A 143,217-nucleotide genomic window follows, 5' to 3' on the forward strand; every position below is an offset into this window, starting at 1 on the left:
GACAACATGCATGAAGAGGATGATGTGGACAAAATACTCATTTGCCTAATAATTCTGCACTCCCTGTAGTAAGTAGCATTATGCTCTTCTAGTAGTTGAGGCGGAGTGTCATCCAGAGATGCTCTTCTGCATGCCTTGGTCCTAACAAGTGGCTATTTGAGTTACTGTTGCCTTCCTATTAGCTTAAAGCAGTCTGGCCATTCTCCTCCGATTTGTTATCAACAAAGCATTTTAAGTCAAAGAACTAGATAATTTCTTGTTTTCAGGTCATTCTCTGTAAACCCTAAAGATGGTCACGTGGGATAGTTCCAGTAGATGAGCAATTTCTGCAATGTTTTATCATTGTTGTGTATTCAGAGATGCTCTTCTGCTAATCTCGGTTATAACCAGTGGTTTGAGCTGCTGTTGCGTTCCTATCAGCTTAAAGTAGTCTGTGGGTTCAACAAAACATTTTCACCCATTCTTTGTAGAGATGGTCTGGTGGGACGATATTAGTAGATTAAATATTCAGACAAGCCAGTCTGCCACGCTATGTGCAGCGTTGCTTAAACCACCTCTTTTCCCCATTCTGATACTCAGTTTGAGCTTCAGCGGGTCGTCTTGACCATGTCTCCACGCCTGAATGCATTGAGCTGCTGCCACGTGTTTTGGCCGTCTGGATGTGATGTGGCTTCGTGACAAGGTGTCTTAGAAGACAGTGTTCAGGGCCAGTGTCTGACAGAGCATTTATCGGCCAATCTACAACTATCATGGAGATGCGTACAGAGAAGTAGCAGTTTTTTGATTTTCTCAATATTAATTACAATTTTGAAAATGAACCAAAATGCAACTCACTGACTCTGATGCAAATGTACCAGGAAAATTCTTGTTGTATTCATCAATTCCCTCAAACTCTTTGCTCCACAGAGATTTGCCACAAATTAAACATCCACTTCAAAGATGAGGATCAGAGTGATCTTATTACCCAAGCACTTCCTGAATGTCATTCCTACACAGATAAAAAAGCAGTGTGCTTTAATGAAGTGTAATAGAATTTTAACTGTGGGTCTCTCAAATTAGCAGTGGACGGGTCACGACTGGACTGCTGCTGCCCTCAAATAAGCCTCACCTGTCAGGCTGTAAAAGAGTACAGAGAGCCTTCAATCACCAGCAGGCGACCAGTGGACAGGTCGCTGTCCCCCAGCCCACAACTACAGGTATTAATAGACACAAAGCATGAAAAAACACCTAATGCAGGCACCTGTATGTAATTCACTTTCCAGAGCTATAAACTTCCCTTTTTTACAGTATGTTTATGGATATAGTGTAACAATGTTAATCTTACTCAATATGAGGAGGATGAAACAAATCCATTCAGTTCATCAACTGCTCGGTTCCCGTAAATTAATGTGAACAACATTCATATCCCCCCAACCTCTCTGCACCACTCTAGCCATTCGAGCTCATCGCCTTTAAAAGACACAGCCCTAAATAATACGAGTTGTTTGTGTTGACACCCCGGCTGATGTTTGTTGCTCAGTAATATATTGCATCAGCAGAGCAGAGCAGTTGTCTCTGCTCTGCACCTGCACCAGCCATTCAGCCTGAAGTCTATAAATCCCAGTGCAGGGAGGAATGAGGGCGCTGAAATGCTCACTGGACTCCAGGGTTGCCTTTTCTGTCACCTTACACCACGTGAACCCTCAGATATGTGTTTTTGTTTATGCATATATGTCGGCTGTGGAAGCTAGAACCTTTACAGCGAGGGTCCTGCAGTTCGCTGCCCCTGCCACATGAGGAGATTCTCCCTCCCCTACGATCTTCCGAGCCACCCCAGCCCCCAGTTCCACATACCACCAAGCTGTGCATATACAAATCACCACGGCCTTGTTAGCATAGTTTAGTGAAGATGTCAGCTTTACGAGGGCCAGGTTGCCTGCTATGCATGTCAGGGACGGCAGGGGAGGGGCTGACCCACAAGGGGGAGTATAGTGGGATACACAAGACCTGCGCTGTAAATTTAGGTCTGACGAATGGAAGCTGTGAAATGACTGGCCAGGACCTCCGTGAAACAGACCCACGCCGCACTGTGTGATTTAACAGGGACACAGCAGAGCGGACAGAATGGGATTCCTGCATCCAATAAAATAAATCATTTAATAATTTAATTTTTAAAAAAACCCTCTCTGCTTTGTGATTTATCCTAAATAATTTGATCACAAATTAACGAAAAAGCCTCGTCCAGTACTCGTCATCAAACTACAATCAATGGACATTTTCTTATGAGCGCTGTTTTACCTGTGTGTGCGTGCATGTGTGAGCGAGTGTGTGGAGCGCCGGCATCATTAGATTGTTAATCTCATTTCCTTTCTGATGATTGAAAATGGAGAGAGGCTCTGAGTTTATCAGGCAGATAAATGGACGGCCCATCCTCCGAGAAGATCTAATCTGTCATGCGTCAAGGCTGGGGTTCACCTGCCGCCAGATAATAACCGTGTCGAAGGGCACCGATGATTTAGGGGAGCTCGGCTCTTTGTTTGCCTTTGCAAACACCTGATGGTTTCATTAATTAACTGGCCACAATTAGCCGGCCCACGTCACGCCAGGTAGACGAGAGATGTGCGATATTAAAAAGCAGGGAGGAACTCCATTAGAGCTGACCTTTTCTGTGAAATTACTGATATTTGAGATTTAATTCCGAATTCAATGAAAACTTCATTTTTATTCTTACAGCTGAGGTCCTTTCTGACTCCAGTCTGAAATGGGGTCTCCTGCAGCCTGCAGGTCATTAATTATGATCTTTATAAATTTAATTAAGAGGATGTCACTGCTTGATTTTTTTTTATCTTCCTGTCCTACAGGTTAAAGAGTAGATAAGATATTTATCACCTCTCGGATGATGGGGAAAATATGCTCTTTTACACATTAATTATACACTGTACACCAAACTCCCAGTTGACTTGCTCTCTCATACATTAGCTTTTAAATATCAAATAAATATCTGTCGTATCCTCACCAGTTTATTTGCAGCTATCCTCTACAGCTTTTCACCAAAAACATTCAGCTACTGGATCTGTTTTTTGACAAGTGACAGATACAGACTCTCGGACGGAAAAGACAATGTAATTCTGAGGGTATACGTCCTGATAAAAATGCCTTTGGCAAGATTAAGCACAGAGTATTGTTACACAGCAAGGCTTTAAGATGTGTAATCCTCCAGATGATTTTTATACTTGCTGAAGGGAGGCAGGACTAGAAGAGTACTGTCCTTCCTCGACTCTCTCAGCACACATATAATATTTCTGTGTTTTACCGCCTCCTCTCGCTCTCTGCCTTTCACTGACTTTTTAAAAGTACACACGCTAAAAGCACATGAATATCACCACGCTCTTCCATCCATACCTCCTCCTGTGACTCGGGACCTCTGCAGCTGCCTGCTCTCATCATTCACACGCACACAGAAGCGCACATTTCCACTGCCACCCGCGTGCATTTATTTATTCGTTATATTTCCTAATTCAGTTTGACGAATGAGTGACAGCTTGACACTTCATTCGGCAAGATTAATAGAACGACACAATATTTACGTGGCAGAGACAGCCAATTATCCCGCCATCTATCATCCAGATTATCTTTCTGATTGAAAACTACTCGTCCATGTAATCGGAATTATTTGGAATTAGAAGGGAATTTATGGCTTCTTGTGTCACTTTTCCTGGACGGTGGTAAATTAGAAATATTAGATACATAAAGTGAGTATAGAAAAACGGGATAAAAAGAGGTCTGGAATTAATGCCACGCTTTCGCCAGTCTCCGTGCCCCGGGATGAACCCGCTTTTCAGTCACCGTTGTACGTACTCTCTTCGCATATATCAACACTTACAGTGGGTCATACATTGTGTTGGTAACACTGTGTAATTCACACTGGTAAAGAAGGCAGCTTTTTCCCTTTCTGCAGCATTTTTAAGGATATGCTTGGCTGTGCGATGAGTTATTCTAATCACAAAGCAAGCAGAATTAAACGTGTTCAACTTAGAAGACTGTAATGGATAGATCTTATCAGCAGAGATAGCCTTGCATGTATTGATCTCTGGCTATGTTTTTTAAATGTCCATCTCACTCAAGGCAGAACTGACATTAGTTTACTCCTTCAACCTCTGTCCTTCAGCCTCTGTTGATTAATTCACTCGACTCTTTCCTATCTCACCCCACAATACTCTGCATTCTGTTTTCATACATCACCTCTTCTGTACCATTCTCTTCTCAAACTTTCATGACTTGATTAATTTACCTAATCTCTCCGCTCTGTGTAATGTCTTTGAGGGTCTACTTTTTTTTGCAGCAAAAACCTTTAAATGAATATCAGAAGAACAGAACAGATGAATTGTACCAGCAGACACTACAGAAATATGATATGGTTGTCAGGCTGGGTCAAAATCAGCTAAGGCGCAATGGATGGATACAGCTGACAGTAAAGCTCCCGCCCTCCTCCAGCTCACTGCAGGAATCAATATGCTCCACTTCTGCAGAATTTGAAACTTGTTTTTAAACAGCTATATAGTAAATTAAAATAGACTCATAATGTAATCTGCTGCAAAAAGTGGCCAATAACCAAACCAAAAATAAACGTACCTAATTTTTCTTATGGTACATGAATTGACTAGGCATTTTTTCGCTGTAGGTCTTTAGTAATGAAATTTGAAAAGTGACGTTTCATCCATTTAGTAAATCCTGGCAGTCTAAAAGCCTGGCTCTCAGTCATTTCTTGTTTTAGAAATGGTGAAAATTGCCACATATAACCATGTTGCTGGAGTTTGATTTTATTGGCCAGAGTGCGTACAGACTTGTAAATGGGATTACGCCATCCCAATATAGTACTTCAACAACTAGCTTGTTTATTTTTATCCTCTTATTAGGGGAGCTGAATCCTTAAAGGGTGCCAAAATTATCCTGCAAATTGCTGACAGGGAAAAATGAAAGGTCTCTAATGGTTATTATAAGCAATCTGTCTGCACCGAAGCACAATGTGACTGCTGCGCTTGCGATACCACCGGGGTGACCTCGGTGAGATGGGGAGGAGAGGCGTGTTGAAAGTCAGACACACCGTCTGGATGGGACCACCAGGAATATCCACACACCTTGCGCGCCATGTTCGTACCATATCCAATCCCAAAAGGGCACTCGCCATTGGCTTGAGAAGTATTCATATGACTTTGTGGCATGTTGCCTGGATATTTAAGCAGTTTATGGCATTAGACTGAAGAATAATGAAAGGATGCAGTGAAATAAGTTAAGAATAGTAAACTATGGTAAACATGAGGATGGGCTGGAGTGAGGAGCATTGAGGATATACAATTTTTAAAAAGGATTCTTATATATTTACACCAAAATGTCTCAAGCATTAGTGTGTGTGTGTTTGTGTGTGTGTGTGTGTGTGAGACTCTTGCAAAAAGAAAGATAAATCAATCAATCAAATAAATCCACTGAAATCAAAACTATATAATTTTTTCAATCACAAAAAAAAGTTTTAAGTAATTTGATTTTCCTCCGCTGCCTCACTGTGTCATGAAGCTCTTGGTCAAAGTTCTTTATGATAGATGACTGCAGACTGCCGGAGGAGTTGGTATTTTGGATATATCTCCTGAGTTACCCGACCCACTCCTTGAACCCCAGGGAGCAAATTAACAGCACTGAGCTCTTGCCTTTCTTGTAACCTTTCCCCATCCTGACTGACATTTGTGTTTTCCTTAGCCTTGGGCCTGGGCGTATGGCAGCTTGAGAGAGGATGCACAGAGATGCTGCATATGTTAAACGACTTCCTGCATGTGTTGATGCAGGGTGATGTCTGCGTGTGATGTGAGAATGTGTGCCAGTCCAGCTGTTTTATATATATGTAGATGCTGTAGATGCCTCTGTGCAGGGCAGGAGGTATCTAAACACTTCTGGGGGAAAAAAGTTTATTATTCTCAAATTAACAAATATTGTTACTGTCTTATTACATTCTCATTGCACCACTGTAGTGCAGCATGCTGTGCATCAGAGCTATAAGTAAAATGTTACTTGGGTTTGTATTTGATTGCCCTTGACGCTGACAAAGCTGTTTGATTGGGAGGGATGCACTCAGTGATGGAAAGTGCAATTACTCTGCATTTTACAGTGTTGCATTTTACACTATTGCTTTACTTCAAAAAGTATGTAAACACATTGTCAAAACCATGATGCCAAAATTATTTGTTTTAATAAAAGTTACCCACTTAAAATTGGCTTAAAATGTGAATCAGTGAAGGGTGGCGTCAAAATGGTTATCAGTGGTGGTGAAGGTTCTGGGTTTGAATCTCCTGGTTGGCTGGGGCCTGTCTGTGTGGCGTTTACAGGTTAGGTTAATTAGAGGTTCTAAATTAGCCATAGGTGTTGATGTGAGTGTTTATCTCTCTGTGTTATTTCCCCGATGGACTTGCAACATGTCCAGAGTGCACCACACCTGTTGCTACTCAGCTGAGATAGGCTCCGCCCACTTCATTGACACAAGCTGAATAAATTGTTAAGAAGATGGATTTACAGACACTAGGTAAATGTGACCATCAAACGCCTAGTTTTTTAATTTATGTTTTAGGAATTTAAGGTAAGACACTGAAGGCAAAAACTTTATTTCAAGGACTCATTTTCAAGGCTAGTGGAAAGAAAATGTCAAGAATACAAATGTAGATGTGTCAATTTAGTCGATTTATTTGGCAATTGGCCGTTTATACAACCTGATGCACAATTAAATATTAATGAGAAAACCTTTAACAAAATTGTACTTGATCAACTTTTCGAGTTTCGCAATGATCTGCTTGTTAAGATTTGTAACCCCATTCACCTCTCGGTCACACATATAAACATGTGGTGGGACGCATCTCATGCCTCATGTCACAGTTGCAATCCTTGCACCTCACAGACTGGACAGCAACAGGAACACAGTTTAAATCAATGAACAGTGGCTGGGAGTGGTGAATTGTTTCAAATATCTCAGTCTCGGTGACCTATTGTTAGCTAAAACCTTACAGAAAACCCTCAAATATAACTGAAAGAAAAATCACAACAATGCTACATTGAAGATCTGAGCTTAAACATTAATAGTCAATCTCTGTGCTCACCAGTGCAGAGCAAATTCAAATACTAATAGTGTTTGTGTGCATGTGAGTGTGTCTACTGGCAAACATGATAGCTCAAAATTTTTGAATGAATTCTGATAAAACTTTGTAGGAGTGTAGAATGAAGTCATGTCAACAATCCATTAAAATTTGCTTGACATCCACCAAGGTCTTCAAGGTCAACTTAACGGTTTATTAGGTAAAAATGAACAAAAGGCTTCATAACTTGGAAACTATGGTTCTTACAAATGTGTACTGTCAACACATAAACGTGTAACAAGGTTTTACACTATTGCACTGGTAACTCCTACATATGTTTGGCCTCCACCAGTATTTTCTCCACTATTTGATCCTGTAGACTTACAGGTTGTTTTTAGTAAGGATGTAGGCACTTACTATGAGTTCTGAATGCCTGTTGTTGAATCAATAAACTTTGTGTGAGGTCTGAGTACACAGAACTTTATAACTTACATTTAGGCAGACACAGTACGTTTGCATTGTTTTCTGTTTTTTCTCCATGTGCCACGTTCAGTTCCTCGTATCAATCCGACTGCTAGATTCTAAAACCTGAGACTGCAGTGTGAGCCTGCGATGTCTAAAAACACTCTTCTGAATATGAATTTCAGAATCACTGCTGCTGTTACTGGATGATAAAGCTCCACTTAAACAAGTGTAATTGAACTTTCGAGGAGGGAAGGGCACACAGTGGGTTTTAGTTCCCAGACCAGTTGAAGCAGTGTGGGAGAAGAGGGATGGAAATATGGTTGGGTATATGAACCTTACAGTGGAGCTGTCATGGTGCTAATAGAGGAAGTGGAGCAGAGGGTCAGGAGTCCTTAGCACCTGTGTGGAAGATTAATGACCACAGAGCCATGGGAAGGAAAGACAGACAGAAAAAGAGTAACTCTGAAACAGACGCTGGCCTATCTGACTAACTCAAAGGTCAGAGCTACTTGACCTTTGCTGGGGAGTTACAATGTTAACTATACTGTCTGAGCTCTGTCACCAGCGTTGGTCTTTGAGAATAATATAAATATTATTGTAATTTCTTTGTGTAATCCACTTCAACTGATATGAAAACCACACCTGGGATCGTCGCACTCCATGTGAAGTCTGTAATAAAGCGGTGAGATTCGTATGCAGCACAAGCTGTTGTCCCTTTAGACCATAAAAGGTGCTCTCAGGCAGCGATGCCAGTAGAGACCTTTATGATTACCTCAGTAGCATGTAGCGCCACAGAAAAGAGATATCATCATTATCTCGACACAAAGGCGGCCCTCACATTGTTAAAACAATTTGCTGCTTGCTAATGTAGGCTGTCAGAGCACCGCACAGGTCTAGTTCCGAGAGTTAAGTTGTAGGAGGGTGGAGGGTGGGGGTGGTTTTCACCTCCCTCCCTGCCTGCCTGGGGAATCGCGGCGGGTACGGGGCTCATTTCCTCATCAAACACAGGACGAGTGATTTGGAATATTTATGAGGCTCCCAATTTAAGTTAAACATTTAACAAAAAAGCATCCGATTAAAATGAGATAGCAGAAAGGGTTAAAGTCCCTGTGGGCAGTCAAGGCTAAAAATTAAACATGGAATGCTACCAATGAATTAAAGTAGCAGGTCTAAGAAGAAAGATTTCAGCTCTGCAGCATTACTGTATAGAAGCAGTGGTGATATGGTATATGTTGAAACAAGGCTTTCAGTGACTGTGATTAGAATTTGAATTAGGTATGACGAGATAATGCTTTGATAAAGTGAATGCAAGATCATTTTGTGAACAATCTGCACGCTAATACGAGAATTTCATCCAAATGAGACGAGGCGCGAAATGCGTTATAAAAACTAATCTGTGTGTATATTTCAATTTATAACACGCATGCCACGACGAATGCACAAAAGCTTCCGATAGTCCGGTTAGATCCTTGAATGCCGATATCACGATAAGGATATCAGAGCTAGGAACCCTGCTTAGGTCAGAGGGCAGATGTAACACAATGCCGTATTGACTTTATTGATAATCTATGGCTCCCTTTCATGCTTTCCCCTCCTCTCTTCTTGTCTCTGTAGCAGCAGATCAGTCAGTGGCTGAGAAGGAAGGGTCAGCCAGCTCCTGATCTGCTCAGTGACTCTCCATACTTCCTGTTTAATCACCAGTCCCTTAGGAATCCTCTGCCATCCATCTATCACGCCCTGAAAAAGTTCAGGTGCTCTATATATCGCTGACAGATGGAGGACTTGAGTCAGGTGTGTATATGTGTCTGTATATACAGCAGGTACACATGTGCACTAGTTTCTCTGAATAGCATGAGATTATAAAAATAATCTTTACATATATATTCTACATACTGTGCACACTGAGCACTTCATTAGATACCCCTGTTCAACTGCTTGTTAACACAAATATCTACACATGAGGCAATTCTGGCGGTAAAAGGGGTCCAACCAGGTCTTCTTTGTGGGCTGATTCACTGAACAGAGCATCTCCCGATGGAAACGCCAGCTTCTCAATATGTATATGAACATGTCTAATCTATGAGCAAGAGACAAGAATTTTGTTACCAAAGCTATCTGATTTAGCCTGCTTGCAGTCCAAACTCTGTGGATCAATTCTGTTTAGTCTGTGTGGAAAGAAAAAGTGAACTAGTACGTGCAGAAATGCACTGCATAAGTATCATCAGTTGTGTGATGACTGTGGAACAAAGGCAACGAACTTCCTAGTATGGTGAACTGTTCCTTTAATTTCCAGCGTCATTTGCTTTTCAAAGTAACATATTCTAATGAAACTGCTGTCCTTTTGCATTAGTCACTGTCAACAAATCCAGAGTCTTGGGGCTAAGATCCCAATGCAGCAGGTAGGAGGCAGACTGAAACAACAAAAGATTAGCCGGCTGCAGCTAGATAACAGACAAAGGAAGCACAACGTGAAAAACACAAAGGGGACGACAAGACTATTTATACACAGAGGGCTGATAACAAGACACAGGTGAAGCCAATCAGGACAATCATGGGAAGACTGAGACAAACAGGAAGTAAAGAGGAAACAAATTAAAAGCAGAAATGACCAAAGAACATGAAATGTGTTCATTTTTTGTTAAAATTATATTAAATCTTGTGTTTAAATGCTTCTATGGCATAAGACCAATGCTACGAGGACTCTTGTTTGTTGTTCTCTCATTACTTGCATCATTTTAACTTCCCTGTCACTTGTAAGGGTAATTCTCCTCACCCACTGTATAGGCTGATTACTATTGCAAACATTTTATACAAAAAAAAGAATTCTTCAATGTCCACCTGCACGGTAGGAACGCTGTTTATTTATGTTTTCACCGGCAGCCCTGAGGGAAGTGACTGATGTCTCAACCACAGAGACACTGCCTCTGGCCATCATATGCTACCCTCCAAGGTTCCTCAGTACAATCTGCATCTGTGTGTCACTTTTCCCCCCTAACAATCCATGTAAGGGTGTTGGACAGGCAGGATGGACTCTGAGTGCCCTTGTAGCTATTGATGCATTGGTCATAAGAAATAATGTTTGAGAATGAACCCCAAACACTGTTTATACATATATAAGCACTGCCAGAAGTGGGATTCGAACCCACGCCTCCCGATGAGACTGCAACCTGAACACAGTAATTTTTAATTTTGGTGATTTTAATAATTCCACACATCTGCCAAGCTCATATAATTTCATTTCATTATATTGTATGTTATAAGTTTTCAGTTGCAAATACAGCTAGCTTACATTTATAAAACAGAGAAGACTTATTTATCTCTGTGCCTACTGTTAAATGACAATGATTGTGTGCCAGCTGATACCTGAGTGCCAGGCATTTAAAGAATTTATCACAGTGATTGATTTATTATAATATTCCCTTGGCTGATGCAAATCTTGTAGCCTGCTATGAAGGTCTTCCAAAGGCAGCTCCCCTGTTGCGATGGTGTGATCTCATTTTCTCGGCAGAGAGGCAAACTGCTAGCCTCCCTCTGATCCACCTGGCAGGAGGGAAGTTTGGACTGAGACAAGCTGGCCAGCCCACTGACCTCTGGGTAGAGTCTCTAGCTGTGCTGGGCAGGCAGGCAGTCGGGGTTGGCCAACGATGGGGCACGAATGACTGAAGCAATAGGGATGTGATTAGCTGACATGGCGGCTGGATTTTTGCAAGCTGTCCTATTCGCAGGCATGGGTGAGCAAAGGGGCAGAGCCGCTAAAATGGGAATGAATGTATTGATCCTGCTGCTGTTATGAGAATGACATACACAAGCTATTTTTACAGGAGGGAGAACACTCTGCTGGCGAAGGCAATCTGTCTGTGACGTAGATAAGCTCCTAAAGACTAGATGGACCCAGTGGGTGAGGAAATAATTCAGGTGCGATTCAAAGGAATAGGCAGGGGTGGGTTTTTTTTAGAAATAAAGATTGAATTAGTTTGTTGCAACCTTTTACATCGTTTCTAATTAATGAGCTTGAGGGGTGTGGTTAAATAAACTTCAGAGCCAAGCTAGCTATCTGTACTCAGTTTTTGCGTTAGGCTAAGCTATCTGGCTGCTGGCGATAGTGTCATTTCTTACACACACCTATCCGAGTGGTATAAATCTCATCTGAGCCTAGGCAGGGAACCAAAACAGGATAAAATATTCAGCCTTTCCTTTACATGGAACCATTTGCAAGCAATGCTTATTACTTATTACTTACTTTTCAAGGGCTAACAATTCAGTATGAGGGTAATGCACAAGAATTAATGTAATCATGGAACCAAATATGGCAGAATTGTATGTGCAACATCTAGATGGCAATACTACAACAAGGTCCCTGCCACAGAGTGCAGTAATGCTGTCCTCCGTCCCTTCTCGCAATCCTCTAGTGTCCAAGGGAAGCGAGATGGATCCTATTGGAATGCTGCATCAGGCCAGCAGAGTTCAGAAGAGGCTTATTCTTGCTCACGCCATTCACTGAACTTCTCCACTCTTTTTGCATAAAGTAATTGCTGTCAGGCAGTGAGCACTGCAGAGTCACTTGGGCTCCACAAGCGCAGAGGCTGAGATTAGGGAATAAAACAGCCAAGTCAGTGCTACTTAGGCACTCCTCTGTCATTGCGCCGCTATGGATGAGGGCTGACAGTGATGAATATTGGCCAAAAGTTGGTATTCCACATGATGATTTTCCCTAATGAGAATTGATGAATGCGGGACGGAGGGACTCGGGATTGGGTGATGAGAGGAGGGACCACTCATTAGGAGCCAGTCATGCTAAGCTGAGCGGCTTTAAGGTGGGCAGCACTGCTGGGCTGAGCTATGCCACTCCAGCAGTTCTTCAATAAACATCAGCTAATATCATGGATCAATACTGCCTCACACAGTACAGAGTCACACGAGAAAAATGTACGAGAGGAAAAAACATCAATACGCAAACTCCCCCCTAAGAGCAAACTCTAATCATGTAGCAACCGTATCCATATAGAAATAGATTTACTGTTTGTGTGTTAGCCCCCTACATATGCTAACAGAGATCTACAACAAACTCTGTATCCATATGCATGAAGCTGTGGTAACACCTGGGTGTGGGACAGTCACAGGGCTTTGCTGTCCCAGCTGTAGCCACGTCAGCCCGAGAAGGAGAGCAGGGACACTGGACTAGCAGATGGTAGTGCGGGCTTTGAAAACCCATGGCCCTGAACGAGCCGCAGGCAGCCCCAGAGGCCAGTGCTCAGCCAAAGCTCCACACGTGGCAAGCTAGGAAGGACATTAAGTGGATAATAGTTAATAGTGAACCAGGCCATTTACTATCATGTGCATACTTTATGGACCACAACCGCCACTCCCGTGTGCAGAAGGGGCCAGGTCTAAGAACAGGTTTAACTTTTAGATGGAGATAAAAGTGCTAAATGATCACATGAGCCATTTAGAGACTGTCACACTCTTGGATAAACATTGTGCAATTCTTCAGGTGATTTAATAGCTTGTTGTTCGCTTGATGGGAAAGCATATTAGTGGAAAAGGCTTTTCTTGCAGTCATATGACTGACCGCGGAATATTTCAACATTTTCCATCCAAGATGTTATTGTCCTTCTCCTTTACAAGGCCCGGGGTCATTGAATGTGTCAGTCTCCTGTGGTTAAGTATAGATGAAGAGATAGACTCTTTAATATCCAGGAGCTCATTTCACAGTAGCTGGCAGGTCACAGCATGATGACAGCTAAACAAGCCAATCTAGAGGATAAGCCACACCGAGCATGCGGACTGAGGCCTGCGCTGTCCTGCAGTGCACAGAAGATAACAACTACATGATGGATTGTTACAAAGATACAATTAGCTGAGAAGGCACGCGTTTGTGTTGTGTTCTGGTATGCCTGTCAAAATAAATACGCATAAGACTGCTAATCGCAATGACATTTAAGTCTCAAGTGTAAGTGTCCTTATCCAAGCAAAAGCTTTCGCGCTCCTTTGATAAGGACAGTTTGCTGGTTGTGTTTTGCCTTCTTCAGCTGCAGTGATAGAATTTGTCATTGGAAGATGCAAAGCAGGGATGTCTAGGGACACATAATAGGATTGCCTTGTCTACATTATATTTTCTTTCAAAAGTGAATTAGGATATCTCTTTTCATCACAAAGTGAAATAATGTATATAATAGGTACATTCGAAACCCCTTAACCACTTTGCTCTGCGTTCATAACGGGATTTTAACAGCAGGCTCCTTCAAAAATCTAGCCGTCACCATCTACAATATTGGATTTTTCAAATACTTTTATGAAACCCTCTCTTTATTTCCTTCCTGTTGAAATGACTGGTTTTTAATCAGCCGATGCACAAAATGTCTGAATTCTCTGCAGCCATTAAACCTGCCTGCCTCCACGCAGACACATCCTACTGACTGCACAGCCTATTAGGGAGATGGAAGATTATGGGCTAAATGAAGCCATTAGTTACGCAAACCTAATGATCATCTTATTTGTATGTATAAATCTGATCCATTTCCCTTGCTCAAGGCAAATATTTCTTCCCTCAAATGATTTTGGGGGAACTGAGTAAAAACAACAGCAGCATCAACAACAAAAACAACATCAGGACCCATAATGAAAGGAGCGGAGGCAAAGGCACTCAGGCGATTGCATCCATTACCCCTCTCCACTATATGGACCCCTTCATAGGGATTACCCCTGGTTCCAGCGAGGTTGATTATTAGACGCTTGCAAAGGTTTCGTTTGAATCGCCCCAGTTAAACGAGAAATTGCAGGCTGAGGAGAGAGGCTAATAACAGTTATTAACCCCGTGCGGGCGGCGGTGTAAAAGAGCGCCACAATAACGAGGTGCACCACCAAGGTTTGAGGCGCAGCGCAGCTAGCACACCCCCGAGGAGAAGCTAACTTATTAAAATAATGAATTAGCCGACCAGATTACTGCAGCCTGCGGCAAAGGCAATTATCCCCCTCCAAATCCCTGGACACGGCTCCCTAGCGCCACCATAAAACAAGTGCTCAGAAAGCAGGAGCCCTCCGCTCCACACAAATGGATAGCCTGTTAATTAGGATCTCTCCCGCTGCGGGTAGCCTTCCCACTGCCATAACAGAAACCACTTCCACGACAGGGAAGAGGAGGAGGGGAGAAAGGAGTGGGAAGATACCAAATATGCACAACAGGAAAAGATAGTGAAATATGTAAAAAAAAAAAGCCAGTGAGTGAGAAAGAGTGAGATTGCAAATAGCTCCAGTGTAAAGAAACGCCTAAAAATGACAACGGAAGACGTGGACCATTAGCACGTAGGCTACAAAGAAGCAGCGGGAATCACCAGTGGCCTCAGTTTAGAGCTCTGTGTGAGGTCTCTTTGGAGGCAAATACAGTATGGGGCGTTCAATCCCAGCCCAGTATGTGCTCAACTTTTAACAGGTTTACTTTGAGAGCCACAAAACCAGTGACCAAACCACTGAGTTACATTTCACACTTTAAGTGTTACATCTAGGGCTTAATTGTGCACGCGTAAACTACCTTTAAAACCCAAATATATGTCAAATCCAATTTGAAGTAGCTCAGCTTTCCTTAAAGCCAGCCAATCTAACCTGTCCCCATGAAGTAGGGTTTATCAAGGATGTCAAGGATGGAAGCGAAGTAGGCCAATGGCCACCCAGAAAAAGAACCCACGGTTACTTTATGACACATATACCGCCTCTAATGGTTATAAATACTGAAGTATCACATGGTTGACATTGTGAACCAAATCTGGCCACCTTCTGCTATCACCTTCCAACTCCATATCAGTAGAAATCATAAAGTTTTGAAGGCTGGACTCACCTTGTCCTGCATAGCTATACTTACACAGAGCAGGGACATAACAGTGAAAGTGGAAACTGTGCCAAAGGGATAGCTGTTACATACCAGTCCAGCTACCCATTATTATTTCGTCTAATATGTATTTAAGCTCAAAATTGTGACAGAGTTATTTATCTTGGGATCAAGACACAACAGAAATCTTTCTTTGCACTGATAATGCGAATCACACCATGTCCATGTTTATGTTTTAATGAAGGACATTGTATTTCTGAACGTATTTATAATGGAAATGTTTTTTCCTTCAGTAATATCAGTTGCTTTTATGCTCAATACGCAACTAATATAAATTGAAACAATTGCCATATTTACATTACAGGCAAGTGACTTGTCCTTCCATTGATACTACATTGCTGCTTTTACTATACATATGCATGTCGTCATTTGAAAATGTATACATTATAGTTAGTAAACCACAGTCTTCATTGTGCAATTTTTTCCCAAGAGAACGATTATATAGTCACACTGATATGGAGTGCATGAAACAAGACATTATGCCAGTGTACTGTATGAATATGCCTGCAAGGCTTGACATGAATGCAATTTCATGTAATTTGAATGCCTTTCATGAGGCAAGGACTCTTTTGAACTGTCTTAAAAAGCTCATCCACCATAGTAGCTGCCAGTGGCCCTCGGTACAGAGGAGTCATGTCGACAGGCCCAATTAATGATGGGGCGTCTGAGAGTGAATGAATGAGGAGCTTTGAGAGGATTCCTCCACCTTAAATCCCCCTGTGCTGCTGCTCCCAGACTGCCTGTGAAGAACAATCAAACGGCAGCAACCCCCTCCTATTTATCACTTTAAGACATTAGCCAGACATGGGCCTGAATATTAACCAGCTCCTTTTCCAGGAGAGTTCCACACCAAAGGCTGCATGTGGCAACATACATTTTTAATCATAGGGGAAAACGAGGCCTCTCAATCGCTCTCATCTATTACTGTGTGCTTAACTCGCAGCATTTCTTTTCCTCCGGGCTGCTCAGAAAAAGAAAACATGCTCGGAGCATTTATGAGCTGTGCAACAATCATGCATTTATACTCTGTTTCATTCTACACTTAGTAGATGAATCTCACGAGTGCTTATTCAATGAAATTTATTTGAAAAGCATAATGTGCCTATCTCAACTGTGCTGACAGAGTTCATTTCCTTGGGTTGACTATGTCTCCACACCTAGGACAATTGGGCTGCAGAGGCAGTGGAGCATGAGCGAGGCTTCTACAGCTTAATTGGAGTCATGTTCTCTAGAGCTTGGAGCTGCTCCTTTCTCCACACTGGCCTCTCTGGTGCTGGGCCTGTGGTGAGAGCACTAAGGGTAGGGCACCGGTACCAAGCGTGCAGGGAGATGATCTGTTCACCTCGTCCTCTCCCTCTGGGGCTCCCCTACTGTGACACACTGCACCCTGGTAACAAGGTCACTCTACTGTTGTGGCACCACAGGGAGAGTTGGACTTATTATCAGGAGAGAGGACAATCTTAAGAAGAATCAAAAGGAGAATCTGATCTCCAATCACATATTATCCACATGAGACCACAAGGTTTTCTATATCCAGGAGCTTTACTTCTAACTTTGTCAAGGGTAAGAGTTTAGTTAAATTACTAAAGACACTGTGATAAAGATATCACCACGGATCCATGTGCGTTTTATAAATCTATACCTATGTTTATGCTTGAATTCAATAGCAGGAAAATAACAGCTCGTAATCCATTAAAGCAGCCTCACTTTAGGCTTACGTTCAGTTTAAATAAAAACTCATTCATAAAGAAAAAGTTTATTTTAAGCCCCAAATAAATGTAACAAATGTGCCCTTGATATAGAAACTGTGGTGGGCTAAGGACCCTGTTACATTATGCTAACTTTGTAATGCTTTTCTATTGTGGCGTGATTTATACACGTGACACCTCTGACTCATACCAAGCAACAAAACATTTGCTTGGTAGGTGCATAGCCTATATCTCACCGTTCAGGGGACACCTGGACCAGGGCAAACGAATGCCTTTAAACTGCACCATACCCCTTATTAGGTTGTAATGTGATGGAGTGAATAACACACAAATCAGATCAGCCTCTGCAGATGATGATGTCACATGTTAAACTGCAGAAATATATATGAGATAATTATACTGCATCTTAAAAATGTCAAACGAGTCATGGCCAAAGTTTTTTCTTTTTCTTGTCTGATGCACTCACTGTTAGAGTATGAGTCTATTCAGTGCCGATTTCAAGGGCGTGTTTATAAGACGAGCGATTTTTCTGAAATGCTGTTAAGAATTTCATCAAAACGTGCTCAGCAATATTTATTCTGCGGTCTATTTTTCTTTTGTTAAGGTAGCCAATTATTAATCACTGTTTAGTGAGGAAATTGCACAAATCAGTTAAATGAGCTACACCATGCATGGGCTGGCACTGCACTGCCAGCATTTATCAATCTCAATCTCTCTCCCAGCGTAAGAAAGTGAAAACTGAGGAAGGTCATTTTGTGCCCAATGAAAGTTTTCCTTTGGAAATTTTACCTTCCATTAAGAATCAAATTAAGCACCGGACCAGTGCCCACCGCCTCAAAACACACCAACTTGCATACTCCTAATTTACGTGTACTTAATATGGAAGAAGCACTGGTGTGTTGTTGAGTGAGAGGAAGTGGTTTAGTCTTTCCACTGTAGTATGTATGTTTGGATGCATGTGGATTTGCCAGTGTGTCCCTGAATCACAGAGGGGGGTGAAGCAGAGTATGCAGCTATCATTCACTGCTGTGGGTCAGCCCTCACACGTATCAGCAGATGACCAGTGTCAAGACAGGGAAGGTCACAGGCCTGCAATGTGCGGTCTCTCGCAGTTTATAGAGCTTAAAAAAATCCTGCAGACAAGCAGGTTAAAATCTGACTCTGTGAGACAGATTAGCTTCCTCTCGTGCTGTCATGGTACCATTCTAAGGTTTGGGTCAGGATGAGATATTTACTAGCTGGTGCAGGTAAACATGCCAGCTTTTATGGCCGGATGCCTCTTTGCCTGATGCGTTTTCTCTGTCTTGTCCTGCTGTCTCTCTCTCACTGTTTCACTTCCCTCGCTGTCCCCCTTTTTTCTAGAATTTCAACAGCACGTAGCCTTTCTTCCTAGCTCGTTCGTCTGCGTGGACCCCGATGACAGTGAAATCTGGAGGCAGTGTTTTTGAACATCTTTTACCCCAGCCGCTCTGTGGGAGTCCTCTGGCTTAAAGGTACTACCTTATTTGTCTAATGCACGACGTACATTTGACATTCACCTGTGTGCACGCCTGTCTGTTTGTCTGGTTCTTATTCTGTTCACAGTCCCATTTGCTAAATAGATAAAATGCACTGCTCCCTTTTCATGTCTCTACTGCCTAAGGGGTGTTTTTCCTTGATTGCATTACAGTCACAGGAAGCTTTTCCCTGATTTCCCTGATTAATTTCTCATTTTTGTGTGTGCGTCTGTGCACGAACGCATGATCACAAGTGGCCAAATTTTAAGCAAATTCGACGGTTGTTTTTGTTTTTATTATTGTATGACGATAACGTCTGCTGAAGGAAGCTTAGCTGTTAAGTTTTACGTGGGGGAAACCTTTGTACTAGCTCCTCCATTGTGTGAAAAGGGCATTGATAGGAAGGCAGATAGAGCTGATCAATATGAAGTGCAGTTTTCTCCGCAGGCCTTTTTTTCAAATCTCTCTTGTTTGTGTTTTGAAGGGGTCGGGGGTAGGGCCTGGTAAAGTGGTGGCGTGGGCGGGCTTCTGCCCCTTTATCAATCAGGATTTTAATTACACACGTCTAGGGCGACAGCTAGATTAGAAACCAATCGACGCTATCGGCCACAAAATCTAATTACTGTTTATTGACAGATAAGGGCAGGCCCCCTTCACTTTTCCAAATAAGATAAACCTCCCCCCTCGTACACAATGAAGAGCAGCTCATACTGTCCATGAAAGACTCTATGATAAGTAAACCCCCACCAGAAAATTCCTCTCTCACCCATACCGGCTCCTTCCTGCCACAGGATCACCGTGAGGGAGCCAAATTATACTTCCCCTTTCAAACTTTTGGAATAGCGGAAGGATGTTTTCCAGCGAGCGCTTGTGTTTTTCCACAGTCTTATTTATGGAAATTTCTGTAACCCTTCACCTCATGTTTCATAAACTGTACTTACTCCCGTTTCTGTAACTTACTCATAAATCAATGGAGTCTTAATGATGAGTAATGGGTGACCTTTAACCCTGCAGAGTGCACACAGGTGAGCCATCGTGTCTCCTGTAGACATACATCTCCCCGGGGGACGGTCCATCCTCGCCTACCTCGGTGTCCTTCTCTGCGAGCTAGAAACGCTCTCCTCGCAACATCACCCATATCAGTCGTTTTACAGCCTCCGCCACCGCGTGATGCACTTTGCCTTTAAAGCCGAGAATCTGCCTCAGGTAAATATGGAGTAAATGATTGGATTATTGTTCTTTCATTCGGCTGTGTAGTAATGGCTGGATTATAAACATTGCAGAATATAGATTTCCTGTCAGATCCTATGAATCAGACATCCTTATCTCATTTCCAGACTGCCGCTCCACCCAGCGCTACCATCTCCCAGCCTGGGAGTCAGTGAGAGCTTGGGGAAGCTATATACATGCATACACACACACACACACACACACGCAGAAAAAACATAAACACACAGACAGATAAACAATTGCACACACTCACACACATATGGATGAGGCAGAGAGAGAGAAACTGTTGCCACCCAACACAGCACAGGCACTCCAAAGTCCATTCGAAGATTTCTAAAACCACTTAGGTCCCCTGTCCATATTTGTTAAGCAAGTAAGTCTAAGGGCTACAGCACACTGAATTCAAAGAGAGAGGAGAGGCAGCAATGTGGAGAGCATGAGAGCGAGGGGGGAAAGGGAGAAAGATGTCTTCTAAATGAAATTTAGGGAAGGGTAGGATGGAGGGTGGCTGACAGCAGGTGGAGGGAGAGCGGCCCAGGACCCCCCTGATTTGGTTTGAATCTCGCAAAGAAAAATGTTTGGACTTGAATTATGCAGCATTTTTGACCAGGACTGGAGATTGATGCGTGATTCCTCTGATGCTTGGACATCATATCAGTGCTTGTGTCTGATACGGTTCATGTTTTTCTCTCTCTCTGCTGTCTGCCTCTCTGTCTTCTCACTGGATTACCAACAGTGTAATTGAGTTAGCGAGCTGTGTGGACCAGCAACCGCTGCACAAACATGCTTTTGTTGGAATTCATCAAAACTCCCTCCACAACGAAAACAACACACGCAAAACTGGTGTCACAAAAATCATACACTGAAAGCCAACCGTATGCATAACTGTCCCCCCCCCTCAAAAAAAAGAAAAAAGAAAAAGAAAAGCTGATCAACTGTGTAAAACATAAATAAAAACAAAACCCACGGATTTGCAATTCTGAGTCTTTCAGAAGTAAAGATAGGACAATACTGTGAAATACTGTGTGGTCAAATAGTTCAACAATTTAAGATTAACATTTCTGAGGATTACATTATCTTCTGCACATAATATCATAAAAGATTCGCAGAATCTAAAGAAATCCGAAGAAGAAATCAAAACGAATACACAGCGGCTGTGCTCTCTTTAGTGGAAATCACTGAATGGAACACTTCCAAAAACCAATCCATCACTGCATACACAAATGCAAGTTAAAATGCTACCAGGCTCATTTCAGATGGGCCTGAGGTGTAGCGGAGAGCTTTGTGGTCTGATGAAAGCCAAAAGAAACAAACAAAGTGTACACTGCATGACTAAGTTGCACATATGAGAGCGCACCATTAAATCTGAGCTATCAGCTGCCATCCAGACGGCATCTTTTTCTTGCTGATTTCAGCAAAATAATGTCTAACCATAATCTCCATGTTATGTATTACAGCAGCACGGTTCTCTTCTGCATTCAGTGGCATTCAGTGGCATTCAGTGGAGACGTGTCAGCTGTTGAAAGCATTTGGTACATGTCAGTGCTTACAGTGTACATTCAAAATAGGTGTTACAACAGGGGAACACAGGGCCAGACGTGCCCCTCTCTCAATTTTTTATTTATTTAAAAAAAAACATATTTTATTTTAAAAAACTACAAGTGTACAGACCTTACAATCAAGTGTAAGGTCTGTATATTATTCTGTTCTGCATTTTATTCACAGTTCAAACTTGAATGAGGTCATAAGTGGTGACATTGACTCCAAACCTGTGGCATCAAAAACGGGAATGAGGAAAGATGCGTGTGAGCTTTCATTCTTTCAAATATAAAAAGTGTTTGAGCTCGAGCCGTGCCGTGGATCAACTCCAGTGCTCTGGTCATTTAGCCATCAAAGAAACAGGCAAGCGAGGATACAAGAGAAAGCACTGCACAGACCACCAGCGCTGGTTTCAGGGTCCGTTTGAACTCTGGCTGCAGCTTTTCATTCCTGATTAATCCTCCAATTATTTTCCCCGCATGATATTTAAAATAGCAATTTTCACTATATTTTTCATGGTTGTTTCATCTAAGAAAACCACCGTCCCGTGATGCAAGATGAAGCTCCAACTGTTAGCCAGCGACTGTTTATGTTAGTCGGACAAAAATAATAATATTAATTTGCATGTGACCCTTTACTGCACAGTGTGGATAATCTATCTGTGAGCCTCTAGTTAACACTGGGAACTGAACAGGACCGCTGTTGTCATTCCTTAGTGCTGAAGCGCAGTGCCATTACATTTATAGATTTTCTCTTTGATGGGATAATTTGGTCTTTATATCTCTCACAAATGAAGTGATCCTCAGTGCTCCTTGCACAGCTCAATGTGCAGGTCTCATTTTCAAATACAGTTAATTGCATTCGAAAAGAATCAATGATACTTTCACGGTGACAATATCATTCTTTTAATGTCACTTAATTTCCTCAGTGAAATGATTACATCAATAGCCTGGAACCCATTTCTATCTTTCAGCATGAATTAATCTATTAGGGACAATAATTACACGTTTGTAATGGATAGGTTTTTGTACTCAGAGGCAAATGCACTCGAGTCTCCATTGTGCTCCCAGTTGCTGGCACTGTCCTGACTGTCATTCATTCAGTTTATGAATTACACTATCAACCTGGGAAAAATAAATAAATAAATAAGGGTACCTCAGATGCAGCTCCTTGGTGGCCTTGTTGTGAGATAGCCCTCCCTCTAGTGGAGATGATAGAGTTGGTTGCTGCTGTCAGATAGCTTTCTCCTCTCGTCTGCTGCTGAGGCAGTCAGTCAGCGATGGAGAATGCAAAATGAGAGGAGGAAAAGAATTGACAGAAAATATAGAAGGGAAATGGAAATCTCTGTATTACATGTAGCACACGTGTCAGGACAGAAGGGGTGAAAAGTCAGGTGTAACGCCAGGGAAAACGAGTTTTTGAAGGAGGCTTACAGTGAATGTCAAAATAAGGCCAAATATGTCCACGTGGGTTCATTCAGTGCTGTGGTGTGCAGCTGATTCACCTGCACAAAGCTCCATAACAAATTACAATAAGTGCGTTCACACTAATAAGTGTGTAATTCTGCTGAAAAGCCAAATCAAGTTTGTGTAATTTGTGGACGCCTGGGTTACCTGATACAGCAGCTGTGATATGTGCGACAGACGCGACGCTGCTTTTGTCCCGTTATTTATTCATTACCAGTGGAAACCAAGCGACTGCCACGGCGTGCAGCCTTTTCACCTGGAGTTTTTTCTGCTAGGCTACCCACCGAATTCCGGAGGAGGGCTAGGGTTGACCAGATAGGCAAAATTAACTTAAATTGGAGCCTCTAAAAACCTAGTTAGCTCGAAACAGCTGTACAAGCATACAGAGGTACATAGGAAGCATCTGTTTCCGAAACTGAGCACTGAGTTGTCTTACCTTTTTTAGGGGGGTATAGGAATTCACAGTCTTAAAATAAAAATTATATTAAAAAAAACAGTATGAATAAAATGTGTTATTTTTTTATACAACACCTAAAAGAAAAAGTGGGTGAATCAGCTGTAAGTTTTGTTTTTCTTCGTAGCACAGCAGAGCCCCCCCTCTCTACTCCCTCCCCCCCGCGTTTGAATCACATTTGACCCCGCTCGCCGGGTCCTGCTGCCTGCCGGTGGAGGTGTTTGGTTTAGCCACAGGGCGCGCGCCGGAGGAGGAGTGGATAGTGCGGCTGCCGTTGTGTGACAGTTAAACGCGGCGCTCAGACACACAGAGCCACACTACCACCACCAACACCACTACAACCTGGAGACACCACCTCTACAGTGCGCGGTGCTCAGCCCGGGGATGTGACATGACTTGTCCGAGTAAGGTACACGGCACGTTCATCAACCGTATTTATCTTCCAATTACACATCCAACACACGTGATTTTAAGAGGTTGATTTAATAGGTTTAAAAATGTTATACTAGTTTACTTATCTTTTAGCTTGAATAACGTCAGCGTGCGGGCAGTTTAGCTCTTACTATTAAAGCATGTGCAGTGCACGTGCAACACCACCTTTTTCACTGGTCATATAAATCATATCAATTACGATATTTATGTGATTAATTCTGTATGCCTGGCATAGGGTAAAAACTAGTGAGGCCTATTGTCAGGTTTAGTTTCCGAGGAAGGAAAAAAAATACGACTTTATAGCAGTCTTTTTAAGGACATTAAGTTGTTTTACAGCTTTTCTGCTCATTATCCCACACTTGTTTACATAAAAAGACTTTAATATCATTTGTTTTTTAATAACAAAATTAACTTGACATTTAGAGAGTTAATGCCATACTTGTTGAAGCACACTGATTCTTCAGGCTGCCTCAGTGTTGTCAGAACTTTGTAATTTGCTTTCAGTGCTATTAGTGTATGTGTGTTTGTGTGTGGCGTTTTATGACACAAACAGGTGTAATTTTGTCAGTGTCGAGACTTTCAATGCAAATGGTACCAAGTCTTTAATGGTTGTGTAGAGGTTTTTTGCCTTTCTCACCTGAAGTGACTTTCAACACACCTTAATTACTGTTTCACTTGCATACATGTAACCAACAATGTAACATGTAACAACATGTAACAACATGTAACAACCAGCATGTGAACCAACAAACAGGCAGGTGTGAGGTGAGCAGACTTGAAGAATGCAAACAGGAATCTCAATTTAAAAAACAAAAAAGAACCCGAAAAAGGCAAAAGAAAAATTTTAGTCTCTCAACTTCAGCCCGTTCAAGTGTGATTGAGTGTTTGCCTACAACAGGTCTATTATTTATTTGAATCAGATCCCTTTCTGTCAAACAGCTGCCACAAGCTGAGATTTTTTTTTTTTCATAACAGAGCTGATAAGAAGCAGCGATAACAGCAGCATGGCTTTCATGGCTCACACTGCATGACAAAAGTATGTATGATGTCAAGTCCCGGGAGGCCTATAGGAAATATGCAGAAATGTGATTCGTCAAATGACGGCAGTTATCACTGTTAAAAAGTTAGAAACCAGTCTGTCATGAGACTGTTTGGTAATAATATGATCTCCTAACATCACTGCTACTGTAACGTATGCCCTGTTCAGCGCATTTAACACAAAACAATCTTTTTTTGTAGCTGTTGCACTATTTAAAAATATTTTACATCATTTACCAGACAACTTGAACAACAACCAACAACCTGAAACTGGCTGAATCTATACCCATGCCTTGTCTTCCTTATTATTCAATATTCAGCTCGTATTGAAGCCCAAGAACTGTAATTTTGATTTTATTCCTGAATTAAGTAAATTAAACTGACAGGTGTTTGATTTGGCATCGACCTTGATTGGATTTTCATTTATTTAGTCATTTTGTTTTGTCACAAAAAAGGGAGCAGATGCTGTGTGATGTGATGCCACCTTAGAGGCACCATTGCTGCACATCAATAGGCCTGTGATGATCAATAGGGATTGCGTGATGTTTTTGCATTGATTATAGAAACGTGAGCCGATGAATGGAACCGGATTCCTCTCCGGGGGGGAGGGGGGGGGGTGTTGTGCTGTTCCTGTTCGGAAGAGGAAACTGAAGAGCTGCAAAACGACACAACACACCCTTTTTTGCATGAATCTGTCGCTAGATCACTCCTCCTCGCTTCCTCACTCACTCAAACTTTACTTTTTTATTAAAGAGTCTGAAGGCTCTTATCAGCCACCTTGTGAGGTTTTTTTTTTTTTTGTGAAATGGGCAAGCTGCTGTTTCTTCTCAGTTCAATTCAACCAAGTGTCAAGATACCATGGTAAGCTCTGTTCTTATAATGTGGGGATACAGTAACATGGAGACCCTCACTGACTGTGAAATGCTATCTGCATTCTCTGCATTCTTACTGAGCTTGATCAACAGCGAAGCACAGGCGCTTATAAAGCTGGGGTTAGAAGAGACAGAGCCGGATTTTCTGCTGCTTTAGAAGATGATGGGCTTCGAGAATATGAGTTATGGCTTGAGATCATCTCTCACAGGTGGTGAAAGGTTCACAATGGTCCCTCACATGTAACACCCGCGAATGGAGCTAATGACACCGCTCAATAAATACATTTACTGTCCTCAGCGCGGTTTGAAAGCTATTGCTTTTTGAAAGCAAAGTGCTGCGGATGCACTCGACTGCCCGCTGGAACTTCTATAGTGTTGCTCTCGACTGGCGTCAGATCTGACTTTATCATGTGTTGTGTAACAGTGCAGGTATCATTTTGATCTTAAAAAAACTTGAAGTGTGTGACAGCAGGCTTAGTACTGGCGTGCAGTCATATCTCTGAGGTGTGTGTGTTGCTTGGTTAAGTTCAGTGTTCACGTGTGGTTGCTTTATGACACCACTTCAAATTAACCCCAGCACGGTTGGATATAACACAGAAAACTAAAGAGATACAGCTGTATAAATGTGACATTATACAGCAGGTAAAATGTCACATTTAAAGAGACCTTGCTTTATATTGTTAAAAAAACCACTCAATTCAGAACAGCAAGTATTGAAACTCTGATTTATTTTTGCTTTATGAACACTAGGAGCTTCCCCTGATACTTAAAACCCCTTACTTCTCTCTATCATCTTATTTATTTAACTTTCTAGCACCCATCTCTGTCATATCATGAGATGGAAACTTTGTGTGTTGACCGCTAGATCGCTGTTGTTCATGCGATAGCTTGTTTTGTCTATGTCCGTGTGAGCCATGTGTGTTGTGCATAGCGGAGAGTGTGAGCGAGCGTTTGGATCCCTCCTCCCCCAGTGCACCGCCGGCCCCCTCTGTCGCTTTAAGTCCTGCCCCTCAGAGCCAGCCAACAGCAGCTGTTCCATATTCATCAAGCCCTTGAGTCTTAAAGAGCCCTATCCCGACCATGGAAAGAGTCATTCCTCTTGCTCGCACTCTCATGCTCTCTCCATCTTAGCGCTCATCCCGCTGCTGCCTGCGCTTCTCTGTCTCTCTCACTCTCTCTCTAGCTTTCTCTCACCCCCCCACCCCACCCCCTTTTTACCTCTCCTGTCGATCTGTCCCTCCCCCCTTCACTCTCTCTCTTTCCCTCTCTGCCTCTCACACATACACTCAGACACACTCTTTCTCTCTCTCCCACTCATATATACATAAACACACGCGCATACACAACACACATGCTCAGGCACACACACGCCCACTCAATCCATCAGAGTCCAGCATACCTGTGCAGGCTGGGGGGAAGCGGTGCTGGAGGGGGTTTTCGGCAGCGTTGTCTCTGAGGGTGCTTTGCTATCATTTGGGAAAGAAGCGGGTCTCAATTGTTTTCTCTTTCCTCTTCCTCTCATTCCTGGAATGCTAAAACTGGACTGATGGACATTTCAGAACTTTGTCTTCCAGACCCTCTCAGCTATCATAACCAGTAGGTGCACTTGTTTCTCTGTTTTCCCCCTTTTATTTCTTTTTTAACCTCTGCCGTTGATCCCTTTGCTTTTTCCTGTATTTTCCTTTCATTTTTCTTCTATTTAAAAAAATATAATCTGCTCTTTACCTACTCTTCTTTTACTTTTCTACTAGTCGAGGCGCTGAACTTTTAACTTTCTAATTCCTGGCTGTTCTTTTTGTATAGCCTCTTAACGCCAACTCAAACTCCTTACCTGCACTTTTTTCCCGTTCGTTGTTTTGAGGGATTTTAAATATCGTTGGACTTGACAGGATTGAGCAGCAGAGCAGGTGCAACTGTGTAAATGCGTGTATGGGTGTGTGGCACATCATGATGTATGTTTTATAAATATCTTTCAGAGCATGGCTGATTGATTTAACTTGGCCCTTTGAAGCAGTGTGTGTGTGTGTGTGTGTGTGTTTTCCTTTTTTCTTTCCTTTTTTTTTACTCTATAGAATTTGGGGGGTGCCTGTCCAGTTTGGTTAGGAGCTTGTTTGCTGATGGCTTTGTCCCTAGATCCGGCCACCCAGGCAGACTGAGAATGATATTATAAAGAGGAGAGATTAACGTGAATCCGTAGAACTGGAGAGGATAAATTACACGCTGTAATATATATTTGTAGCCAGGCAAGACGAATGAAAGGACCCTGTAACCTCAGTCAGGCGGCAGGTCTGTCCCAGTCAGCGGCGTGCCGGGCAAGCTGCTGTCTCGACAGCTCCTGGCTGCTGGGACAGTCTGGGCTTACAGTGCCTTCACCAAACTTTTTAAATCAACCAGTATCTTACATTTAAAACAAAACAAATTACCTTCAGTTAAGGTATTTTTTGTATCACCAGTTTTCTTTGTAATTATTATTATTCTTTTTTAGAAGCAGTTTTATCATTATGGTGCAAATATATCTAACAACAACCAATAACAGATATAGTATGAAAACCAGCCTCTAAGACATTTGGCTGTTCTAAAGTTTTGTGTTATTCATTTAAGCAGGTTATAAATCATATATTTTGTAAATGATAATAATTATAAGGGTTATTATGTAGAAGTTTAAAGAAATTTCAGGAGCTTTTCCCAAATTAGACAGTGTTTTATAATAATTTAATATTTTTGGTAAATAATTTTTTCTTGTTAGTGTTGTTCTCATATTATTCAGTTTTACCATAATTAAGATATTTAGTTTTTTTTAATTAATTAGATTTTTAAAAATGTGAAAATCATTAACAGAAAACAGTTAGAGCTCAATTCTCTTAGTGTTTCTTACTTTTTTGACTTTTTTAGTTTGAGCTTTAATCACTGCAAATTCAAAGTTATTCTAGGATACTTATGAATAATAAGGAATAAATGGAATCATCTCTGTTTTTTTCCATTAAGATGTATTTTCTGTAGTTTCATTCTTTGATACATCTTAAAATTAAATTAAACAAACCCTAAAAAAGTGAACATTTCTATTGCATGTCAGGTACGATGGGCTCAAGTCATAATGTCTTTTTTGTATTCTTTTGTCTGTATTTCCTAATTAGGAAAAGAAAACCACTGCAATTTTTATTTCTTTTAGAAGAGCTTTACATATTTACACCAGTATGTAATCACATATTTAAGTTTTCATTTTTTAATGGATTCATTAATGGTTTCCTGTAAAATCCAGTTTTCAGCAGAAATTGAACTATATGAACTGCACAAGGTGAAACATTAAACATTTAAATTTTAGGATGGTTTCAATTATGTCGAAAAGTAATTGCTTAGTAAGTCTTTTAGTTTAAATCAGTTTGATCTTTCAGGTGTCAGAATTCTGATTTTTTCATTGTATTTCTTAAAGAAATTACACAAAATCTAGTATTTGTTTTTCCATTTTTCAGGTGTGAAAGACGAAGTTTATGTAGCTGTGCTGGGATATTTTTTAGTAATACTTAAAGAGTGAAGTATATTTATGTTTGTTTATTATCAGAGATGTAGTTATGTTGTGCTGATTTAAAATCTGTCTAAAATAATAGGAAACATTAAATATAATTTAGTGATTATGCTGAATATAAATAATTATATTTGTACAGAAAATCTGCTCTTTCAAAGCTCAGTTGTGAACAGGTGTTTAACATATTAGTAACTTTTTACATTTCTTTTGAAACGGCAATCAGTAAACCTAAAATATCTCAATGAAGGAATGCTCAGCAGTAATGTGAGCGTATATCAATCCCCCCAAACAGTTAATTTGTGGGCTCTTTTCAGCACATGCTTGTGTGCTGCTGGTAATTTTGGCTCAGCAGTAGCTCTCTGCTAATTATGCACTGGTATTTGCAGCCTCTTACTGAGCGCTGGATGCGGCCGCGATGCTTAAGTGAGAGGATTAGTAGAACGTATGTGCTCTATGTTATTAGCACAACAGTGTAGTGCCGTATCACTGTAGTACCTATACTGAACCGAAGGCATCAATACTGCCTGGGAATTAGCTGGAAGGAGAGTTTTTATCTTTTAAACAGAGAGATGCTTCTCTTGTTTCTTTAATGTTGGAAATCAATTGAAAAGAAACGTCGACGTTATTGCAACTTGTTCTAATAATGTTTTATGTTCCCATTACATTCGCCCCGTTTTTCAGTTTTGCTTCAGTTGTTTAAATCCAAGTGTTTTTTATCGTGTAGTGGAATTAGATTCTCTGCAATCACTTGTGTTGCACTGGCTGTTGCACTCTCTTCAGAAACCAGCTCTGGTTGAGGATGGCATGTGTGAGTTTTTCAGTGCTTGTTAGAAAACACAATATTTGAGTGGCAGCGAATTGAGATGTGACTTCTCTCTGCTTCTAAATGTTCCATCAACACCCAGGCTTCCCTTAAGCCCTGGCAGAGGCACTGCAATAAACTAACTAGGCTATCCAATTTCCCTTCATGAAATAAGAGCTTTTTAATGTATTTTCAGAGAAGCAGAAAGAAGTTAACACACAGTGATGAATTAGATTTCAATTTATTTGACTTCATTCCCAGCTTGCTGCATTAAAGCCTGCAAACACCCATCTCTAGCAGTCCGTCCACTTGATTCTTATTAGGTTTCAGAAAACAAGGCGAGGGAATTGCATTAGTGTATCTTAAGTTAAAAGCTCCTTGCTCTTTGACCAAGTGTTTCATTGTTATAGGGTTAATCAGATTTTTGCTGTCTTCATGGAGATGCTATCACAGGCTAGAGGCAGTGGTGGGTAACCAAAGCAGCCGTGCACAGACGCTATCCAGATGGGATCAGCTTACGGTAATTTGGTTTCAGAATACATTACCAGAAGAAGCTCCTGGCCGAGAATTGCCACCCCGCTATGAGCCAGGAGCCGGTGGCCTCTGTAGCTGCAGCATGGAGCCCAGGCAACCCACCTGTCCTGCTCTTACTTTCCTCATCTCGCAGAGCAAATGTTAGGAGGTTTTTTGGGATGTGTGCCTTTTAAAGAGAAACCTAATGTGCTTAAGCTCAGATTTTTTGCCAAATTCTAAATACTTCTTCCTTGTACCAACAGGGCTTTGTTGTCCAATTCATTAGAGAGATTCCTGAGTCCACTGGCCACGCTGGAGCCCTCTCATTTCTGGTATCTAGTATCATTACTTTCACTGTAAATATGTCACTCAGCTCAAGCTGAGCGGGGGGAGCATGTTGTCTCTCTCCAGGCCAAATGGTGATGCAGAGTGTGTTGGCAATGTCTAGATAGTCTCAATTCTGTAGCTTCAGAGGTATTTGGGTTCATAGTTGTTAGTGCTGAGGCTGGCTTTTAAGGAGCTGCCAAATCAAGCACCTTCTTGTGTTGCTTTATTTCCCAGGTCATTAACTGATAAAATAAAAGGACAAGAGAAGGTTTTAGGATCCAGGCTGGTTCTTTTTCTGTATTTCTTTACTCTAAAACTTGCTAAAGACCAGATTCTGAATGTTTCTTTTTAGTATTGGTCAGTTTTGGAAGATCATGCTTTCATAATAACATGCTCTCTCTTGAGAGCCTATTTGATGTTTGGCCTTTAGATCTCTTCATGATTACTTACAATACCTCTTTGGCTATTTTATAACCTCCACCTGCACAGATATCACCAAATGTCACTGCATGCGTCCCTCCTGATTTCTCATCCATGGTAACCTTGGACACCTCCACCGCAGTGTGAGAATCTGTTTAAAAATAACCAGGCCCATTAGTCTAGAAGGATAATGCTAGCCTATGTGGGCTCTCATGCCCTTGTGGCAGCAGAGTGCTATCACTGACACAGTGCGTCAGCACTTCTTCCTGTTGCTCCAACACTGAAGGGCTCCTCTTCATTTACACACATCCATGCATGCATGCATCCTCACACACACACACACATACATACAGTCACATACACACACCTACAATAGAAAGCGGAAATTGGGAAATACACCACGGTCAAGAAAAGAGCCGTTAGCATGAGCTGTAGAGTGTTGCATTACAAGAAAACACCACACGGTGAAGATTAAAAGCAAAATCAGCCGTGATTACAAAGTTTAACATTTTTTGTGCAAACATTTTGCTTTCTATTTGATTGCAGTCACATTGTGCGACTCCAGGTTCAGTAATTCACACTTAGTTAAAAAATGACATGACGTAAGGTGGGTAACGATATGGGTGTTTATCATTGAAGGCTATTAGTATTGAGCGGTCAGTTGTTTGAAGGTTATGTTTCGGAGCAGTAATTGAAATGCAAAATAACATTAAGATCGATGCTTAGCTTTGTTTATTTATGAAATCAATATTGGAAGCGTCCATCACTGAAGCAGCTCTGATTCCTACTGACAGCTTCACCAGGTCTTCTATGCATGGTCTGCGTGAAGCTTCCACCCATTACAGCTTTTAGAGGAATAACGTTTTTTTTGTCATCGCTTTTTGGAGAGCTGTTCGAATGTTTCAGGTTCATGTGCTGAAACACGCAGAGCACAGCCTTAAAGAAAGCTGTAGGGCTCAGCTTCATGAACTGCTGAAATTGTTAAACTGAAAACATGCTGCGTGTACAGAGGCTGTCTTACGGGTGTGTCTACGAGAGAGAGAGAGCACTACTATTGCTTATCCCAGATTTGCCCTGGGCAATTAGATGTAACCAATAATCACCCAGTAACAGAACAGTGTGCAAAACACCGGTCAGTGTCTCTGTGCTTACATATTTGGACCCTGCTATTAGAAAATAAAAGCAACTTTTGTTTGAGATTTTAATTCATGTAAAAAATAAATAAATTAAAAAGCAGCGCAAAAATATTTGAATGTCTTTGTCAAATAAGAGTTAGTGAAAGTCTTAAATGTAAGAACATTTTTCCACATTTACTTCTGAGTCTTTGGTGTTGTTTAGACTTCAGTTTTTTAAATGTGGAGTCATTATAAATGATAAATACAGTATACTCTATAAATCAGAACAAGCTTCTAATTTTTGTGCTCGGTTTCCAAATAACCAAATTCTTGTCTCCTCTCCAAACTTTTCAGTGACACAAATATGGAAGCAAAGGAAAATTAAATTATAACTCAATCTGAAAATCAGGCTGTTCACCCTTACTGTCATCAAGGGCAGTTTTTATTAGAGGTTAACATTTTTTTACAACTTTTCTTGTCATATAATAATTAAATCTGATAACTGACAGATTTGTTAGTGTAAAAGTGTGTGTGTGTGTGTGTGTGTGTATGCCTCTGCATCTGCCTTCAGTTTATACGACCGTGTGCTTATATGAGTATTTGCCTGTTGGTCACAAAACATGTGCACATTAAAACGTCACCTTAAGAGACCGCCCTTGCATCCTTAAGTACAATCAAACGTTCACACACTGAGTGGCTGCTTGTCGAAATGTTGAGAGGCCCCCTCTCCCACTACATCCTGTGACGCGAGACGTTGGTAAAAACCGCGTCGCACGTTTAGATGTCAACCCCCCCACCTCCCCACCCCTGAAGGAGATGCATTAATTCAGGAAATATCCCCAAAGTTTAATTATTCCTGAATGGTGTGGTGGTGGACACAACCATATAAATCAGTTAGGCCCACCCGCCTTTTTATTACCAGCACTATTTATGGAGAATGTGTGGCAGCTGGTAGAGATGAGCCTGTAAAAAGCTAGAGGCTATTGCTGTGACTGTGTCGACTGCTGTGGCGTGTGACAGTCATAACAATGGTGTTTCTGAGTAACAGCAATTCGTTTTGGAGTCGTCTGAATTGTGTGCCTCGAACAACGCTTTAAACGCGAGGAATCAAGTTACATCTTTAACTCACAGATGTCGTATCGCGCGCCGCGCTGTGATTGCTCACTGACCGTGAGCCTCTGCAAACGCCGTCACGTCTGAAACACTTGATAAACCTCCGATTTTTGACCTGTTAATTTTGCTCTAGCATTTGTGTATGTACGCGTGTGTGTGTGTCTGTTTATATTTGTGTCCTCTTCTGATAAAGGGGATAATTTGTGGTGGAGGCAGGATTGGCTCTTTGTTTTAGGCAGGTAGAGTTTCCTCCTAAACAAGGACGGCCTATCAGAAGAAGATTAATGAAGTAATTTCATGCATGGCTCTATGCCTCCGTCCCCCTCTACGCACAGTGACTGTGTCTAAACCTGTGATTTACATTGCACTGTGTTAAATAGCCTTAACCCTTTATAAAAATATTTCTTTCTGTTTGTGACACACACAGGCACACACACTTAGACACACAAACAATAAAAAAAAATCATCCAGCACAGCTTGCAACTTTCTGTGAAAATTAGCCTTGTGGATCTGTTTTCTCTCTTTGTTTGCTCCACAAATATCTCTGAATGCTCTCTGAACTGCAATGCATGACTTTTAGTTATGCGCAGACTTTTTTCTTTTCTTCATTATTCAAATTTTATAATGCCACCTCCCTCCTCGTGGAGCATGCTGTGGCTGATATCTGTTGGCTTTTTACTGGATTTGTTGCAGTTAAGCAAAACTTTAGCAGTCGGCTTTTATCGTGCAAAACTGAACGTGCAGTTTTTTTAAGAAAAAGTGTTAAAGTTCAGATTGTATTGAATCACACTGTTCATGAGGATTTGCATAATATATCACTATAATGCATTCCTGAGAATAATACATTATCTTTACAATTTTAGAAAAAACGACTCGTTGTTAGTGCATTTATTTGCACCGTGCTCTTATTTGAGTTTTACAGCCAAATTTAATTAAGCAGTTTTAATAAATGTTCACATTTTTAAAACCATCACATGACAAAGAAACGGTTTAGAGTTAAACCGTCTGTAGTAAAGGGGAGAAACCTCCATGTCACAGTATCGCAGGAGAACGTACTGTGATATTGTTGCCTGTGTATCGGTAACATATCACACAACACAGGGTTGTGTCCGATGTCATCACCTAACCCCAAGTTTTCTAGGCCCCAAGGCTAATTTTTTTTTTTTTTTTTTTTGCCATGCACCATAATTACTTTTTGTAGTTATCAAGAGCCATTGTAAATTCATGTTGCTAAATTATACCATGACTGTGCCACATAATGGATGTAATGAAAAGTAATCTTTGGTAACGGCACGGCAGGCCGGGATTATCCCTGAACTTCCTTTTTTACATACAGCGTGATGAGCTGTCCAACTCTGCAGAGAGCCGTTCCCACTGGTTCTGCATAGAAGATTATTAACTCCTTGCTTTCTGTCGTAAGAAGTTTAGACGGCGGTTACTTCCCCCCCGACCCCCGCACCCACACTTCCACTGACAGAAGCTCTGTCATTAGCCGGTTGCTTCCCTCAACATCCTGAACTCAGCCCCTTATAAGAACAAGATCTGCCCAGAGCGGCCCAGACAGTTTACGTCAGACAAACAGCAGCGCCTGTGTCACGAGAGGCCCTCTCTCTTCTGCCAGCAGCGTCTCTAGAACAGGAAGGAGCGGGAGGGGCGATCGATAGATGTGATCTGCTTCTTGGTCGACTCTATCTTGTGGTGCTGCTGGAGCGTGGGGCTCATGTTGTCGTAGTGGAGTGAGCTCATGGTTTTATAAAGACTACAGTAACATCGCTGTGAAGCAGCTAAATATAATCCTTTGCTAGAGCACCACGGAGCAGCAGCAGCGCAGTCCCTGAGAAGTGGTAACCCTGCCCTGGCCCCTGTAGCCTCCTGACTATCGATCTGGGACCCTCACTCCCCATCACAACAGTAAACTCTGTTTCTTCTAATGTAGCCCCTCACTCACTCTCTCTTTTCCTGTTTTTTTTCCCCCTCCACTTTCCTTTTGTTTGCCTCCATAGATCTGCAAATCATAAATCTCTGTCAGCATCTTCTGAGTGTCTGGCACATCCGTTAATAAAGATGCCCCTCCCCTCTCCTCAGGTCCACCCCCTCCTCTCAGTCCTCTCCCTGTCTCCCTGCTAGAGCAGGACTAATGAATGAGAAACTCCAAAATCAGGGGCCTCTTCCTCATAGATTAGAATGGGTCCCTGTGGAGTGCCGGTCTTGCCTCCAACCAAACCACCGCCGTCAGCCACACGACACACCGCCAACCCCCAAATTTCCATCTTTCATATTCTGTCTGCAGTGCAAATACACACTCGCATATGAGCGCATAAACCAATCTAACAGACACACACACTTATGCTCATTGCCCCAAGAGTCTTTTGGCCCTTATTCCCCTGGTGGTCATTAACCTGGAGCCAGTTAGACAGAGACAGGCACACTCCATATTTCAGCTAAGTGTGTTTTGGAATCTCCATTCCCTTCCTTTCTCCCAGGGGCCAAACCAACCCCTCCTTGAGCCTCGGTCCTTTTTCATTTACATTTTCCCCCGTGTGAATGTGCGGCGAGCACCCTTGGTGGCTTTCAAGCCTCTGTGCGTATTTCTGTGACTTTTGTGGGGCCGTGTAGATTTTGACCATGATTTTCGCTTTTACAAAAAAATGAGTCCCTGGCTCTGTGTGTGTGTTGGAGCGGTAAAAGGTGGCAGTGGCCCCTGGAGGAGAGGTCAGCGTGGCAGCTGCCAGCGGGTTCTTGGCTGTGCTGAGGAGGCTGCGCTGGGCTGCAAGGGGGTCTGTCAGGAGCTAATTGAGTTCGTCCTACCACCGCTGACTCTGGGGCCAGTGGCTTATCAGGCCACATCGCCTGAGGCCCACGAGACAGATCTGCCCCTACTGGGGCATCTGATATCACCATCGCCCTGCCTTGAGATGTCAACCCCCACCGCCAACCCGTTCTTCCCCTTCGCTTGTGCAGTCTGATCAGGTAGCAGGGGTGTGACACTCTAAGATGAGGTGAGCAAATGTTATAAAAATAGTGTTTTTTGGCATCTGGCGGCCTTGAGAGTGAAAAGGACATGAGGAATTTACTCGCTGCTTGAGTTGAGTCTCTAGCGCAGGGTTGTACTCTGTGCTTGGGATTTATACAGGAAACAGGGAGAGCGTGGCAGTCACACAGAGAAAAATGGAAGATGTCACTATCCTCCTGAAGAGAGCTGCTAGCTCTCAGCAGGCATACTTACAAATTGGCTCAATTAGATCCTGAATGTTCTCCGTTCTCATAACAGTGTCATCCAATGTTCAGAATTTCGCTCGCAGGCAAAGGGAAAGAGTGGAGATGTTAGGAAAGAGCGCTCCGTGGCTCTCCTCTCGGAAATCGCGGAACGGTGAGTGTGATACGAGCTGCCACATCATTAGGCCGGCTAATCCCAGTCACAGCAGCACTGGTGGAATGATATTAGGGATCTGAAATGCCGTTAGGAGGGCCAGGTGGAATCAGATTAAAACCAAACTGCGCAGTGTGCGTTTGCGGGCCCATAACCTACTACTCAGCATGAATTTTGATCGGTACAAAGGGAACAAAAGGAGGAGGAACAGAGGGAGAAAATGGGAGAGGGGGAGATACTGTGTCTTAGATGAGTGCTGCTCCTTTAGGCAGCCAGGCAGCAGATTTTGAAAAAAAAAGAGAGAGAGAAAAAAGCTCTTACCTTGAGGAAGGAAGAAAGAACTATAGATTTTACAGCATCAAGTCTCAGTTCAGCACACCCTTTCCTGTCTGCTCTGTCTGTGGCACACAAGCTAATTAGCACCTGCCCCACATATTGAATTATTTATCGGGACTATTGCTGCTGTCAAACAATTTAATGTTCATAATTCATTTTCCCATACAGTTGTATTTATAGATTTAAATTGGCCCTGTCCCACTAGAGATTACCAATATTTATAGAAATATTTTCGACTGTTTGATTAATACGCCAGGTTCTCATGGTTAGTATTCCCTCAGTATCATTAATCAATATATGCAGGCTTGTTAAAAACATAAGCATAGCAGTGATATAATGTGTCATAGCGGTGTGAGTTAAGGGGATTCTAGCCAGCACATTCATTATAAATGACCACATTGAGCTGGAGGGGAAACAGTTAAGACACTTATGCAATTATGCTAAGTGTCACCTTCGAGGTGGCCTTTGAACTTGGGTTAAGCTTACTCTGAATTTCTGAAATAAAAGCTAAATGGAGCCATCTTGTGCTCCTATGTTTTAATATATAGCCTTTAATAAGCCAAGTGCAGGTGCCCTGTCGCGCAGGTGCACATATCCATCCTGAAACGGAGAACATAAAGCAGATGAACACAGAGCGTGCATTAATTTATGGGTATGTAATCTGCATTCGTTATTAAGAGCGGCGAGATCTATTTTAGAAAGGCATGAACATGATTCACTTTTTTTTCTGCAAACCATTTAAGAGTAGAGGTAGGCAATTTAAAAAAAACGGTAATTCTTAACAACCACCCGTTATACAGTTATTGCATGAATTGGTTAAATTGAGAGTAAGTGAAAGAAAGAGGAAATAAAGCATGTGTTGGATTGCTTTTTGCGAAACAGGATGGCGGCTGTGTGTCAGTTTTATATTTTGAGAGGTTTTATATCACAAGAAGGATTCCAGGAGAGCTCGAGCAAAGAGCTTATTCCACAAGGTCAACGGTTTTAACAGGGGACGTTTTTTTTATTTTTATTATTTATTTTAGCAGTTAACCTTTTTGTGAATTTCCAGAAGTGCTAGGCACCTGGAGCTCCAATGAATATACATGACAGCAGGGAGGGGAAACCCGGGAATGAGATTTAATTTGACACACTGACCCCCATCTCCACGGGCCCTGGAATCCAGGGTGAGAAAATAAGGTTGACCCACTGACCCCTGGGCTTGAACCCCTCCGTCACCCATCTTCACAATTAAATCAGCCTCAGAGAGCGAGAAGCAATGTGGCCAACCAACGGCGGACACCACAGCATACGCTTCTCGCTTCCTGTTTCCTCTGAAGTGCTCTGAGAGCAGTCCAGTCCAAAAGATAGGAGCCCAAGTGGGAAACAGCATCTTCTCCCCGTGTTGATGGTAAACCTGACATGTCAAATATGTAAACATTACCGTTAGTTGGCAATATGCTAATGAAACTAATGTGCTAAAGCACAACTTGGGCTTTCTGGCTGCCACTCATGAGAAACCCTTGAAACTGAATTTGCATAAGCCACGCAAGGCTCAATTTTGTTAATGTAGGCAAGTGCAGGTAACCTTTCACCCCTTCAGTGGTACCCTCATGCATAGGGGTGTGTGCGTATGTTAGTGTGTGACCTCGCCTTGACCCTAAGAGGTTACTGTGTCTACACGGCATCCCCAGCAGATTGAGTTATTCATCTCCTCCACCACTTCACCTCTTCAATACACTCTATTTGCAGATGGAAAAACGAGTTGAGTGTGTCCAGGCTAAGTTTTTTTCCCCTCTTCGTTGTTCTCTTAGTGCAATTTCAAGTTAAAGGTTATAGAGCTGAACTGAAGTAGATTTATATGGGCAGGAGAGGCTTCAGAGAGGATTTTGTGGCCGCAGTCAAAAGACTGCACTTTAGTCTGCACACGTTACAGCATCAGATTGCATGTACTCCAAAATACAGTTATTAGGCAGACAGTGAAAAAGTCAATATCTTCCCATCATGTTTCCTTTTGGTTGACTGCTGACTCAAGGAGACAAGCCAAGGTCCAGTGTGCTCTCTAAACTACGGAGATGCCCCCATCTTTGATGTGTGTGCACGCTCTGTGTGTGTGGGTGTGTTAAGTCTTCAGAGTGCCCTTTCTCTCCTCCTCTTATTCTCTTTCAACTACCTTTTTTTCACTGGGTTTGTGTGGCGTACGGACTTGTGCCGCCGTGTTTGGTGTGTATTTTTGCTCTGAAGCGCTTTCGCAGCTGCTGTAATGTGTGGCTAATGAAGCACTTCCCTTCCCCCTGGTTGACTGGTGTAAAGGGATTGTTAGGGCACAGTGGTGTAGACAGACAAGTTGGAAAGATAAAAAAAAACAGAGATGACTACATATTTCAATTTCAATTTTAAACGTAAGGCTGCAACCACACGAAACTTATCATCTGTCCTCTTTTCAGTTTCCTCTCCTTTGTGAAAAGAAAATCAAACACATGTTTTTCCACTGTAAAAGCTGTGAAAGTGAGTTGTTCTGCTCTGTAGTTGTAAATAAGCAGTATGTTAGCGCTCATCTTTTCACACTCCATTCACTCCAAATTTCTCGTTAAAGGAAAGAAGCATTTCTGTTACAGTTGTTCTGAATTGCCATATAATCTAATAATTTGCTGTCTCCTGCACTTCTGTCACTTGGCTGGTTGATGAGATTCATTACTGCTCTCCGAAGACCTCTGCTAATCATCTTCATCTTCTCCACCCTCCACACCCCCTTTCCTATCAACCCTACCCCCCACCAACTCTCCCCCCACCCCCTTCCAGGCTGCTGAATAGAATGGCCGCTGATGACCGGCATCTACCCTCCAGCTGTGGGTCCTACATCAAGACGGAGCCATCCAGTCCTTCCTCGGTCATCGACACGGTCAGCCACCACAGCCCCAGCGGCAACTCGGACGCCAGCGGCGGCTATGTCAGCACCATGAACAGCCACTCGAACGGCCTGGACTCTCCTCCTATGTTCACCCCCAGCGGGCTTGGGGCTGGCACCTGCCGCAAGCGCTATGACGACTGCTCCAGCACCATCATGGAGGACTCGTCCATAAAGTGCGAATACATGTTGAACTCCCTCCCCAAGAGGCTGTGCCTGGTCTGTGGAGATATAGCCTCGGGGTATCACTATGGGGTAGCCTCTTGTGAGGCCTGCAAAGCCTTTTTTAAAAGGACAATACAAGGTATTTTTCTTCTTTCACCCCACCCGACAAACACTCAATACAAGATATTTCATCCCATGTCGCTGCATCACAGAACACCAAAACACCCTCCATACAAGACACCTTTGGCCTCACAACAGCACTGAAACATCCTCAGTCCAAACACTTTGCTATGTAAAAAAAAAAATCACTGGAGTGTGGAAGATGCCTCATACCACAGGGGACCAGTAGCCTCCAGAAACATATCAGGCTCTGTTTTTAATTTATTCACAACTCAACAAAACAAAACAGAAAAATAAAATTCTCTTTAATGATTAACAAGAATCTTTACAATAAAACTGAAATAAAAGAAAAAGAGGGAGACTTGAACACAGAGGAGGCAACTGTTGAGATTATGACATCATCTGTCACGGAGGGTGGAGTTTGATGGAGGCAATATCATCACTCAGAGGGCAGATTTGGTGGAGGGTGGGGGCTGTTTGTCCAGATGCCTTGGGGGGGTGCAGAGTGCATGCTTTATTATTCTTGTTCTGACTTGTGTGTGTGTGTGTGGGGGGGGGGGACTAGTGTGAGACTGTTCTATCTGCAAGGCATGATGTATCACAGCTTCTCATTGGAGAGGCAATGAAAGGCCCCCCACTGTGAAACTGTGCGCTCCGCTCCAGATTAATCAGGGCGACGAAGATATTGTTGAGCAGAAAAAAAAAATTTGCACAACAGGCACAGCTGCCCAGAACTAAGCTGTGCTGGCTTAGTCGTGGAATAAATTCAGTGAAAAACAAACTAGATCAAACAGATCAAATGAACCTAAGGGTTTGGTTAAGGTGAAACAAAAGAATCATTTTGTCCGCTGCTTTCAGGGAATTTTTTCATCAGCAAATAATTGCGGGCATTAAATGGAGAGCAGGCTGCCTGTCTTGATGCTAGGTGTTGATTTTGGACCTTACTGCCCTATCAGCTTTAGACAGTCTATGTACCTTTTGCAGGCAAACAAAAGCATTAGGCCAAATCCTCCTGTTTACCCATGCTGCCATCAGCAATCCTGTCTATTGACAAAAGATGAACATTTTCTCTCAAGTAACATAACTGGGCTTTTGTCCCTTCACTAAAAGTACACTGACGGCGACACAATGGGACAGAAAAGAGGCATCGGGAAAGAAAGAGACGTCTTAAGTGGAGCAACGGCCCAAACAATTAAGAGCAAGGTACATGGAAAGAAAAAATTGAATGCTCCTCTTTTTTCCCCCCTCGCTTTGCATTGTCAATTTGAAATCCCTCTCTTTCTCTTCTTGGAGGGCTGCCTGTAATGGAGCTAATCTGCCGTCGTTTGTCCGAGCCACAGGAGTTTTGTCAATAACAATCAGCGTTTGGAAAGTGTAATTAAGGCCGAGGCTTTTCATTAGGAAGAAGGGAGGGGGCCGTCTCCAGGGACGGGCATGCCAATTAGAAACTCAGGCACGCGTCGCCGGGTAATTTCAGGGAAAGGAGGGGAAAAAAACCCAGGACTTCTTTAGATTGGAGAGGGAGCCTGCTGCTCTTTCAGAGGAGCGGAGGAGAGGCTTAATGGCATAATAATCAGACAGGGGTCCCAGGCAGAGGATGCAGGGCTCTTTTTTTTTTTTGGGAGGGGGGGGCGGTAAAATCCTTCCGAAATGATGAAAGAAACACATGCAGGATTGCTAGAGGAAAATGGAAGCGGTAAAGAGCAGGATGTAGAGCCCTTGAAAAGAATGAGAGGGTGCCGTTGATGAGAACTGATTAATTAAAGGAATAACGAGGCAGTCAAGGGTGGAGTGTGAGACGGCCCTCTCTAATGAGAAGAAAACAAAGGAGCTGTCTTTCTCAGCCCTTTCTCACATTGTTCTATAACACTTAGGGCAAACATGTGAAGTTAATGTTAACCGTGTACACGACAATTTCTTTATCACCTTGTGCTCACCTTGTGTAACTGTGATTTAGCAACTTATTCTTGACAATGCTATTAAAACGCAGGCTTAAATTATTATTATATAAATAAAATATTATTTTCAGTGAGTGTGTGCACAAATGTGTGCGCCTGTCCTTTCAGACTGCTTCAGTTCTCTTATGGCCTGTGCTTTTTTAAGGCCACGTCCCTACCGTTTTCAACAAACACAGATGGCACATCCATCTTCTGCCACCTATTCATCCAGTTTAAAAGCCCCTTGAACTCATATGTGGAGATAGTTGCTTTAGTCAAGGCCAGACCCAAATTAAAGTCAACCTAGATCTCCATCCATCCCAGAAATACCCCTGTTCTCAATGCGCCCTAATCATACCTCCAGCCCTGCACCTCGCGCGCCCCACCAATCAAAAGCATAAATGTCTTATTGAACCGTGTTTTCTTCCCATTTTGAACCCAAGTGCAAAATTGCTTGAAAACCAACTGAACTCAGTGGCCCTCTTTTATATGAAGTAACAGACCTTGACAGTAAGCCTGTAAAAGTCAGTTTAGATTTTGATGAGAAATACCTGCCATTTTACTGTAATTTACTTACAAGACCTGACTTTCCCCCTCTGTGCCCTGGCATGGGTCCTGAAAAGCCATAAAATAGATTGAGACAGATACTTATCAAGAGAAGAAGGAGGCAAATCTTTTTCTTCTCCCTTCACTCTGTAATGTTATTGGTAACCATACCATAACCTCTCTAAAGACAGATAAACCCCCGAGCATGGCCCTCGGGTTAAAGGGGTTCCCGCCAGTGCGCTTCGTTTTAGAAAAATGAAAGTTGCCATACAGTCGCTCTAGCAGCCAGTGTATCTGTGCAGCGTTTCTGAACGGCAGATCTGTTGTATGACATTTATTACAAGCACACCATTAAATCTGTTGTCACCGTCTGTGTTTAACTCCTGTTCAGTATAGTGCAATTAGTTATTAGATAAAAGACAAAAAAGACTGTTAGAGCCGTTCAGCCATCTGTTCTCTTTTATACCCTCTGAGCCCTGATATTAGTTCAGTTTAGTTAATTTCAGTTAAGTCCGCTGAATTACAGTCCAGTAAAATACTTTATTAATTTTTTTAAGAAGACAACTCAAGCAAAGACGATAATAATTCAGTTATGGCGTCTATGCAAGTAAATTAAATATTTAAATCTTTTAACTTTAGTTGACTTCATTTCACTTTGACTATTTAAGGGTCAGTACCTAATTAGCCATTATTTTGGATATAATGTAGGTTAAGAGTATGACCAAATACAAGTGAAACTGAAGCTTTATGCTTTTCACGTCTGTGTTTACAAAACTGCTGATGGGAGCAAACCTTTTAACGCAATCAGTTAATATAATGAGTTACGTGTAATAAAAAAGATCTGCCATAGATTTGGGACTCGTAACGTGCTGTAGTCTTGTGCTTTAAACATGATTGCAAAGCTACGTTTTTGTCTACATTCACGTTCATTTATTATGTCCGTTAGCATTTTCTTCTGCACTTACATTGACTTAAAATAACAGGTCAGAAGCAGCAGTCATGCTAGAAAGTGATACTTTGGTAAGGTTGCGTGTGTGCTGACACTGAAACAATCCCTGTTCTAAATATAAATCAAATGTAGGGATGAAAAATGAGTTAATCCACCTCTCACTCTGCCTTGAGCTGTGAGAAGCCCCCTCTGACAGAACATCAGACGAACGTGGGGGTGGGGGGGAGTCGGCTGGGTGGGTGAATACGGTAGCGCAGAAGTGTGGGCTCGCATGTTTGCTTTTGTTTCTGGAGTGTGCGATATCAAAGGGCTAACTTAGTTAGTGCCAGGTGTGGTTTGTGCGGTTTGTGCACGTGTCCTTGGGATCCCCTGAGAAACGAAACGGAGAGGAGGAAGAAAAAAAACAACCCATAAGCATCACCACACAGGGTCAGCTGTGCTGTATAAGCCCTGCAACATATCGTGTGTGTGCGGTCCACAAGTTCCTAATTGTATAATTTAGTGAAATGCAAATGAAAGATATATATTTTTTTCGATTTAGTGCTTTACATCAGAATTAAGGATTGGTTAGTGTGTAATGGAAACACAAACAGAAAAAAGCCCCAGAAGATTAACTTCTGTGCAGGGCGGCACTGATTGCCTCCTGCCAGATTATGAGAAAGGGATAGGATTATTATGGTCTGGTTCTGCTATGACAACAGAGAAAACAGACAGAGGAAAGACAATCAGAGCTCATCAGCCACTTGCCTCACACCTTTATTTACCCCAACCCCAAAGAGAAGAGGAGAATTAGCATAATGATTTCTAACCCAGATATAAAGAGGAATTTCTAATTATTTATAACATCTTGGGACCCTCTACTTGATCTGTCCAATAATGTTAACATAATTGCATAAGCTGTCAAAGGATGTTAGAGGGCTAGCATAGGAATGCCAGTGGAATATTACACAGCTTTCTGTACAGAAATGTGAACTCAGGGTCAGAGCTGGGGTGCAGCTTCAGGACGTCGGGGTGCAATCCTAATGTGCCTGCGTGTGCGCACACACAAGGAAATGCTTCCCCCTTTGGAAGAGGTTGGTGGGTGGAGAGCACGTTTGCTACCGTCCTGTTTGCTTAGATGCACTTTAATGGATAAGGATGTTTATGTTGTGGGAATTATAACGATTAGGTTCGATTTTGACATTAGATGTCAATCTATTTCAGCACTACACTGGAAAAGACAAACAATAGGTTAAAAGAAAAGTTTAGAAAATATCAATGTCAAAATCCTTCAAGCTAAAAGCCCACTCAAGATGAGGATAATTCAAATTCCTAGGCCGAAGCAACCATTACACTGAAACCCTTTATTGAAAACCCCTGAATGCAGTAAAATGTAGGGAATCAGGCAGCAGCGGAGGAACTGCCTCACATACCCTGCCCTTCCTATTGCTAATGCTAGAGTAGTGCGGAACCGGCGCTTTTATTGTGTAGCAATGAAACTCTTTTTCATTGCTCCGTCCTGGAATCAGACGCTGCAGCTGAATAATGCATAAGGCCTCTTGCCTGTACACTATGTAAATAGTCAACAATGGCAACAGTGGTAACAACAGGTTTGGGTCTGCAGGAGTATTATGTAAAGTGGTCAGGGGCAGTGTGTCTGGCTCTCTAGCCTGCTATTGAAGCAGTGGCAGGCCCCTCTGAGCGCAGAGGGACATGGCCTGCGCCCGGGGCCTGGAGGGGACATGCACAGAATTAATGAGACCAATTTAGTGTTGCAGTAGAGTGGCATCTGCTGAACGGTCCTAAAGGACTGTTTTAGATTTCACTCCACCCCTAACCCCTTGCCCTTTACTCCTTGCCCCCACCACCTCTCCTCAGACTCTGGACCTCAGTACTAGAAGGTACTCCACACACTGGAGGGCACATAGAAATTGGTTCTGTAAGAATCTATATGATTAACAGGTGCCCATACCAGAGTGGTTATTATATAATAGACCATCTAAACACAATGATGGTGTTTTCTGCATTTACTGGGAGCACCCAGCTAAGCATCAGGTCCAAAATGCTTGTACTTTATACTCTACTCGTTATTTGAATATGGCATTGGTGCTAAGCTGTGCTTCGCCTTCTTCTTCTCCTTCTTCTTCTTCACAGGTAACATAGAATACAGCTGTCCTGCCACAAATGAATGTGAGATCACAAAACGGAGACGCAAATCATGTCAGGCTTGTCGCTTCATGAAATGCCTCAAAGTGGGGATGCTCAAAGAAGGTAAGAAGAGTAAGAACATTTTTTATTATTCTTACACACTCATGCAGCATAGATCTTGTAGCATAGAAGCACACACTTTATACAAAAACAATTGATCAGATCAACAATAGTCTAATACATCATCATCGCGTGCCTGATGTCTTATGACCCACCAAGAAGGCCCATGTTATTTTTTCCTGCAGCAGCTCGTTTTATGCATTTCCACAGTGAGAAATGCATAAAACGAGCTGGCCGGCACAACAGTTCCCAGCCCCTTGTCCTCCCCCTCCTATCCACACAGCAGTAAATAATGTGCAGTTGAGTTGGGGACAGAAATATGCTGAATAGGTTGATCCCTGCCTTTGAGTAATAGAAATGTAACAGTATTCCACTTGGAAAGGCTCAGGCCAGGTCCCTGAGCACACACCCGCAACAGTCTCAGCTCTCCCTGGCATATTGATCCACTAAATGTTTTCCGAACATCTCAGCTCTCTTCCTGCGGATGGTTTTTTAAAGTCACGCCAACAGGGAATTCAGTGACAATTAAACATGCTTCCGATGGATTTGTCTGGCTGGTTTTCTCTCCCCCTCCCTTTCCCCACTGACTGACTCCCCCGAGACACAAACCTTGGCTGCTCTTCTAGCGGAGGCACCTGTCCACTCTCCCTCATCCCACTGCACTAGTGGGTGAGTTTTCACCTCCCTTACTCTTTCTGTTTCTGTCAGTTTATCCTTTGCTGTTTGCTTGAAATATAAAATAAAATAAAAAATAGACAAATAACATAGAAATGACAATATCTGGAGGGAAGCAGTGTTGTTTTTGTTTTCACTCATTTTTATTTTGCTTCTCTCTTAAGTGCAGATAAAAGCAGGAAGGGTAGGTTTTTTCATCCCTCACGGTTGGGCGGTGGTATAAATGCTTTGCCAGATAAGAGCTCCGAAATCGAAGATAAATTAAATCCAGTTAAAACGTCCACTTTTAAATTCTCTGCCAAACTCCGTGAAATTTATATACTCTGCTTTTATTCATCCCATTATTCTCTTCTATTGGAGAGTGGGGGATTTATAGATGCATACATACCCAGTCGCGACCTGAAGCCGGAGTCGTAGCCCGTATGGATCCCAACCCAGTAACAGAATCTGCTGGACTGTGCACAGCCAGATAAAGCCTCAATGCCAGAATGACAGAGTAATCGCATTACTATCTGATGAAAAATTTATGCCAATATATCACCTTGGAGAATAAGAGACTACAAAAATATGTAGCCGTTGCTATAAATGAATGACTGGTGTCAGGTCAGCCTAAAAATGAGCGTAAAACCCGAATATGCAGAGTACGGCTAAGCCTGAGGTTCTAATGCACTCCTCTGTGTACTCAGCACATTATCAGAATAAGAATAATTCTCCTCCTTTACATAGTGGCTGTCATCACCGCACGGCAGCTATTGTCACTGTGCGTGATTAAAGTCATGTGCTGGTGTTCACAGATCCCTCTCATATAACTGATTTTTGTCACAGTCGAAATTCTGAAACATGCTGGCTGTGACCAAGAAAACGAGCGTTTGCTTGAGCTCTTGTCTTGGGGCTGTGTCACCAAGACTAAATGGAAAGAGAGACACGTGGTCTGTGCCGACTGTAAGCTCAATGAAGCCGTCGGCTCAGGAAATGGTGGCAACCGCTCATGTGACTCTGGTTGCAACTTACTTTCATTACTGCAGAAAGGTCACATTGTGTCTCAATGGAAAATTGCCTAATTATAACTTTATAGCCCCAACAAAGTGCATTGCTGACCCCCCAAAGAAACATAAGTTTAAATCCTTCACTAGATTTAAACAAAAAAATAAAACAACTTAAGATTTCACGTCTCTGTTCTGTGTGGGTACACCTGTGAAAGCAAAGCCACTAAAGCCACATTTGGCACTTCAATATTGGAAACCGGATAGGAGACATAAGGAAAATGGTCTTGGAAGATCAGCAGTCCGATTACAGGAGGCCTGCCTGAACCTTGTGTTGAGTAGCTGTACTTTCCCTTGACTGTGTAAAGGAGGAAGTGATCAATAGACTAATCAAATGTCAGATGCAACAGGTTTTTCCTCTGATCAATGGAAACAGATCAGAGCTTAGAGCAAGAGAGAAGACAAGATAGTATTGAGAGATTAGACTGACATCATTCAGTGCCAGTTGCTGTCCACCACGACTTCCTTTCTCTCGCACACTCACACTACTGTACATGCCTCCACATGCAAGAATGGGCAGGTATATTTTACATAGTGCTTTTTCTAGTCTTACTGGCTGCTCAGAGCTCAAGAAAATCGACCATTTCTGTAAAGTTAATATATATTTGTATCTGCACATCCACAGCATTGACCAAAGACAATAGCTTTTTGTTCCATTGTCCTAATTTTGGAATACTGTGTGTTAAAGGAATCTTCTGGTTTTGCAAGGAAGCAGTGCGACAGCTGTGAAGATTTGCTGAACAAAGGAGTGTGTCTGTACTGATATGCAATACATGTTCATGCAGAGAACAAGCTCTAACAGTCAGTTACAGTAAAACGCACAACATACAAATGAAAAAAAAAAATGTTTAGTGAAGTAAAGTACTAAACGTCATTTCTTCAAAGTTGTGTGCACCAGTAAGATGAATCCAGTCTAAGATCTATAATTGAAATAAGTAAGTAACAGGAGGCCTCCACTGTGGCAAACATCACTTGAAATGTTTTTTCAACAGTTTAATTTAGACTCTGAAGTGAGGTTTAAGTGCCGTTTAGTCTTTTCAATTAGCAGTACGAGCAAGGATGTCAGCTCACGAGGGATACTGTAGCTAACCTGTAAATGGAGTATGTGACAAGGGTGTCACTATGGCAGCCTCTGGGGTCAGCAGATGAGGACGGGGGGCAATGCGTGACAATTTTTCCGCTACCCCTGCTCATCACCACTCGTGATTAAAAATGCTGCGATGCACTTAGAAGCATGCAAAGCTGGCAACCAGGGCCCTTTGAAATAGTGCTGACGGCAGTTTAGCGGGCGGCTTCCTTGAAAGGCAAGGTTCACCATGCCTTGCCATGTGGCCTTCTGATTTTCCCAGCTAAAATAGGGACCGCCTAAGCCCCCCTTGGCATTGCCAACCATCCCAGACATCCTGACACTTTCCCCAGGGAGAGACACCCAGAACAGGTGAGGGACTCAAAATAAGGACCCCTACCGCATAAAGTGAGTGAAGACAGGCCCTTTTGTAGGAGTGTGCTCGGAAGGGGATTATTATTGTTTTTGGAGAGAAAGAAGAGCTGTAGGTCAGCTGGCCCCAGCCCCCACCTCGAGGCCTGTGCTAATCCGTGCACAAATGCCAGCCGCCTTGGCCAAAAGCCCCCTCCCCGAGCACCCTCCTTTGAAGAGATGATACCCGAGCTCACCCGCTGCTACCCTTGCCGCACTGTGCAGTGGGCCATAAAACAGCAAGATGACTGTGGATGAGGTGGCACTCAACTCGCTTTGCACATTTATAACGCACCTACTGTTTACTCTGGAGGGAGCACAACAGACTGGCCAGAGTCGGAGCGCTTAAAGCGTCACCAAAGGGGCATATGAAGCTCACAAAGGCCCCTATAAAAGTCCTGGCTATAGTACCTGACAGCATGAGTGAATGAATCTGTCTGGCTGCTCTTAATCACTCTCTCTTCCTCTCTGCCTGTGTCTGGCCCTGTTGGACAGTAAAATGAGACAGGTTAGTGCGGAGCTTTAATTCCTGTCAGCATCTGTTAATTATGGCCAGGACTGTTCTAATTAAAAGAGGCACCCATCTACCTCCGTAGTTGGCTTTATGCTGGCTGACACAGCCACACGACTCAACCGGCAGAGAGGAACACGGAGAGCAGAAGCGTTGCCACCTGGCAGCAGCCAAGCTCATCTGGAGAGCCGGAAGAAACTGTAGAAAGTGGTGATAGCACATTTGACAGGACATGCATCCAAGAATAACGGTATTTTAGCTAATGCAGAAAGTTTTTAAGCAGTAGCCCACAACACTGCCAGAATTGATTGCTTGATACAATGCACATAAAAAATAAATTGTCACCAAGTATCCACGCTTGTGCATGAAATACAGGTAGTTGATGTCAGATGATTCCCTGGTACTCACTGGGAAGGATAGGCTCTGATGGGAGTTGGGGGTAATTAGGTTAGTAGGTTGTCAGTGTCAGGAAATTGAAAGACAGTCCTAATCAGATTTGTGTTTCTAGGGAATCAAATAATTTATATAAGTAGAAAAAAATCTTTGTTTTATAGTTACATGATAATACAACTTACTGGACTCCCCATTCACACAGAGAGCGAGTAGGGCTTTGTGTCTGTTGTATATAAAAATCAGCTATTTTGCATAAATCTGCTGCTGAATTCCTCTTTGTTAAATGAAGGCCACCACTTCTATCTTACATCATCTGATTTTCCCTTTCCCCATCCGTTCACCGGGCGACCTCCAATCGCCACGCATGGGACACATCCAAACTCATCCTCTCCAAGAGCACTTGCTGATGGGCAAATTGTATTAGGCTCATTTGCAGTGGCCACACAATGCCCAGGTTTGACACCGTCCTCCCTGTTATAAAGTGATGAAATCATCAAGGAAGTGCTCCAGCTGCGGGTGTTGTTCACTCAAAGGACACGGGAGGCTGACAAATTAACTCCTCCTCCACCGCAAGAATTTCATTGAGCCTTTTTCCTCATCCAACCTTTAGTATTAAATGTGTTTGCACGTCTGTGTAAGGGGGTGGTGGTGTTACATTATGCATACAAGGTAAATTGAACAGATTCTCCTTCTCAGCTGGATTAAGATAGCCGGTATGTTCAGACTGTCCGGTGGCAGTGACACAATTCCAAATAAGGGCATGCAGGATATAAATGTTTGCATACAATTTCATTAAATGGCCAAATACCTGCCGAGTGGCATCAAATGAATAGAACGGCGCAGATGAAATATGTTTACAATGTTGAAAATTAATAGAATAGAAAAGACATCTTAATAGAAACATTCTTATCAAATAATGAGATAATAAATAACTTATGTTATGATGAGGCCAGCTTGACATTTACAGTATCAGTGTGGAACCTGGCCCCCTAGGTGTGGCTGCGGATGATAAGGCCTCGGTGCTACTCCTGTGAAAGAGGGGTGAAATAAGGGTCTTTTATTGGAAAGCAATACCTAGTTATCTATCTGCAGTATGACAGTGGATGCTTTGTACACTGTATGTGTGACTATGTCTTTGCTTGTTGGCTGGTTAAGTTTCTGTTTGTGGATATTGAAAAAGGACACACCTGAGCACACACACACACACACACACACACAAGCAAAGAGGCAAGTGGCTGGCAGCTAATTAGTATTCAGTCTGCCTCACCCCAAAAGCTAAATAATTAGAGGGCCAGTCTGTGAGATCATTGACCCTGCGTTAAATATTCATATGTTTAGACCTGCTCTGGGCTCAGCTGTGTCACAGTAGACCAGCCAGGCATGGACCACATATGGGAAGCCTGCCGCGACTCTGACACATCCCCACACACACACAGACACACACACACACTGAAAGTATGCTCATACACACGGACACATTTTTATACCTCTACGTAGTCCTTTTATATTCCTCACATACAAGCTAAAGGCCAGCACTGTAGCTCACATTTACTTTAATATATTATAATATAGAATATGTGAGGGTGTAATTTTGAACCATAATCCTATATTTATGTCTTTACAACTTCATCACAATTTACACGGCGGTCTTATCTTTTCTTTCTTAGGGGTTCGTCTGGACCGTGTGCGAGGGGGCAGACAGAAGTACAAGAGGAGGTTGGACACAGAAAACAATCCGTACCTGGGCCTGACGCTCCCTCCTCCCACCAAAAAGCCTCGTGAGTACCCCCCGCCCCCGTCAATAGCCCATTGTCTTTTTCTTCCGCTGCCTCTCCTCTACCAGGCGAGCGAGCAAGCAAGTAAAACTGAGATAAAATTCTAGGACAGACTCGCGTTCCTCCGTCACGTTGCATGTTTGGACAGTTGAGAGTTCGTTTGTCGTAAATATAGGCCACGTATTGTTCTGCTCGGAGCCGAGTTACGATAAGTCTCTGAACAGATGACTGATATTAAAGAGTGAGAGATCTCGAGGACACTCCTGTCTCACACGTTTTTTGCACACTGTAAATTTCCTTTGCACAATGTGGCGTTTCCTTCACACACACAGGCAAAAAAAAGGGAAGGTGGGACCACCGTGCTACTGTTTCGTCATGTTGCCATGCATATCAGTGTTGCACATCTGTGTGCCTCTCTAAGCATTACGGTGAAATAACCTTTGACCTCTCCTTTTTTTTTTTTTGACACCCCCTTCCTCTTCAATCCAGTCACAAAGATAGTGTCTCACCTGTTGGTGGCAGAGCCAGAGAAGATCTATGCCATGCCTGACCCCACCATGCCGGAGAGTGACATCAAGGCTCTGACCACGCTCTGTGACCTGGCTGACCGCGAGCTGGTGGTCATAATCGGCTGGGCTAAACACATCCCAGGTAAAATACATATAAAATATTCTCTTATTGTCTTATTTCAAGGCATGCTCCTTTTCAATACTGTTTTATTTTTCCTCTTTCATCTCTCTTTGCCCCCAGTTTTAAACTTGCTCTGTGAAAATCAACATGCACTCACACGTAGATAATTAATGACAGCAGCTCATACAGCCTCCGGGTGCGTGGAGGATTGAGGGGTGTGCAAAATGGACATCGCTGTGCAAGAAACAAATCAATAGAGTGCATTTTAAATCCCTCCATTCAATGGAGAAGGGGGGACACAGACCCGGTGCCATTGTATGTTGTAATCACCGGGGAGATTAAGAGCAAAGTTGGGGACCTGCCCAGTCAAACAAGACATCATATCACACACAGGCACACATGAATGCACACAAGTGCAAGCACACACACATATTGAATTATTGATGGGCATAATCATGTTTCTTCCTTGCCCCATAGACATTCTGATAGAGGAGGTGTTAGGTTATAAGAGGCTGTTGAATTGAGGATAGGCCACCTCACATCAGCAGAGATTTTGCTTCCTTCGAGAGTTTTTCCTCTGATTTTGACAGAGTACATGTTGTTTAGCTGTTCTTTTTTGGCAACTAAAGCAGATTCCCGCTTGATCTTTCGCTTGACCCCCATAACTCTGTAGCACTGCAGTGCTGTAGAGACAAAGCGGTAACAAACTAAATCAATGTGTCCCTCGGTGCCAACGCCATAACCTCTTCTTCTCATCAGCATAACTTGGACAGGCGTGCATCTGTCAGCATGCAGGAAATGCACGACATCATTACAACACTGACACATATGCACACTCTACGCATGGCACACACATGAAAAGTTTATTTATTTTCACTGATCCAAAGTGGACTCTTAGTGACCTCGGGGTGGTGCATTGTGTACCGATAGGTATTAGAGTACTTCTCAGAAGAAGGGGTATTAATCAGGTACAGATCTGATAGTAAGGAGATTAGAGATGGATACGGTCCCAGCCCCTGGCCTCAGCCCCAGTCCCTTACGCGACTAAACCATTTGGATCACTCCCCACAGGCCATGCATGGTCAGCAGACTGAGAGTTTAACCAAGGAGCTTACTCAGGACTGGATCACAGCTGACCCGATAACACACTCTCATCATTGTGACCCAAAAATTACACCAGTGGCGCAGACATGCACAAAATTGACAGCATTCCCAGGCTGACTGTAGAGTACAGACAGGAAGAAGCATCACTAGTGCAAACTTGCATTTAGAGAGAATAAAGAGAGCATTAGTTTGTATTGTTCAGAGTCAGAAATGTTTCTTCTTCATAGATGGTCCTTTTAGCCAATTATTTAAAAAACACTAATATACAAGTATTAAAGGTTTTATCTCGCATCCCTGAAATGCTTCATCATTTTAATATGTGTACATGCTTACTCGGATTTTGTGTGTCGTGGTGTTGAAACGTTGCTAATCAGATTATACTAACACGTATTGTACAGTGGATAGATTCATAACGTTAATGGGATTTGCCCCATAGATTGCAGCTGACGACTCGTCATTCCAAATGTGGCGATAATGATCATTTAACCCAAAACCTGAAGCACTAAGCCCGACTGTGTGCTCCACTGTGAGCCGGCGTGTGGAACTATAGCTGCACTAACTGATTTGCCCTAAATAATCTGCACTGGCTGCACGTTGACAAGACGGAAGCAGATTTTTCTCATCTGCTTCTGAAGAAGACTCGACACTGGTTTCGTTTTAATGCTTTTGTTCGTAAAACCACACTCATTCTTGTTAAATAACAATTTAAGAGGGCAAAAAAGGAGTTCCACTTCAACTAAGTGCTCGGTCCGTGTCTGCATTAGGGCAGTGGGTGTCCTCTGGCCATGAAATGGCTGCATAATTGAGTTGTACATGGCTGAACCTGATCAGAGACGGTTCACTGGTTGAGCGAGACTCCATGCGCTAACACTGCATGCACCAGCGGTACCTCAGGGCAGCCTACCACGCTCCGCTCCTACTATATTTCTCTTCTCCAGCTACGACAGGGAAGAGAAGGAGGGGAAAAAACCTGCTGATTGTATCCTGATAGATTTTTGTGGCCTTGGGCAATGGAATTAAAGAGATTAACTGTTCATTATGAAGTAGACCACATTGATTAGGCCACTGACAGATGGGCCAGCAACTGAAGTCTGAGTGTAACAATTTAAATGTCATGAAAATTGGCAGTTACCTTCTCCCGATTGATTTTTAATTTCTCCTATTTTCAGCTAACATTTGGAACGAGTTTCAAAAGTGGCGTAATGTTGAGAAGAGTAGCCCTATTGGGTTTTAATGGGAGGACAATTGGAGGATAACAAAGCTGTATCATTAGTGGAGCCGATATCTGCCTTACAGGCTCCGATGTCGACTTTGTTATTTTGGCCGTGAAAGGTCGGCTTACATACGTGAAGTTCTTTTCAGGTGTTACAGAATTCTGCAATTTTAGGCGAAATAAGAACACGTTCAGTTGTTCAGATCAGCGTGGTGTCACATATCAGTCCTTTTTAACAGGTTTGCCATTGCAAAACTGCAGCCTTGCCCTCATCTGAAGAGCATCTTTAATTAACTGATAATCACCGCTGAGCTTTTAGACACTTGTGTCCAAATGGCAGCACAAAGTAACACGGCTGTTGCCTTAGGGGCACGGGGTCATTAGGAATAGTGTTAGGGCAAAGCTGACAGATGGTTTGTTGCTCCTAAGGTGCTAACAACCTTCGACACACATAGCAATCCTCTGGCCACCCCTTCTGGTCCCTTCCATCAATTTAGAGCTGCATTTTCCTCTGTCCAAGACGTTTAGTGAGCAACTAAGTGCCCTGACCACTTCAGTACACTAGAACCTGCTTACCAACTTGACACTGCTGCCTTCCTCAGCAGCAGTGAGTTTCAAGTGTAACCCCCCATAACCCTGTGCTTTCCCCACATGCCTTCACACCCGCAGTGGGAATGTCATGCGTTCATATGTAAAGAGTGCCGTGCCTGTTGTTTATACAAAAGGTGCTCGTTGGTTGGTGCTTGCCAGCTCACCTCCCAGCTTCCCAGCTCCGAGTGTTTTCAGCTGGGAGTTCTCTCAGGGCTAAAGGGCCAAGCAAACACTGACACTGTCCTACTTCGCACCATACAAAGAAAACACGTTTCAGTCAGGACCAATATAGTCAAAGGATTTAAGGTGGATGTGGGTTGCAAAGCGGATTGCAGATGCATGACAATTGTATAGGTAGACTAAAGGAACTTAAATAGTGTGCGCAGCCAATTGGATGCATAAATGGGTATCATCTGAACAATAAAGTGATGTTGGCTGACACTGAGTGAGGATTGTTTATTTCTCAGGTCTGTTTACATTTGTAACGTTAAGAAGTTCATTTGTCACACAGCTTTAATTATAATGAATTATTATAAAATATACACGCAAAGGATTTTCTCGTATTAGATTCAGGCCAGAGGAACCTAACGAATCAGACTAGTTTGCATTGTTCTTTTCATCGCTGGTGTTTTGGGAATATTCATCGTCTGTGCTTTATTGGATTTCAGTTCATCAGCTTCTGCGTCTGACACACAACCGCCTGGCGCGTTATTTGTTAGCACAGAGGCACCGATGTCGAAAAAAGACTGCGCCTCTTGTACGTTGTCTTGTTTTTGTCAGCTCAACCCTCCACTATAGTCGCCTGGCCTCCTTCACCCCCCCCCCCCCCCCCCTGGGCTCCTGTTTTCTCTTTGCCATTAAATTGTAAAATCTACTTACTGTGTTGCCAGCCTGATCCCACTCGAGCTGCGTAATCTCCTTGTAATAGAGTGTGAATACTGCCTGGCAATAAATCAGCACCTCATCAGTGCACTTTATTAAATATAGACACCAACAGACAGCTCTTAGTATATTCAATTTACCCTCTGACGTAGGCTTCAACACAGGAGATAAAGACAGATTGAGCAATCAGGTGGATGCTGAGGCCTGAACCCAGTCAGAGAGTGGAAGGAAGGCAGAAACCCCCAATCTCATGCAGGGAGATTGAGATGGGGGACAGGAAGCCAACAGTGTGCAGGACCAGGAAGCCAAGCTTGTTTAGTTATTGTGACAGATGTATAGCTAGGTACATCCGGCGTTGTTATATATGTATGTATATACATATTTTTAATGACAAAAATAGATAAAATTTAAATACTTTCGTAAACTTGAACATGTGTGCATAAGCTTTTTGTGTGAAATCTTTTTTGCCGATGTGCCTTTAAGTGATGATCAGCAGAGAGACATACCTCATTAAGCAGTGTTACTTGATGGCAGTGGAGATAAATTATGTGTAATTATAGCAATGATTAAAGCCTGATTCGTCCTGGTCTTTGGGGCTAAGAGATATGTAAAGTCAGTAGTGGCCAGTGGGACCCTGGGGAGAGCTAAAGACTTTGCTGCCCGGGTCAGGAGGTTATAGGGTGCAGATTAAAACAAGGGGATTACTGTATTTAACGTTTTTCAACCTCATAACATTCACAGGCTGCTGGTCAAATCACCCCATTCTCCAGCTACTTACAATGGGATAATGGGCTGGTTATCACGTCAAAAGAAGGCTGATAGGCGCTTCCTGAAAACGCAATTAATTTTCAGTCATCAACCTCTTTTTCACCTAGTCAGCTTGTATTGACTAGACTAGACTCAATAATTTTTTTTTAAAAAAGCAGCATTTTGTGTCATCAAATCAATGTCCGGGGAAAGCTCGCAGCAAACTGAGCTGTCTGTGTTGTACATGTGGCTGGATTTCAGGTCAAATTATTTACGTCAAGCACAGCAATTTATTACCGAGCTGCTATTGATTGTCTCCTCCTGACGCCGTCATATAAATGCAAAAAGGGTCATAGTCGGCATGCGAGTCATATGCCCAAAGGTCCATGAAGACGAGTTTGCACCATCTGTAAAATTGCTCAAAATGGACATTTCTTCCTATATTGCTTGTATGTCTTGTGTGTCACACTTGGAAGTGATAAGAATCCATGCAAAACAGAGGTGCACGCACATTTTCCCCAGTCCTTTCCCCCTTTTAAACTGTTATCTGAAATAAAACAAAACAACAACAAAAAGCTTTGATATAGAATAAGCTTATGGCAGTGTGATCATTCAGCCCAGTTTGAGGTTAGAAAAAAGAAAGATGTGCTCAACCTCTGGGGTCCTGTTAGGGGCAGTTTTACTCTAACTGGAGCCCGGAGAGCACTTGACTTGGCTGAGGTGAGATTGCCGCTGGGCAGAAGTCTTCAGGGCCTGCTTGTCCTTCTGATATCTGGCCATGATAGATCAGCCCCTGTCCAGCCAGAATTACTCTCTTTCCTCTTTCTATCTCCTTTTTTGCCTTTCCCTTATGCTCTGGTCCCCCTTTGCTCTCTCTTCCTTATCTCCCTCCTCCCTGGCCCATATCTTCTCCTCTCTTTTATCCCCCATTTCTCTAGCTCTCTCCCTCCCTCTCTCCCGCTTGCCATCTTTTTTCTTTTTCTCTCCCTCGCTCTGTCTGCTCTGTTGTCTGATTGAGGTTGAGTTACGAGGGGGCTGCAGCTGGAGGGGGCCACCGTGCCTCGTAATTACATCTCTTTTTATTACCCACGCTAATGGCCCTCGGGGAGAGGGAAACAATAATAAATTAATAGAATATGAACTCCAGCTCAACAGAAATCTCCAGCATTTCATTTTGGACCGTCCTGTGCTCTGGCAGATGAAACAGTGCTCTGATTAATCTCTGCAAGGGGTTTAAAGCAGCCGTCTGTAGGTTTGGGCTGCCCCCTCCTGCTCACAGCCGAGGGCTTTTGGGGAGATAAAGGAGGAGATGATGGTTTTGGCTTCTGTTGTTGGACTTTAGTGGTCTGATTTTTGCCCTTTGAGCTATTAATGATGATGCAGTTGACGATTAGGTGGGCCATTATGCGGTGCTGTTTCTTTATCACTCGTATTTATTTGTGCTCCTTTGTCTCGATTGAGTTTTTCATTCACAAGCAGTGTAAAAAAAAAAAAAGTCGCAGCAGAGAATTTTGAAAGTGAACATTTTCTTTGAGATATAAATGCTCCCTATTTGAGCGGGGTGCTTAAGTCAAAGTGAACAAAGAGAAACTCAAGAGCTGCATTGTTATTATCTCCTCGGCCGCAAAGACTTTCAGACAGAAAGCTGCCGGTGCACTCAGCAGTGGAGTGGAAAAGGCCCTTCAAGCGCACCGACAGGCCTCTGTGATTTGGTCAATATTGTGTCATGTTTGGTCAAACCCCGCCAAGGCAGTGGGCTGGAAATGAAGATGTAAATATTGATATTTCATTAGAGGAAATCACCCACTCCGACGGCACTTAACCGGGCCACCTTCAGAGTGCGGCGGCCGGAGCGGCGTGTGACCTGCGGAGTCGGGAAGTCACTTCATTACTCGATTAAATTGAGTGGAAAAAGGCGAGGCAACGACATGAGATCCCATTTGGAGCGATAATTTAGGCCTTGAAGAGAGAGAATGGAGCAAGGGAAAAACACTACCTCTCCATCTCACAACACTGGATTAAATTCAAGGACTTTTAGCGTCAAAGGTAATTGTAGGCTGCTGGAGCCGCATGTGTGCATATGGCTGAGAGGTGTCTGTTGTATCAGAACAACTCCAAAGCCACTTCAGCGAGCCCTGAACAAGGCCTTCACACGAGCTGTCATATTGGGAACAGCGCTTTAGTTCCGCTTCACTCCTCCTTGGCATTAAAAGGCTACACAAAGCCTTTTCCTGTGATTGTGATGCCAACCTGATGCGGCAATCAAGACCACGTCCACGCTTGCATGACAATTTTGCTCCGGCCAGTCCACATTCTGTCCGACATAATGGCCACGTATGCAGACAAGGAAATAACACAACAAAGAGTTTTAAGATGCTGTCTGGATATGTGTGTAATGGCACAGGCCTTTTTAAAATATGGCTTATTGCCTTCACTGATGATAGTAAAGTGTTGTGAGTGCTTCTGGCAGTTTGAATTGTTGGGTCTAATTTGGGCTCTTCAGAGACAACCTCTGACCAGTCCAGCAGGGCACTGGTACCTTTCAGTTAGCACTCTATTTTACTGACTATTGATTCCCCTTCAAAATGTGAAGGCCCTCACATTCTGATCACAATCTGTTAATTAATGTATCCTCCAGCTCTTCCCCTGCAGTGGTCATCACCACGATAAGGGAAATTGAACACTCGGGTACTTCTCTCCCCAGCTCGTCTTTTCCGCCCGTCTCCCTCGCTCGCTCTCATCGTCCCGTTTCTTTTTCGCATTCTCTGACGCTTCCTCATTATGTCTCTTATTCTTCTTAAGCTGCATGCGTGCGTGTGTGCGTGCGTGTCTATGCGTTTATGTTGTCCTGGCAGAAAGAGATAAACATCAGGTTGGTGGCTGCACCCTAGTAAGATCATTTATATTTAAGAGAAAATGTGGAATGCGGGTGCAGTGAGCGCTCTGGTCAATACTGTAATCTATCGCCCTTAAATCACACAACGGCTACGCAAGTGTGGCAACAGCAAACTTGAAAAAGCAATCTTATTAATCGGGGGTGGAGCCGAAGAGCCTAATATGCTGTCAGAATGAGGCGCCTGCAGGAACGCTGTGCAGGAGGAGGGGAGGTGGGAGATTGGGGGGAATGAATATGGGGAGTGTTGGGGGATGTCATGCGGTTTATTGACAGCTAAAGGGAACTACGAAGGGGAAAAGGGACGAGACGATTCCTCTCTGGCTCTCTTTTTTTTTTTTGCTCTTATTAATTTGTTTGAATTTCTCACAGCTCATCTTTCAGGGATCTCACACTTTGTTTGATTTAATGTTCTATTCTGAGCATATGTCGTGGCGTTGGGGTAGAAAGAGACGGAGGTGTATTGTCCTCGTGCCGATTTCAGCTTTATTCTACTGCTGTCGAAGAGTTTGGCCCTGGGTTTAAGCAGGCCTTTGGGCATGACTTGCACCATGTGACCCCGGCTTCGTTTGTCTCTTGATGTGCGTCGTTTTACGTTTATGCATTCATGTGCATACATGTAGATGCCTTTATCTGAATATGCATGCATGTCTGTTTTCTTGCACTTCCGTGGATGTGTGTGTGTGCATTCCCTCATCACCTCCTCTTGTTACACAGTGCGTGTCACGTCCTCAACCCCTCCAATGAGGATGTGTCTTGGTGCTAATCCCCCCTCACACCAATACAAGAGTGACAGGATACAAGGGGTAACCACATGGCTTTGTGTATCCCGGACCTTTGCACCGATTTCCTGTCCTCACTTACACTAAAGCCCACTCAAGTGCTCTGACACCAGCTTCAAAGAGGACCTTGCACTGTGCATTTGAAATTAAAGACCACTCGCTAACATGTGCATGTACATGTGTATTTGTTTTACTGATCGCATCTCCGACATCCTACGGTTTTAGCTTTCTTTCCCTCTAATAAAGAAGATTTTTTCTAAATCGTGGAAGAGATAAAATTACGTACATCACATAATTGCTCTTTTTTTGTCCTTTTCTTTAACATTTGACTAGAAATATAAGCTTGCAGATTGTGCTCAGGTTCTCTCGCTCAACTTCCCCTTCTCTTCCTGCCCAGGCTTTTCTACTCTCTCTCTGGGAGACCAGATGAGTCTGCTGCAGAGCGCCTGGATGGAGATCCTCATCCTCAGCATCGTGTTCCGCTCGTTGCCATACGAAGACGAGCTGGTGTACGCCGAGGACTACATCATGGATGAGGAGCACTCGCGGCTGACGGGCCTGCTCGACCTCTACGTGTCCATCCTGCAGCTGGTCCGCAAATACAAGAAGCTCAAAGTGGAGAAGGAGGAGTTTGTAACCCTCAAAGCCATTGCTCTTGCCAACTCAGGTGGGTTATCTTCAGCACAGTGACACATCATATATGACACGGAGTGCGCTTGAGTTTTTATTGAAATACATTTTATTTTATACTAATGTAGACTGAAAGAGAATCCTCAAAAGAGTTAAATTACAATATAAATAAAGTTGGAGTTTTTAATAATTTGATTTAAAAATTTTGGGGAAACCAAATATATAATTTTTTAAAACTATTTTTTTTTAAATCCAACATTTCCTCTATTTTTGTAAAAAAAAAATCACCTTTCTTTAGTTTAATCACTTATTTAAAAACGATTGTAAAATAAAAGCCATGTCTGTAATTAAAATATTTTGTTGCATTTTGTTTAAAAAACGAATGAACCATACAGTAATAAGAAGCAATGAAATTTTAAGCTTTTAATTCACCTGAATTAAAACAAATGAATACACGCACACTATCCGAAAAAGGACACAATCTCTGGGCTTAAACAAAAGTGAAGGTTTAAAAATACTCTTGAAAAAAATCCTCATGGGCATTACTCACTCAGGACATTTTACTTTTTCCCGACTGGACCTCTGAGGAATGCACACGAGTCAGTGTAATATGGGTTTTGTCTAACACAGTTTCAGAAATGACATTTCTTAGTTTTTCATGAGTTTTTCAGTGTAACCTTTCGTTTGGAGCGTGAGATGGAGAGATGGAGAGAAGATAAGGCCAGTGTACGAGAAAGAGGGACGGAGGGAGTTTTTTTTTTTTTTTTTAATTGAACACCTTCAGTGTTGTGGTATTTCTCCAGCGCTCCCTCTCCCTCCTCTTTCTCCATCTCCATAACAGTAGCTGCAGGGCACGGCAGCCACGGGAGATAAATTTAGCATTTCATTAGGAGCGCAGGGGGCTGTCAATAAAATGTGTTAAGTCAAATGGAATGAGTATCAGGGCGTGATGGGGCTCGTTTGTTCCAGTGCGAAGACGGCACGCCGCTATTGACAGGCGCCTTTTTGAGGAGTCCTCCTCTGATCAATCCACGCCTGGGTCACCGGGCCAGTTTTTCCCTTGTTTTGTCCGGGACTGAAAAACGAAAATGCTGATGCTTGGACTTTGCTTTCAGATAACAGAGCGTTGGTAGGGAGGTGAGGTGAGAGGAGGAAGGAGAGATGGGAGGAGGGGGAGGCGGAGGGTGTCCAGAACGTTAGAACAAGGTCTCTGGGAGATCACTCTCCCGGGAGCCCCTCTGTCTGACAGCTGTGAAAATTCATAGCAATTGATTTTGTAATTAGCAGTTTATCAATCGGATCGACGTGGGCTCACTGATGGATTGCGAGGAAATTGTTTCTTCAAAGTTGTTGTTTTCTTTTTTACATTTTAGTCAGCCCCCTCCTCCAGTGTTTGTAAGCTGCTCGCTTTCTCTCGTGCCCCATTTTCTTTCCCATTTGTCGAGATGTCTCCATCCCTCTTTTTATTTTCTCTTCTTCTCCCTCTTTCGACAAAACCTTCCTGTAAAGCGCAGCGCCAGTCAGGTCGGTTGTTAGAGTGTGCGCATGCCTTTGCTGCTGAGAAACTAGAAAGGAAAAAGAAAAGAAGAAAAAAATTTGGCTTGATTTGTAAAAATGCAGCCTGTGTGAAAAGAACAAGAGATAATTATGTCACATCCTCATCGGAGTCTTTTGTTCTTCCATCCCCTCCCTCCTTCACCCCCCCTCCTTTTCCCACATTCACTTTACAAAACGACCTACTTCATTTTACCACTGTGGATTTGAAAACCGTCAGGGTGAGAAATGTCTCAAGGTCTTGGGAATACAGTTGTTCCAGTCAATGAATTTGGGGCGAAGCCTGAAATCTGTTTTGCCTTTTATTGTCCCGTGTGGTAAAATATGCGCCGCCAAGGTGAGTCGAGTCAGGCAGCCAATGACATGCTGCCTCCTGAGTGCCAGATGCCAGTTAACCAGTGAAAGAAAGGGCGACCCCTAGACTGTCCCTGAGAGAGGTGGGAGCAGAAAAAGGCGAAAGTGAGAGGGGAGTACGGTAACACCATGTACAAGAGGATCGCTTGAAAAACAGTGGCACTGTAGCGAAACGTTATAGGAGCGAAGAACACCGGAGGGAAGCCAGACTGAAACTGCAGACAGCTCTAAAAAGAAATGCCAGGAGGTGAGGTGGGAGAGATTTGGACTATCTGAGAGAGAAAGTGAGAGAGTCATATTTTAGCTGTTTGCAGGAGAATGTAGTGAAGTGGACACTTTTCGATAATACAGCGCAAACTCGTGGAGAAATGTCCACATTCATCGCTTTCGCATCCGTTTTGCAGGAGACAGTATCAAAAGGAAGTGTTGCATTCATCTCACGTTTGTTTATGGTGTCCAATTCTCTAATGGAGCTCCCTTTTTTTCCTTTGTTTTTTTTTGGAAAACACTCTGTCCTTTGGAACAGTCAGGTGTTTAATGTGTACTCACTCAGCAAAGATTGGATGCTATTCATGCTATTGTTACTGGAGGATAACATTGATTTTCAGTCCCGTTGGTCAAGGGCCATATCAATACCCTACCCAATCCACCAAAGAATAAATATATAAATAAAACAAAGCAGATGTTGTTGTTGTGTGTGTGTGTGTGTGTGTGTTTTCTTTTTTTATGATCTATTCTTTATCTTGTCAGGGTGTGAGTTATACTGATAATGTGTTCCTAACCTTGCTGCAACTGACCGAGCAGTTAAGATCACTCATGAGATTTTATTTTGTTTTAGAAGACTCTATTTCCCATGACTGCTGTTACATTACCACCGTCTAGAAGAGCAAACTGTATTTCTTACAATTTCCCTTTTCCCTCTTCGTCTCAAATGTAAAAAATCCATCATATTCATGCTCTTTTTTTTCTTTCTCTCCTTTTTTTTGTCAGACTCCATGCACATAGAGGACATGGAGGCAGTCCAGAAGCTTCAGGACGCGCTCCACGAGGCCCTGCAGGACTATGAGAGCAGCCAGCATCAGGAGGATCCACGACGGGCTGGCAAACTGCTCATGACCCTGCCCCTGCTGAGGCAGACAGCCACAAAGGCTGTGCAGCACTTTTACAGCATCAAAGTGCAGGGCAAGGTGCCCATGCACAAACTCTTCCTGGAGATGCTGGAAGCCAAGGTCTGATCGGAGGGTGGCTGATTGGCTGCGGCAACAGAAAGTGACTTGAACCGAGGCTGAGGGTTCTCAGGAGAGAGGGAGACACCCCTGCTGAATCTGCTAGGCAGGATGGAGACTGACCTCTCTCACTCCTCCTCTTCCTGGAACCCCGGGACACAAAAAGAAAAAAAAAGGGAAAAAAAGAGCAAATGCAAAACTTGGTTATTAGTATAAATATAAAATGATGCAGATTAATTTAAAATATATAAGAAATACTATGTACAGTAATCTTTTTTTTTTGTTAATTAACTGTCAGTTGTCATGTTGTATATGAAGAAGGACCCTTCTGCCGCTCAGCATCTGGCAACTACTTCAGCAAGTAGTTGCCAGATCTTGATAACAAGACTTTTTTTTTTTTTCAGAAAATTTAAAGTTCCAAAAAAATTAAAAAAAAAAGTTCTGAAGAGGTGTCAACCATCATAAACACACCTACTTGTCTAACAGCTGATTTTCTTTTTTGTGGTCTGGACATGTAAATATTTATTATTTGAAAGACTGAGTGTACAGTTCAAAGTCTGGTGAACTTGGTGGCCATTTTCTCTTGTTCTTCTTCTAATGGGGGGGAAAAAGAATGAAAGTGGTTCCTTATATGTGAACTCTTATCAGTTTAAATGTCCTTGGATATACCTCTCCAGAGCATTATGCCGTGTGATCGTCGTGGATCTATGCTCAGACTGGAAGACTCGCTGGTCCCATGTTTAACCAAACTAGCGTAGGCAGGTACAACAGTCAGTTGTTCCTATTCTGTAGTAACTCAGCAATAAAGCGAGCCGTTGGGGAGCCAAGCTTCAGATCCTATCTTTTGTGCGCTTTTCAGTGCTGCTGTTACTAAAAGACCATATTTGCGTAGCCCCGTCTCAGCGGTGGAACACGCCGCTGTACCTCGGTTAACCACCGTTTCTCCTTCTCCAAAGCGGTTTGTGTTGCTGCTGCTCGTGCAAGCCAATGAACCCCAGACTGAACCTCAGATTTGGTCATTGTTTGAGCCTTTGGAAATTGCCTCTTTACATGCAAATGGATGACCTGATTCAGGCTAGGCGAAAGTTAATCAGCGGGTTTTGGTGTGGCAGTATCAAAGGATTTATGCCGAGTGGCAGAGGTCCAGGAGATTCCGTGTTCAAACAATCAGAGGCCCATATGTCAACCACTCTATTTTGGTCTCCTTTAAGCCTGTGGCAGAGTCATCCCACACACTGGGAGCAAGGTGCCCAGCATCTGCTCTCACCATTTTAGACGCCTCCCGTCTTTTAATAGCTGCGCCTGCATTTATAGGACTTCGACGAAACAGAGGTAAATGGCAGGTGCAGAGATGCGGTTGTGGCGTTTCACACTGGGTTTATTTTTAAGCCAGCAGGAGGTTGTTGTGTGCGCAGTGTCGCACCACGATAGACACGTGGAGCACTTCTTCTTGACCTCGCGTTGACACCACGGCCAGCAGCACCCCTCCCGCCGGACGAGAGGCAGGTAGACGTCAGTGAGAAAGAGCTCGGGGTGCTCAAGTATGTACCTGTGAATAGCTATGCAAGAAATAGAGGGTCAGTATGCTACAACGGGTAGCAGCAGCCCATCATCGTGTCAGTGCAAGGTGTGGACTCTGGTGGGAGAGAGATCCCCCACCCCCACTGTGTTTAGCTGTAGGTCCATTGTGCTGGGTGTGAGTAACACTGTAGTCCAGTCCACTGGAGTCATGCCACTGGTCTTCGTGTGAGAGGGAACGTGTTGAAGGGGGAATGCTTCGACTGCTGAAGGATTTTATGTGATGTGATAAATTGTGGCGCTGTCACAACAATATGATACCGCGATCAAAGGAATCCCTGACATCGCAGGAGGGTAGAGTTGCCGCCACGCTTGTGATATCAGTGTTTAACACTGATCCAGCCGCCGCCATGACGGTTTTTTTTAAGTAGCAGTCTGATTGGCCGTGCATCCAAGGTTGACCGCCCACTCCCTCTCCAAATTTTCCCGCCCAATTCCAAAACCTGAGTTAGCCGCCATCGAGCAAACGAGCTCCGCTGTAAAGGGTGACATTACCAACTTGACTTGTTTTAACTGTTGTGCAATACAACAGGGACCAATTCTGACTGAAACCATGCTAAAAGCATGCTTTTACTTAGGTTTTGGAGAATTTGTAAGCGATCAAGTGACATATTCTAAATCCGTCTAATCAGTAACATGTATCCTGTATATCAGAACTGTATTTGATTTGCTCCACTGATGACTTTTGTGCTTGTTTCAGTGAAAGCGCGGCATTAATGAAAGCATCTGCAGAAAATCTCGACAAATAGAAATTTGTAGTGGCCTAAGATGATCAGCCATAAGAAACTCGATTCGATTTTTTTTCTTCACCTTGCAATATGACACTATGTTAAGGAAAAGACAACATGTCTTACATTAGAAGCTGTGTCTAAGTGTGTAAATATATCAGCGTCAATACAGTAGGTTGCCGAAATACCACTTAAAAAAAAGAAGTATGCAGCGCCCTGCTGACTACTACCTCATTATCATTTTGTCAATATTTCTCTGATTCAGCACTTTCTGGTCTTTATCATCCTCACGTCTGTGACACACCTGAGCCATCCATGTTTTTATCAAAGACTTCTTCTCTCCCGCAGTGCTCCTGCCAAAACATTTGTAGTTGTACATTTCCTCCTCCCCGTCATTCTTCATAGATCTCTTTGTAAAGGTAAAGCATGCGTTCACATCGACCATACGACTTGGCCGTCAGTGGGCATGACCCCCACGCTTTGGCTACTAAGCAAGTGTGTGTTTATATGAACATCAGTTTGTCAGAATTGGTCCCTCGATGATGAAACTGCAGACAGGAGCAGGTGACTGATTTGCTGCTTCTGCGCTGTGAGTATTTATGATGTGAAATATATCATTTGGCGATGGTGTACATTGATATCTCTGATCGTTGAAATCACCAATATCTGTGTAACTTTTATGTTTTGATTTTCAAAAAGGTAAAGGATCAATGAATTAAATACTCACCGACCTCTGTGATTATTTTGTGTTCTGGCTTAAAAAGTCTGTCGAGTAAAACTTTGAAGGAAATTTCACATGGATGGTAATGTTTAAGGGTGACAGTTTTTTACAGGGTTTTTGTGTGTGTGTGTTCACAGCACTGTCGCTGTTGTGTATCTACTTAATTCAGTGTAGCAACTTCACCTAACCTTGTCCTCTGCTTGGTGTAAATACCCCCTTTCCACACACACACACACATTGAGAGCGAGTTTGGCGATGGGACAAAACAAAGAGCACACAGGAGCTCCCAGAAGACCAGAGATTGGTGGCAGTAAGTGAGGCAAGCCAGTGAGAGATTCACGCAGGCCACCCAACCATCCAGTAATCAACCGCAGCCTCTGCAGGGCCAGGAACTGTTGAAAATGGATCCGTCACAGGAAACAGGCAGACAGACATGTTAACGCTGATGGAGGCGGCGGTGGAGAGTAGGAGGGGAGGGGGGAGTGAGGGGCTGGAGCGCCATTATTTCAGGAAGCTGATATTACAGGGAGTTAAAGTATTCCCTTCACTATATAATTATAAGAGCCAATTTCCCTTTTTGAAATAACGTCTTGCTAGCCAATTAATCGTGATAATCCTCTATGTGGAAACAATGGCATCACAAGACAAGAAACAAGATGAATTGAGGATGAAAGGGAAAGAAAAAAGGCGATCTGGAGGCCAAACACAATGTAGAGCGCTGCTGCCAGCTGCTGTCATTTTTATTTTTTATTTCTTTCTTTTTTAAAGTAATGCGCTCCTCATTTCTCATGCAAATCATCCAGTTGGACCGGCTATTGCCATCGATACGTTTCGCACAGATACAGTAGCGAGGCAATCATTTACCTCCACTGACAGGTCAAAACACCTTTCATTAGAGTTACGAGGCATCTCATCAAGATGCGGCCCCGCTCGCAGCTGTACGACTGCTGCGTATTGCTTAAGTGTGTTTCATTATTCCCAAAGCAACGTTGATGATGGTGAGGGAAAGGATTACACGTCAGGGTGAGTGATTGGGTTTGAACAGAGCTGCTGCATACACTTTGTATCAACCCAGGGCTCAAATTACACTTAGGTTGAAAACGGAGCACGTAAATGCCCAGGAGAGCTGGTGGCACAGAAATGAAGAGTGGGCCACCATCTTCCTGGCCCCCCTCTCCGTTTCACTCTCGCACGCTCACACTTTTCATCTCTTTCTTTTGTCAAATTTTCTTTTTGACCCCCCCTCCACTCGTCTTCCTTCTCCTCCCCACCCGTGCTCCTTGTTTTTGCCCAACAATTCTTTATGGCCGTTCTTATTGTTCCACTGATTCTGTTATGTGTATTTATTGCTCCATTTGTGAAATTGGAGGCACCGGCCGACAAGCCTATTACTATTCAATAACAGGAGCTGGGCATTTTCACTAGCGTTGGGCTATCAATGGTGCCAGACAGAAAACGTTACGTCACATCACTTTGAGAAGGCAGACAGTTTGCTATATTGTTGTTGTGTATTATATCGGAGGAGAAATTTCAGCCATCTCTGCAGGGAGGACTGTGAAAGTCAACAACAGGTTTGATCTTCAACGAAAAGAACAATGTGATTTGCTCGACAGTGGATCTGTTTCCTAATAGATCCTAACGCTGTGCTGTATGTGTCCCACTAACAGTATCTGAGCCATGCATCCCCACACCTCTGACCCCACACAATACTCTCTTTGGCTGATCAATAGGCTGTCAAAGTGCCTAGCAGGCACACAGGCCCGACCATCTGAGATTTCGCCCTCTCATTGTCCATCTTCACTGTTTTAAGTGCATTTATCAGGTTACACTCCTGAGCTCCTCGCCACTTAATGCATGGCTGAGCTGCTGTCCTAAAAACCCAATGGCCATCAGCAGACCTTTGTCCCAGTTTGTCAAATGACTCTGGTTACATTTTTTTTCATCAGAGCCATCACGCAACGATGTAGTGAAAGGAGAACGTTTAAAATCCCCGTTTTTAATCTGATAGCAGACTCTTAAGTGTCAGAGCGAAAAAATCTGGAACAGAAAGAAAACGGGAAATATTATATCGAGCTTTGCGTCTCTTAAACGACGGCGGCCTGTTTCTGGGCCAAACTGCGGTTCGGGTCTTTCACCGTTTTAGCTGATAAGCACTGTAGAAATTAAGCAAACCCACAAAAATCCACTGAGAACAAGTCCCTGCGGAGACGCGACACCACACAAGAAGAGTGAGGATGAGACCACACTGACCTGCTAGTATTGCAGAGAAAATGCCACGTTTAGCGGAAATCAGTGCACTTGTGTTCTCCCAGCACTTAAACATTGCAGGAACACAAGTGCTATGAGAGAACAGGTAATAAACTGCACACACACACACACACACACATACACACACACACACACACACACACACACACTGATAACTGCTTGTGAAGGGTTTTGTTCCTTCATTTTGAGATTTATTTACCCACCTATATCTTTATCTGTGCTGCTCACTGATATGAAGCTGTGGAGGGAGTAGAAATATTTCCAACTATCTGCTCAATGTATCTGCCTCCACCCAAGAAAAACACTGTTGTGGGATGTACAGTCTGTGTGTGTGTGCGTGCGTGTTGGAGGCGGGGGCTCTTCTTCCTACTGTTTTATTGCCTCTGCCATGTATTCACACGTTCTTATGGGCTTTTCCAATTTAACCACTGGTTAGGAAGTAATGAAGGGAGATAAGGAACATTGATAAGCATGGATACGTCCATCAAATGGAGAAAAACTCACACTGGGTGCTGTGTGTGCTCACTTCACAGGCGTTTAAAACAATTACAGTGTTTTTAGAGCGTTTCCAGCCTGTGTTCTGAATTATATTAAGACATTTGTTTCATCCGAGTGTGCAGGTGGGATTGTTCTACAGTTTCAGAGCTGGGATTGTTCATTAATTGTTTTATTTTATTTATTTACATGTTTTAGGCTAAAACTGTGTGCAGATTGCTTATCTGCACTATGCTTGTTAGTAGTGTGGGTCCTGGGATTGGACCAAAGGTTTCCAGCGGTCCTAAGAGCAGGGAGAAAATGGTCAGTCTTCACTCCAGAAGGAAGGACACCACGGATAGGCCTGACCTTTTCGGTGTGTCAAGCAAAGGTTAGAAGTCTCCATTGGCCTTAAAACAAATGCACTTGTTTGCCATAATGGAGGAGGCCCCTTACCTTTTTTGAGCCAAGGACCAGGTCTGGTCCTTAGAGACTTCCCTCTGATGGAAATCTTTGCACACATACACTGAGTCTGCTGTCTCCGGCCGCCTGCTTTGCCATATAATCACGTTCAAGTAAGTGTCACGCTCTTCTGTATCAAGCAAACAAAACTCAACATGCTTTCCAAAGGATAAATGTGCCACATCATATTTCACATTATGGCCATCCTTTTCGTGTCATCTCAGGAGGAGATGAACAGGGAGTCAAACAGTCAACATCACGATAAGCACGCATGCGAAGTCTGAAATAGATACGTGATCAGCCACGTAAGACCCCCAGCAAGGAAATCGCCCATCCCTTATCCTCTGATGAGATGTTCTATAGAAATCTCATAAATATTGGTAAGGCACTCTGTCTGGGGCCTATAGACGTATTGTAAATCATACAAACACATATGACCACTTGTAATTCACACATTTGTATTCATAAATGTGATTTTGTATTTAAAATATGAGTCATAAAGTGTGATTTATGGAAATTGACAGATCATATGTGATTCCTGAATTAAATCTCATCCAGATCGCACGTTTTATGTCCTTTCCTCTCCCCTGTCTCTCCTTGCCTTGACCATGCAGGTAATTTACAGTGTTATGGGACGAGTGCAAAACATGCTGTAAATAAATAAGACTCGACCCGTTTCATTTTAGGACAGTGGGGAGGTCAGCTGTCCCCCCCCCCCAACCACACCCAACCCGGCCCAACCCCCAAAACCTCACCCTGCTGCCCAGCTAACACAGTGATGTCCCATCACTGGGTGCGTCGGTATATCACCAGGAGGAAGGGGACCACAAATGGGGCAGCAAGCTACACTCTGCAGTCCATTTGCTAATTTCAATATGGTGTCCGTCTGCACGGGTATGGCCTTGGGCACAGTAGCAGTCCCCCTCTCAGTTCACTGCCGCTCCCCCGTCTCTCCATTGTGTCCCTTTGACCTTGCACTCAATCACAAACAGACTTCACACACATATTGACAGCATGAGAAACTGCACACAATCCACAGCACACAAAGAAACTCTGGGGTAAATAAAAAAAAAAGATCCATATATTCATTTTAGTTTAGTGCCACTTATGCAAGTTTTCTTTTTCTTTTTTTAATGGAGCAATTAAAAGCGCCTCTTATTGTCAGACTCAGGCAAACAGAAATCTACCCGAGCCTGACAAACATCCAATATTTTTAGCGTCCATGCTCTTTTTTTCTTTGTGCAGTAAGAGCTCATGTATCTGCGAGGCGTTTTAGGACACATTCAACGTAATTAATGAGTGAGCAGTCAGAGGATGAATAATTTTAGAAATCCCTGTGACCACATCGGTGAGTATGTGTGTGAACTGCAGCTTGTCTCTTGGCCCCAGCAGCGCAGACACACACCGCACATACCTGCATTTGAATTACTGTGACTTGCTCACAGCTCTCTACAGTGACACGGCTATGATCATTGCCCAGGAAACTGGTTTCTCTTACTGCTTCTCACAAACTTTCAAAGACAGACAGAAAAACTTCATTTGAAAAATTAAAAGAAACTTTTTCCTGCGATCACATCACATTGTTTTGTCCTCAGTGCCCAGCACGTCTGCCTGCCTGCTATTTAAAGCTTTACTGGTTCATGAATCGTGATGAAAACATCTCCTGTGAAATATCTTTTACGCTTGTTGCAGTTCGTGCGTACCCACAACCTCCTAACTTATAAGTGTCTGTACATGTTCTCTCATCCTCCCCTTTCATTTCATCTGAGTGTGTGAGTGAGAGAGAGCGTAACGAGAGTTCATGTGTGTGAGGGATAGGTGTTAGAGCAGAAGCAGAGGGAATATTACACAATCCTCTGTGCATTATTGTAATTAGATTTCCCAGGATAGCTCAATTAAGTCATACCGCTCCAGGGACCCGGTGGTTTGTGGTTTGACACTCACCCACAAGGGGTCCAGTGTATTAAGTAAGGCAGAGAAACACAACTAAAATGGTCACTATGGCCGTTTAAATGTTTTTTCTTCCTGAAAACGGCAACACTTTTGGGTTTTTTGTTTTAACATGGAGCAGGTAAAGGTTGAGCCTACACCACAGCACAGCTCTTGCGATGCTGTTTAAGGATGATGGACGGCGCACAGTTACCGGAGAAGAGCCTTGTAATGTAATGTAATGCATATTCTAATGAGAAGAGCTCCATCTATGGACCACCTGTTGAACTGCATTCATGATAAAATCCTGTAAACCCAGCTTGGTGCTCCCGGTGTGTTGGGGGAGCAGAAAGGCTTGTGTGGGGCAATTTCAGATTTCAAAGCTCTATTTTTAGCAGCCACGGGATAAATCTGATGGACACTCAGTATTACTGTAGAGGTCAGCCTTTAAAGGGCCCTCCTGGCTTCCTGTGATTATTTATTTGTATGAATGCAACAAACATGAATATGTTTGGAGGAATTGCATGTCATGTGTGGTGACAAAAGGAGATTCAGCACTTTTGATGATATGTGGTTACATTACTGGTCTCAAGGCTGGCGCCGAGTTTAAATGCTCCAGTAACATTTCCTTTTATTTATATCCGCAGACCTTGGCTGAAATAAATGAGTTGAGACAAGTGTGAGGGGCCGGTGTTACGAACAATTTCTTCCTGACATCGGGAAACGAGTATGCGCAAGACATTCAACTCTTTCACTGCCAGTGGCTGACAGGCCGTCCCGGCTCGGCAGCAGGAGGCCTCTTAAAAAGATTCAATGTCGGCATCAACGTGAAAGTCGTTGTGTCATTATCTTAAATCTTAACTATCCAGCAGGATGAAAGTGTGAGAGACAACCATATCTGTCAGGGGTCGGCAGGAGATGTTTTATTCTCTGTGTACAGTGAGTGCCCCCTCTCACACGCTGAGATTAGCAGTCCCAACCGAGGAAGTCACTCTATAAGGGTCATTCTGCACCCTGCCTTCAATTTACTGCCACTTTTAATATTCTGTCATAGTTAAATTTTTTATTGCCCTCTTTTACGACCATATCCTTATGTCCCGTGCTTATGAACTTTTCTATGCAAATCACTCACTTGAATCAAAAATGAAGGCCCGTGCTCTTTGTTTTCAGGCAGCTGAGGCATCAAGAAAATCAGAAGCTTCTTGTCTTCTGTGCACAGTTTCTGCAAGCCCACCCCGTTTCTGAGATAATGTGTGGTCCGCTGGATGGAAGGGGACAGCTGTCCAGACAAAACAACTGAGGAACAGTGTCAGATATTAGGAATTCAAAATTACGTCAACTCGACGCTGTGTTTGGTTCAAAACATTTTTTCCCCCTTTAGTAATAGTGTATGAGTCTATTGTGGGAGCAAACAACACAACCTGAGCTGAATGCAGTGCTTCCATCCCATGTTTTTCTCTCTCTCTCTGTAACGGTGCACATGGGCTCACGGGGGACTGGTTTCTCTGAGCTCAACATTTGTACTTCCTTCACCTCGCTGTATTTTCACACTCTTCTTGCTCCCTGACAACTGCCCCGTCTTGTTTTCTCTTCCTTTGAGGCTTGATAGGCCAGCGGGCATCTGTCCCTCTTGAGAAAAAAAAAAAAGAGCGGCGAAGAGGATGAGCCAGAGATTTACGGCTGCATCGATCTGCCACCCAGAGGATGAAGTTTATCAAGTTTATGATTTTGTCCTCTTTATAGGTTACAACGTTAAATGCAGAGAGCCGTGCCTTTTGATATGCCAGAAACATGGATCATACCATCTGCCACGTGGAGGAGGAGACTGGCGTGAGACTGAGTGGTCAGCAAGGCTGGACTATTGTCCTGGTGCCATGGTGACTGGGACCAATCGATACTGTATTAGTTTGATATGGATACGAGTTGGTGGATGCCTCTCTCCACACTCACACACCCACAAGCACACATGGACTTTTAATGATAGTTATCTGATTGGGAAAGGAGCATCGAGGAGAGGGCAGACCCCACCAGGGTGATGTGTGGATGTGCAGGGGGCCTCTAAGTGCTCATGAATGGCCCTAATGAGGGTGGCAAATGGAGACATAAAGAGGGAATGGGTACACTTTTCACTTTAGCCTGACATACCGTTGCTGCCCCCTAAAGCCCTTGAGGGGGCATTTGTAGAGGGTGCAACCATGCTTCAAATCCTCCTCCTCCTCGGACTAATTGTTGAGGATATTGACCTTGGGAAGGAGGAGAGAACGAGGGAGGGGAAATTGGGTGAAGGGTTGAGGTGGCTCACAGTTCATGCCGGTTGCTTGACCTACAGCTAGGCCATCTCAGTGCGGCCCACACACATAGTTTACAGTCTCAATGATGTTTGCAACCTTTGTGGAATCAAAGGAGTGCAAATAACATCACATTCAAGAACATGGCACCAAATCTGTTGGAATCAATCACTCCATTTTCTGGCCTGATTTTTGCGGCACTTTATTGATTTTAAACACGAACGCAGCACTATTGAATGCATGAAGCCGAATGTGGGGGTCTCACACAAACATTCCCTTCCCCTGTCCCTTGCCCTGACCCTGATCTGCGTTAGAAGTTCACCATCCCGTTCTTCTTCAACACCCAGTCAATGAGTGTCAATAAGCTGGATTGTCCGGGCGACAGGGGCTCGAAAGGGAGTCGATGAGGGGCTGAAAAGCAGGCTGCTTTGTTTTAGTAATGACGGCTTAAAAGAACGCCCGTCGGCCCTTCCGTTAAACCAGAGCCTCAACTCAAACAACAAGCTTACATCAATAAAGGGACAATAACACATATCTCTAGTACGGCTTCATCCTTAAAACATTTATGACACGCAGTTTTGCACAACCTCTTCAGATATTATTTTGATGCAACTTAAAGTGTCAAGCCCAAAGTTCACAACGTCCTCATCCAGATCAAGGGTTGCAGGGTCTTATTTCTCAGCGCCAACTAAGAAATTAGAAATCCAGCACTAAAACCCTTCCTTTTTATTTTTCATGCTGATTAATTGCCAGCTTAATGGCATTTTATAATGTTACATTAACACTTTAACGATTTAATACTCTTGGTTCTGCGTTGTAATATCCAAAGTTCATTAGAAGTAAATCATATCTCATTACTGATCATGCTGGAGTTATTGAAATTGTAATTCTGATTTATATTACACCGAGATATACGGTGTAGCAAGAAAAGCCGTGGATGCGGATGCAAATGTTTGATCAGAGGTGACTACGCATGAGCGTGCACATGCAACACACCACGGGAACTCAACGCACGCTTATGCTGATTGCACATGAAAAAGCAAGGGCGGCCGTGTGTCTGTGCTCCATGCATGGTTTTTAACCACTTACGTACTCGTTCCGTTGCTTTAATAAAGATGTTTACATTGCACGGCCTCCTGCTGGGAAATCACCTTTCAGTGCCGTAATTTTCCCCAACTGTTAATTGTCATTTTTCTCATTTAACTGTCTCATATACTCCTGCTCACAGTGTTAATTTTACTATGTATAGACACGGCTTAAAGACATAACAAAACACTATGATGAAGTTAATCACGACAGGCGTATAAAAGAGAGCTGCGGTGATATATTTATTACATTAATATGTGAGGTGTTGCAGGGAAAAAAGAATAATGTTTTCAATGGATCATTGCCCCTGTTAACATTTAGCCTAAAGACTGCTTTGACCACTTGCTGTGCTGTACTGTATGACTGCAAACAATAGCCTTTTTACAAGAAAGCACTCCTCCCTCTCTCTATGACAGGCTTTTATGGTGTGACAGTTGCACTATACCTCCGCAATTACTTTTCAATTAGCACGATGAACATTTCCAACACTGCGGCACAATTATTTTATAGCCCAGTGTCTTAGCCCATTAATGGTGCTACCAACAGCATGGGAAGTGATAAACCATCTGGCCAGGCTCCCAAAGAGATAGAGCACACTTAATGGAGTGAAAAAGTAAAAGCAATTAATGTCACATTAATATAATGATAATAATGCCTTCCCTTACAGCTCTGGCAGGCAGAGCAGGATACTGGGACAGGGCTTTCATGAGTGCTGCAGAGCTGAGGACAGGAACTCTGCTGGGACTCTGCACAGCCCCAAACAACCCAGAGGATAGGGAAACAACCTCACTGCTCCTCCAGCTGGAACATGAATGGAAAGAAAGTCCTGGCAAGGGAGGAAAAATGTGAATGGAGAGGGAATCGGATACAACAGCAAGAAACGAATCCTGTTAGATATTTAATTCCTGTACAATTAGGGAAATTCATAAGCGGGCGATTGGTTTGAAGAATGTTTATGTCTATTGAAATATTCCTCCATCAATTTGAGTGTTTACATCTATCAAAGGTGACATTCCCTCAAAGGTGTATTAGCGCGTGCACCTGCAAACGTGTGTGTGTGTGTGTACATGCTCAGAAACATTAATGGGGTTCATTTTATTTAAGCCTGTGTGTGTTTGTGCGTGTGTGGGGCAGTGCCTGTCTCACGAGCAGCTTCCCTGTCCTATCTCCTGACCCCTCTGTGTTCCCGCCGCCCTGCTCTGTTTGTGTTAATTCCTCTACATCTCCAGGGTGGCTTACATTAGAATATCTTAACCACTGGGCTGCATTAGCATAGTGTGATGGATGCCGCTGAATCTCCATGCCAGATAATGTCCACATTTTGCATTTTAAACTAAGCTACGCTATGGACGTGCTATCCATTTTCACAGGGGGAAATTAGGTCCTGGTGGGAGAGCGCCTGGCACTCTGTCATCCCAAGCAAAGCTCCCTGCCCAGGTTTTATGACACCTCTGGGGCACCATACAGAGACAGGTTGAGGGTCATTGTCTAGCACTGGTCAGCTGTGATGTCACATAAACACTTCGTAAACTTGGCTGTCAGTTTACTCCACTTGTTTGTTTTTTTAAAGCTCACCAAAGTTGGGGATGGGATTGTTGTGTAGCGTGCACCTGCAATATTCATGGTCCACCTGTCCGCCAGTCTTTCTGCAATGCATCCTGTAATTCTTTCCATGGAGTTACTTGCAAGCGGAGCGTGATAAATCATGCATAATTTCCATTTTAATCCTTACAGTCCAACAGATGACTTGCGTGCACATGTGTCTGTGCAGTCAGACTGCCTTGGCTTTGAGGGAGTGTTGATTTCCGTTACGAGGCTGTCTCGGCCTCCGGCAGTTGATCAATAGGAATAAATCAGTGGGCTCCTTTATATGACATGAGATAGTTGTACATTTATAAGCCTCTTTATGAGATAAGATCTCAACACTTGAGATTGCATCATCCACGCTGACACACACTCGCATGCAGTGCCAGGTTCTCGGTGCTTATTAGGCAGCAGAATAATGGCATATCTGTATACTTTGCCTGAGGTGTGATATTCCTCAATAAACATCCACAGACGGGTTTTATCACTTTTATCCTTATTGACAATGCTAACAAATGTTCCGACGGTGTTTTACAAAGCATCAGCCTTTAAATCAGATTGCACAAGCTAAAGAAATGAATTTTAAAAAATGACAACACTATGATTATGAAGGGTCAGATTGCATTACAGTAAAGAGCTGGATGGTTTTCACCAGTATATAAACACCACTTATATGCATAAGCCTGTGCAATGACTAGCTCATTGATTAGTCGTCTCCTTGCTTTTTCTTCACACAAGCATGAAAGGCATTGCTCTGCAGCCTAATAATTCCGTAATGTTCTGCTAATTACGTTTGACTAATTATGAGTCTTTTATGCGGCAATATAAGCTGGGAGTTTCCCCTATTATTACAATATAGGTCCTGGCTGTGCTTCATTGATTCACGATTGCACACCAAGGTCTCTGCTTTCTGTTTGTTTTGTAATTAAATATTAGCTTTAACCACGTTGAGGGTAGGGAGAAAGGGGGGTAATTAAACTATTACACCCCCACGCACCCAATGACCGCTCCAGAATGTGATCAAGTGAGACTCAAGCTTTAATTAGACGCTTGGACATCACTGGTTTTTTTTCCCAGGTTAGGAAAACCCAGGCAGGATGCTTTCAACACCAAGCACATTGACTGAGCTCAAATTACATCCGCCTTTAAATAGTGGATTGATTGGGGAAAGGATAGGCTGTCTTTACAAGCTAAGTATTTCTGAAAAGAGCTGCAGCAGATATCTCCTCTACTGCCCTTTCATATTCCCCCATAAAAAAAGGGCTCCGCTCAAATGGAGTGGGGAGTATGTGAAAAACAGAAGTGATTCAGATGTTTACAGTTTAATGAAAAAAAAGAAGGAGAAGAATCCATGACCCTAAAAAGTGAGGGTATCCTGCAGCTTTGTTGTGCTTTGTGGGGCATTTTCCAAGCATAGTTTAGGTGTACTGTAAATCAGTCCAAAACCTTTTTAATGAGTATAATTTCTTCAAGACATGAAAATCATGTGACTAAAAGGCTGTGGTCATCATTGTCGTGAGACCTCGACCAACGATTGTCAAATTTGATAGTGCATGCAACTATCTTTTGGAACCATGTTGTTCCAAATGTTCCCTTCAAAATACCCTCAGAGAGGTAGAGAATCTGAGCTAAGGCATATTGAAGCTCTTCCTTTGTCGCGTTTTGGCCTTAACACCATAGCAGGACACCTAATGTTGTTGTTGGTTTTTTTTCCTTTAATTTGTCACCCGCCCGTAATTGAACAACACTTGTGTAGATGAAAAGGAGGGGGCCAGCGCCGTGGCAAAGACAGGATGTCTCAACAGAGAGTTCGAGAGAAGAATGTGCCGGGAAAGGTGTGTGCATGTGTGGGTAGGTGTGAGCATGTGTGTGTGTGTGTGTGTGTGTGTGTGCGTGCGTGTGTGTGTGTGTGTGTACGTGCACGCGCTGGGGTGGGATGGGGGTGGAAAGCAAAGTGCCACTGTGCGCTCTCTCTCTCTCCACAGATGATGGATAGCAACAGTGGGGAGAACAAAACCAAGCATTCCTCATGCTGTCACCACAATGAAACAGGGACATAACAGGATTTGGTCACAATGCGAACGGAGCACTTCAGAGAGATGCCAGGCCATCATGCCACTTCTACTGGAAGTCAAAGACTCCATCCATCACATATAACGTCCCCTTAGCATTTGACTGGGGCTGGCGCTGCTGTCTTCCATGGGACTTCCCAGTCTAACTTGCTAGCCCGTGTGATGGATTTATTTCCCTGCCCATTGTTTAGCTTCTGTTGTTATTCTATTGAGGGAGTTGTGAATTGGGTGTGCAGAACAGTTCATGTAACATATGCAAACACAGGAGATAAAATTAAAAACCTGTCTCTTCTTGAGTCAGTTTAAAGTATTAATAATAATTTGTTAGATAGATGAGAAGGTCACCATCCCATTGGTTGATTAGTGAGCTTTGAATCTGCTGGTAGCCAGATATGGGTTTTCAGTCAGGCTATATTTTTTCCTCCATTTCTTATTCTTATTGTAAGCTAAGCCAAACAAGTAACTGTATATAAAAGATGGACATATTTGGTGGTCTGAAAACTGAAACCAGGGCAGAAATGTTGTAAAATGGCATTCATATGTTATTTCAATTCAATTCAGTTTCATTTTACTTATATAGTGCCAAATCACAGCAACAGTTGCCTCAAGGTGCTTTTTATTGTAAGGTCAATACCCTACAATAATATAAAGAACACAGAGAGAACCCCAACGATCATAAGTCACGCTATGAGCAAGAACTTTGGAGACAGTGGGAAGGAAAAACTCCCTTTTAACAGGAGGAAACCTCCAGCAGAACCAGGCTCACGGTAAGAGACACTCTTCAAATCAGTTTCAGCAGCCATGGCACAACGTGCCAGGAGACGAAAATTGGAAGGTGAACGACCTTTGTCACACAGTACTGTGTGAGGTACTGCATGATGGGTATAAAAAGTGTGTCGCTATCTTGTCTAGGATATGTGCATGCAGGGTACTCAGGTTCTCAGCCTCACTTTCCTCGCAAATAACAAAAAAGTTTGCTAAGATTTTTTTTTTAAACAAAAATCTTGCACCCTGATTATTATCATAAAACAAAGAGCGATGACTGTTACACCTGTCTTTTATTTACAGTCTAATGGGACAGCTGTGACAGTACAATCTACCTTATCATGTAATATTTAGAAAGCAAACAAATATTATTTCCCGACAGTATGAAAATATAATTTGAAGCAAACTTCAAGTTTAAGATGCATAAGAATTATTTAGCACATTCTTCTTTATACCATTTAGTGATTTAATGTTTGTTTTTGCTATGATGTTTTAAATCCACTTTGTCAGTCCTTTCTATTGATGGGTGTAGTCCGTGCAGCGCAGTGCTAGCAGGTGTTTCCCCTTGTGTCCCGAGCTAAGAGATCAGCTCTATCTATAGTCATGGGCTGTGCTCCTGTCTGTAATGTGAAGCCCCCCAATCACACCACACAAAACGAGGACCCTGGGGCGGGGGGGAGGACAGCACTTACAGCCGAGCTCCGGAGTGATAAACCCGATTGTGTAACACTCCTGTGATAATGTGAATATTGTGATGTGAGGAGCAGCTGGGGGTGTGGGTGCTTGGAATGAGTGATTGGAGGAGGGGAGTTGCATTCTCAAAATTAAAAATTGTAGCCTATTAGTCTGTGTTTGGTAGCTGAGCACGCGCCCATGCCTAGCACGCCTGCTAATAGGAAAAGATGTGTGGAAGTGTATGATTTATGGTTGCACGCAAGCAGGGGTGGAATAATTTGGTGCAGAACGGGTACTTACTGAACGGCAACAACTCGGCTACTTATCCGTACTTTCTGGTGATAAATTAGCTCTTGTTTAAAGTAGCTGGAGACCCATTTTTCATTTTGATTACTACACTTGATATCTCTTTCTTTCTTACTCTCTCTTTGTCAGCAGTGGTTCTTAGCATTTTTTTTGTGTGTGTATATGGTTCGGTGTATGGTGTATGTGTGTATTCAGTCAAGCCGCTGGTCCTTAAGCCCTCAGTGACTAGACACTGCAGCACACTCTCATGTAAAAACAAGGTAGCGTTCCTAATTACGCAGAAACGCAACATGGTCAGAGTGACATGGCTTTTCTCATTGACCGTGAGCTGTCCTGCTGCCAGCTGGATGCAGGGCTCCTGTCAATCAGTGGCTGACCCCTGCCGGGACCTTCCCCTGCTCAGACAAGGTTCCCATTGATCCCTCCGTCGCCCCTCTGACAGGAAGCAGCTTCAGTGGGGGAAATAAGAAGATAAAATATTAAGTTATAAGTCAACTTCCAATCAATAAACAGAGACAGAAGGGGAGGGGCACGGGTGGAGTCTGCACAGCAGGGTCCCCACTAGCCAGGGGGTAATGCGATTGAGGTCTGCGGATCACCCCAAAGACCTGCGGCAGAGCCGAAGCTACTTCTCTGCTCCCTGACTGAGGCTGTCACACTGAGTACACTGCCAAGTCCTGCAGCACTAGCTGGCACCCGCTCTTATAGACCTTGGCTTGGCACTGCCACCCATGTTAGTGCCCAGACAGAGCTGGACACTCTACAAACGGCATAAATAAAACATATGAGAGCTGTAATGAGAAAAGAGTTGCAGGGCCAACAGAGTCAGGGTGCACTGTCCATTGATACACACAGGGAGACAGCTAAAAAGGAGTCCGATACAATTACAGATGTAACAGAAGGCTTGCAGAGCCAACAGCTCCACCTTTGGTTTTCGCCGGGAACTGCAGAGAAGCACAGGTCGTATGTGTTTGAAGCCGTTGTCCTGAGTAGTTTGCTTAAATCGGTGAGCCTCTAGCCTCGGGGTTGGATAGCTTGGCAGGTGTCAGCGGTTATCTTGGATTGTCTTCTGTGGACAGGGCAACTGAGGAGGTAGCGATGAGCCCTTGTCAGCCCCCCTCCCTGTTAGGCCTGAAGGGGCAGGGGCATGGGGGCAGTAGGGCAGCTCAGAGAGAAGGCCTTTTTCCAGCAGGGCTACATCTCCAGGGTCTGCTCCTCCAGCCCCCTCCCCTCTCCACTCCCCCCTATGCTTGTGCTTCTGACTGACAGCTATCTTCCAGCTGCGGGACATGCACCCCAGCAACCCACTGCTGATAAAATGTTAATGTAATTAACAGATAATGGCTGTTGTTTTTAGCTGTCAATACTCGGACTGGGAAGGGATAAAGGATTGAAGCCGCACAAAGTCACATTCAGATATCTGCCAACCATTGTAGAATTCAATTATTCGGCAAAGCTATCCCCCACCTGTCCCTAGCTGCTAACCTCCACACCACCATCTCAGAAATCTCTTTACTCACCTTTATTAAGCAGAAGCGCACATCTGATCGTCTCTATGTGATATTGACAGCATTTCCTCTGGCCCGTTATTCAAGGGTTACGTGACTGGAAGACGGGCTCGCTCTCTGGCCAGCCATCGGGAAGTTTTTCCATATTCAACTGCTGCTTTTGGATCATAAATCATGTGACTGAGGCAGGCAGCCACGGGGCTCCTCTCACCTCGGACAGCACGTCGGACACAAACAAACCCAGCCAGCCAGCCTGCCACAAGACAAATGTATTTTTATTTGTAACCAAAAACACAACGGCTATCAGGACATGGTCAGTGCTGCTTTGGACAGCGCCTGCCTGACTATTCTGGTATTTTAATAAGTATCAGGCCCAAACAAGATTAGGCTCTTCCAGTTTACGAAATGTCAGCGAAGGCAGTGCTATCACTCATAATAAATGGGCTTATGCAAACAGTGGGGTTTTTGCCATGCATAAGAGCTTGTTTGGTGTGCTCCACAGTGATGCTGTATGCTGATATGCAATTATTCTAAAGAGTATCAAAGTTCAGGTGTGAGTCTACCGTCTTACTGGAGCAGTGGGGGATGCTCTGAGCAGCTACAGATTACCACTGGAATATTCCATGAATAAAGAGGGGAAAAAAATTGTGACGATAAGCGGGAGCCTGGGAGTATGATAAAATACATTCCATAATGGATGGTTCTCTGTGTAATCATATTTTGTTTTTGGTCCAGCTCTATGGCCGATGTGAGTGATAACTCTGTAGCCCTAGCCTTAGCTGAATTTACTCCCAACAATGTCAGACTGGAACTTTGATCAGTCCACCTCAAGTGTTTGTGCTCCCATTCCCTAATTAACCCAGTTTGTATGTGCTAATGACACCTAATTATCATTTGTGTAACAAGATTGCTCTCATTGCCATAATGAGAAAAACTCCTTCAAATGTTGCACCGCTTACAAGCGGCTTTCTGCTGTTATTAGCGGAGTGTTTATGCAATCACATCTAATTGAAGCGTTGATTAAATCAGGAATACCATTTTGCTAAACAAAGACGCCAGGTAGCGGGAGAAAGCTAAGGTTAAAAGCCTAAAGACACCCCCTTTCTCGCCAAACATATTTTAGGAGCCTCCCCCCCCTTACCATCCCCCACCACTCAAACCGCACATCGTCTCACCCTTTTACCAGCTGCATCCACAGATGAGGAAGGAGAACCAAATAGAGGTGATTGGCACTTTGACTGGCTAGTGAAATCAGGCCCCTCCCTCGCTCCCTCCTGCTGATTCACTCTTAATTGCCATGCACAAGAAAGTGGAAGGCCTGACGACTCTTGACCTTGTCTGCCCATCAATAATCATGTACCCGCTGAACGAGGACAAATATCAGTAGTCAGTATGTAGATAGACTGGACACGGTTTAGAAATCTAATGTGTATGTGTGGCCAGCAGACACACACATTTGTATATTTACTTGAGTAATATTAGCACAACATTAAAATGTAACATAACAAACACTGACTGTGACTATTATATTTTCTTGAATTTTTTTTAAATGGCATGAATCATCAAAAGTGCCATAAACACGTATCTTAGAATTTTAATTTGACATAACAGCTCACAAAGCTGAGAGAGGATGGAAACTCATTTCAAACTGCAGGTTTGTGTAATTTAGAAGATTTCTGGTTACTCCAGATAGAAAAAAATAATGCAGCAAAGACATAAATACTGTTATTACACCAAGTTTGCCTCCTTCTTGTTAAAATGTGGCCTCTACATTACCCACAAAACACTTTGCCAATTCTTAGTGTGGCATTGTTGTAGCCCCTTAAAACAAATTGTCTAGTACGGTGGCCCATGGAGCTCAAACGCACTACAACAATGCAGAAAAAATGCAGCAAAGGCACAAAAACACAATGGAAATTGATTTAAATACAAAGGAAATTAAAAACAACAACAACAAAAACAACAAAAGTGTTTTGGGGAAACAAAAATAATGTGACTGCAGAAGAGACATGCTAACAGAGAATGGCTAAAATCAAATTAAATTGTGATTAAAACACACATTACCTTGCATCTTTTTCTACCTCACAACAATGAATCCGTTGCTTCTTGTGAGCAAGTATCAGTGCAGACCTCTGCAGCTGTCCCGTCACATTATTGTCTCCCCAGAAACACTTCAGTTGTGTTTCGTGTGCCTTTGCAGCATTTTTATATTTGCTGGCGTTTTCTTAATCGGCAGTACAATTGACCTCTCGGGCTATTACTGAGATCTTGGGAAAAAACAAAACAAAAGATATTCCCGCTCTGTACTGTGCAATTCAGTGTGTTGCATTGCAGTGTTTAAAATATACATGTGAGACCTTTAAAAGCACCTGAGATCACTTCTTTCTACCTTTGTGGTATTAAAGTCAATACAGGTAAGACAAGTAACTCAAACATGCTATTTAAATTCTCAGTGCAACGCTCAGGAGCTGGCTGTGGAGAGTGTTGTGACGGAAATGTGTGTTTGTGAAATGTGTGCGTTAAGACTACATACACAATAGGTCATTCGATATTGTAGCAGTGATACACACATCTAAAAAGAGACAGATATTGCAGGTATTGGCACACACACAGAGAAAAAGCTTCAGTTAGGAGATTATGAATTGATTTCTTCCGCCCTATAAAGCCGATGTCTTCCTCGGTGAATGCAGTAATGTGTCCACTTGACCTTTCTTGGTGGACTCCTTTCTGGTGAATTGACTCCTAAGTGTTTGGCCCTGGCCTTTTCAGCACCATGGGTGTCCTCCATCTGCAGAGTGTGGCCTGGCTGGCAGACATCAGCAGCCTGTCAGCGCGTCACGCTCGCCCTTACAAATGCAAGCACGCTCACTCTCACACGCTAAGTGCATTTAACTGCTGAGGCATAACACAGAAGGCCTTACTGTATAGTAATACAGTATGTCTGTATAAGGCTGATACAGTGAATCCAGCTGCAGGCAGACAGAAAACAAGATACTGCATGAGAGTGCCATACGACGGAATTTATTTTGTTGACCTACACCTATTAAACTGGACTCTAGCCTATAGTTCTACCCAGCATAGTTAATGCATTATGCAGTGTAAGACACATGTATAGAGTATTTGCTGCCACTGAATTTCCTGGTCTTTGTCCAAGTGCCGTCTCAGGTCTGTGGACTGGGTGGCACTGAGAATGGTCAGTGACACCGAGGTCTCGGGCATCTGAACTAGCATCTGTTGCGGACAGGAGCAGCACAGCGGCCGCCCTGTCCTCGCTACTGGTCCGACATCCTCCCACACCGTCCACTGTCTGTCACATTCAGCACCACGCAAAGTTAATTGTGAACTAGAGTGGCGCATTGGGGCCCTCTCGCTAAGCAGCCCCTAATGACAGGCAGAGAGACAGCTACACATGTTTGCTGGCTCTCCCTCTGGAGGAGGCTACAGATAGCGCTCCGGCACAGACACTGACCTGTCACAGTGCTGTCAGCAGCCAGCCTGTCAGCCACGCAGCCCAGCACGCGGCCTAGCTATCCCAGGTGCTCAGCTGACAATCTCTGCATCCTGTTCTGTCGGCTTCTCTGCCAAGCCTGCTGCCACTAAGATTCATTAAGGCTTTATTCAAAGCAGCCTCGGCCACTTCATTATGAACACACCCAAGTGTGCGGGACACACTTTACAAGCTTTGAATTGCTGTTCAGAGGCTTCTAGAGTCAATGTTGTTTAGTAATCTTGTACGGGTGTTAGATTTTGAGAAAATTCTCACCCCCTCTGTTCCACTTGGTCTCCCTTGTTGTGGCGGCTCCTGAGATGTGCGTTTTGTGTTTCTGAAGGATTCTCCTGGTAGTGCAGTGGAGCTCAGCACAGACGTATGGAACACATGTGCTAATATCTCCTCATAGGAGCCCAAATGAGCCATTACAGAAGCTAATCTGACAGGCACACTGCATTCAGTTCCCCATCTGCCATCCGCGGTATTGAGAGCCACATTGTGTTCCTTCTGAGTGCAGAGCTGGAATGGATCGGCCAGATGGAAAACACTCTACTTTGGAAACAAACTACTGACCACGGATACAGAGCGATGCACGGAGGAGGAGGAGGACAGTTGATAGCATCGTGGAATTACCTGGTCAGGGGGAGATGTTTGCAGGAATCAACGCACAATTCAGCACTTTTGTGAATGAGGTTGAAGGAAATCCTTATTTAAAATTATACAACACCTTTTCTACCTGGCTATATGGACCCTCTGCATCTTCTGCTTCCATGCAGTTTCTCAGTTTCCTCCATGCTCTTAACCCATGGATATTAGGAGAAGAAAATGTGGAAGGAACAAAGGGACAGTACAGGCTGCTGTCTACCTCTTGAGGAAGAAGACATATAACATTAACGGCATCTGTTAACATCTCCTTAACCCCAATCCTCTTGCTTTTGGAGCACCTCCCATCCCCTGTGTCGTCCCCCCCCCCCTCGCAGCCAACCACAACCCACTCACAACTCAACACGGTCCCTTCTACCTCCACCCCACCCCTCAGGCTTTGCTCCCTGGGGGCCTGTTTGTTTCCCTGCCAGGGGCACAGGCGGTGGAACACTGATGAGGTGCTCAGGCCACCGTGAAATGCACCATAACCTGCCAGCGCAGGGGCCTGGTGAGATTGCCGTATTTACTTTTTAATCTGGCCGCCTTAATACATGCGATAAAAACTTTGTCACATTAGATGGTGACAGATGGGCCCGGAGATGTTATTACTGGTTGGGGGTGGGGGTGTCGGGAGGAGCGGGCGCGGGCTGGGGAGCACAGGGCGGGAAAAGGGGGGCAAGAGGGAGAGAGAGGCAATGCCCCCAATCACGATAATTTTTCATCACCCCAATTACATTGTTGAGTGCGTCTCGCGGTGGCATGTGCGCACCCAGTCCTGTTGCTGGGAAAAGAGCGAGGCAGAGAGACATAAATAAAGATAAAACGAGGTGCCCTAGGTCTTCCATCCCGCTGACTATTCCTCTGCCATCTCTCCAAACTGATGGAGGCCCTGTTTAAATGAAGGCTAAATCTTATTTAGATAAGAGAACTGAACTGCTGCCCGGGACGAGAGCATCATTGTTTGTTACTGATGGCTGGAGAGGTGGAGAGGAGGAGGAGTATGGGGAGCTTTAGGGCGGGGGGAGGGGGGTGGTCTTTGCATGTTCTTATGCTATGAGAGAGATTGAATGTTGTTTTTGTGTTTGCAGGAGAGCAGGCGAATGATATCTGACACTACAGAGATAGACAGGCGTGGTTTTTGCTTTCCAAGTGTGCATTTGTGAAGTCAGTCCCATGGTAATAAAATTTCATTGCAGTATATCTATCCTAATGTCATTTCCTACCTGGGAGCTCTTTTTGGCTCTGTATTGCACAGAATAAAAGATCACAATACAGCTGTTGTTTATAGTTTCCCTTTATAGATGAGCAGCCGAATGTTTGTTTGCGTCTGTGAGTATTTGCTCCACAAACAATTTGCCTGAGCCGCTGAGCATGCCGCACTGAGAGGCCTCAAGCAGGACAAGTTTAGCAACTGTTTTCCTTTTTAATTGTTGCGGAAATTAAATAAGAGTGTTTGTGACATGAATGTTGGAGGTAATGAGAGCCCAAGAGCAGCTGGGAGGCTACGGGCCTGGCGTGTGCATCATTAGGAGCTCAGAGGCTCCCGGGCTCCACGCTAGCGTAAGCCGCTAATGAAAAGAATGTAGTCACAGATCTCATTTTTCAGGCAATTCTTGTGTAAACTGGAGATTTTCCAGTGTATGCACAGTGGAACAGGGGCCCCACATAAATCACGCGGGCTGGCTGCCCTCGGTAAGAAAAAAGAGGGGGTTTCGAGCGCATGCTAACTGCACAGACATATGCTGCAGAAAAGTGGAAATCTGCAATGGCACAGCTAGAGGGAGAGCAGCTCACAACACCTACACCTGTCTAACCCACTCACCCCACCCCAACACATCTCTCCCCATCTCCTCAAGCTCTCTATCCATCTCCACTGCCCCTGCACAACAGCCCAACCCCCACCACCACACCACCCCCAGACACACACACACCCATAACATCCCCTCCTACCCGCAGGCAAACCAGGCAACCGGCAATGCCTGCATGCAAGCTATTGAAATGGGTCATTTTTTAATTAAATACAATATTAATTACTGCGAGCATCATTACCGATATGTGAGATTTGACTAATTAGTGTAATAGTTTTGGAGTCACGCTCATTAAATATGAAAATTACAGCAGTAGAAAGGATTGGTTCCGTGATCAATCTTGTATGGACAGAGAGGAAATGATTTAGAGAATAGCTTTTATTGTACAATTAACTCCATTACAACCTGCCAGACAAGAATAAAGAGAGCAGGGAATTTGGTCGATGTTAAGAGTTTCACACAAGTGCTGCCTTCGGGTGCTGGCTCGCTCACTTTCAAGCGCAAATTTTTTTCCCCTCTAACTAAAAGAGACACTTGCCAAAGCATACAATACCCTCCCAAGGAACCTCAGCCTCATCACCCACTCAGTTATGACAGCTGCTAAATGGAGGACTTGTTGATCTCTTCTATTTGACACCCTAAGAGTTCTTTGTACTTTAGTTTGGCAGCTTTGCACGCAAAAGGGCAAAAAAGTAGGTCAGAATTGTTCTGGGGAAGCTGCGATTCGTTCTGAGGTTCATCTTAGCTCAAAAGCTGTCCCTGGAAATTGCCGATCGACCCCCAAGCAAAAGATCATCAACAGGAGAAGGAAGGTTCAGGCAGGGAAAACGTAGCAATTCAAATAGACAATATTGTACAAAATAAACGTTCCACATGCCAGAAATAGATTATGGATGGTCTCCAAGGTGGCCAGTGGGCACAGAGCTCTATGTTATTTGTGTGCATCAGGGTCTCTCTCCACTGCCCTGGTAAACACATTGCATAGGACCACAGCCAGTGCATAAGAGCTGAACAGAGCTCCTCTATGTCCTCACCATTTGTATTGCTAAACACTGAGAAATTGGCCCCTTTTTTCTGCAGTGGGTTTTTTGTGTGTTTAGCATATCAAAGCTGTGAAAATAACCGTGTTTGCATTGCCTCTTCCCTTTCCAGGTGGTCTATCATATCTGGGCCCTCAGACCGGATGGCACGAGCTGTGTGTGCTGATCAATATAGCATCTGGGTAAGGGGAACACCCCTGGCTGGCACTGCAAGTGTGGTAGTTTCAATAGAAGTGATGGCAGCCATGGCAAAACAAACATGTCAAAAGCCTCATTCAAATTAGGCTTCTTTTTACATAATTTTTGATGGACAAATATCACCATACTAAGAAAGATAACCTTGCAGTTACCCTTTGATAAATTATTGACTGCAAGCCACCTGATAAATGATCACCCCCTAATAATCATTAAGTTTATTTATGTAATGCATCGATCCTTGTTCATCAGTTGCTCTCAGTCGTAAATAAGCTAGATTGTCATTTTTAATCATATTAAAAGGGATCTAAATATTATTCCTGTGAACTGTTTTGTATTAATATTGTACTTTATTGGCATCAGTTTGAATACAATTATATCCTCCTTGCAGTAAAGCTCCCTATTGTTCATGACCTTGTACCTTGAATGTCTTTGCGACCCTCTGCTTGTATACGTATGTACCATAAACATTTCCCCCCTCTTTGAATATATGCAATAATCCTATCTCCAGCCACATGAATACCGGCCCTCCATATTATTGTAATGCTAACCTCCAGACTGCATGCCTGATAGCCACTATTTTATCACAGCTTTGCCTTTTTTATGGGTCTGGTGTCTCTTTAAAATGATTGCCCCTGTTTTGATCTGATTAATTTTGTGTGAGCACAAACAATTACTTTTCATCTTTATCTGCTCAAGGAATCACCCTTTTTTTATGGGTATCATTTATTACAGGTGGACAGCTACTTGTTTATTAGAATTTCAAGCAGCCTATCGCTGCTGAGATCTCCCGCGGTCTATATTTACATTTCAACTTCAGCTAAACAGGTATGACAAACACACACAGCAAAGGGCCAGCCATGGCCACACTTCATTTTCATATTGCCTCCTCACGAGCCAGCCAGACTGGACCTAATGCAAAAGTTCCTGACATGGTGGCAGAAGGTGCTGAGCGGGAGGGAGAGAAAAAGAGAGAGGGAAACTGAATGAGAAAGGAAGCAAGAGGAAGGGAGAAGGAGAGAGAGGAAGTGAGAGGGATGGGAGTGGAGGAGGTGGGATGGCGAGAGCAGGTTGACTGAGTATGTGTTTGAGCTTTCAGGTGAGTGTCCATCATTCAGGGAAAGAGAATGGGTTCATGGCCTCTGAAATCCATCCATGGCAAGGGGGTCTTCACAGTGAATATAAATATATGTGTGTGTGCCACGGCCAGGGCCACTCTTGACAAGCCAACAGCTGTTAATTATGAATTGGCCTGCAGCGAGGGAGACAGGCTAGTGAATATGCAGAGCTGAAGGAGCGCGCAGAGCCCGTGCAACACAAGTGTCAGACCCCCACTGCACCTAGAGTGGCAGGGGTTGACCTGGGTGTCAATCACAAGCACTGGCCAAGCAACAGGACAGAGTTTGCTTGGAAAGGACCCAAAAAACTGCAGTTTGACTCACACAGAAATTAACTTTTCTATTTGACGACAGTGAGCAGAGGTAAGTGCAATCCTTACCTCGTAAATATTGGAATATTAAAAATTAAGACTCGAGGGTGAAAGGAGGGACAGTTCAATCTTTGTACAGTGCTTGTTTTTAATTTCTCATGACTAACTGATGCTGTAACAAGCCAGTCACTTTTTTTTTCTTCTGTCTGCAGGCATTTTATCCAACCTGAATCATAGCTAAATGCATGTTAAACATCCAGAATGGAAGACGGCAGGTACATTTTAATTAAATAGAAATGTACTTCAAATATAAGCACCATAAATCAACATTTAAAAAGACACATGGGATATTACAGGTAAGAGAAAACAATGCTAAGTTTACATTCTTGCTAGCTGCTTTAGTAAGGGCTTTGAGCTAATTGCTAACACAAAATTAGCATCAGGCTTAGCTGTTTTTCACACTGTTTATCTTATTTGGTTTAGCCTGTTAGCAAAGATAATAAGAGCTAATGAGAAAATAAGTCGCTAAGGGCAATGGTTTGGGAGACATTTGGAATCAAACACCAAAGATGCCAGAATTTTGATTTATGTTTTATGGATGAATTTCTGTATACAGCTTCCTTAGAAAATCCCATAGCAATTGTTATTTCATTGCTATATTTTACTGTATTTTTAAGGTACTGAGTTTAAATCAGAGCACTAAACCAAGTAAATGATATGGCTAAAAATGCACAACTAACAAAGACTAATTTAGATGAGAACCTTCAATTTAAATATGTCTTAATTTCTTATTGATTTTGGTATTGGACATTTATAGCTAATGGTAGTTTAGTTTTAAGTATGGCCTGATTTTACTGATAGTCTTCTACATTTGGGATGTAATGGCTCTCTAATGCAGACACAAGCCTAACTATGCAAAGGTTAAAAAAAATGTCATCCCTAAAATATATATATGCACATCTCCTTCCATTCACAGTGGAGAGCCCCTGTGTATACACTAGCTATTCACAGTAGGACCAGGGTTAACAGGGCCTGTGCCTTTAATGACAGGGATATCTCCAGGAATTTTAATTAATTTTCCACTCTTAGCAGCTGAATCCGCGTTAATTTCCCCCTCAAGGACTTTTATAAATTTCATCATTAATAAAATCAGACATTCAATTAGTCCCAAAATCCAGATTGCCAACTGTTTCATAACAGTCGTGGTCTGATTTTCCCTTTTTTATTAGGTTGGGTGAAAAAAAAGTTAAAACTAATTTCATTAATCTAATTGTCATAACTTCGAACCATCTCTTAATTAGTTCAAATTAATATGATTAATCACAATAATGACAAAAACTCATTCAATTACAGGTTTTCAATGGCAAGTGGATGTGTTTGGGGTGATAGGGGCATAAAGGATGAGGGCGGGAAGCTGAGCTGGCTGCGAGAGTTGGGATTGGTGGTGATTATTCCAATGACTGACAGGTTATCAATCATGCTGCACTTTTAATAAAGGCTGCCTGAACTTCAGTGGAAGGCCTGGCTCAGTTGTCTCCTTTCTTGTTTTATTTCTTCAAAATCCTTTGGAACTCTCCTCATTCCTCTGTGAAATATGATCCCTCTTTGAATGACTTGAGCTGCACATTTTAATGAAGAGAGTAGTGTGCGTGAAAACAAAAGTGGACTCATCCATATGTAAATAAAAAGATGGCAGTGCATATGCTCATCTTCACTACCCCATTATTGCAGAAAATTGCATACGTTTATGCACTGGAATGATATCACTTTATTTTCATTTGTCTGAGCCGTTCGCTAAAGCTGAAGATGAGTCTGCCCCCTCTTGCGTTCCTTTCTCTCCGATCCTCTGCAGACATATGGGTGTGAGAGGTGCCTGCTGCTTTGCTTTCAATCAGGGCCACCGATCTAACAAAGCAGGGAGCGGAAGCATGTCACCATTTGTCACATGCCACTGGGGCACAAGTCGAGCAGCAGGTACACCCTCGGGTGTGTTAGGCCAGGAGGGAGTGCTGCAGCTGCCAGTCTCAGGCAGGTTCCCTCTTGTCCCGTGCTGTCCCCCTGGGACCAGCCACCCAAATGTCCCCAGTCAGTTGTCTGGGACGATTTGACCTGTGATCCACCCATCTGGAGAGAAGGCTGCATTCTAACGGCTGCTTAGTTTCCATCACCCTGAGGAGGAAGGAGTCAGATGATCAGTAAGTCCATCTGCGGTTTGAGATCCCCCCCCTGGAGACTTCGGAGTCCTAGAGATGTACCTGTTTTGGCTATTCGTGCCCGCTTATTCCCTGCATTACTTCAGACACCATGCTTTGATCCCTTCTCCCGTGGGATTGGTACTCAACAGGGGAATTCACCTGCCACCCCAGGTGAAGCCAGCCAAAGCCTGCTGGAGCGTTAAGCAAAGCATAGCATAGATACATATGTTATGTCTCTGTGACAGTGCTTATCATGAAGCTCAAGGGCTCCCATCCTTTACCCAATGGTTATATCTCACACAGCATTGGATCCATGTCTGATGCATATCATGGGTGACAACATAGTTGAAAGCCTGGAGCAATGATAGACATGTAAAAGTGTATATTGTATATTGAACTGCTCAAAGCAGTGTACACTGCAGCTTTTAAGTCGCTCTACTCTGCTGTGGCATTTGTTTATAGACCCTAGTAATTAGAGGCTGCTGGATGTGATGCAGAACCACATAGTGCCATACTTTCTGGATGTGGGGCAGCATATGGAGCAAGTTCCTCTTCTCTCTCCAGGACTTTTTAGACATGTCACTTGGGCCTTAATCTTGCGTTTTTCTGCACAAGGAGAGAATTGGAGTATCTGTGCCAAGCTGGCTTTTGTGCCCATGCAGTTTTTCCACCAACAAAGTCAATCAATAGTGCCCAGCATCAATATGTACACAATACACAAACACACAGTCACAGACAAGCACAGTAAAACACATACACACACACAGTTTACCTCAGTCCTATTTAGGAGTCCGAGCTTATGCTGTCTGTTATTCAGGCCACCGTGCTTTAGACCATTCCTTATTGTCATCATGCTTTTTAATTAGAAGAGAGTGAACTGGTGGATGGGGGACCATACCTCAGTAGTTTAGCCTTCCAGAGACTCAGGGACAAAAAGGGCATTTTTCAAGGTCTAAACCCACCCTCCCCTAATATGCTCAGCCATCTCCAAGTCCCCAGCCACCCTTGAGAGGGAAGCACAGCCTTCCATGTGCATAAAGTTGAAATAAACTGCAGTCTGTATTTTCATTGGGGAAAGTGAACCCAATTTACACGCTGCTCCATTGGAGATGAGCACTCTAGCGTACCCTAGCTGGTAATCTTGCCCAGATTCCCCCCTTTGTGTCCTGCATTATTGTTGAAATAAATAACCTTTCACTGCAATCAGTGTGGGGATCTTCACTTAAATTATCGCCCCACAGATAGCTCACTCATGATCTGCTTCTATATCCATTAACTATCCGGGAAAGTGATTTATTGGTGAAGGGTAAGAAAAAGGGAATGAGGAAAAGCAGAGGATTCGGTTGGGTTAGACAATAGTGCCCTCTACTGTCTGAAAGTGGATCAGTGTGACGGAGTGAAGACTGGAGTCCTGCACTGATAACATCTTCAGCGGTGATGCTGCGATGGAGTTTTAGGAACGGCTTCGGTATCTCTTGTAAACAAAAACCTTGTTATATCGAAGTCTAAAAATTCAGTTAAAATGCTCAGGCATGGCAGGATGAGCAGATTAGATAGATAGCAATATTAGCGCACAATGAAAAGGCCAGTGTATCCAATACTCTATTCAGAGAGACAGCAAAAACACAGAACTTTCATTTCAGATGGTAGCATGGGCATCATTATGCCCTCTCTCAGCAGCAATTTAAGCCAGGGCTCCACTACCTACCCCCCTCTTCATGCCTCCATCCCCTCCTCTGCAGTCCCTCCATCCCCACACTCCTGTGATGTGTCGTTACACGCTCGACTGGCTCCTCTTCCATGACAGACTGTTACTTCCTGGAGCGGAAACACATTTGATTGTTAACATCTGGGCCATTACAATTGCAAACTAGGGCTCTGTACATCAATCAGGAAGTGATTTCAAAACAAAGAGACCGTCCTCCAATCAATCTATTGGGAAGCGGGGGCATTACATGCTCCTGTAATCCCGGCTAATTAGCGGGATAATGGGAATGAGATTTATGAATCTGCTGAGGAGAGTGGAGGTGCGAGGGAACACTCAAATTAGCGGGGATGCGCAGCAGCCATTGCTGCAATAAGGAAGATGTGCTGTTGATTTTTTTTATAAACCTCTTGCTGCCTGGCCACCTTTGGCTTGGTGTCATTGTGAAGGAGGCATTACAGGGTAATGTACAGGAACTATGTAAGGCAGGGGTACAGTAATCACAAAGAGAACCAGGACTATAAAACCACAATCAGATTCTTAATGCTCCTGTTGAACATCTGCCACTTTGCAAAGGAATATGGTTTACATGTTATTAAACAACAGCACTAAAATGACCAACGTACTTTAAAGACTTTTTATATTAGATGTGTTTTTTTGCTTGCTCTTTGTATGGTTGTTGCTTCCTCGGTCCCTACCTAGCTCAGGTTTTTACATCTTTTTCCGCTAAAAAAATACCCACTTTGTGAGCTGTATAGCTACACACATCGGTCGGTGTTGGATTGGAGATAAAGGAGCTCTGATGATTTGAATGGGAAGATGCAGCCTGGTTGTCTCTGTCACCTGGAGTGCAGTGTATTCAAAAGTAAACATTTTGGGAGTCTTGACTTCTGGTTATATCATCAACGCCATTGTCTCTTCCCTGTCTCGCTTTATTGCCAGCTACTTAAAATCGATGATGTTAGGAAGAAAATTACAGTCTAAACTAATTTGATGTATAGTTTGGAATTTAAAAAATGTGGCAAACAGCCACCGGTCTCCTCTTTTCCACAGCTGTCTGTATGAGTGTATGAGAAAGATTATGTGTACGACACTTGCTGTGTGGTAGGCACTGTGTGTGAGGCAGTGGATCCCTGGAGGTGGCTGTCTTGGTGGGACCCTGAAGCCTCTTTCGCCCCAGCGGGCCCCGGGCCTGACCTTGCCCGCTGGCGGGGGGACATCTCCCATTAAAGCAGTGCATTGTGATAAGGCCATTTCTTTTCCTTCAGCATCCCTTTAATGTCATCCCTGAAATATGAAGTCATTAAGCGATATTAAAACAGTGCTGACAAACTAATTAACAGAAGACATTATACGGGATGGGCTCGATTAATCCGCTTTAATTGCTCTTTTAAATGGGGGCTCCAATTAAAATTAATAAAGATTTACTGGTGATCGCACCAAACTACACCAAGAAGTGGTTGTCTGAAGGGCAGCCTAAAGTCAGCGGCTTCCATTCTCAAGTTACACTCCCTTTTGCTCCGAGGGCCCTCCCTGTGCGAGGCTGCCAAAAAGCTCCTATCCACGAGCAGGAGATTAAACAGAGGGACTCTCCCAGTGCCCCCAGTCCCACAGCTCCTATTGTTTCTAGCTCAGGGGTCTTTGATCCTGCCTTTGTCTTTCCAGGACCCCGCTAAGGAGACCAGATCTTTTTTTTTTTTTAATTATTATTTTATTTTACAACGCACACACTGACAGTGCAAAATCATCCATGCTTCTCCAGCATCCAGACGCACATTTTGCAAATGAAAAATCTGTTATGGCAAAACATTTCATTCAGTACTTCATAGGGTCAGTTTGCAGTGTTTGCTGTCCTAATTCTCTTGGCATCCTCTCAGATTCTACACAGTGACAAGTGCACCCCTGTGTGGAGAATAGTGTGCATGACGCAGTCTGATGCTCGATATTTAATAGAATTAAACATTATATATGCAGAAACTTACATTTATAAAGAATTGTAGCAATTGGTAGGAATGTGAAAACATATTTGCATACAATATACACTTAAAAGTATTCAACTTACTCCGTCGGAGTTGAATCAGTCAAGTTTGGGTCAAAGCTGAGATGTATGTGCGATACAGCAGACAATCACTAGATGATGCTGTTACCCTTCTGTAAATACATTGCTCTATTTCTAGGAACTGAGCGATTGGCTCTGATTTTTCTTTGTACTGAAAACAAAAATCACATTGTCGAGAATTTCCACGAGGTTTAATCCAAACAAAAAGCATCTGCTTAGCCAGTGTTTTTCTTTTCATTTTATCACGTCCCCGTGCCTTTTACTTTCCATTTCATCTTCATTACACAGCGCGGCGTTTTATCTGAGATTCTCTAATACAGAACATAATTTCATATCGCGCCGTTTAAGTTGAGGCCTCGTCAGCCGGAGGCAGTTAAACAACTGAAGGTATTTTCTTTGTTTTCTTTCATTATTTCAGAGGTTACCAAGTCTTGTTCAGAAAATGTCACACAATAAATTAATTTGAGCAAAGCACTTTGGTCCAGTCGGAGGCATTTTAATTGAGTTGAGAATGTAAATCAATTTGCTGAAGAAGACTGATCTAATTGAAAAGAAATGTCTATTAAAAGATTAGTGAGGTTTATTGTCTCCAGTCTTTGTCATCAACCAATCCAACTAATGTTTTAATTTCCTTAATGTTATCATTTCTGATGTAATTGGTGCTTGGGTGCCTAACAGGTTTTCCAATTAAATGTTTGGTTTTGGGCACTGACATTTGAATCTCACGCAGCGGAGAGAAACACTCAGCCTGCACTTTCGAGCTGTTGTGCACGCTGCGGTCCACCTTTCTTTTTGAAATTTTTAAAACTTAAATGCATTTTGCAGCCTTGTTCCTAGAGTTTTACTAATGTAATTACCTGCAAATATTGAATAATATTATAAAAATTGTCTATTAAAAGCGACACAAAAAGGAGGTGGCAAATTTGGCATTTATTTCCCCGCTGTGTGTTTATATTAAGCCCGGGGCATCGAGAGTAGCCAATCTGTGATTTCTGTGACATCACCAACCTGCGTGCGTGCGCGTGGTGTTTGCGATCAGCGTGGTCTGAGTGGATGCCTGGAAGAAAGAGTCAACGGGTTTGTGGAATTTTGCTTTGGTGGCACAACTGCGATATGAGGTCACCTCGGGCATTAGTCATTAGGAGGGAATGCATTGTGGCTGTTTTTAAGACATGGCAGTTGTCCGCATCCGCACAATGAATGCAGGCCTTAGAAAGTTGACTTGAATTGGCTCTGGTGAACAATGTGAACAGCATAGTTTGGTGGGGCATTTAACAGCTGGCTGTTGGACGTGGATTAGAGGCACCTTAGGGGCTCAGTACTGGGCAATACTGCTTTCACAGGAGGGTTAAACATTTACAACCCCAAATAAAGTGTGTACCTGCTGCTTCTTGTGTCTTCAAATCATGAAAATATGCTCAATATAGTGGAAACTGTAAATAAGAAAAACCATAACACACTAGTTTATATTATAATTTAGTGCATCTTTAATTTTCATCATCATCCAATACAATGTCTGTGACTGAAACATCAGAAAATGATTGTTCTTTACATAAGAATCATACCTTTACACGTGGTAATAAAAAACACACACATTATTTTCACATGCTTTCTGTCAAGGTAGTAGTTTACAGCATACAATCTGAAACACAGAGTAAGTAAATATACAGTTACAAGACACACAGAGTAACAACAAAACAAAAGCAGAAAAATGGAATTAAAACTAAACTAATACCAGCATATCGAATGAGTTCCAAGAGGCTCAGGCTACGCTATGAATGAATACACATCTGTAAAACTTTATACACACCTACAAACTCAAAAAGCTCTCTAAATGTGTCGAGGCAGAATATATAAGTGAACACTACAAAAATCCACAAGAGCATTGCTGTGTGTTGTTTTCAGACAACAGATTCGTAACTCTTAAAATTGTGTGTGCGTGTGTCGGGGTGGGGGTACAAATTTCATCTACAGTTCACTTCACTAAGATACACTACAATAAATTATGATATAATACTGCCAAGTGACTAATTTCAAAAATCACCCATTCCTTCACCTGTACATTTCGCTACTTCAGCCTATAAGTAGGAAGACGTCTTGAACTCCTCCGGGACGTCGCTGTCCAGTTTACAGATGACCTTGTATATGGCTTTTTTCCACGACGGGTCTGAATCTTTAGTTGCAGAAATGGCGTTGTAAAACTCGTGCAAGGTAATCTCAGCAACCTCCAGAAACCTATCAGGGACCTGGAAGAGCAAAAGGAAGTGAAAGTAAGTCTAGTTAAAATCATGCTTAGTGGAGAAATGCTCTTTGTGTAAAGCTGTGTTGCAAATGTGCCAAAGCGCCTGCCTTCAGATTTCTCAAAGTCAAAAACATAGCATGAAGAACTGCGGTGCAAACTCTTCAAACACTCAAACTGATGAAAGGCAGCTCTACTCTTTGTTCTCTGCACAAAATACAATAAATGTAATGCTTCAATAATTAACTTTAAATTAGGGGCCTCTTTGATTAGCTTTTTGTGTTTTCTTGAACCTTAACTAATTATAGGTAAGCCTTCTTCCCAGGGATTCTTCTCAGCTCACCTAAATAAAGCATTAGTATGAATTTCAATAGGAATATGGCAAGAAGCTGAAATTCGCTCGTATAAACCTTCAGACGAATAAAGATAATTGTGGATAAGTAAAGATTTGGAATGGTTATTGCTGGGGGCAAGAATATGGGACTGATAGGATCCACAAAAACACACCAACAAATAAAGGCTGGATGCAAGTGATACTGGGAGGAAAACTATCCAGCAGTGCAGCACTTGTTTCCCATCCATTGGCCGGTTAGCACAACAGTTGTTGGCATAAGTTATTTTTCTTTCCCCTCATCTCCTGACACAAAAGCATCCCTGGGAAAGGAATGTCTTGGTCCCAAGGTAAAGAAAACGGTCTCATCCCTTTCCCACCAACCGGCCTTCTCCCTCGGAATCCACAGCGTCTTTCTCAGCATTCCGCATCAGTAGCAATCTCTGTCTCGCTCAGGCGTACTGGTCCTCTAATCCCAAGTTGTTTTAGTGGGATTTTGCGGCTTCCTCTTCCCACAGTTTGATAAAGCATCACTCTGGAGTTTAGATAATGGCTGTAAAGGCTGGCCAGCCACAGGTGCAGTGTGACACACAGGTCAGCACACAGACACACATGACTGCAGCCACATGTTGGAGGTCTGACATGGTTACTAATAATAGTTGGTAAACAATGAGTCAGCCCTGGCACTTTAAATGAATTGCTTGACATACTGGGAAATACACATTTTAGTGATGAGTTTGGTGAGATTTGTATTACCCTTACATCTGTCTGTAATTACAATTACAAGGCTACAAGCAGCAACTAGTTATCTCAGCCTACTCTGTAAACAAGGGGAACGTCTAGCTTGACGAAAAGTAAAATAAAAATCAGCTAATGCCTCTAAAATCACAAATGAGGTTAGGTAGATACATTCTTCACAGAAGAAGTTCAGAAGAAGTCATTTCAAGTGTTTCTTGGCCTTGTACGATATCCTCTTGGAGTTTCTGGAAACAACTGCGCAACATCAAGAAAATGCCTATTCCAGCATCCCAGTAAGCGATAACCTGAACAGTTTGTTAGACTGTCAACACTAATACGTTTTTGTTTTAAGCCTAGCATCTGCGCCCCTACAGTGTTTTGGAACCCCTTATAATAGAAGTTTCGGAAACACTGCTGACACAGTTTTACTTTCAATCCTCTGATTGCATTTTAGTCAGGATGAGCAGAAAGCTGGGACTGTAAACAATAACACGGACGTCCGCGTTCACAGGACGAGAGCGCTGCTTCTTTTGACTAAAACACCTCCTCAGCGAAAGCATCAGCAAGATTTGTCAAACAATGCAAACTGGAAAACAAAAGGTCGGTGACTAACAGGTGACACTTACGTGAAAGTCGTTGGCTTTATTGTAGTGCATGTTCAGTGCCCGGAAGAGCTCCGAGTCCCTGCTAACTGAGATGTCTTTGATGTCGGTGACGCCGTCAACGATGGCCTGGCGGGCAAACTTCTCCATCTGGATGTAGTAGAACTCCCTGAAGTTACTGAACCACTTGATCAGCTGAGAGGTGATGCAGCGATTAAACTGGAGGTGGAGAGAAAAGACTTGTTTGACATAATGTAAATTAGACCAAGTTCACAGCAAGAGACTGCCCTGCGACTGAAGCTGCAAGCTGAGAAGAAATGCTCCAGCCAATGAGAGTAGCTCAGGGGAAAGTGGCTGTTTTGTTGCTAACTCTGACCTTTGTCCTCCTTGCTTGAGCAGACAAATAAATGCAGATTTCTTGAAATGGAATATATTATTTCAGAATTCAATTACAGAACTCAATAACGAATCTTGATGCTTTTTAATTAAAAAGGTCTGGTGTTTTGGCATTAGCAGCCATTTCCATTATTGACTAAAAAAATTAATTTAGTACCCGTAGGGCAAAATGTCACCTAATGGTCTATCACTAGACGGAACATTAATTGCTCCAATCTTTTCCCACCGATGTCCGGGATGAAAAAACATCTGTCGGGGCTCTGTGTTTCTAAACTCAGTCTTGACATTAGTCTTGTTTTTCTATCTTGTCATCCAGAAAGACAGAAAAAAAATGCCTAAGGGCTGGGCAGGCATCAAAGACGCTTCTTCTCTCTGGTGTGGTGGGTGAGAAAGCGGCGGCATAAGGGCAGAAGGAAGCTTCCCTCTCATTGACTCGGGCTGATAGGATGGAATCAGACATTGGGATTAGGCGCTCTTTTGTTCAGTGCCACTTCCCACCACAGGATTGTAAGCAAGGAGGAGACGTTTGCAGGGCTGCAGCGACAGCATCCTCCCCCCTGACCCCAGGGGTCAGAGCAGATAGAGAGGCATGGGGCCCGCACTGGCTCACAGATCCAGGAGACAAAATAGGAGAGGAGATGGGAGAGAAAGTTGAGAGGAAGCAAGGAAAGGCAGTGAGTATTAGTTTGTGAGGTAAAAAGATGGAAGAAGAGGAGCATAGAGGCTAAATTAAAAATGCTAACACAAAGAAGGAAACAAGAGAAAGAACAAAAAGATGACATGAGACTGAAGCCAGAGCACACAGGATGTTGTGTTTAGGACGAGCTCACCACAGCCTGGTTGCTACCGCATAAGTCTCTTAATACCAACTCTCTGTTGACACTCAATAGCAATGCCTTGCCTACAGAGTCCTTTGTCAGTCCATTTGCTGACTGGAGTGGCTTTTTTTAAAGAGAGAATACCCCCGTATCTCCCTCTGCCCCCAGGACATACTAGCAGCTCAGTGCCTTTGTTTTTTAAGCCCTCTGCGTTTTTGTTTCTCTCCTCCAACACACTGCTGATTGTTTCTGCCCCAAACACACACTGACAAGTAGATACCAGGAAGTTAAACACAGGGCAAACCTTCCACAAACTGTTCGACATGTTAAGATATTTGTGTACGTGTACATATAAGAAAAATGACCTTGACATCAGGGAAGAAGGTTTTCAGCACGTTGGAGCTGGGGTAGCGGGTGTAGAAGAACATGAGCTTCGCCTTCTTCAGATGACTCGGGGTGAGGCCCTCCTGGATGTTCACGTTAATGTTAAGGAAAAAAACCCAACTGAGAACTATACAGCACAGCATACAGTCCCATGCAAAGTGATAGGAGACCAGAGTATTGTGTTGCCTCAATCTTCAGCTAAATTGAATTTCACTAAAGAACAGCTTGGCATTAACTAGCGAGTCAATAATGACCCTAACATGTGCTTATTGGCAAAACAGAATTACGAATTAGATTAGGGATTTTTAATTAGAGAGTGAAGCACTTCATGCCTGGCAGTTAAGACAGCTTGTTGTGAAATGTTTTGAAAAAAGGAGACGATTTTCTGATATAATTGAGTCGATTTAAAGGCGGCTTATGCTGCTGCGTGTTGGTTTTTCTTTTTTTTACCCCATGAAAAGCCGCAAAAATGAAAAAAAGAAGATTTTAAACAGCTTAAAATAATAAAATACAATAATTTAATGCCGTAAAGGAGTAAACAGTTTAACATGTAACAACATTTCCTGTAATTAACACATTCATAATTAATAATTGAAATTTTCTTTCTAGGTTTTCGCCCCCCTCCCATGGCAATAAAGGTGCTCTGGATCATTTCCTCTGTAGTCCACCATTTCGCCTTCGGTCATAATATTTCCTTATCAGGTCACCGCACTACACATTTATTAGGGAATCCTACCTTTGAAATATGAAAGTTTGATAAAAGATTTATGTGGTATTGTTCAAAGAGAAGCAGAGCTCTTTACACTGTAAAGATAAAGCAACTCCTGACAGGATCCACACAGTATTCATCTCTAATGCCCCGACAAGACAATCACAACACTTGTGGGATTTTCGTTTGGTTTTTTTTAGGATTATTTACTTGTTAATGAGCAGCACAAAATTAAATTACTTTCTTTCGTCTAAGGAAAAGAAAAATGAATATACACATTTTTTGAATAGCATCAATCGTGCATGCTGATGACCTGAAAAATGCATATAGTTTTCAAACAATACCCATTTTTCTTCTTCCCATAAGAAAAAAACCCAAAACTTGATTTTCTTTGAGTTCCTGTGAGGTACAAATACTGTTATCTTACACTCAATTTCAATCATGTACGTTCTGACAAAGGTATCCAACAACAAATGCTCAAGACAAGAGCTCAAGTGTTATGGTTTGGAAGCACTTGTGGTTTCCACCAGCACTCAGATGTGACCTTTTAGATGCACCCCTATCACTCTGATGATGGAGAAATAGATCCTGCACCTTTTCAAGTCTGAAAAAACCACGCTTCCTGAAACAGAAACCGATGCTTTCTCTGCCTTTGAAAAATTGGCTTTTGTTCCTGGCAATTCTTATCAAAGCCTTGTATTCCTTTTTATTTGTCTTTTTCTAGACTTAAAGTCATTACTCTGCTCAGATTAAAGAAGATGCTATAATTTTCTATGGGGTTAGTGAGATCAAAGAAAAAATTCTCCTTGAAGTTTGTTACTGGAACTGCTCATGCTGCAATGAGCCTCAACCGAGCATTGTTCAAATGGAGAAGCTGAAATATGTGGGGTTTGTATAAAAGAGAAGGTAAATATGGTCTATATATATGAAATTATCAAACATAATCTGCGCTGCGAGAGTCAGGTTTTCGCTTCAAATTTTGTTTGTGCAGAAAAAAGAAAAGATAAAGAGGAAGTCTTAAATTAATACATTTGATATTGCTAGATGTTAAAAATGAACATCATAAAGGTGATTATGTTTATAGATACAGATGCCATTCTGACTCAGCTGTTAGCGAGTGAAAGGATATGTTTAGAGACATATACGGGTTTCTGTCGGCCATGCCCTGCAGTTCACCGCACTCGATCTTGACGTGAGGGAGACACAGGTTGTCGACCGTCACCCCCCCAAGAGAGGAGGGACGAGCGTGATGGCCGAGGTGGCTGGATGTGACCTTGGATCTCATAGCAATGGTCTCCCAAGGCAGGTCGACTGAGTCTGGGGAGGTTCTGTCCATAGACGGGGGCAGGCAGGGGAGACCCCCGAAGTTGGAATGCGGCCCATATTTGAGAAGATGCTCGAGGATGTGGCTGTCGTGCAGAGGGGTACTGTAGCTGAATTGAAAGGGTGCCTGGTGCACAGGGTAGGGTCTCTTCACTGTAGGGGTGACGGAGCTCATAGGCGGCACCGCAGGCTTCCGTACCACCAGTGACAGCGCCTCGGTCTGGTCCTGTGGGCTGTGAGCCTCAGAGCTTTCGTAATATTCTAACGACCGGGATTTTATCCCGACTCCCTCCGCCTGGGAGTGGTCAAGGGCAGAGCTGGCTTGCTGGCTCTTCCTCTCTGCACCTGTGCTAATTTGCATCTCTGGTGACGAGCAAATGCGCTGCTTAGGGGACAGGTCGAGCCCTTTGGAGGACACGTTCTTGAACACCCGGTCGACACAATCATTAACAGCTCTGGCGAGCTCCTGCTTCAGTGTTTCCTGTAGGTTCTGACTTTCTCTTTGCTGTACCAGATAATCGGCTACTTTAATACGGTCCTTACACTCTGCAGCCACCCTGTTATTTTTCCTCTCAAAGTCATCTTCAGCGCTTATGTAATGTGACTCTGTGCTTTCTTCCAGGATGTCACGCTCAACACCAACTTCGGTCTCATCTCTGTCATATTCGGCTTCTTCCTGGTGGTAAACTTGAAGAAACTTTTCCTGGAGGTGGCGCAGGAGACGCTGCATGCTGTGGAGCTGTTCTTTCAGCTTGTGGCACTCCTCATCCTTGGTGTTGCAGTTATCACTGCTGCTGCTTCCAGGCTTTCTGCTCACCTGCGCTGAGGCGCTGTGTTCCTGATGCTGAGGCAGCCTCTGCTTGCGTTTGTTCTCCCTGTAAGCTTCTCTGGCCTCTCTGGTGTCTCTCGCCTCATTTTCAGACCTCTCACTGTCTCCATGCTGCCTGCTGTTGGGAGAGCCAACCATGACTCTGATAATGTTCTCCACTCTGGCCCTCTTGGCCTGCAGATGATCGGACATTGCATGCTCTCCCTCTGGGCTGGCTCCTGTAGGGGCGTGACCACTGGGCGATGCAGCTTCGACAGTGCTGTCCTTTGAGGAGACACTGCTCTGGTCCTCCTGGCTGCAGTCAGCGACAGCAGAGCTGGAGAGGTAGAAAGGGCTTTCATCTAGTGCCCTCTTGCTGTGGATTGTCTTACGGAGGAGTTGGGAAATGATGGATCCGTTTGAGTACGAGGCCAGAGGCTCATCGTACATGTTTCGGTGGAAGCACGGCAGCATGACATCAGCTTTGTCGTCCTCTATGCAGCCTTCACTCGAGCTGTGCATGCTTTGGTCAGGAAGACTGAGGTTCATGGTCTCTATTGGGCTTTACAGTACACACTGATGAATAAGATACGTAATACACAAGAATCTGAAAAGAGAGAAATTCAGACAATAAATTATAAATAATAACAACACCTCTTTACTGTCGTTAAATCCTGCGGGTGACCTTTTTTATATTAGCCTATGTGTTTATAAAAATACTTACCCAATACTTTTAAATGCTATTTTCTGGACACTGGGAAATTAAACATGCCTAGTAATGCTGTGGAATTACGACTATCTATCTATTATCTATTTATGTTTTCAATAGAATATATAAATGTGTGAAGAAAGCAGATAAATGAAAAGGTACAAAACATGTAATGCTTTAATTCGGTCTAAAACTTGATATTATAATTGTGATTGTGAAAGCAACTATATCACTATCACACCAACGGAAAAACAAGGAGACCGATGATATTTTCATAAGGAAAAAACAACCACAACAACAACACCCATAAATGCTGAGCTTATATAAAGGAGCATATTCTTTTATATCCTTTCAGCTTTGGATTGTAATAATGGTTGACACAAAGGTTAAAAAAATTGTGATAAAATCATGAAAGGTTACATTCAGGTCATGAGAGCAAAGCACTATGCAAAAGAAAGAGCTCTGTCTATACATTATTCACAAGAGAAACTACTCTGAAAATGTCTTTCTCCTTCTGATTTCACTCTAAGTAATAACAAAGATCATCAGTGCCGGTGAAAACAAAAAAGCTCATGGGGTGGAGACTGGCTTTAGCCACGTTTTGTCATAAAATACACAAATTAATCAAATCAATTTAAAAAAAATGTGAATAGGGATAAAAACCAAATTGATGGTTTCAAGGAGAGCAGGTTGAACTTTAAATGTTCAAGTCAGGAAGTCCCACCTGTGTCTGTTTCTTGCTTTTTATATGTGTTCACTACAGTGTGGCAAATTAAATAAATACATAAATGAATAAATAAAAATAAAAATTACACTAAAAAAATCTTAGGAGTAATTTCTGTATTTCCTTTACTCACAACAATTTTTTACAGCTTCTGCAATATAATGTAGCTGCAGTCCAACTGCTTGCTGGGCAAATTGTAATTTCGCTAATGCGCACTGCGTAAAAAAGGAGCATGCACTTGCAGTTTAGATTCATTTTAAAATGTCAAATTCATTTAGATAAATCTATAACAGATTAGAGTGCTGACGGGTTGTCTATAGCCTTTTTAATAAACATAACACCCACAAGAAAACACTCGTGAAACATTCTCTAGACAATAAATAAACACTCAATTAGTCGATCAAGACCTTCAATATTAAAACCATAAAACACGCATTTATTAGCTGTAATGTGTGTGAAAGAGTGACTATTATTAAGCTTATTAAATTATTTTAAAAAACCACTAAACTTGAAGAAAAGTGAGCTGCAGGCATGCGTTTTCACACTTGTAGGGTAGTGCAGCTAAACCACGGTTCGCAGACGGAGTGAGCGGCGGTGATGGGACCTTACCTGTTGCGCTGCGTCGCCGGTGTCGAGCTGCTGGCCTGCGCAGACTGTGAGTTGGATAGGAGAGTGCAGGAGAGTCGATGCGATGAGAAGGAAACTGAGCTGGGGCGTGGCCACATGAAAGCAAAGATAGTCCAGTCAACCCCACTCAAAAAAAAGGCCCTGCAAAGGAGGAACCACAGCAGTAATGTTGTGTAGTTTTCACTTCTCCTTATGCTTTATGCTTTTAAAATACTGTTTCGTGGCGTTGAGGAAACATTTATTTTCAAGTTTAACAGCAGCGATGCCCTCTGAGTAAAACATCGTTCTTTTTGTGTGGTTTGTGCACACATATTTAAGATGTTGATATTTTTGAAGTCAGTCTTTCACTTTGTTTCACTACTTGAATATTTTTAGGTGATGTTATGCCACAATATTGTTTGCCAAACTGTGATAGTGTTGCACTTATATTCATAACTTTAAAGTGTTCAGACATATATCCAAACAAGCTCGATGTATGAATAAGTGGCCTTTATTGGCCTATTACAGGTCAGTATGCTTTCATTTTTGCCCCTTTTGTACTGATTTAAAAACGTTTTTCATTACAGAACATAATTCAAAACAGAAGAGAAGAAAAAGTACTTTATATAGAAATGTTGTTATTGTATAGTTTGCCGAGCAGAACGGACTTCTTTTGTTTACAGTACTCTGCAACACCTATAGCAGGGCAGGTCTGAGCATCACAGCTTAGCAGATGATGATGAGACACTGCTCCAGTGTTGGCGTTCATAAATAATGAAATACATTTTCCCCTAAAAATATCAGATTTTTTTCATTCTAAAATCAAAGTGTTTGTTATTTGGTATCTGTGTTATTAATATTATTATTATTAGTAGTAGTAGTAGTGATGTGCAGTGAAAGCACTTGAGCTGGTTACACAACACCCCCACCCTTTACATCCAAATGTTTTATTTCATCATTATGTTTAATTACAGTGCAGGCTGTGGCAAGTTTAAAGACCCAGACGTAGTCTGATTTTTCTATTTTTTTTAAGTGGATCACCTACCCGATGAGCTTGTGAAGAAAGCAGAGGATGATGACTGTGCAGGGACATTTCTTTACCAGCTGTCAAGGAATGAATTTGCTCAGAGAAACTTTCACACTCACGGAGCAATATTAGAAGCCAGCTTACTCCTGCTATGAAAGTAACAGGGCCTAAAGGTAAGTTTTAAGAATCCGTGCTGGTTAATTGAGTAGACTACTTCATTTTCTCATTTTTGTATCCATTTAATTTTTCTATGTGTTGCATTGACAGGATCGGTCAAGATATGGCACACAGACTGTATGTGATCACAGTGCATAGTACAAGGGAGGCACAACCTCTTTCAGCTCTAAGATATCAGGATATAATGAAAAAAAAACATCTGGTGCTCGTCAGATAAGTACAACCTCAGGTCAATGACAAATGACATATTAGACCACGTCATTATTTACAGAGGCAGTGTGTGAAAAGCCTTATTGCTTCCACAGGAATTAACAGGGTAAGTAGCAGCCGGTGCTGCTTATCAAATGCATTTGATTAATTGATCATCAGCAAGTGTGAGCACCTATATAAAAGAAGAGGTTTTGGTAAAGTGCAGTTATGGAGCAGTCAGATCTAGTAACACTATGCCGTAGAGGAAAGCATCAAACATCACTATATCCCATCATTCATAAACTTGTTGAACCACTTTGGTAGACATAATGGGTAATCATTTTCTATTACGTCTTGTGGTTTGTTCAAATGCAGTTTTGGAAACCTGAGACAATCTGTCATGTTCTTTTTAAAGAAAAGAGGCCTTGTTCAGTGTTTTTTACGCCATTAATTTTAACATTTAGCATGCTAACTGAGGGCTGTAGTATCTGAAATGTAGCTCTTGGGTTATTTGCAGTTTCTCTGACCTTTGCATAAAATAACCTTGAGAAAGATAAGTGGGTATCTTCAGCGTTTTCCACTTGGAAACACTCTTTCTCACTGCAGAATGGATGAACTTCAGATTGTTTGGAAATGACCTCATAACCTTTGCATTTGGTTAGTCACACCTAGATGCTAACTGAATGCATGCAGTAAGGATGTACTTAGCTTTTCACATGCTACTTTTGCATTTTAGCTGAATTTTTTGTCAAATAAATAATAACACAGTCTAAAAAGAAATGCTTTGTTGTTCATCTGAGGCTGTGTTTACCTAATTTTGAGACCTGATAAGGGCCAGATGTTTTTTGATTATGCACTGATATGTAAAACTGTCTCATTTCAGAAGAAATCTCTAGAGAGGAAGTGTTGTGAGGAGCACTAGAAGACGAAGGCTGGAAGATTAACAAGTACTTCAATGGTTTTGTCCATTGCAGTAATTGAGTTTACTTACCTTCACTGAAATAAATCTAAGGGTTTTGACAATTAGTTTGCTGCAAAGACTCTGTATTGATATTATTTTGAATGTCTTGAATTTGAGGCTTTAGTAGAATCTCGTCACGTTTTTGGCTACAGGAGGTGAAGTTTAAAGTCTTTTTGAATCGACTGAGCCTGATGGGCTTCTGCTACAGCTGCTGATCATCTCAGAAAAGGTACAGAGAGTATCTAGCCAACATAAAGGAAACACGGGTCTATCCGTGTTGCTTTCCACCTACCTTCAGATATGCCAGTGAAGCATCCCAAATTACAAGCATTTTCAAGCTTGACGATACTTACCTTTTCACCTAGCATCCTCACATATATCATCATTTGTAAGAATAAGATAAGTTCTATGTGAAGAAAATTTAATGCAACTTAATAATTATATTCTAATTTAATCAATTATGTTGATTCTAATTTAATCAATTATGTTTATTAAATTAGGTCATTTTGATTCTTTTTTTTCTTTAAATAACATGGATGCTTCAGTTATATCTGTTTGCATGTCAAACAATGCAGTGAAAAATGCAAATACTTTCATAAATCCTTTGAAATAATGTTCAGATAGAGATAAAAAAAAGTTGACAGTGCAAAGCTCTGACACTGGGGACCTAAATTCAACCCCAGAGTTTGCCGTAATCTGATAACTACATAACTGTATATTTTTAATATACGGTTAACATATTATTTTAATGTGTCATTTGGAGAAGGCAGTTATGCTATACTGCTGTTTAATGGTAAACATGACAGTTAAAAATAAAATATTGATCTTATGATAACATTGTGTACATAGTTATACACTCACTTTAAGTACATATACTCACATTTTAGGTGTCAAATTAATAAATAATCATAGTCAATAATTTGACTGATGGGCTTTAAATGCTCGTTTGTTTCCATTTTTATACATACTGCATCAATATTCTTATTGTAACTTATTTTGGCCATGATACCAGACTATTGAAAACCTGGTATCACATAAACTCTTATGCAGTTACTACTGCAAGTCACACTACAGTCACTGTGAGTTTAATCACTGACTAGCCACCCATGTAATGCCAAAAAAAGAAACTCCACTGAAAGCTTTGTTTCAAACAGAATGGGCCTAAAACGACGGTGAATCTGTTACAAGTAAAACATGATGCAGGCCTTTATAAATGAACATAAGCCTCAACCTCTTAATTTTTTATTTTTTACTAAATAAATTACCACATTTGTCTTTAAATCTAAACGTCGTTAAAATCTTGAGGATAAAGGAGAAAACAGGAGAAGAACAGTGAAAAAGTTGAATATTTTAGGTTAACTACAGATTTAAATATTTAACCAAAAAAATAATTATCTCATTACGTTTTTTTTAAAGCTCACCAAGATAAGCTTTGTCAGGTGAAACCCTAAATTATCTGTACCTTACCTTAATTTATTCAGTTCTATATTACTATTTCCGCGTTTACGTTGAAACTTGTTGGCTGCCTGCGGGTGTATTCATGGGTGTACTGTGCGTACACAGTTGGGGGAGTAAAGGCTCGGGGGGGCAGTATGGACTCCCCTACTCCCCCTCCAGTAGGAACAGTTGGTTTATCCCATAGTACTTCCTCAGTTGTTGCGCGTGCCTAGCTTAGCTGGTCTGTGTGACCGGAGTTTCCCTTCCGCTGACGGGCTGCTGTCATACACACACACACACGTACCATGTTTTCCCATTCCCGGTGTCTCACCAGGAATTTTGGCCGATCCCTCTCTGCCATCCGCCAGGTAGGCCGCAACCTCATAAAATGTTGTCTTTGCCATTCACAAGGGAATTGTATCCTGCGGCAATCTCTTCCGTTCATCTCTACCAGAGCTAACGTTAGCATTAGCCGGCTAGTTGCTATAGGCCAAGGAGAGGCCGTAACATTGTAAGCCAAGGACAGTATGACACTTCCGCTCTCAAGTACTTGCTGCATCTTAAAGTTGGAAACCGTACCTTCTGGATGTGTTTGAGTTTGCCTTTTGACATACGTGTAGGAGGCTTGTGGTTTAGGCAGAGAGTAGTTGATCTATGTTCATGCAAAATCATTAAAAATGATTTCCACAGAATATGCTAGCTGTAAGCTAATTGTATGGATAACATAGCTAGCTGTCATTTTTCCGAGGTCATGTCAGAAAAGTAAGAGTCTGGTAGTGTAGCTTTCTGTGGCTATGTTAAAAAACTTTCAGTTAATCAAGACAGGTCCAGTTAATATAGACTGTCAGGTTGTTAGTGGGATTAGTAGTAAATAATTAAGCGTTAATGCAGCCAAGAATCCCCATGCTGAACACTCGGTCCAGCTGTCGTTCACTTCATTTTATTGATCATGTCAAAGGTCATCTTACGTCAGTGTGTGGAAGTGACTTTTGACCGCCAGCTTTCTCCAAAACAATTTATTTAAAATTAAAACTGTGGGTACTGTTTAACTTGATGGTGGATATTTGTGCATTTCCAAAGGTTGCAGATGTTTTGTAATGATTGACTTTGTCTTTTTACAGGGGAATAATGTGTTAGCTCGTCGGGCTGCAGCAGGTATGTATACTTACTGGTCAAACATGTTCATCCCTTCTCTAGAGAAGTTCTTTACATGGTTATCTTGTCATTCCTCGAACAGCTCTGTCAGCTAGCAACTCTGTCATCATCAACAGCAACAATGTGTAAGTGCATACACTCTCTAGAGACTGTGTAAGCTACAGTCAGAATATGAGGACACTTTTACAAGAAATCTGTGATAATGAGCTGAGTGTTATTCTATTCTTAGCTGGTAAAGTTTAATATAAATTCCATTTATCAGTGTCTCTTTACTTTTAAAAAAAATGTATTCAATAAACACTGCATGCTTCATGCATATGTTTCTTGTCTGATTGTTTTTTTTTTTCTTCCTCCCTTTTATGTTTAGAAAACATAATCCCCGATCCAGTGTCTTCCAAATTCAGTACTTCAGAACATCTGTAGCCTACAGTAAGTATTAACTTGATTTTGTGAGGGCTGTTTAGCATTTAACATATTAGAACAGTGGACAGGGGAGCTGTGGACAGAAAACGGGGGAAGACGCGCAGTAAATGTCTTCAAGGGAAGTCGAAACTTGGGCTTATAGGTTATCTGGTCAACCCAGTGATCTAAACTGGCGCCTCAGCATTAACATATTTTAATGTTTCATTTTTACTCTTGTCTAACTGTCACTAAAGCACTTTCACAATACATTGAAATGAATGTCCTTTTACTCGTCTTTGCCCTTCAGGAGATGAAGTTGTCACAGTTAAGACCCCTGCATTTGCGGAATCTGTCACAGAGGGGGATGTGAGGTGGGAGAAAGGTAATGCTTTTAATTCCTAAACATAAACTCATTGTTTCTACTATAGACATGGCAAGATTGTTACAATGTTTTCTCCTTACAGCTGTTGGAGACACCGTCTCTGAGGATGAGGTGGTGTGTGAAATTGAGACCGATAAGGTAAAACTAAATAAATGTTAAACTAATTCAATATGTTTTTTTACTGCTGGTGGTTGTTGGACTTTGAGGGCTAGGATATATTTCCTAACTTTACAATCTGTTTTGTATTTACCTATTCAATACAAAAATGTAAGATTGCAATCAAAAGGTGGTTTTTAAATACATTAATTCTTAATTTCACATGTTTTAATTTGGCACGGTTCACCTCGTAGACTGTGTGATATTGGGTTAATATCCTGGAACTTTGTGTATTTCTTCTTATATTTTAAGCATTTTTACTGCTTTTCCATGTTATTAGACATCAGTGCAGGTTCCCTCCCCTGCCTCTGGAGTGATCGAGGAGCTTTTGGTCCCAGATGGAGGGAAGGTTGAAGGAGGAACTCCACTTTTTAAGCTTCGAAAAGGAGGTCTGTGGATTTTTGTAACTTTTTTTTTTTATTGATTAAACACACTCTAAAGACTGGGTTGCCATAACTGTTCATATCTCCATCTTTTAGCTGGTGCTCCTAAAGCTGCAGAAACTCCAAAAGCCGAAGCTCCAACTGCTGCAGCCCCTCCACCGCCTTCTGCTGCCCCTCCACCCCCTCCCCCTTCATCCGTGGGCCCAATTCCCACAGCCATGCCCCCTGTGCCACCTGTGCCAGCACATGCTCTGGACAGCAAACCAGGTTAGTTGCCATCAGACAGACGGTCTGTGTCATGTGAGAACTGTTTTGCTTGACAGCTGCGTTCTTGACCTCCAGCTTACTTGATTAAACGTTGTTTGGTGCTCTTTCAGCAGTTGTAGACTGTATACTGATGTCCTTTTGCCTCATCAATTCTCACAGTTTCAGCCATCAAGCCCACCCCTGCTCCAACTGCACCAGTGGCACAAGCAGAGGGAGGGGCCAAAGCAGCCAGGACAGAGAGCAGGGTAAAGTGCAAAACATGACATTTAGGTGTATTTGAAAATTTCAGAGTTGTTTGATTTGAAGTAGTGTAGAGATGAAAAATATGCAACATAATTCTGTGTGTATTTGTGTTTTTTTAGGTTAAGATGAACCGCATGAGACTGAGAATTGCCCAGAGACTGAAGGAAGCCCAAAACACCTGTGCTATGTTGACTACGTTTAATGAGGTCGACATGAGGTAGGAAATTCGAAATTAACTGACCTACATTATTAAACGCTCTGTGCTATTTTAGATAATCAATGTGAAGTGTTCCTTGTTACATGAACACACACAAATGGAAATTTCTAAAGAAAAAAACGACAGACTTTGCAAAGTTTATGAGCCAAACTCTGCAACTGTGCAAACGTGTATTTGTTTGTGGTATTTTGTGTATGTAGTATACATACTGTATCACCGTTAAAAGCCAAAGCAACACTTTCACAAATGGTTATAGATTGGAATCTGTCCAGCAGGAAAAGCTTTTTGAAACCCAATATCCTCTTAAACACTGGAATGTAAATATTTGGTCGTAATTCCATCTAAAACGAAGATAAGAATTGTTAAAACAGGTTTTATTAATTTACAAGGAAATGTTATTGTCTGCACTTGCCCCCTGTGCTGAAGAGGACACTTTGAGGATTTCTTTTCCCCGCAAATGTGTGGTGTCAGCTTTCAGCTATTCAGGGTTTTCTATGTATCCTAATTAGATTGACATCGACGGTCTGGAGGAAGACTTCCCAGGCTAGGGCTCATCTGGAGCCGAAGGAGCTAGTCAGAACAGGAGGCTGGAGCATCTGCAGGGGCCCACAGAGACCTGTGCTCTGAGTGGAAGAGCTGCCTCAACCGATATGGGCTTTTATGACAGCCCAATAAGATTTACAGGCTCTAGAAAGTGAAGATTTTTATCGCTTCTTCTCTCCTTTCTCGGAGAGTCTGTGTCTTGGGAGGGGCTAATTACGTTAGCGGCGAAACCCTAGAGCTTCAACAGGGTTAGATACAGGAAAACAAACAATTAAAAGAGATACAAGAGGAAAAATGACCAATAGTGAAACAATTAGCAGGCCCAAAGCTTTTTTTCTTTTTTTTTTCACTACTATCAGAGCCAACATTCTTTTATAGCCATCAAAAAGCCATGTGTTAAACTTCAGAAGATACAGTATTTAAAAGTAAATACAATAGTGGTGCACTTTGTAGTAGAAACTTGCACAACGGACAATTAAACGCTGCTCTTGTTTGTCAGCATGAGAAATAGGTTGTCATACTTTATTAAATTGTAGCTCAAAGCTTGCTAACCATTGGTTCAAAGATGCTACCTGGCACAGCTCTCTCTCTGTGTCTCAGGAATTTAGACACAGTCAAGTTAGACCAAGACAACCAGAGTAGTTCTGCAGTATTTTGATCTGCTAACTGAACTCTGTCAGCGTTAACTGAGCTATAACCACTTAACCAGAAGAATCCTCAAACGTGGTCTGCACAGACACGTAGACGCTATCCTTCAAAATTCATAACTCTGCTGGTGCTAGAATGGCCAACATGAGCCACACTAAACAAGCTAGCTATTGAAATTATATTGTATAAAACCATGTCGTTTAAATGGCCTTTAAAATCTTATGCTAAATTTGTACAGACAATGTTTATCCATGTTCCTTTTAAATGTGCTCAAGTTTGGAGTTAGTTTTTACTGTTAGACTAGTCAGGTAGTGTTTTTCTTCTTTTTTATCACTTTGTAAATTAGTCAGCAGGAATAATTTCGTGCCTTACTAGCATGAGTCATGGATTGTCTGCTAAGAAATACTAGTGAAATCCTCAGAAAACCATTAACTTAAAAAAATAAAACTACTAAAAAAACTAAAACTACTACTAATCAAGTCAATCAGGGATTGTAATACCATAGAAATGATGGCATTTCTAAGTAGAATATATATATATATATGTATATGGCCATTACATTATATTTTTGGTTATGCACCACCTTTTTGTTTTTAAAGAAATCAAGTTTTTTATAAATATTTTACATCTTTTCATTCATATTTAATGTGAATATATATATTCAAATACTGAGATCTTGTTAGACTGCACCAGTTAGAATTCCCTCCTTTTTTGGATTCCATCAAATCCAGTGTCTGTAGGCTTGAACTCTGCTTAATCCCCAAGTTGATGATTTTTTTTTTTGTTTTTTCCACAGCAACATCACAGAGATGAGGAAGACTTACAAAGATGCTTTCCTGAAAAAGCATAACATGAAGTTGGGCTTCATGTCTGCATTTGTGAAGGCTGCTGCCTACGCTCTTTCTGACCAACCTGCTGTTAATGCCGGTATAGATCAACCTCAAAAGAATGAGAACCCTTACTTGGTGGTATCAGTTTCGCACCACTGCTTTGCATGTTTGGTATCAAGTCATAGCAAGTATGTGCGGTGAAGAAAAAGATTTAAGTTTCAGTATCTTTCATTGCCCAACCACAAAACCGACTCTAACTTATTTACTGCTCCTAGACCACCCTGACCTATTTAGATAGACCTCAGTGAAACATGGGTGGTCTATATTTCTGCCCTATCTATAATTGTCTGTGGGTTTTTCTTGCCATGAGTTTTTACTTGCATGTAAGTGAAAATGGTACATAAGAAAGGGAACTTTTGGTTGCATGTAGTAGTGGAGATTCATAATTTAAATCTGCATGTAGATTTTCAGTAAGTCTTTCTTGTTTTGTGTTTCCAGTAATTGATGACACAACCAAAGAGATTGTGTACAGGGACTATGTTGATATCAGTGTGGCTGTGGCTACACCAAAGGTAAGACAAGTGAATTTTATGGTCGAGCTCATTGTGAGTGCTTGATGGCTCGTTTCTGAAATCTGACTCGCGTGACTTTTTCTTTCAGGGTTTGGTGGTTCCTGTAATACGAAATGTCGAGGGAATGAACTTTGCTGATATCGAGAATGCCATCAATTTGTTGGGAGAAAAGGTAAGATTGTGAAACATTAAAAATTTTGTTATAGTTTGTTCCTTTTTTCTGTTTCTTTTCTAAAGTTTTATTGTTTTACATTGTTTTATTTACTGTTATATTGTTTTTATATTCCCATTTTCTGTGTTGTAAAGCACTTTGTGATTTTTATCTGTGAAAAGCGCTATATAAATAAATTTTACTTACTTACTTAAATCCTTGTTGGTAAAGAGTTTCTATCCATGCGTTTCCTCATTATATAAATTATGCGTTCTTAGGCCCGTAAGAATGAGCTGGCTGTCGAGGACATGGATGGAGGAACTTTCACCATCAGCAATGGTGGCGTGTTTGGGTCTCTGTTCGGCACCCCTATAATCAACCCACCGCAGTCTGCTATATTAGGCATGCATGGCATCTTTGACAGACCTGTTGCAGTCGGTGGAAAGGTTTGTGCTCTCATTATTAAAAAGGATCATGCGTGACAGAATCACTATTTAATGAAAATGTGCTGATAAATCTCTTTGAAAGGGTACAGCTTGGTTTATTTACAAATCAGGTTTAACCTTTGTGCACATATCTCACTAACATGCACTGGTCTCCAACTTGTCTGGGGAGAAACTTCACATTTAACTTAATATGTACAAACAATCTATTTTTTTTATATACATAAAAATCACTGTAGCGCATACACATTGTGTCAGTAGTTATCTGCTGAATAATATGGTGCTCCACGGTCTGAGCATAGAGTGGCCTGGGGGGGGTTAATTACCCTCTGTACAGACTTCCTGTTCTCAGTCGTGCCCCCTGCGTACCAAACACCCAGCCGGTAGGAGAGCCACTGAGGAATAGTAGAGGGCCAGCAGCAGCTTCTGGTCCAGGTTATTCTTCCTCAGGACAAGGAGGAAGTGCAGCTGCTGCTGGTCCGCCTTTACCAGGGCATTTGTGTTGTGGGTCCAGGTGAGATCGGCTCAGAAACCTGAAACCTTAAGGTGGAAAAAGGATCCCACCTGTTCTACATTTATAACATTTATAAATGTTTTTGGTGTTTTACTGCCAAAACTCAAATATAGTTTTGAAACCTACAAATATGAGAATGTAAATACATTAGAAAAGTGGGAAATAGGAATGATTCACATTATGAAGACTGTCCATCGTTTTGTTTTTTTTCACATGTACAGTAGAGTGACACTGATCGGGCATAACATTATGACCACCTGCCTAATTTTGTGTTGGCACCCCTTTTGCTGCCAGAACAGCCCTCACCCTTTGACGCATGGACTCCACTAGACCCTTCTCCAAAGTGTCTGGCACCTAGATGTCAGCAACTTTAAGTCCTGTAAGTTGTCAGATGGGGCCTCCATGGGTCTGACTTGTTTGTCCAGGACGTCTCACACATGCACGATTGACTTGAGATCTGAGGAATCCATTTTTGCTCCGTGGCAGGGTGCGTTATCCTGCTGAAACAGGCCACAGCCATCAGGGATGACTGTTTCAATGAAAGGTTGAACATGGTCTGGAGCAATGTTTAGATAGGTGGAATGTGTCAAAGTAACATCCACATGTATGACAGGACCCAAGGTTTCCAGCAGAAAATTGTCCAAAGCATCACACTGCCTCTGCCAGTTCCCATAGTGCACGCCGTTGTCAGCTGTTTTCACAGGATAAGCAACCAGGCCACCTTTTTCCATTGCTCTGTGGTCCAGTTCTGAGGGTCACATGCCCACTGTTGGCGCTCTTATGTTGTTAACAGAGGTCAGCATGGGCACCCTGATGGTCTCCAGCTATGCAGCCCCATATTCAACAAACTGCGATTGCAACAAGCTCAACGTCAAAAAGAGTAAAGGTCGCTCTCGAGGATGCCGCTGTTCACATTTTGGACCGAGAAGACACATTGAGTAAAAGACGCCATCTACGTCCACTGTAAATGGCTGTCACTGAAAAGAGGTGGTGGGTAACAACACCAACTGCCAGCCATCTAAAGTGTGCTCTTGAGATCCCTTCTCACGGTCCTCAAACCCCATTCACATCTTGCGTTAGGTGACCTCAATAGGCCACATGATGGGGTGGGGCAAGGTCTGACAGTGGTTTCACCTGAAACCTCGGGTGGTATAACCCACACCTTTTTTAACACTTTGGCTCACATGATTTATAGTGGGTCAACAACCACCTCCTAAGAGACGACCCCCACTAGGGTTTAGTACCTGGGCCTCTCTGGCTTTTGGTTTTTCATTTTAAAAAGTTAAAAAGAAGGTGGCTGAACTTCTTTAAGCGCTTACCATGACCTGGATGACTGAGAACCTACACAGACAGCTCGTCTGCCCACACAGGCCAGCCTTCGTTTCTCATGTGTATCAGTGAGCCTTGGCAGCCCATGACCCTGATCGCTGATTCACCACTATTCCCTCCTTGATTCATCACTTTTGATTGATAGTGACCACTGCAGACCGGGGATACCCCACCAGAGCTGCAGTTTTGGAGATTCTGTGTCGTCAAGGCATCACAATTTTCCTGCTTCTAACACATCAACTTTGAGGACACAATGTTTACTTGCTCACTAATATATCACACCTTAACAGGTGCCATGCTGAAGAGATGATCAGTGTTATTCACGTCACCTGTGATTGGTCATAATGCTGTACCTGATCAGTGTATATCATTATGACTCCTCTCTCTTTTTTTATTAAACGAAATTTTATGTACAATATTATCAAGTAAGTTAAGTTAAGTCTTCACTTTCTTCATCATTATCGTTTGGTTGTGTCTTGTAGGTGGAAATCCGTCCAATGATGTATGTTGCCCTGACGTACGATCATCGGCTGATTGATGGAAGAGAGGCTGTCACTTTCCTGCGCAAGATCAAGTCCGTGGTGGAGGACCCCAGGGTGCTGCTCCTTGACATGTAAACCTCTGTGAACTCCAGGCCCAAACAAACAAACCACCCACACAAATAGTGGCTGTACTCATCTGACGAACATTACTACATGTAATTTTGTAATGTGTTGTTGTATTGGTTAACTACAGGGGGGAAAAAAGAAGACAACACTTGGGTTGTGCAATGGACATTTGCAAAACTAGCAGTGATAAAGGGTTTTGTGCTGCTGTGGAGAATTGTTGGGGTCTGGGGTTTCTGGTGCTGGTCTATAGATCAAAAAAAGAAAGAAAATTGTCATACTGATGTGCGCCATATGTCGTTTTCTACATAGGACTGAAAGATTTTCAACTTATTGTGAGACGAATGGCAGACACAGTTAAAACTCCACAGATGAATTTTATTGTTTTAGCAGAGAGAAAAACAAAGAGCACATATTGGGCTAGAAACCAAGAAAAGCTGTTCTAAAATCTCCAAAGTGATGAAGTCCTCAGAGAATTTACGCCACCTGTTCAGAATAAAAGAAAAGGTCTCCTTTTGCTGTGTAAGAAAAACTATTTAAGAAAAAAGAACATTTTAAACAATAAAAGCTGAATTACTCGACTTAGTCCTTGTCTGGGTTTGTTTTATTCCTTCCAGATTAACCACAAGGAATAGATGGCTTAGAACGTAGCTGATTGACGTGTTTCAAATGAGGGGTGGATATGTTGCTTTGTGACATGAATGACAAAAATATGGGATGTAATCCAGCCCAGTGGATGGTTGCAGAGAGAAAAATGTTTGAAATGTCCACTGCAATTTACACCAGAAAACATGGCTGCAAGTGCTTCAGAACCGATTGCTTTGCATAGGTTTTGGTCAGAAATACCAGATGTCTGACTCATTGTTAGCTTGAAGGCGGCCTTACTTACAAATTACCCGTGACCTGCCTTAGTACGCACAAAGGTCTGTAGGCCAAAGCGCCATGCTGGCACACTGCTTTGAGTTATGACAGTAGTGTTCCTTTGTAATGGCGCTTTGTGTAACTGCAGTTATTTTTCTGAAGACATCTCAAGCTCTTAATGTGTTTTGTATATTAAAGGTTGATTTAATGTGAACTTTTTAGAATCCTGTTGTAATTCTACTAAAAGAAAGTGGGAGATGTTGGCAAAGGATTTTGAAGTTGGAGCTGCCAGGCAGTAGGAGGAGAGACCAGAGAGAAGATTCATTGATGCAGTGGAGGAGCACATGAGAAGGACTTGTGTGACAGAAGAGAATGAGCTGCTGTGTTGACCCCTAAAGGCACCGGCTAGAGGAAAAATGCAGAGTAGTTTTAAATTTCTGACCCATTTGAGATCAAGTTGCACTTCATGTGACTCATGTGGGGGCGATACCATCTGTTGTAAATAACTTGTTTATCCTAGTTTCTGAACATACACTCACTGGCCACTTTATTAGGTACAACTTGCTAAGAATAGGTTGAACCACCTTTCAACTTAAGAACTGGCTTAATTCCCCATGACATAGATTCAGCAAGATGCTGGAAACATTTCCCAGAGACTTTGGTCCATACTGCCACGATAGCATCACAGGGCTGCTGCGTATTCATTGGCTGCACACCCATGACACAAGTCTTTCATTCCACTACATCATAAATGTGATCTATTGGACTGAGATCTGGTAACTGTGGAGGCCACTGTGGATACTCAAACTAGCCCCCGGGTCACCAATAACTGCACCATGTTCAAAGTCACTTAACCCACCTTTATTTTCCCATTCTGATGCTTGGTTTGAACTTGACCACGTCTTCATGCCTAAAAGCACTGAATTGCTGCCACGTGATTGGCTTATCAGTTTAATGTTTGGGCTAATGTGCAGTTTTAACAGGCTTACCCAACAAAGTGATCAGAGAGTGTAGGTATCCATGTCAATACCTGTACATTTTGAGTCATACTGCTGCAAATCTAATCTCAATAGGTTTAATGTATCCCTGATAGTATTACTGTTGTTTTAAAATTGTGGAGCCTTAAGACTCAGTGACAGACTTTGTGAACATATCCAAATGTACAACAAGGAAACAACTCCTGAAGGGAAGGAACTGTCAACTTAAATGTAAGTTTCAGAGTGGCCTGTGGAGGTCCACAGCTATGGAGTGAACTTGAAAGCACAATAAAAACCCTTCTCTGTCTTTAAAAAGTGTTTTGCACCGTAGCCCAGTCCACACCCTAATGAATCTACACTTTTCATATTTTCATGTGTCACTATCAAGAGATGTAATCATTTCATGATATGATACTTTAGGATCTAGTTTAGTATGAGAATGCATGTTCAAAATGATATATTTGAGGTATTATGCAAGTATTTGCTGGTGTTTTGGGTCCCTGGTTATGAGCCCTGCATATCTTTTGGGGAGTCCCACTTCACAAATGGCTACTTTATATGTAATCATATTTGAAAAAGTTTAAAATTCATTTGAATAAACCAAAACTTAAAATTGTGCCAATCTTTGGACGTAGTAATGGCCTATTTATGAATGATAACCCAAAATGACAAAGGCTTTATAACAGGAAGGGATGTTCAAAGAAGATGTAACAATTTATTGCCTATTTATTCATTCTTCATTATTGTTTTTCTACATCAAGTAGTCCAAAATTAGTAATTTTTTCAATTGTCACATGTTAGGTTTAGTTGGCATCGGTTTTCATGCACGGTGATACTGAACTTGTAAAACTATCAAAATTACATCAAATATATATTAAGTTACATCTCAAGGGTTTAAAATAATCCATCTTGTTTCACTGTCCATGTGACAGTTCACCATTTTTGTTTCAGTTTTTATTTTGTCATATTTCTTTGGGAAGCACAAAATTCAAATGAAACCAGTATGCGGTGCTACAACTGTTAGGGCCACGTTAGGATGCTCGGATTCAGCCCAGTGTTTCAAGTCCAGTGTAACACACAGGGATCATCTCCTGCTAGCAGCTCAGAGCCTTCCAGGAAACTCCATTGAAGAAGGGATGACATTTGATGTCACTTACACCCCCACCTCCAGAGCCAAGGCGATAACCAGCATCGAACTGGAGCAACTGTAAGTGAAAATGAGTAGAAACACCGTTTAAAACTTTTTGAATACACTCTTTATAACAAAAGCCTTGCAGATCTTTCAACCCTTAACTCTAACCTCGGTAAGCAGAGAAGCGGCCGCGGTGCTCAGGTGGTCGGGGATGAGCAGCTGAGTGTGGGAGTGGATTCCTGCTGGGTGGAGCTGCCACAAAGGCTGCGGGAGAGTCAGAACCAATATTTTGCAGGGATGGTACAAAACTTACAAAATTCAAAAGTTGCAGACTATTACATTATTAATATGCTTGGAGAGCGTTTAGCTTACCATTCCTGTAAGAAGTTCGAACAGCAAAGCCCCAAGACTCCACCAATCGCAAGACTCTGTGATCCGGGACACTCCGCCAATTTCTGTCAACAAACATCGAGCTGAGCTGAGTTCAGGTATCACTGATGTTCCCTGAAGGTGTGTTTCTTGTTATCGCTTTAAATTCACTTGCAATGTGTCGAGTTGGTTGAGATGAATTTAAAAGGCTCTACAGCTGAGTGAATGTGGCTCAGCCAATAGAGTGGCCAATTTCCTAATTGGAACGTTGGTGGTTTGATCCCTGGCTGCTCCAGGCTGTGTGGCAAAGTATTTTTGGGCACGACACTGAACCTCTGAGTTTGTCCTGATGCTGGATCACAGTGTGAATGGTAGACAGAGAGCACTTAGATGTAGAAAAATGTCCTTGTGTGAAGGTGTTTTGTATAAGAAGAGTAGAAAAGTGATATATAGAGACCTCTCCACTTACCATGAAGTACCCGACTTCTTGCTCAGGACAAAGCGGACCAAATGGACATTGCCACTAGGTGGCAGTTTATGCTAAGGAGTAAGCAAGGGTGCCAGCTAAGAGTGAAGTCTTACCGGGAGCACAGTACATCTGTTCCATGGATTTGCAGCTGATCTCTGACTGAACCTCACTCCACTGGCTGAAGAACGTCAAACACACCTTTCCTGTGAAAACATTATAGCAAATTAAACTCAAATACAGCACAAATTGGGTTTTTTATCATGTGGTCTTTGACAGTTGCTAGATTTGATAGCCTTACCGTTGCTAGTGAGCAGAACATTTCTAGGGTTAAGATCCCGACACAGGATGCCTTGCTGATGCAAACTCTCCAAGGCCAACAAGATCTGTGCCCCCCAGATGCGCACTTCATTCTCAGGAAGCCCCCAACAGGTCTGCATGGCCTTATCTGCAGCCCCGGGTGACTTGATAGGGAACCGAGGCAGATGGCACCACCCATCCACCTCTATGATCTGGTCTTCTCTTTCACCATCTGGTCTTTCTGGTTTTATAAAACCATCCACATCCTCTCGCTTCCTGTTGGGCGGGGCATCATGAGGGCCAGAGGAGAACCAGCCTACAGATGATCCCTTTGTTGTAGGTGCACGCTTCTCTCCAGGGCTTAGCAGCTCACGGGCTTCCTCTACTCCTTCTTTTGCCTCACTTGAGCAGGCTTCCCCTTTATTACCGAGCCCTGAAAAAGCCAAGGGAACCCTGGAAAACATGTGCTTTTTTTCTGTAACACTGAGGCAGAGTGAAGCTGAGGAAGGCCAAGAACTGTCCGAGGTGATCTGTGTATCTGTGTGGTCAGAAAATACTACTCTGTCTGTACTTCTGATAACTACCACTCCATTTCTTTCTTCCACAGTGGGACTGCTGCGTTCCTGCTTTGTGTTTAATTCTGCTGAGTTTACACCTAAAACAGATCCCTGGGGAGAGCCATTCATATCCCATGAAGCCCTGCCATGGATCTGGGTTTGGCAATGAAGAGGAAGATGCAAGATGGCAGGACTAGAACTCAAAACATTTTCACCGTTTTGTGACCCTGCTTTAATAAACGAGTCCAGATTCGTATGAGGTGCAGTTCGTTCTAGGGATAAATCAGCGTCAGTCAGTGCATAGGGGTTTGTTTTCTCACAGTTGTGCACTGGATCCGCAGCTTTCCAAGCCACTTCGAATTCGGAGCTGCACTCTATCAGCCCCATTCCAGGTTTCTTTTTATGGAGCTCCGACATGACGTCGAGAGCTTGACTGACACGAGCGCAGGAGAGAGGAAGAGCTGGCTTTTCCTGAGTTTCGCTGGAGTGCAAACACAAACTAGGAGCTGGTGGATGGATGTGAGTTTTGACCTGTGTCCTCGTCGGGCCAGACAGCAGAGTGAGCCGATCAAGCTTGGTGTAAAAAGACGCCGCCGAGCGTGTGTTCTGCAGACAACCCGTCTCCTCGATGTAGGAGTGAGTCCCGCAGCTCTCCAGTCGCTGCTGCGTCTCATCCCACGAGGTAGGGAAGTCTGCGTCGGGGCTTTCGTCGTTTAGTTTCTCAGGAATCACCGCTGCACTTCTGCTCTGCTGGTAGTCTGCGCTGATTGCAGGTGAGGTCCGGCTGGTCTTCAGCTTGGTGTTATGATGGCGAGAAGCGAAGCATTCTGGGTGTTCCTTGGCCTTCTCGTTCCTCAGTTTATGCAGCTTGGAGAAAAGCCTCCCACCTACAGAGAAGGAGCAATGCAAAAAACAAACAAAACAAAAGAAAAAAACCTCTATATTACACTCCATTACTGTTACCAAAAATCCATCCACATTGTTCCAGCAGCAGTGAGAGCAGTGGTTAAACGCTCACCTTTGACATGCTCCAAATGCAGATACACAGCATCCTCACTGACATAATATCTTAGCAGCTTGACCATGTATGGCACCCCTTGAGGAATGATGGTTGGCTGGTCCCTGCTCTCCCAGCTAGACTTAACCAGGCTCTGGAACATAATGAGCATGACTCATATAGTTATATATAAATGAGCATTTTCTAGATGAGAAAGACGCAGGTGCATTATTACTCATTCAGGCGTAGATTAACCACTGCTTAGATTGACGCTTTAGGTCCAAGTGCCTGTCTGCTGCAATGTCTATCTGTACACTGAAATATGAGGTGCACTAGCACTGGCTAAAAGGGTGAGAGCTCTTAGCCTTGATTAATGTGGAGTGATACTCTGGGAGACAATCAGCATCGACTAGCCTGCAACAGAATACAACAACGGTGTTGCTGCTAAACAGCCGCCCTCCCCCTCAAATCATCTCAACTATCTGTGGACACGTGTTGGCCAGTGGATGTGTTTTATAGGTATAATTTTGTTGATCAACTGGCTACTATAGAGCGCACACTCACCTTTACCACAAATGTCTCCTTGTTGACCATACTTTGCACAATTAGGACCTTAAAAATGAGAAATAACACCTTCAGCCTTCCACATAAAAGCAGGTAAATTATTACAGCAAGTTTCAAGGTTGGAGCGCAGTTGATCATTGACACTTTCACTGTGTGCTACAAGGAGTGCAAAAAGGCAAAAGAAACAATAAAAATCAAAATTAAAACAAAAGTCTTTCATAGTCAAAGGAGCTTGCAAAGAAAAGCGTCTGGACTTCTTTAAGTTACTTGAAGACGTTTCACCTGAAGAAGCTTCTCGGATGAGAGGTGAAACGTCTTCAAGTAACTTAAAGAAGTCCAGACGCTTTTCTTTGCAAGCTCCTTAGACTACAATGACCTGGATGACTGAGAACCTTCACAGACAAAAGTCTTTCATACCTTGTCAGCCACACCCACAACCTTACACATCTCCAGATCCTCCACGGGTGAACTCAGGTGTCTGATTGGACGGAACCTCAGACTGCTGTAGCCCTGATGACACAGAAATCAACCGGATCTCAAGTAAGAATTTGAAACTTGGTTTGTGATAGTAGGCACTAAATGTTTTGTCCTTTGAGAAGAGTACAAGCAAGGACTGCTGAGCTACAATATGTTACAACCCTGCATACAGATCAACAAACAAGATGCCTTTTTTCTTCTCTTAAAAGCAGCAAAGGATGATTGTCTTACCCCTAAATGAGAGCTCCCTTTCCCCAGGTTATCCTGTAGATGTGTTATAAAGATTTCTTCTGCTCTCTTCAAATACTGGGTTGTTTTCCTCTTCACAGCCTCCCGACGATCCTTGTTCGGATCCACTGCAAAACAATTAAACTCAGTCTCACACCAGTAAAAGTGGGTAAAACCTTGGCTTTGGGAATATATTAAATGCCACAAAGTACCTTTGATCTATAAAACAGCAGCACACACCTAAAATATTTGGCCAGCAAGCAAATCTGTGCTTAACCTTTGGTTTATGACTTCCTGTTTTTATACTCGTTCACATCTTCCCATCACATGTCTTGTGCAAACATGCATTTCCATGTTCCCTATTCACTCTGTCACGCAGAAAAGAGACCAGATATTTTCCACTTACATTGAACCCCATTTAGCAGCAGGTCCACGCCGTTCTTGTAGTAACTGAAAGCTGCCTCATAGTCCTCATTCACCTCACTGTCCAGTGCCATGCGGATCTGCTTGGCCGCCTCCACCAAGTAATCTCTTTTTGCCATCACTTCTTCTTTTGGACCCGTCAAGGTCCAGCTGGGCCTGTGCATAGCAGGGAAAGTTAGACATTACTCTTAAATAAATGGAACTATATTTAAATATAGTTGAGATATGAGCAAACTGCCTAATCACAGAAACAGAAACTGAATACAAAACTTGGGTATGTTAATCACACTGCTGCTGTGAGGCTTTTAAAATGATATTAAAACAACACAACCGTTCAGATTACCTTTGCTCTTCAGTCTTATCAACAGCAGGGCTCATCTCTGCCCTCGATCACTGGAATCAGAGCGTGTCTGCTCCCAGTGACTCCAAAACGTGGGTCTCTGCAGAAAGGCATGATCATCTGACGAGCACAAGCAAAGAGTTAACCGTCAGAGCAGAACAGGAAGTGAGTGCAGGCTTTGCTCTTCTATTTGTGATGAATGGAAAGAAGCAGAGCAGAAAATGTCCAAGATGACAGAGAGATGACTCAGAGCACTGAGGCTCATAGCTGTATGTCTCATAAATGCAATATTTTTTCCTTAAAACATGATAAATACGCAAAGGCTTGCCTGAAAAAGGTGTAGACACAAGGACTCCCAACTGTACATGCTATAAAAACTGGGGTAATCGACTCGCACAAATCACATGACAGTGATCACTTCCAAGGAGCAAAAGTATGTGCTAACAAGAGGCTTGATTAAATTTTTAGTATGCCATTTATAACATTAAATGAATGAATTATCAGGCTGCATGCGGAGGCTATGGCTCAAAAGAAAACCTTCTATATATGAAAATCCTATATCCCCCTCCAGTTCAGTCTACACTGAAACATCAGAGCCATACACACCCCATCCAGCCGTGGAGGCGTCATCATCTGAGAAGTGTGAGCCACACAGACCCATCTGCAGTCTCCTCCATTATAATCCATCATCTTCACAACATTCACCTCATAGCCAGTGAGCTAGCAGTGTATCATGATACATAAGTGCACTAACACCACAGAAAACACGTGTAACCCGCACAAATGCACGCTGTGTACCTGATGCAAGGCGAGCATGGCCTGGACCCTCCGCCCCAGCAGCAGCATCAGCAGCAGCAGCAGCAGCAGCCCGTGTCTTTAGCAACCAGAACACATCATCCCACAAGCAGGACAGGAGGAGAGAGCTCAGGCGAGGCTGCTGATTGGCTGAGCATGATGTCACTTTAGGGTACCGTTCCACACACAGAGACCATTTCCCCCCTGCCATCCTGACAGATGCTAGAGGATTTAAAGAGACAGTGCTGTATTTGTGTTGACTGACTGAAGGCTATTTTCAGCCCAGATTTATTTATTTGTTTAATTAAAAATAATGGATTTTCCTCAGATTTCTCCAGACGAATCACATTTAAAATTATTCATTTTATACAACAATCGATTTTTTTTATTTTTTTATGTCGACCATGTACAGTTAATGAAAGGTTCCTCCTGTTTAGAATTGATAAGCTGCTGGGTTTCGGTGGGTACTTGGTACCAGATGGAGCCACAACCAGAGCACAAAGGCAAGTCCTCCCCCACCCCCTCACCCACCCAAGGGAGGGATTGGGTTACGGAAGTGGGAGGAAACTCCAGCATGTCCCTGAAAGAAGGGGGAGAAAGAGGGGCATAAGATCAAATGCTGTAACCTTATCCAAAAGGGGAGGGGTATTAGTCACCACAGAGGTTTTTTTTTTTTAACCCATCCACAATTAAATCAAATCAAAAAAAAATTTGTTTTCATTCAAACTGAAGCAAAATAACCCAGTTGAATGATAAACTTTGATTTTAGCACAATGTAAGACAACATTTATGACAATCACAATACAGGAGACCAAGAAGATATCCGGGTGTTGAATGTTTCATGATAGGAACCATGATGTCACTGTGTTTGTAGATCCTCTGATTAGTGGGATTGTATGCAAGCTGACAAATTTCTCCTGAAATATCTGTAAGATGATTCTCAGTTCCCTCAGTGTCATAGGTAGTAGAACTTCAAAGTGTCTGGCCTGGTGACATAGATACCGTTTCCTACAGTTACAGGCATGTACACAGTTGTTGTCTTTTGTATTTCTGTGTTATTGAAAGAGCAGCATTAAAGACAAAGCAGTTGTGCTCTTGCTTGAAGAGCTTCTAACGTATTCAGATGTGACAGCTGCTGTTATCTGTAGTCTAATACCCCTCTTATTATCTTAGCTAAACCATGTGACATCATTTCATGGCCATAAACATTTTATTAGAACAGCATCACTGACCCTTGAGATTAGTGCACATGTGTGCATTATGCATACTATCCTTGGACTACTACAGGTCCATGACAGGGTTCCTGTTGTTTGTTTTCGTTATTTAATCTGATGTATGAAAAAAACAGAATTAAAAGATGATTATGGCGAATCTTTATCTTAGTACTTATGGTGAGAAACTTGAGTTTTTAGTATCAGAAAGTAAATCCTGTATGAAGCTGCGGTTTTCTGTGAAATGTGTGTATATGTTTATTTGCATCGCATGATAACAGCTTATCTTCAGCTGCAGTTTAAAACAGTTTATTATCTCCTTTAAACTCCTGAAAACTCTCCAGTTACATGAAAGAACTGCTCAATTAGTTCACTTTGATCAATGAAAGCTAAAGTGATTAATCTGCAGTAAAAATCACATTTTATACTCAACTTTATGCGCATGTTAAATTCTTAATGCCCAGCCGCAGATAGAGCACACAGTTATTTAAACCCCTGTTTAACATGTGAACACTGGACAAATGTGCACCACTGTGTCCCTATTTGTCATATTTTGGTTCATGTTTTAAGGACTTGAGTGCAAAAATGTTTATCTGAATACAGTAAGAATTGTTTTATCATATTCATGCATTTTTTCCTGTTTCATTTGATTATCTAGAACTATTTTAAATCTGAAACTAAATTTGTGTGGCATAATTTCATAATGATATAATTTATGTGCATAGACAATTGAGACAGTTCACTTTATTTGAATGCTTCAGTTTGATTTTATTCAGGAAAAGATGGCCAAAAGCCAGTGCATCACAGAAAACACAGGGCGTAAGAGATTACAGAAGACTGGTATCGATCACAATACGGCAGATGACCGAGAGATAAAATTATTCTTTGTCAAATTTCACATTATAGGACACATAATAGCCATTGTTGTACATGTAGAGTTTCTGGTCGGTGGGGTTGTAGTCCAGGTTGGTGTATTTGTCCTGGAACTTCTGGAACTGAATGCTGAGGTGTTTCTCCTCCTTGGTCTTCGTGTCAAATGCGTAGTAGATCTCCTCTGTGGCAACATCCACTGACCTGGTGGCATACATAACTCCACAGGCCATGAAAGAATTACCCACCATCTCCTTAAACACACCAGTATTCCACTGATCTTCAACACCAAAAGATTTTTCTTCTATCTTAGCAATGACAATTTTCCCTTTGCTTGCCTCTGAAGCATACATTACCCACATTCCATTTTCATCAGCTGCAAAGTCTAAGAACTGACTGGCTGAGTAACTGTAAGAGAACTTTGAACTAGCGGCCGAGATCACTCTGTAGTCATATGTGGAACTGGTCAGGTTCAGTTTGGCCATACTGAGAGGTGAGTTGCGCTGATAGTATAGGCTGTTACCGTGAACAATAAAATTGCTCCCAAGCCCTGCCCACCCGTTTGGTGTGCGATGGTGTTTGAATGCAGACCTCAGAATCAGCTTATCATAGTTAGAGTACAAGTAAAAATCACTGATTGAAGGGGAGCTGTATGCACCAAAGAAGTACATGGACTCAGAACCTCGAAGAGGTTTGGAGTCTTTTCCCCAGCCCCCATAAATGGAACCTGGGGTCAGATGAGCATTCAGCTGAAGCACCATTGGCTTGCCGAGGGCCAAGATTCCCGTGTGATTGCAGTTACCTGAAGAGAAAAATAAGCATGTTTAAAATGATTAGTAATGTCAAGACCGTACACCAGCGTTAATCCAGCCAAGGCAGTGGCCTTACCAATGTCTGGATTGATGAGCTCCTGCTCCTTCTGGCAGTCCTCCAGCTTCTTCTGCAGCTTAGCCAGCTCAATGCGGAACACCGCCAGGTTGCTCTCATCATAACTCTCCAGTTGGTTCACAATGAGGGTCATGTTGTGGATCTACAAAGCACAGAAAGACAGACACATAAATTAGGTGCTCTTAAAAATAAGTCATTTGCATGTAAGTTCAAACGCAGTTTTTACCTCAGTGTACAGGCTGTCAAATATGGGTGAGGAGGAGTTGAGAGAGTTTTTGAGCTGAGATACCAGAGCCTCAAATTCTCTCAGCTCAATCCTGAGCAGCTCAAAGTCCAGTTTGATGTATTTGTCAGGACTGCTTTCCAGTATGTTCACTCTAATTGTCAGCTCAGTTAGGTCCTGCAGGTAGACCGCCAGCTTAGCCTCAAAGCCCACTATCTGGAAGGGTGAAAAAAAGCAATGTTAATGTCTTACTACAGCATATGCTTTCAAATGTCACATAATTATTTAGTCCTACTGCACCTTGTTCATTTGGATTTCCACTTCCAACATCAGATCTTTAGTGACTTCTTGCATGTGCTCAACCCGGTCAGCAGGGAAGGTTGTGTCAGGCAGAAAAACATGGCAAACACACTGACCTGACTCACTCACTGATGCCGTTACATTTCCAGACTCCCAGTCCTCCACTGGCTAAAATAAAAAAAAAAAAAAAAAAAAAAAAACATTCAAAAGACATAACTAATCACTGTGCCTGCATGCTTTATTAGAAAAGTAAAGGCACTTACAATCCAGGCCAAAACAGGGCTGAGGGCTGGCAGGAGCAGCAGCAGAAGAGCTGGCAACATTATGTCTCTGTTCATCTCTCAAAGGTTTTCTCTGTGGCTTTCTCAGAGTGTTTTTAAAGGTAGCTCTTATCAGACCATCTCAAACACCTTCTCTCTTCACAAATTTATTATCTTAGTCCAACATACACTCAGGCATTGTATTTGTTTGCTTATGACAAGCACAGAGGAATCCGCCACGTCACGTTTAATACAAATGTGGGGTGCGGATGAGAAGCACAGCATGTGTTGCTGCCGTGTTGTTATGTTTATGACCTGACAATTTGGACAAGTATTCATTCTATGATCCTGAGTCCTGTTTGCACAAAGGCAAACACAACTTTTTTTAGGAGTAGATTGCTGTAAGTCATAAAGGTTTTTTAGGACATCGTCCTAAAAGTGTGAAGTCACAAGTCCATTAAAATGGAGCAACGTATACTTCTCCATCTATGCCAGTAAGTGCAAGTGACTTGGGTGGAGTTTTTGAACACCGTAGTTTGTGGAAACGAAGCGATTTGCCACAAGGAACTTTGAATAAAATGCTGACTCAGCTCAATAAAATCACTATGTTTGACAAACCTATCTGAATCAAAATGCTGCTTTAAAGATTTCCTCATTAAATAGCATTAGAGTTTAAATGTATTAATAAAAGGCAGATGATACTCCAATGCATTTTCTTGTGAAAAGCTGACTGTGAGTGATTGAAAATCAATAAAGAAGGCAGTAATTGAAGACTGTAAACGAGCAGAGACAAGTGATAAAGCCACTGCTCTCATGACACAAACCTCTGAGGGCAGAAGGACTCACTGGATCATTAGATGAAGTATGTGCGAATCAGTCAATTTGGGCTTTACAGTTACCAAATGTACCAAGTCTACCAAAAGTATTTTCTATATCAGACATGATCACGTCACTCAAAGAAAGAATTTCAAGTAACTGAAGCACTTTGGATTTAGTTTTTTTTTCTGTAACAATGTGTTTGACCTCATTAAGGTCTTTTTCTGTTGGACAGCTATGGGAGATTTTGCCTGTTAGTGTGTGGTAGCGCCTCACCTGTGAACTAGTTCACTATATGAACTAAATGATTTCCTACTTTCTTGCTTTGACACACAAACATATTTATGGGGCTTGTATTTATTTATTTGTTTGTTTGTTTATGTATTTCACATATTTTTGAACTCTTAAATATGTTTTCACAAAAAAAAACCCCACCCTGCTATTTGTCATATTAGAAAAACTGAAAAACACTGAGGGACAATCTTGCAATGACAATTCTAATGAGTTCTTGAACAACCTTCAGACTTGGCGTTCACACCTGTAAAGTTTTGAGACGACTTGATTTCATGATGAGATTCAAACATGGACTTGCACAAAGACTCAAGGGGTGAAACAATACCAGGTGTGAGAAATATTGATCTTTTTTTATGTGGTATCAAGTCTGAATGTCTTCATCCCATATATGCCTAAGAATGCCCTCTAGTTTATTTTGTAAACACAATAAAGTTCAGTGCAAGGTGGGATCACGTTTGTTATATGCAGGAATAGAACCCTGTGTTGGGTGTCTCATTTACCCAATTGCAGAAGAAGTTCTCTCTCCCTGAGTCACATTTTTTCGATATTTACAGATAAGAAACTATGTTCGTCAGAGTATTTTAAACTTTCCATCTCTTCCAGAAGGGGGGACCAATTTTTAAGCTCCTTCTGGGCTCCCCGAACTCTAACAAGTTGGTTTCTGGTTTTGTGAATGTTTTTCCAGAGTATTTGAATTCTAAATCTGACTTTGTGAAGAATGCATGGGAGGAGCTGGGTTTGCAAATTGGGGATGAGGCGTGGGAGAGGAGTCGGTGTAGGAATCATCATTGGAAATGGGGTAGGATGTATTCTCTGACTGTAGCAGTTTTTAGTCAAGTTACTGCACATACAGGATGATTATTCCATTGCACTTTAAATGCAGACATGCATACAGTGGGTCAGTTAGATCATTTATGACTGCAGTCAACACAGATGTTATAGTTTTGTATGTTCAAGTAAGTTTTATTTTTATTTCATTTTGACATTTTGTTTCTAATTCTGCATAATTTCAATTTCCAGGGTGGATTTCCACGGTTGAGTTTCATTTTTATTGTGGGAAAATGTTTAGTTGAGTTTGGATCAGTTTCAGTGTTAGTTTTTGTTTGTTTGTTTGTTTGTTTGTTTTTAATCTTTTTAAATTTTACTGAATAGAGGGCAAACATCTGAGGCAAGACTTAGGAAAATGAGTACAGGTGTTACAATAAAAATATAGGTTTTGAAACCGTGGACTCACACTCTTGTAGACATGCCTATCAATGATTTGTCAGGGAAGTTATAATAATTACAAATATTGTATTAATAGTTAGCAAACAGATATTACCTCTACAGTAGAATAGAAGTGTTTGAAGGTACAATTAAGAACCATTTTTATTTTAATTCTGTTTTAGTTTTCAAAGTTCACAAAAAAAGACACTCATGACACTTGTGTGATGCTTGAAATCATTTATTTACAATCAAGAAGGATTAGGAGGTCATTACTCGACAAGATGAGACAATAGTTGGCTCATTCATATGATGTGATACTTCAGAAAATATCAGATCTTCAATTTAGGTTAAAAGAACTTGTGGCGCCGTGGTGGTCGTAGCCACAGCTGTGTGGTTAAACCACAGGTGATACTGGACATAGTAGCCATCATTGTACATGTAGAGCTTCTGGTCAGCGGGATTGTAGTGCAGGTTTGAGTACTTCTCTTGGAACCTCTCAAAGGGAATACTGATGTAAGTTTCCTCTTTGGTTTTAGTGTCGTACTTGTAAAATATCTCTTCAGTGATGGTATCGATTGTCCTGACCGCATACAAAGTGCCACAAACCATGAAGGCATTGCTCACACCCGGCTTGTAGATACTAGTCTCCATTTCCTCCTCTATCCCAAAAGACGCCTCGTTTATTTTAGCAATGACCATCCGACCGGCAGACTGCTGTGTGGCATAGGTCACCCACAGCCCCGTCTCATCGGCAGCAAAGTCAAAGTTCTGACTGGGAAAGTATGCATAAGAGAAGCCTGAACTAGCCTTGGGGATCACCCTGGACTCATATGCCATTGTGGTGAAATTCAGTTTGGCTAACCCAAACGGGCTGTTGATCTGATAATACAGAGTGTTGTCACGGAAGATAAAATTGGTTCCTGTGCCACGCCAGCTGGTTTGTAAGCTGTGATGCTGAAAGTGGTTTCTTAAAATGAGGTTCTTGTAGTTAGTGTAGAACCTGATGTCAATAATGGAGGCACTTGTATACCCAGAGTACCAGTACATGGACTCTCTGTCTGGAATAGGTTTTGAATCTTTCCCCCATCCACCAAATTTGTAGCCAGCATTTAGATGAGCATTCAGTTGGCTTACTATGGGTTTGCTGAGCTTGGTGATACCAGTGTGTGCACATGAACCTGCAGAAGGAGACGAAAATTAGGTTGTAATCACAAAAACAGGGATTACAACTGCAATGATGGTATAAGTGAGCTTACCAATGTTGGGGTAGAAAAGCTCCTGGTGACGTCTCTCACACTCCTCTAGTTGCAGCTGCACCTTAAGGTATTCTCGGCGTGTCACCAGAATTAAATTCTTGTCGTAGGTCTTTTCCAGCCTGTTCAGGGTCTCCACCATGACTGTAATCTGAAAGATAACACAATGGATCTCCACTGCTTCTGCTGGCTTTTAAAACACCTTCAGCTCGGGACATACCTGCACACGCAGGGATTTAAGGACAGCAGTGGAGCCGTTGATGGAGAGCTGCAGGTCTACAATCAAGGCCTCCACTTGTTTAATCTCAATCTTTATCTCATTCCGTTCACTTTCACTGTAGCCATCAGGATTCTCCTCCATTTTTTCAATTTTTGCTGTGAGTTTTACGATCTTTTCTTCATATTCTGTCACTTTGATTTCATATTCCCCCAGCTGAAATTTAATTGGGAAAAAAACATTCAAAAATGTTTTTTGTCACAATTATGCAATCTTTTAATGCACACGTTCCCTTGTGACTAAATACCTTGCCCATTTCCAGCTCCAGTTCATGTGAGATCTCCACTGCCGTCTGCTCTATCACCACCAGATCACCTACAGGAAAAGTTGAACCGGGCAGGAAGGCGTCACAGGAGCACCTTTCACCACCTCCACCTCCGGACTCATTTCTTGGATTCCCTTCACTCCACACGCTCCTCACTCCCTAAAAAAGAGTTAGATGGAAGAAGTCGTCTCACCTAAATGTGTACGGAGCTTTAAAGAATAAAGATGAATCGCTTGATCTACGTCATGCCATGCGTACCTCCCAGGCAACCGTGGAGCTCAGCAGTGCTGAGAAATACAGAGTGACGATCATTCTGCTGCAGTCAGAGTGGTTATGACTGAGATAGGTGGATCATTTGAATTTATAGATCCTCCTCCATCATATCAGAGGACGCAGCACCTGTCTCAGTTCACAGAATTATTAGTTGAGGAACATGCCAGGATATAATGCTCGTTCTTATCTACAGCAAACAGAAATTAACGTCAGATGTTTGTTTACAATTATCCTCAAGAGTGTGGGCTCGCATGAGAACACCATTCCCGAATACCATGATGAAATATTATGCTTCTGAAGAAGGCCCGTCCCACTCAGTGTCGTTAACTGCAAGGTGGCAAAGACATGACCGCTGATAACTTATTAAAGCAACAAATATAGATTTTTTAGATAAGATTGATAATCAAATGTGTTATTTATTCTTTTAAAAATATTGCATGACATAATAACCAAGGGAAAAACAAATCACATGTATAATATATCACGTAATACAGCATTATACAGTGTTCATGTCACTTGACCGTTACTGCAGGGTTCTTTGAAGCTTCGTCTGCATTCTTCTTCGGTTTCTTTTTCTTCATTTTCTTGGCTTTGACTTTACTTTTACCCTCTGACTGCTTTACATTGAGAGCGGGCCTGGATCTCGTCAGGCTGTTAGCAGTGGGGCTTAGCTTGCTGTGGCTCATCTCTGGATCTGAGCGAACGCCCTGAGCAGAGATGGACTTGTCTGGAGCAGAGCGAGGGGAATCGGCCGACAGGTTTGGCTGGGAGTACGAACGCATCCCGGAGGAGCTGGTGGGACGGTAAGGCGTGGCGCCTCTTAACATGGGCAGGTGGATGTTGCTCATGTTAGTGACAGAGTAGCGGCTGCTGTTGGACATGACAATGTGGTGCCAAGAGCTGAGAGGGGTGGCGGAAAAGTGTTGCGGGCCACTCGAGTCTTCTTTGGCACCTCCTGGAGACATGACTATGGAGCTGTGAGGTGTCACCGCCTCCACAGCACTTTGGAAGGTTTTGAGAATGCGGTCACTCTTCTGCTTCTCTTTCTTCTGACGGGACTCAAATTTCCTAAGCTGGCGGCGGTGATCCCTCATCATTTGTTTCCTTGTATCTGCCAGTCCCCTGCACAGAATGGTCAGATTATAGTATAAACATCACTGACTGCTTTTAGATTCATACGCCAACCAATTATCTACCTGTCTCTCCACAACTGCACTTTTCTGTGAAGCCTAACAACTTGAACAGCCTCTCCTACCTCACTAACAACGTCACTACAATTACTGCTTGGGTGTCCTTAATATTCTCTCAATTTCAATCTCGACAGCTTCTCATTCCACTGGCTGAGTTAGAGTTAATTTCAAAATGTTAGTATTTATCTATGTGCAGTGTGGCAGAACAATGAGGCAGTGGTTAACACTGCATGATGGTCCTAGTTTGAACCCACCTGTGTGTGGAATTTTTGCACGTTCACTAGGTACCCCAGATGAATTACATACAGTATAAAGCCCATCTTACCCAGGCTTCTGTATGCATGAGGATCTGCTTTAACCTTATTCCAGCAGTAACCTCCCTGATCATATGATCAGGGTCTTATAATTGTCATATTTATATATTTTATGCTCATATTTAAATCTAGAGGCGATCATGTTTTTGAGACTGTAGCTTCTAAACGTTGGTGCAACCTCCCTCAGCCTGTCAGGATGGCTGAATCTGTGGTCTGCTTAAGGGTTAGCTTTTTCTTACACCTATGATCATTACTTTTCATGTAGTTTATAAAACACCTATATAAAAATAGGAATGTATGGACCACATGGTTTACCATCTGTTTGCATGTTGAGCTACGTGGACTTCTTTAACATGTGTTTTGATCCAAACTGTGGAAGAAAAGTTCCCATACAAGTTATTCTTAGCTTATGATTCTGTCTGTGCTATACATAACTATACATATATAACACTATCACTACTTCAGTGGAGCTTCTGCGATTAGTTTGGTGTGTCTGTCTGTTTGTCTGTTAGTAGGATTACTTAAAAAATGTGGTCAGATTTCTTTTCAGGCAGATTTGCAAAAAAGAAAAAACAACTTCTGTAGTAAATTATATATACAGTAGATCTGTGGATATTTGGAAAAAGCTTTTACCAGTGCGAGAGACAACCCAACATCCTAATATACCAGTCAAATAGACTTCTGCCGCAAGTGAGTGAACTTTTCAGGCTCGAAGAGGTTTTCAGCTACTCTTAGTTTTGATAGGGTCAGTTGAACTTAAGATCTGGGCAAATTCCCAGGTCATAACTAAGACACTCTATGCCCAGCTGTACTATCAGTAAACGAGAGATAAAAACAATCAAAATGTTAAAATGATAAGCTTTAACACGCCAAAGCTCCACCTTGTAACGTAGATATTGAAGCGTCAGATGTGAGTATATTTAGTCAGTATGGGAAATGCTCACCTGTAGTCCACCATTCCTGTCCTGTCCCGATCAAGTCTCTGAATCAGCTCCTCAATCTGGTATCGGTCCAAAGGAATGCTTGATTGCTTACAGTTTCACACAAAAGAGGAAAAGGGAATCAGTTTCATAGTTGCTCTCTTTATCACAGTAAACTCTCAGTGAAATGCACTGACTCTACACGGCTCCATATACGGTATCACAGTTTGTTTGGAAAACCTGAACTGCTTTCCTGAAGTCAGTAACAGACACTCTCATGATGCCATCTTTATCGATGTTTCGAAAGAAATCCCACAGCCGCAGTTTCCGTTGGTCCAGATAATCCTTCAGAAGCATTGGTAGAAGTGATTTTGACAATAATTAAATGCAGACCAACAAAATAAGTAAACATCAGAACAGCAAATATACTCTGAATAAAGAAAGAAAGAATAAAAATAAAGATATATTGTGTATATTTTCACAATAAAATTCATGCAGTATGTGTCAGATGCTCATTCGACCAACTGAGACAGACCTGAATGACTTTCATTGGATCAACACGTTTTGGTGGCTTCTTAGCCATGAAGCCTCCTACGCCTCCATACTGTACATCCAGACCAGGATGCTCCTGACACGTCACCTCCAATAGATGCACAAAGTGCTCATTTACCAGCACATTCTGTTCAGATAAAAGACAACATGATATACACACACACACACACACACACAAAAAAGGAAAAAATTACAACTTTGACTTAATGTGAACACAAAATTGAACTGAAATCAGAGCAAAAACGAGTTGCTTAAAGAGAAAGTTCCCCTCATAATTACATATGTTTAAATCTGGCCTGTAGTGCAGTTTCTCTGTATAAACTTTTTAGATGAGAGTTGCTCAGTTTCAGTGGCACTGAATATTTCCAGAAATGACCTGGTTGTGAGCAGTTTCATTACTATTTTTTCTCCATAAAACAACACCTGCTGACTGCATAACTGTACAGAAGGAAGCGTGCATTTACCCATGACGAGAGCCTGGTGATTGTGACAGCTTGGCAGGATGTAAACGCTGATAATGCTTTCTGCTATGGTGCAATATCAACCAGCTGCATGTCTACATTAGATTATGTCGTTTGGTAGAAAGAAAAAAGGACGTCGTGCAAGAATTGCTCTGAATTGCTCAAGAATTGCTCGGCTCTAATTGGGTCTTGATCTGCGGAAAGAAACATAACTGTGGGTTTTTCAGATGTATTATTTGAGTGCTTTGAGCATCACAAGTCAATTTCTATTAAATGTAGACACATCTCTACAACCAATAACTCAAGAACTGGGACATTTGCACCAGAACAATTCACATGGATAAATCCAACTACAGGCCAGCAGAACAATATGTAAATTTGATTTGTGCATGCACTGTCCCTACAGCCTGTGGTAATCTGTCATGACATGGAGCAGAGCAGGATGCACAGCCTCTCACACATATGTTGATCTCCTCCAAGGCAGTTTTAGGTGAGTTCTTCACCACGTTGACTAGAGCCAGTGCGCCCTCTACTGTCAAAGAGTTATAAGCCAACTAAAGAAATAGAAGACATCATCCAATATTTCACTTGAAGCCATGACTGTGATATACATGACCCTAATGCAATTTCGTCCACCCACCGTCAGGACTCTGAGTGTGTCATTGAATTCAAGACCCCTGCACAGCATGCTGACGCCTTCATTGGTCAGGCGGTTATTGTTGAGGTTGAGATGCACCAGGGTGGTGTTGAATTTGAGGGCTTCTCCCATTGCCAGAGCACCTTCGTTCCCAAAACCGTTCCACGATAAGTCAAGGTGCTTTAACATCATATTCACCTAAATGGGAAGACTGTGATGAAATGCTGCACACAGAGTAACTAACAAATTTTATTAATCAGCCCTACTTTTAACCCAGCGCAAAAAGCCACAGCCCCTTTCATTCTTAGATGATTCCAGCTGAGGTCCAGCACCTCCAGGCCCTCATTGTTTGCTGTAGAAATAAGAAAGCCAAGTCAGTGAAACAATACATCTATAATGCTATTAAGAACTAGTCTTAGACCTATTAAGACCTTTTACCATACCCAGCAGCTGTCCCAAATGCTCCCCTCCTTTTCCACAAAACTCATTATGGCTCAGATCCAGTACCTTTATCCTGGAATTGGTCTGAATGTAACAATATGTGACAGGTGCAAGTAGCAAAAGAACAATTTATGAATATAGAAATGACTAAAATGGGTTGTTATGTGTGAAAAAGCAGGACATAACTGATAACTTACTGACAGAGCATCTGCAAAATATTTAGCATCATCATCAGTAAATCCATTCCCTGCAGGGAATGAAAAAAAAAGATCACAATAATTATCGCTGTTAAATAGACAAACCAATCAGAAACTAACCTCGACTAACCTGTCAGGAAAAAGGCAACCCCGACACAACAAATGTAAGCTGACTGTTTGTGATGCCAGTCATCTGTCACGTAACATCTGACAAGTTAAATGCATTGTCCCGTGCATATTACCTGAAAGCTTCACAGATTTTAACGAAATGCTGTCCAGCAACATTTTAGCCACATACTCAGCCCCAGCAGATTTCAGATGGTTGTGGGATATATCCTGCAAAAAATGTATTATTAAAACCAAACTTGATGTAGAGCTCTCAGATTTAGACCTGAAATACACTTGTGCCCTCCAGTGGTCAACCTGCAGTCTTACATACCAGGTGCTGAATGGTGAAATTAGCCCTCAACGTCTCCATGAGGTATTTGGCTCCCTCAGCTTGAATTGAATTGTCTGCCAGTGCCAGGGCGCTTATTTGCGTATCAGTCTAAATAAAACCTGATCATCAGTTTTCTATTTAAAAGTGCCTCATTGATTAACAGCTCTTAGATTTTAAACATACCACTAAAGCAATAGCAAGTGCCTTGCATCCCAAAGGTCCGAGCCCATGGTGGGAGAGTGTCACAGCTGGAGAGTCAAGGTTTCGAATAAAGTAAGAGACCGGCACCACACCTACCAGCTTGCAGGCCTGCATGTACACCTCAGCAGTGTCCATCTCCTTGTTGATCTTATTTCCTGCATATTATAAAAGTCATAAATTAATATAACTAATGTATAGATTTATAGTAATGACTACTAAATTATTTAGTATTTAAACAAGAACCTCAAGGATTATTCCATGATTGAATTTAATATGCTCACCATCTGATTCCAAGTCTTTGTCAAACTCATCGCCAAAGCTGTCGAGATCAGTTGGGGATGGACAGTTGTCATCGTCTTTTAAGCAGAGGGACTCAAATGACGGTATCGACATTACGGCCTGTCTTTAAAACTTGTCCTTATTGAAACGGTTACCACTCACAAGCATCAGGCTGTGATGTGCCTGGTAAGAACAGGGCCTGTGAAATGAAAGGGGCCAGTACTATGCCCCGGGTAATTCTACCCCTCAGGTTGTGTGTCTTGTGTCGTTAACAATTTATGCATCACTCGGGTTACAATCCTAAGCAAAAACTACAGTTATAGTGTGCTGTAATTTAATTCATCCAATGTTATTTATTAGTACAATCTCCCACATTTACAAAATTCAACACATGACTGTCACAAGCAAAGTA

The 143,217-nt window shown here is 42.6% G+C and overlaps 7 protein-coding genes across 10 annotated transcripts; 2 read left to right on the plus strand and 5 right to left on the minus strand.

Moving 5' to 3' along the window:
* Positions 1-26,953: 26,953 nt before the first annotated feature.
* esrrb (estrogen-related receptor beta) lies at positions 26,954-64,704 on the plus strand. Of its 3 annotated transcripts, none has more exons than XM_005742709.2 (8): positions 26,954-27,270; positions 30,776-30,844; positions 39,975-40,384; positions 45,931-46,056; positions 51,811-51,921; positions 52,408-52,569; positions 61,158-61,427; positions 64,289-64,704. In XM_005742709.2, exons 1-8 carry the CDS (start codon positions 27,221-27,223, stop codon positions 64,531-64,533), a joined length of 1,443 nt encoding a protein of 480 aa, XP_005742766.1. In that variant the 5' UTR covers positions 26,954-27,220; the 3' UTR covers positions 64,534-64,704. The 3 variants fall into 3 exon arrangements, with proteins under 3 accessions (XP_005742766.1, XP_005742767.1, XP_013768748.1); XM_005742710.2 differs by having other exon boundaries at positions 45,931-46,047; XM_013913294.1 differs by lacking the exon at positions 30,776-30,844.
* A 34,439-nt stretch (positions 64,705-99,143) lies between these two features.
* Positions 99,144-111,845, minus strand: prox2 (prospero homeobox 2). Of its 2 annotated transcripts, XM_005742712.1 has the most exons (7): positions 111,743-111,845; positions 107,925-108,083; positions 104,881-106,489; positions 103,024-103,131; positions 101,469-101,663; positions 99,591-99,780; positions 99,144-99,176 (listed from the first exon to the last, which is right to left on the minus strand). In XM_005742712.1, exons 3-6 carry the CDS (start codon positions 106,429-106,431, stop codon positions 99,613-99,615), a joined length of 2,022 nt encoding a protein of 673 aa, XP_005742769.1. In that variant the 5' UTR covers positions 106,432-106,489; positions 107,925-108,083; positions 111,743-111,845; the 3' UTR covers positions 99,144-99,176; positions 99,591-99,612. The 2 variants fall into 2 exon arrangements, with proteins under 2 accessions (XP_005742769.1, XP_005742768.1); XM_005742711.1 differs by lacking the exon at positions 99,144-99,176 and having other exon boundaries at positions 99,358-99,780.
* Positions 111,846-111,941: 96 nt separating this feature from the next.
* dlst (dihydrolipoamide S-succinyltransferase) lies at positions 111,942-121,134 on the plus strand. The gene is made up of 15 exons (XM_005742713.1): positions 111,942-112,080; positions 112,834-112,867; positions 112,950-112,992; positions 113,235-113,296; positions 113,577-113,651; positions 113,734-113,789; positions 114,088-114,196; positions 114,287-114,457; positions 114,617-114,702; positions 114,820-114,917; positions 116,905-117,035; positions 117,437-117,510; positions 117,599-117,682; positions 117,940-118,107; positions 120,430-121,134. Exons 1-15 carry the CDS (start codon positions 112,018-112,020, stop codon positions 120,562-120,564), a joined length of 1,389 nt encoding a protein of 462 aa, XP_005742770.1. The 5' UTR covers positions 111,942-112,017; the 3' UTR covers positions 120,565-121,134.
* A 1,956-nt stretch (positions 121,135-123,090) lies between these two features.
* Positions 123,091-129,139, minus strand: rps6kl1 (ribosomal protein S6 kinase-like 1). The gene is made up of 12 exons (XM_005742715.1): positions 129,042-129,139; positions 128,247-128,363; positions 127,887-128,059; positions 127,484-127,608; positions 127,193-127,285; positions 126,776-126,823; positions 126,233-126,365; positions 124,659-126,101; positions 124,474-124,563; positions 123,895-123,977; positions 123,691-123,786; positions 123,091-123,595 (listed from the first exon to the last, which is right to left on the minus strand). The coding sequence occupies exons 2-12, from the start codon at positions 128,279-128,281 to the stop codon at positions 123,485-123,487; spliced, it is 2,430 nt and encodes an 809-aa protein (XP_005742772.1). The 5' UTR covers positions 128,282-128,363; positions 129,042-129,139; the 3' UTR covers positions 123,091-123,484.
* Positions 129,140-131,127: 1,988 nt separating this feature from the next.
* Positions 131,128-132,853, minus strand: olfm4.2 (olfactomedin 4, tandem duplicate 2). Its single transcript, XM_005742825.1, has 5 exons — positions 132,794-132,853; positions 132,531-132,698; positions 132,234-132,446; positions 132,008-132,149; positions 131,128-131,921 (listed from the first exon to the last, which is right to left on the minus strand). Exons 1-5 carry the CDS (start codon positions 132,851-132,853, stop codon positions 131,128-131,130), a joined length of 1,377 nt encoding a protein of 458 aa, XP_005742882.1.
* Positions 132,854-135,448: 2,595 nt separating this feature from the next.
* Positions 135,449-137,213, minus strand: olfm4.1 (olfactomedin 4, tandem duplicate 1). The gene is made up of 5 exons (XM_005742826.2): positions 137,160-137,213; positions 136,884-137,060; positions 136,580-136,792; positions 136,363-136,510; positions 135,449-136,284 (listed from the first exon to the last, which is right to left on the minus strand). Exons 1-5 carry the CDS (start codon positions 137,211-137,213, stop codon positions 135,449-135,451), a joined length of 1,428 nt encoding a protein of 475 aa, XP_005742883.2.
* A 473-nt stretch (positions 137,214-137,686) lies between these two features.
* On the minus strand, positions 137,687-142,919 carry lrrc74a (leucine rich repeat containing 74A). The gene is made up of 12 exons (XM_005742827.1): positions 142,808-142,919; positions 142,509-142,681; positions 142,185-142,222; positions 141,887-141,974; positions 141,692-141,773; positions 141,515-141,600; positions 141,252-141,446; positions 141,070-141,165; positions 140,134-140,277; positions 139,839-139,943; positions 139,623-139,708; positions 137,687-138,296 (listed from the first exon to the last, which is right to left on the minus strand). Exons 1-12 carry the CDS (start codon positions 142,917-142,919, stop codon positions 137,687-137,689), a joined length of 1,815 nt encoding a protein of 604 aa, XP_005742884.1.
* Positions 142,920-143,217: the final 298 nt, after the last annotated feature.

This window comes from Pundamilia nyererei, unplaced genomic scaffold, assembly GCF_000239375.1.
Source record: "Pundamilia nyererei isolate P.nyererei 1_Seehausen unplaced genomic scaffold, PunNye1.0 scaffold00123, whole genome shotgun sequence".
In the NCBI taxonomy this organism is placed as follows: domain Eukaryota; kingdom Metazoa; phylum Chordata; class Actinopteri; order Cichliformes; family Cichlidae; genus Pundamilia; species Pundamilia nyererei.

Excerpts from the sequence above, each read along its gene's own strand:
- esrrb (XM_005742709.2), top strand. The coding sequence starts at position 27,221 with ATGGACATTTCAGAACTTTGTCTTCCAGACCCTCTCAGCTATCATAAC. Across the intron at positions 27,271-30,775 it reads CCTCTCAGCTATCATAACCA|GGCTTTGTTGTCCAATTCAT; the intron begins GTAGGTGCACTT and ends TTGTACCAACAG. Across the intron at positions 51,922-52,407 it reads TCCTCCCACCAAAAAGCCTC|TCACAAAGATAGTGTCTCAC; the intron begins GTGAGTACCCCC and ends TCTTCAATCCAG.
- prox2 (XM_005742712.1), bottom strand. The coding sequence starts at position 106,431 with ATGAACCTCAGTCTTCCTGACCAAAGCATGCACAGCTCGAGTGAAGGC. Across the intron at positions 101,664-103,023 it reads CCTTCTTCCCTGATGTCAAG|TTTAATCGCTGCATCACCTC; the intron begins GTCATTTTTCTT and ends CTCCACCTCCAG. Across the intron at positions 99,781-101,468 it reads ATAAAGCCAACGACTTTCAC|GTCCCTGATAGGTTTCTGGA; the intron begins GTAAGTGTCACC and ends TTGCTCTTCCAG.
- dlst (XM_005742713.1), top strand. The coding sequence starts at position 112,018 with ATGTTTTCCCATTCCCGGTGTCTCACCAGGAATTTTGGCCGATCCCTC. Across the intron at positions 112,868-112,949 it reads AGCTCGTCGGGCTGCAGCAG|CTCTGTCAGCTAGCAACTCT; the intron begins GTATGTATACTT and ends TTCCTCGAACAG. Across the intron at positions 117,683-117,939 it reads TCAATTTGTTGGGAGAAAAG|GCCCGTAAGAATGAGCTGGC; the intron begins GTAAGATTGTGA and ends ATGCGTTCTTAG.
- rps6kl1 (XM_005742715.1), bottom strand. The coding sequence starts at position 128,281 with ATGAGCCCTGCTGTTGATAAGACTGAAGAGCAAAG. Across the intron at positions 127,286-127,483 it reads AAGGGAGCTCTCATTTAGGG|GGCTACAGCAGTCTGAGGTT; the intron begins GTAAGACAATCA and ends CTGTGTCATCAG. Across the intron at positions 126,824-127,192 it reads TTGTGGGTGTGGCTGACAAG|GTCCTAATTGTGCAAAGTAT; the intron begins GTATGAAAGACT and ends CTCATTTTTAAG.
- olfm4.2 (XM_005742825.1), bottom strand. The coding sequence starts at position 132,853 with ATGTTGCCAGCTCTTCTGCTGCTGCTCCTGCCAGCCCTCAGCCCTGTT. Across the intron at positions 132,699-132,793 it reads GCCCTGTTTTGGCCTGGATT|CCAGTGGAGGACTGGGAGTC; the intron begins GTAAGTGCCTTT and ends TTTTTATTTTAG. Across the intron at positions 132,447-132,530 it reads TGGAAATCCAAATGAACAAG|ATAGTGGGCTTTGAGGCTAA; the intron begins GTGCAGTAGGAC and ends TCACCCTTCCAG.
- olfm4.1 (XM_005742826.2), bottom strand. The coding sequence starts at position 137,213 with ATGATCGTCACTCTGTATTTCTCAGCACTGCTGAGCTCCACGGTTGCC. Across the intron at positions 136,793-136,883 it reads TGGAGCTGGAAATGGGCAAG|CTGGGGGAATATGAAATCAA; the intron begins GTATTTAGTCAC and ends ATTAAATTTCAG. Across the intron at positions 136,285-136,362 it reads GCTTTTCTACCCCAACATTG|GTTCATGTGCACACACTGGT; the intron begins GTAAGCTCACTT and ends CTCCTTCTGCAG.
- lrrc74a (XM_005742827.1), bottom strand. The coding sequence starts at position 142,919 with ATGTCGATACCGTCATTTGAGTCCCTCTGCTTAAAAGACGATGACAAC. Across the intron at positions 141,601-141,691 it reads GCATTTGGGACAGCTGCTGG|CAAACAATGAGGGCCTGGAG; the intron begins GTATGGTAAAAG and ends TTATTTCTACAG. Across the intron at positions 139,709-139,838 it reads ACTTCAGGAAAGCAGTTCAG|CAATCAAGCATTCCTTTGGA; the intron begins GTTTTCCAAACA and ends TGAAACTGTAAG.